The 139,729-nt window shown below is 34.4% G+C and overlaps 16 protein-coding genes and 1 non-coding gene across 29 annotated transcripts in view; 5 read left to right on the forward strand and 12 right to left on the reverse strand.

The window, feature by feature from the left end:
- LOC109722394 (ubiquitin-conjugating enzyme E2 36-like) lies at positions 999-5,179 on the reverse strand. Its single transcript, XM_020250455.1, has 8 exons — positions 4,994-5,179; positions 4,800-4,827; positions 4,592-4,678; positions 3,218-3,276; positions 2,152-2,193; positions 1,997-2,070; positions 1,731-1,828; positions 999-1,347 (listed from the first exon to the last, which is right to left on the reverse strand). The coding sequence occupies exons 1-8, from the start codon at positions 5,027-5,029 to the stop codon at positions 1,307-1,309; spliced, it is 465 nt and encodes a 154-aa protein (XP_020106044.1). The 5' UTR covers positions 5,030-5,179; the 3' UTR covers positions 999-1,306.
- Positions 5,883-11,358, reverse strand: LOC109720211 (rab3 GTPase-activating protein non-catalytic subunit). Its single transcript, XM_020247144.1, has 8 exons — positions 10,964-11,358; positions 9,117-9,248; positions 8,607-8,795; positions 8,287-8,348; positions 7,583-7,740; positions 7,088-7,236; positions 6,858-7,001; positions 5,883-6,317 (listed from the first exon to the last, which is right to left on the reverse strand). The coding sequence occupies exons 1-8, from the start codon at positions 11,294-11,296 to the stop codon at positions 6,132-6,134; spliced, it is 1,353 nt and encodes a 450-aa protein (XP_020102733.1). The 5' UTR covers positions 11,297-11,358; the 3' UTR covers positions 5,883-6,131.
- LOC109718717 (plant cysteine oxidase 4-like) lies at positions 12,771-20,321 on the reverse strand. Of its 3 annotated transcripts, none has more exons than XM_020245105.1 (6): positions 20,120-20,317; positions 17,679-17,927; positions 15,420-15,583; positions 14,949-15,096; positions 14,007-14,210; positions 12,771-13,445 (listed from the first exon to the last, which is right to left on the reverse strand). In XM_020245105.1, the coding sequence occupies exons 2-6, from the start codon at positions 17,776-17,778 to the stop codon at positions 13,327-13,329; spliced, it is 735 nt and encodes a 244-aa protein (XP_020100694.1). In that variant the 5' UTR covers positions 17,779-17,927; positions 20,120-20,317; the 3' UTR covers positions 12,771-13,326. The 3 variants fall into 3 exon arrangements, with proteins under 3 accessions (XP_020100694.1, XP_020100708.1, XP_020100700.1); XM_020245111.1 differs by lacking the exon at positions 12,771-13,445 and adding an exon at positions 13,554-13,661 and having other exon boundaries at positions 20,120-20,321; XM_020245119.1 differs by lacking the exons at positions 17,679-17,927; positions 20,120-20,317 and having other exon boundaries at positions 15,488-15,583.
- LOC109703529 (nucleobase-ascorbate transporter 2-like) lies at positions 32,615-37,735 on the forward strand. The gene is made up of 14 exons (XM_020224207.1): positions 32,615-33,113; positions 33,247-33,344; positions 33,670-33,846; positions 34,120-34,220; positions 34,534-34,609; positions 35,035-35,094; positions 35,192-35,376; positions 35,478-35,574; positions 35,651-35,737; positions 35,834-35,892; positions 36,013-36,104; positions 36,187-36,264; positions 36,351-36,511; positions 37,254-37,735. Exons 1-14 carry the CDS (start codon positions 33,023-33,025, stop codon positions 37,464-37,466), a joined length of 1,575 nt encoding a protein of 524 aa, XP_020079796.1. The 5' UTR covers positions 32,615-33,022; the 3' UTR covers positions 37,467-37,735.
- Positions 38,791-38,875, reverse strand: TRNAY-GUA. Its single transcript is given in 2 exon segments — positions 38,791-38,826; positions 38,839-38,875. It is a non-coding gene; the product is annotated as a tRNA-Tyr (tRNA).
- LOC109719187 (aspartate aminotransferase, cytoplasmic) lies at positions 41,939-47,359 on the reverse strand. 2 transcript variants are annotated; one of them, XM_020245734.1, is made up of 12 exons: positions 47,073-47,359; positions 46,877-46,948; positions 46,720-46,781; positions 46,524-46,607; positions 45,011-45,110; positions 44,803-44,923; positions 44,527-44,690; positions 44,161-44,298; positions 43,681-43,802; positions 43,280-43,374; positions 42,683-42,803; positions 41,939-42,167 (listed from the first exon to the last, which is right to left on the reverse strand). In XM_020245734.1, the coding sequence occupies exons 1-12, from the start codon at positions 47,286-47,288 to the stop codon at positions 42,083-42,085; spliced, it is 1,380 nt and encodes a 459-aa protein (XP_020101323.1). In that variant the 5' UTR covers positions 47,289-47,359; the 3' UTR covers positions 41,939-42,082. The 2 variants fall into 2 exon arrangements, with proteins under 2 accessions (XP_020101323.1, XP_020101330.1); XM_020245741.1 differs by lacking the exons at positions 41,939-42,167; positions 42,683-42,803; positions 43,280-43,374 and adding an exon at positions 43,497-43,522 and having other exon boundaries at positions 43,622-43,802.
- On the reverse strand, positions 48,824-54,613 carry LOC109721687 (putative esterase YitV). The gene is made up of 13 exons (XM_020249425.1): positions 54,398-54,613; positions 53,769-53,845; positions 53,356-53,436; positions 52,211-52,339; positions 52,023-52,109; positions 51,780-51,833; positions 51,591-51,681; positions 51,178-51,248; positions 51,008-51,077; positions 50,512-50,564; positions 50,273-50,366; positions 49,654-49,751; positions 48,824-49,196 (listed from the first exon to the last, which is right to left on the reverse strand). The coding sequence occupies exons 1-13, from the start codon at positions 54,555-54,557 to the stop codon at positions 49,107-49,109; spliced, it is 1,155 nt and encodes a 384-aa protein (XP_020105014.1). The 5' UTR covers positions 54,558-54,613; the 3' UTR covers positions 48,824-49,106.
- On the reverse strand, positions 55,882-59,361 carry LOC109709030 (rac-like GTP-binding protein 2). Its single transcript, XM_020231077.1, has 8 exons — positions 59,081-59,361; positions 58,587-58,674; positions 58,324-58,433; positions 57,540-57,603; positions 57,383-57,447; positions 57,008-57,073; positions 56,748-56,851; positions 55,882-56,130 (listed from the first exon to the last, which is right to left on the reverse strand). The coding sequence occupies exons 1-8, from the start codon at positions 59,177-59,179 to the stop codon at positions 56,097-56,099; spliced, it is 630 nt and encodes a 209-aa protein (XP_020086666.1). The 5' UTR covers positions 59,180-59,361; the 3' UTR covers positions 55,882-56,096.
- On the forward strand, positions 74,884-85,246 carry LOC109713239 (malonate--CoA ligase). The gene is made up of 17 exons (XM_020237239.1): positions 74,884-75,233; positions 76,165-76,346; positions 76,899-77,105; positions 78,108-78,309; positions 78,822-78,910; positions 79,817-79,886; positions 80,395-80,447; positions 80,735-80,842; positions 81,251-81,349; positions 81,967-82,059; positions 82,172-82,249; positions 82,401-82,502; positions 82,618-82,708; positions 83,478-83,551; positions 83,935-84,114; positions 84,764-84,817; positions 84,923-85,246. The coding sequence occupies exons 1-17, from the start codon at positions 75,059-75,061 to the stop codon at positions 84,965-84,967; spliced, it is 1,902 nt and encodes a 633-aa protein (XP_020092828.1). The 5' UTR covers positions 74,884-75,058; the 3' UTR covers positions 84,968-85,246.
- On the reverse strand, positions 85,393-92,585 carry LOC109713244 (transcription factor bHLH68-like). 5 transcript variants are annotated; one of them, XM_020237263.1, is made up of 8 exons: positions 92,113-92,585; positions 91,334-91,703; positions 89,661-89,735; positions 89,421-89,486; positions 88,153-88,218; positions 86,812-86,862; positions 86,096-86,151; positions 85,393-85,732 (listed from the first exon to the last, which is right to left on the reverse strand). In XM_020237263.1, exons 1-8 carry the CDS (start codon positions 92,352-92,354, stop codon positions 85,696-85,698), a joined length of 963 nt encoding a protein of 320 aa, XP_020092852.1. In that variant the 5' UTR covers positions 92,355-92,585; the 3' UTR covers positions 85,393-85,695. The 5 variants fall into 5 exon arrangements, with proteins under 5 accessions (XP_020092852.1, XP_020092832.1, XP_020092859.1 ...); XM_020237243.1 differs by having other exon boundaries at positions 86,096-86,140; positions 92,113-92,584; XM_020237270.1 differs by having other exon boundaries at positions 86,096-86,140; positions 91,334-91,717; positions 92,113-92,271.
- Positions 96,908-101,654, reverse strand: LOC109707360 (probable RNA methyltransferase At5g51130). 2 transcript variants are annotated; one of them, XM_020228600.1, is made up of 9 exons: positions 101,455-101,654; positions 101,121-101,235; positions 100,938-100,985; positions 99,795-100,068; positions 99,279-99,366; positions 99,095-99,160; positions 98,379-98,447; positions 98,124-98,232; positions 96,908-97,254 (listed from the first exon to the last, which is right to left on the reverse strand). In XM_020228600.1, exons 1-8 carry the CDS (start codon positions 101,593-101,595, stop codon positions 98,143-98,145), a joined length of 891 nt encoding a protein of 296 aa, XP_020084189.1. In that variant the 5' UTR covers positions 101,596-101,654; the 3' UTR covers positions 96,908-97,254; positions 98,124-98,142. The 2 variants fall into 2 exon arrangements, with proteins under 2 accessions (XP_020084189.1, XP_020084182.1); XM_020228593.1 differs by having other exon boundaries at positions 96,908-97,268.
- Positions 102,766-106,527, reverse strand: LOC109715460 (ninja-family protein Os05g0558800). Of its 3 annotated transcripts, none has more exons than XM_020240471.1 (3): positions 106,320-106,527; positions 104,145-105,164; positions 102,766-103,637 (listed from the first exon to the last, which is right to left on the reverse strand). In XM_020240471.1, the coding sequence occupies exons 2-3, from the start codon at positions 105,073-105,075 to the stop codon at positions 103,123-103,125; spliced, it is 1,446 nt and encodes a 481-aa protein (XP_020096060.1). In that variant the 5' UTR covers positions 105,076-105,164; positions 106,320-106,527; the 3' UTR covers positions 102,766-103,122. The 3 variants fall into 3 exon arrangements, with proteins under 3 accessions (XP_020096060.1, XP_020096068.1, XP_020096077.1); XM_020240479.1 differs by lacking the exon at positions 106,320-106,527 and adding an exon at positions 105,995-106,089; XM_020240488.1 differs by lacking the exon at positions 106,320-106,527 and adding an exon at positions 105,423-105,931.
- On the forward strand, positions 116,761-120,554 carry LOC109708573 (sugar transport protein 14). Of its 2 annotated transcripts, none has more exons than XM_020230375.1 (5): positions 116,761-117,344; positions 118,438-118,760; positions 118,939-119,211; positions 119,479-119,835; positions 119,911-120,554. In XM_020230375.1, exons 1-5 carry the CDS (start codon positions 117,203-117,205, stop codon positions 120,385-120,387), a joined length of 1,572 nt encoding a protein of 523 aa, XP_020085964.1. In that variant the 5' UTR covers positions 116,761-117,202; the 3' UTR covers positions 120,388-120,554. The 2 variants fall into 2 exon arrangements, with proteins under 2 accessions (XP_020085964.1, XP_020085972.1); XM_020230383.1 differs by having other exon boundaries at positions 117,261-117,344; positions 118,493-118,760.
- On the forward strand, positions 125,311-129,984 carry LOC109708587. Of its 2 annotated transcripts, none has more exons than XM_020230390.1 (9): positions 125,311-125,415; positions 126,244-126,372; positions 126,877-127,081; positions 127,206-127,301; positions 127,635-127,763; positions 128,368-128,417; positions 128,515-128,612; positions 128,864-129,148; positions 129,256-129,984. In XM_020230390.1, the coding sequence occupies exons 2-9, from the start codon at positions 126,303-126,305 to the stop codon at positions 129,760-129,762; spliced, it is 1,440 nt and encodes a 479-aa protein (XP_020085979.1). In that variant the 5' UTR covers positions 125,311-125,415; positions 126,244-126,302; the 3' UTR covers positions 129,763-129,984. The 2 variants fall into 2 exon arrangements, with proteins under 2 accessions (XP_020085979.1, XP_020085989.1); XM_020230400.1 differs by having other exon boundaries at positions 125,325-125,411.
- LOC109708599 (50S ribosomal protein L21, mitochondrial-like) lies at positions 130,236-135,018 on the forward strand. The gene is made up of 5 exons (XM_020230409.1): positions 130,236-130,778; positions 130,938-131,018; positions 133,798-133,899; positions 134,404-134,478; positions 134,572-135,018. Exons 1-5 carry the CDS (start codon positions 130,296-130,298, stop codon positions 134,641-134,643), a joined length of 813 nt encoding a protein of 270 aa, XP_020085998.1. The 5' UTR covers positions 130,236-130,295; the 3' UTR covers positions 134,644-135,018.
- LOC109708609 (60S ribosomal protein L37a-1) lies at positions 136,590-139,074 on the reverse strand. Its single transcript, XM_020230418.1, has 5 exons — positions 138,931-139,074; positions 138,247-138,286; positions 138,052-138,140; positions 137,563-137,645; positions 136,590-136,886 (listed from the first exon to the last, which is right to left on the reverse strand). The coding sequence occupies exons 1-5, from the start codon at positions 138,931-138,933 to the stop codon at positions 136,823-136,825; spliced, it is 279 nt and encodes a 92-aa protein (XP_020086007.1). The 5' UTR covers positions 138,934-139,074; the 3' UTR covers positions 136,590-136,822.
- LOC109720605 (O-acyltransferase WSD1-like) overlaps positions 139,527-139,729 on the reverse strand; it is a 9,555-nt gene continuing 9,352 nt past the window's right edge. Inside the window, exon 7 of the mRNA XM_020247840.1 lies at positions 139,527-139,729. This exon is cut by the window's right edge and continues 402 nt beyond it. The gene's annotated coding sequence lies outside the window, so the exon portion shown is untranslated.

Here is a 139,729-nt window from a genome sequence, read left to right on the forward strand (position 1 = left end):
TTTGAAGCCTTCCAAAGCATATGTTTTAGACACCACAACTCCAAACAAGACCTAAGAAAGTTTCCAAATAAAAAAGTGGTACAAATACAGTGGGAAAAACAAACATCAAAGGTTCTATATACACCAATGAAAGGTATCTCATATGCCCGGTTAATATTAAACCTAGAGGCCAAAAGAAAAACAGATAACCTTCAAATACCACCCATATAGTTTTATACTTTTTCACTTTAGTACCATATAGTTTAAAATATATCAAATTAGTATTCAGTGACTTCATTTTTATCTTTTCGTCAACTTTTTCGTTAATATTTCGTTAAATTATATACAAAAAACTTCAGATACCCCACCTAAGTTTATCTAATATCCACTTTAATACCCTTCAATTTTAACTTTGTCACTAATTTAACCAAAAAAATTAATAAAATCGATAATAAAAAGATACAAATGAAACCACACGGCACTAAATTGAGATACCAAAGTGTGAAAAAATCAAATCATAGAATATTAAATTTCACATNACAGATAAAAGAGTCCTCACACCTCACCAACAAGAGAGTAAAAATGTCCACCTTACCCCAAACTGAAGCATATTTCCAAATGGGTTTCTAAACTTCGAAAGTTGAACTTCCAGAGTTGTGACGTTACTACTTAATCTAAAGAAAATATTCCATTACACTACAATTCCATCAAAATGTTAAAATCAACAGAACTTTAAAAATTCAGGTACTAACTTCCTGTAACAGTAAGATGTATAAATTCAGCTATCTATTTCAAAAATATGCTATATATATATATATATATATATATATATATATATATATATATATAGACTTAGGCTGGAATACTATCAATAGGACCAAGTGCTTGGTGCTATCAATAGTATCCCAGCCGGACTAATATATATATATCTGACAATTTAAACTTCCAAACTGAGGAATAGCGTGGCGTGCAAACGGCGCAAAGAGCAAGACATGCAAACAAAAAAAAGAAATCCTGCATGCAGATGGTGAATTATTCTCCTGTATTATTAAGGATATTGGAAGTATTTTCTTTCTTTTTCACTGGAAAAGAGACGCGGCAACACATCTGAGCTACTAATACAGATCAAAAGTAGGTTAGCTAGAGAGCCCAAGAGAGAGATATACAATTAGTAAGTATGATTTTGGGCACCCCTAAAACACTTTTGATATTGTAAACAGTTCGCACACCCGAAACTTACCATCCCGCTCTAACGGAATAAATAGCTTGAACAAGATATCCACTGCAGAAATGAGTTATTCCACAGCAAAATGCTGCCGCTTGTTCTTCACGCCCCGGCGGTGGCATATAGTCGGGTCCATTCCTTTGCTGCATCCATCATACAACAAGTTTCACCAATATATTACTGTGCCAAGAAAAATTAGTAAAGCTGCGTCTCAAATGATGAATCCTTAAAGACCAGTTTGTTTTGGGGAACAAGGATGCCTTCTATTTTTAATCCTAGATTATCTTGCTATCTTGGAATAGCCAAGAAGAAAGTCAATTTTATGTTTTGAGTAGAACTTAATGAGGGATAGCTGTAATGGATAAGTGCGGATGAAACGAAGGACAAAACTATTCCAGTCAGGGACTCGAATAGTTGGTCCAGGGTTATCCTAGAATAATCCGGACTGACCAAACTTTTGAGTTATTCAACAGTTGTCCCTGAAACAAATGCAACATAAAATAATTCAGGTAATTCATGGACTTACCAGTTTCAACAGCCTCTGCTTCATTGGCTTTCCAATGCTTAGCTATGTTGTCCGACAGTGGGTCATCAGGGTTTGGCGCACTGAGAAGTGCTTGAATACTAGAAAACAATATAAACACAACGAGATCAATGTCTTACATAATAAAGAAAGATAGATATTATTTAGAATATCATGAGAAAGACAGCTAAATTCAAGCAAAATGTATTCCTTGCAATGGTTGTTACTAAATATAATGGTACATCACCACAAAGAAACGATCATGCTACCTCAATAGAACTGTTCGTATCTGGAGGGCAGGACTCCATTTGTCCTTTAAAATGTCAAGGCATATCCTTCCAAGCTGCATAAATGAAGTCGTTGTATTAAATTTACAAATCCTCGAAGATGTTAATAGACAGCGAACGATAACCTTGCTACTTGCCTTGTCAATATTGGGATGATAAATTTTCGTAAGAAAACGAACCTGTTTCAAAAATTTTAAAAAAAGAGAGAAGAATCAGAGCAAAATAATTGTTATTGCAATTCAAATGCTAGTGAAACTCGGCACGATAAAAAGCTTGAATAGAAGTAATATGGCTACTGGTCGATGCCCAGTTAAAGGGTTGTAAATGGACTAGAATGTGAAGAAGTACTTATTCGGCTTTGGTTGAGGAGCAGCTTCTCTACTTTAAGAAGCCGCAAGAGGTGTTTGGCAAACAAAAAAATTATAGCTTTTGGCCTTAACAGGAAGTGAAAATAGCTTCTACAATACAAAAGCAAAAGCTCCGGCATGAAGCCATTGGTATGAGATATTAATAGAAAATCTGTTAGAACTTCAAAGAAAGCTTTTTTGAACAGCTTAACTCAAACAGATAGTATCGAGTCAACTAACTGAACAGGTTAGTAACACCAAACTTGAATATCACTAACAATCAGATGTTAAACAACTAGATGAATTGGAAACTGATTAAAAGAAAGCCTCAATTTTTTAAATCTGCATAAAACATATCATTTCACAACAAAAGCTCATTTCTGATTAATCCAACCCTTAAATACAGTAAAATTCCAAATATGCATTAAATGGATACATGAAATTCAATGAGCTCCAAGTTAGTACTCACTGATTCACAAGCAAAAACTAGCCCTTTCTTGCAAAATAGAGAATTAACATTTACCAGATTCTTGGATATAACTTGTTTATTCAAGGATAGAGGAATAATATATGAAGAAAATTAGTATAAAGTGTCCACGAGAAATGTAACATTAACTGGAAAACAGCATATTCCACTTGTTATTCTATTGGTACAAATTCTGTTACTATGCACACGAGAATTTGAAATAAGAAATTGTGTTTGTGCATGTTGCAACAGTACTAGAACTTATATTGATTTATTTGTCATTTAACAAATCTTTTACTGCATATTAACTAGAACCTAATATTCGCCTCAAGTTGTGCAGAAAAACAAACATCTACACGTACAATGATCTTTACGGACAGTTGTCTTTACCTTCGGTGGAGCCATTGGATATTCTTCGGGCAAAAATAATTCAAGCTTGAAAACCCCTCCTAATCAAGCAGAACCAAATTAATTAAATAATTCATAAGAACAATCATCAACCAACTAAAAAATATACAAGATAAGTGTAAATTGAAATTCCAATGTAAGCACAAGACCTTAAAATATTATGAAACATTTTAAAGTTAAAAAAGTGTACTAATAAAATAAAACATGTTTACAAGTTCCAATACTTGCAAATCATTTATAGGACTATTAAAACATGCACACAAATGTAAAATACCAAATATGCTATGCATAAGCCAACAAAAAATTTGGGGAAGATTAGAAATAACAAGTGAATCTAAATATGCACTCCATCTTTAATACCACTGTGTCACAATGAATTAGCGATCATCAACCAATCAAAGAGAAATAAGTAAACCATAACAAAGCAAATATATATATCACCAGTCCAAATTCAGTGGACCTATACTTAATTTCAGTTAGCAAAGTTTAAGCAGCAGAAAGGGATATGTGCAAGAAAAATATAATTATGCTATATGTAAACAAAATATAGGCTAAATTAATAACTAATCTAATAAGTAAACTGGAATATTGCCTCTATATTATTTAGGATCTAGCTTGAGCTTCAAAAACATAATCGGTTCTAAATTCCTCAAGCTTTCCATAAAGATAGAAATTTTGTTCAGCTTTTGCCAATGGTTTTTTCCTTACCATCAAAGTATCAACTTTTGCATCAAATTTTTGGGTATAGCTTCAAAAGGTATCAGGTAATTTACCTAGAGTGGTCCTGTCACAACAAAAGCAATAGCAATAGCTAACAGCATAACAACCTAATAAGAAGATTCATGACAAATAAATATCCTTGAAATATTGTTAGCTTCTATATGAGACCACGTCATGTACGTACCATTCTTACTGTCTCTATTAACATAACAACTACAATTGGCATCAACAGTTAGTTACTAAGATCCAACTTCATCAAGATACATTCCTCAAGTAAGAGCTCTCGTCATTTTCTCTCATTAATATGATTCTCACATTTAGAGAACTTTCTAATTAATCTAAAAAACTGAAACAAAGACATCGCTCAGAAACAGTATCTATTGACATGCAACAATTTTATGGCAGTATTTACGAGAAACTACCAAATAATCAAAATCTAATACTAAACTGTAAATATGTACAGAGACTCACTCAGCTAAAATAATTCACATAAAAAACAAACAAAAGCTGAGAAATTATCAAATGAAATAAAAGACGTTTGGAGATCTATTCCAAGGTATCCTATAACTGATGCAATCTTCATACATTTTCACCATACTAAAAGGATAAGCAATCAAGTTCTCTCATAAAATTCACCTTCATAGGGCGACTGCTCCGGACCAAGGATCATCACATTAAAGTAGCGCATATTTTCCTCATACGGAGTCGCAATGATACCCGGAGCTGCATCAGAACCCAATCACCACCATCAACCAAAACCCTAGAACCCACCCTCCCCCAAAATCCCCAAAAACTGCACCTAACGACAAATCAAAACAACGGGAACAAAGTAGAAGCAAGATACCTGGCTCGCTGAGGAGACGCTGCGTCTCCTGTACCAAAAAAAGAAACCCCAGAAACCCCAAAATCAGAAGAATCGAAACATACAAACGATCACAATCCACACACGAACACTATTACCGATCAAGATCTCGTTCCAACAGAGAATAATCGCTAAATTATCGCATCAGAAGCGATTTGCTCAGGGGGGATTCTCACCTTGATGATTCGTCGGGGGAGGTTACTGTTGGCCATTGGATCGGAAACGCGAGGGTTTCACACAACTTCGATCCTTCGATTCGTTTCTAGGGTTTTGAGGGGACGATTCGAGGAGAGAGAGGGGAGAAGGGAGAGGAAAGGAAAAGAAGAGCCTCAGAAAAAATAAAAGTAAAAAAAAGACGCACAATCGAACGATGGATTTTGGGGAGGGGTTTTCCTTATAAAAGAGAGCGTCCACTTACATATTTACCCCCGAACTTCATCGATTTTTCACTTTTATCCTTACTTTTTTTTCGAGCATGAATTAAAATCGAAAAGAAATTATATATATATATACATGCATAAGAAACTTTTAATTTGAAATTTATAAAAGTTTTGAAAGCGAATATGATTATTTTAGTATGGTTTTGATTTTTTGCTTTCTCCTTACGCCACTATAATTAATAGCTTTATTATTATTGTACATGATTGAGGGGTCAACATGATGCGCGCGAAAGAAAAGGGCGCTTAATTATTACGCGGAATATGATGAGTATGCGACATTATTATAGCATTTGGGGGAAATTATTAATTGTTATTTAAAATACAACTTCTAATGTAATTTGCTATATTTAATACTCTAATCTGTACAACATACAAGCAGTACTTTTTGTATCTGATTTTTTTTTTAAAAAAATACATTGTTTTCATTAAATAAATATAATTAGGATTGATGTATTTTAAGAAATCTAACACTAAATTGAATTGCTTTTATGCAATCTCATTCGATCCGAAAAAGACTCAAAACTATCTTGTAGTATTTGATTTTCAGATCTTGATCAATATTTTTTTTAATTAATGAACAATCTATGAAAGCCATTCAACAATAGCTCCAATTATGTCAAAGCCATAAAGGAGAAACAAAATTTATATGCCATCTATCGTCGCGAACAATGACAACGAATCATTTATAGGTTTGGAAGAAGCAAGAAAGATGACTCCAAATCATTTCTTCTGACACGCGCTCTTGAGTTCAATTATTGTCAAATCATTACAAAACTGAACAACTCTACAATACTTCGGAAGATAAACATTCAAGTGTGCTTTTCTCCGGCAGCGAAATGTATGAATTGTACTTACCCAATATGACTACTTGTACTTACCCAATATGACTACTCAAAACAGATAACTGCCCAGAATCACCATTCAAAAGGAAAACCTCCAAAGGAGTGTATGAAGATGGGGATGATGATGATGACAAAAACCTCATGGAGGGTTGGAGGATTTTGCACCCTTTTGGGCACGGGATGGTCAGAAGTCGTGGGCCGGTTCTCATCTTCCAAATCTGCAGAAACCAACTTTATTTTGGTTAGTTCTAAATAACAGAACAAAGAGATAAAAAGTTCTTGCAAATTTAGCCCATGAAGTTTGATCCTAATGTTATTTGTTGTTCACGTATCAATTAAAACAATCTAGTTATTGGGGTTTGTCCCTTGTAACAATTTTAAGTCCTTTCATTAAGTCCTGGCATCGTCATATAGAGATCAGTGGCGTCGCAACTTTTGGGGTTTCGCTTCGGAAGCTGATAGTGTTGATGGGAGGGACTGAACAGTTGAATTGAAACTCGAAGATGTCAATTCAATCTGGCTTGAACTCCAAGGACAAAATTTGTGATACAGAAGGCTTTTGAAGAAATTCCAACATCATTCCCAAGTTGGAATCAACTTGTGTCAAATTTTATCCTATTATCAAACATCAAAAGCGCGTAGACTCGCCGGTTTTCGATCAACAGTCAACACTATTGCTAGAGTTAACAATACACAAGCAAATATCCTTATTAGTTACCAACAGGAAAGAATAGGAGGATACAAAAACTAAACATCACCTCAATTATTCCTTTGCGCGGTGCATGAATCGCCAAACACAAGCAATAGTCACTTTTCGTATATTCATAATTTGTCGAACTTGATGACGGTTTATCTCCTCGTACAAGCATCTCCATGAAGAGACATGAAGCATCACGATAACCCTAGAGAGAAATTCATTAGCGTCATATTGAAAAAATAAATTTAGTCATGTAAAAGGATCTCTGGATTTACTTTGATCTAATTTTACCTTCCACAACCGCACGACAACAAGTGCTTGAGTGTCTAGTAGTAGAATACGGCCCAAAGAATCGGTTATAGCAGCCAATGTACCACTAGGGGACAAAGTGAGTTTGTCTCCTTTTCTTGGATGGTCTTTCAAACATGTTAAAGGCGACGCTGCAACAATTTGCACAGAGACAAAGTCAATATATACAATTGTTGTGGCTAAGACAAATAATGTTGCTAAAGTTTCTCAAAGCCACTATATGCAGTTTTCATTTGGTATATGTTCACTTCATGTTATGTTGTTTCAATGGTATTAGAAACAAAGTGGATTTGAGAAAGTTCCTCCAGTGTTTATCATAACTTAATTGTTTCCGTCGAAAAAAATTTACAGCATATTATCACCATGGAATATTTGGCCCCAAAAGTTAAAGAGATTGTTAAAATATAAACGCAATATTTGTGGGAAACCAACCCTACAATCAACAATTTGACACAGAAGAAGGATGTAACTATCTACCTTTAGCAAATGGTTGAGGCTTTGGCCGTGCCTTCTTTGCGGCGGTTTGATCACTACGCCATATGATTCTTGAAAATGATGCAATGGTTGAGAATGTTGCCGGAACAACCTTTGAAAGAATAGCTCCTACTAAGGATCTGCTCCTATCCTCTGACAGCCTGTGTAATAACCAAGAGATCACGAGTAGCCAAAAAAGAACAAATAATTTAAGGCAAAAGAGTATATCTGAAAATATGTAATGTTGTGAGAAGGGCAAATCACATCAGGAGTCCTCAACTTTTTAGCCTAGTTTGAGATAGTCCCCAACCTTTCAGCTGTTGCAGTTGGATCCCTAGACTTCGCATTTCGTGGTAATCTTACCCTTTCAGTTTAATTCCTCCACCAAATCAAACAAATACCCATGTAATCATTATCTGTTTGCCATTTATGCGACTTTTGGACTTCTCACACGACGATTAAGTGACCATTGCTGTCCACTTTAATAAAAGAACTTACTGTAAAGGGTGAGATTGCACCAATGCCAAAGGTGAGGAACCCAATTGTAACAAATGACAGGTCGGGGATCAACCAGGAACATCATAAAAAAAGTTAAAAGCCCCCTTGTGCAATTTACCCTCACAAAAAATGCAGTCCTTTCCAAAGTATCACTTTGCTAGAGAGAATAGGACAGACAATCTTGTTTGGAAGTTAAAAGCAAAATTTACCTATATGCCGAGATCACAGCATCCTCTCCAACTGTAACTGCACAATAGTACCGCTGAGTTGACTGCCCAGCAATAAAAGCAGCTGAATTCAATACCAGAGTAGCCTCAGAGAGCTTCCATTACAATCAACTTTAGTAAAAGCAACCAAATTTTCAGCAAATTAGTGAAAGACAAAAGAAAAAATAGTACAACAAGAAAAAGAATTTCCAACCACTCAACTGCCTAATACCAGAAGAGGTGAAAATGGTTTGGACATGGAAACCAATTTCTATATAGATTAATTACCACCAATCAATACTAATTGGAGAAACGTAATTCACCTGAAACTCCAATAGTGGAGGAGGCATTAATCCCGCAATGCCGGCATCAGCGCAAGATCCAAATTTGCTAATGTTCCATAGTTGAAAGGGTATTCTCCCAAAGGAACTCTCATCCTCTTCTTCTTCCTGATGGAACCTAGTCCCCCAGTGGCGTGATCCTGCCTCTTGAAACCATCTTTGGAGCATATTCTACAATTCGAAATCAATTGAATATAATTATGTTTAACAAGAGACTCTCTACTAAGTGTCTGTTTGGCCCGACTTTTGGAATAGCTTCTGAACTTGAGAAGAAAGAAGCCAGACATTTGGCCTAGAAAAAGTTGCTGGGCTTCTACAAACAGGTCTGCTTAAGCACAACTTTCGCCAGAAGCTCTAACCAGGTCAAATGGACGTTCTATCTTCCTACTTTAAAACAGAAAGTATGTTCTTAGCTTGGAGCTATTATCATTCAGGGTTAAACATAATAGAACCCAAATCTACAACTCTAAGATCTGAATCATTTGAAGAAACCTGAATGTCTGATCCATCAAAACGTGCAATTACGCCTGGGAAGACCACACAAAGCTCCTCAGAACCTGAATCCTGAAAATTTCTCTTCCTCTCTTGGAATCTTAGCCTCAATATCTTTTCAGGATATATACTCTGCATTGAAATGAGCACACGTTCAAGAATGCTGAATAATGAGCCAAAATGGAACTGAATTTCCAGGAATTAGGGGTAAAAAGAACTATGCATTTCATCAAAAATGGAGATATACACATAAATCTTATTTGGTAGATGTTGATTGCCATTTACTTTACATAAACTTTTAACTATGCGTGCCACCAAATCGCCAATAGATGCATATGATGACATCAAATATAGATTTAATTGACAAAATGAGATGAAATTGTTATATCGGACTGCGGTGACTTGACTGGTATTAAAAGTAACTTGCGACGTTGATATCAATATATCAGTCGGGGAAACAAAGTTATGATCGGAGAGAAGGGAGGGGGCACCTTTTCGTGACATCGAATGTCCAACGCAACAATTCAGGACCAAAGAGAAACTTGACAATAAGCTCAGAGACTAGTAGTGCAATTTTCTTCTTCAATATATAACAGTAATATCATGCCATTTTGTCAAATAGATCTTTCAGTGTCATCGTATATGTGTATATACTGAATTTCCCAGCATGGATTGTTAAAAGCTTATAGAGATAATGAAGTAAAACATAGTCACCATGTAGAATGTGAAGCTAGATACTGTTAAGTATATATATATGTGTGTGTATATATAGAGTCCGGCTACTATACTCTTATGAATACGATCGCACTAGTACTTATAAGTTGTTTTTGATAATAAAACTTCCGAATCGACGATCCATACTATTAAACATTATCTAGAGCATTTAAAATTTCTAGAAATCAAATTTCATAATTTTTTGACATCATTTATCTTCTGATCAAAAGGTCACAAAATTGACAATTTTTAACGGCCGGTATGGTATACTTGCTAGTTTAAACGGTATAAAAGAATTGGAATAGGTTGACAAAAAATTCTCTTCACTATCTAGATAAAGATCAATAACTCCGATCTTAAATAAAAGGATCCGATCATCCATTTTTAAGACGTCGTTTGATTTTGACCGTTCATTTTATGCCTGGTTGATGAACTTTATTATGATTTTGAAAAATTATGAAATTTATTTTTTAGAAGTTTCAAATACTTTAGATCATATTTAACGGAGTAGATCATCAATTCGGAAGCTCCATCATCGAAAACAACTTATAAGTACGAAAGGCTCTACACTTATAAGAGTATAATAGTCCTACTCTCTCTCTCTCTCTCTCTCTCTCTCTCTATATATATATATATATAAGGTAAAAATGTTCAGGGACTAGAGGCCGTCTCAGAGTAAACCCCTCATCTTTTTTTTTTTTTTTGTTCCCTTTTCAGTTGAAGTAACCTCAACTTTTGATCATATTGATCTAAAATATTTTCATCAATTAAGTTAAAAACTTCATAAAATTTAACAGTGCTTTTTGATAAATTATCTATCTACGCTGATGAAACTGCGGATTTCATCAACTATTAACTGCTAATAGCTGATCTAGCTGTTAATTTTAAGAAATTACCTCGTAAAACAATCAAAAGTTGAGGAGTCTAGGTCTAAACAAAAATCAAAAGTTGAAAGATCGAACTCAAAATAGCCAATAGGTGAGGGGGTTTCCATACATTTCTCACGTTTACTGACCTAAAAGGAAAAATGCGGCAAAATTGCAAAGATCTCAGGGACTCGATTGAAAAAAAAAAAAAAAACAACAAAACCGACGACCGAATCGGAGAGAAAGAGGGCAGGGAGAGGCGATCACCTGCTTGTGGATCAGATCGCCATCGGAGGAGTAGACGAGGAGGAACCCGGCGGAGGTGCCGACGACGATGGCGGCGGCGGCGCCGCCTTCTTCTCCGGAGAAGGGGAGCCACTCCACGGCGGAGATGCGGCCGTCGGAGGGGGAGAGGCGGGGGCGGATCACGGTGGCGGAGGGGGAGGAGTGGGCGAGGGCGAGGGAGGTGCGGCGGTGGAGGGAGGCGAGGAGGGAGGGGTCGTTGAGCCACCCCTCGCGCTCCCCGGCGCCGACCTCGCCGACCTCGCCGGCGCCGGCGATGGACGCCACCTCCGTGAGATGGTGCGATCGCCGCGCCATTTTCACTTTTCTATATATATATATATACTCCGTAGACCTCTCTCTCTCTCTCTCTCTCTTCAGTCTCTAACTCTCTATATATACCTAACAACTTATCTCTGGCTCCGAGAGATCGGGTTAGTTTGAGGAGTAGTAATATTGTAAAAAAACAAAACAAAACCAAAAAGAGAGGGAAAAATTCTAGAATGCAACGGGTATATTAGTGACGTGACGTAATAAATCAATCAAATTAATTCTTTTAAGAATATATGTCCCATTATGATTGTAAAAAAATATTTTTATTATACTTTTGTTTGAAAAGAAGGAATGTGACTGGCTTGTTATTGATGACATGGTGCAAGTGTGACAGTGTAGAATTCCTCAAAAAGAGTAGAGCGCGAATAACAGTGGCTTGATATTATTGGATATACAGGATACACAAAAAAAAAAGAAAAAAAAAAGGTGTCATCCTAAGATTTAGAATATTTTTTAAAATTTTGTAGAATGGAAAAGGAAATGCACAATATAAAGAGCCCAATATGGATACAAAGAAGAGATAAGAGGCATCAATGTTGTAGCATTGATCTATTTCCTACCACGTTAATAACATTTAATTTAAATTTTTAAATAATGAATTAAGATATTCTCTGGCATCATACGGGGGAAAGGATGTTATTCTTGTGGCCGTTGTTAAGTTACCTTCTCGTGCGCCACAGTTAAGGGATAAATAATAAAAACCTCTTGAAAAGAACTCAGAAGACGAAAATACATCTTAAATTTTTATTTTGTATTGCTAAAAAATAATTTGGATGTAATGTTTGCTAAGAAGCTATCACAATTCACAACCCCTATTATTTTTTACGCAAAACTTTTATTTAAAAAAAAACTAGGAAAAGACAATGATCCTGAACAAAGATTTTTATGGATTTTTGTTAATTTTCTGAAAAGTTCAAGTAGATAAATCGACAGCAATTTAATTTATGGTTAGACTTGTTTGCAGAATCATAAAAGAGAGTAGTCTAAATCTTAACCAATGTGCACTGAAGCAACTGTGAGAGCATATGATCAAAGTGATACACTCCAGCGGAAGAACGATCTCCTAACGATCCGTTCTTTTTGGACGGATAAAAACAAAGTAATTCAAATGAAATAATTTATTAACTATTATATTAGAAAATGATAAAATTTAAAATAATGAAAGTTTACAATCAGGGTGAACATATGACGTGCGATTCTGGATTATAACGGAAAAAAATAAAAAGCTCAATCCCCTGCAAACCTCTCAGAACGAGAGAGAGAGAGAGAGAGAGAAAGAGAGTGCCTTGCAATCGTCACCTATTCTCATTCTACTTCAAAACTATCAACATCAATAACAAAACCAAACTATTGTGATGAAGATTACGGTGTAATGAAGAGTTCTTAAGATGTTTAGCACAAATTGAACGAAAATGTCACAGCCAAACAAAAATACCATGGCCAACACAACAAAGTTCACTGGAGCAAATTAGTAGAGAAATCTAATTCATGCCATGGACTTAACCTTCTATTCCGCATGGCATAGCTTCACGCGCACACGCCCACGCGCACACATGAAAAAAACCAAAAAAACAAAAAACCAAAAGAAAATATCGAAAATTTACGGTCCCTCCGAGCCATCACAACAAAAGTTCATAATACAGCGCCGAGAGGTACTGCGAAAAATTGAAGCACGAAAACGCAAAAAAAAGTAGCAATAAATAGTCAAAAAGATCAGAAATGTGCTCCGCCCACACAGAAGGACAAAATAGCAGTGCTCGTTATAGCTGGGTTTCCTACTCTTCTTTTAAGGGATTTTCATCCATGCATTTCTAAAAGCTGGGTGCAAATTGTGCAGGAAAAGTCTATATAACATGTACAAACCCAATTACAAGCTACATATCACCGACTCATTAGGAGTAATTATTCCGCTGTCTATTTTTTTTTTTTCCTTAGAAAAAAATCATAATATAACAGCTACTTTTGTCGCAAGTTTCCTGTTATGTTAACTAGAGCCAATAGGATTGGCGTATGTTTTACCTAGGGTTTATAACAGGCCCCTTGTACAAACCTCTTCGAATGACGAAGCTATCTGGGGGCTGATATTCTTCAAGCCAAGTCACATCGGAGGCATTAATTTCGCTGGGTAAATCACCTTCGACAAAAAGACACTACGTTAGTCGTGCTTTTGAGTTGGAAAAAACCAACCTAAGGACATTTTTGCCCTAGTTGGAGCCACTGAAAAAGTTATGTTCAAGTAGAGTAGTTCAAAAAAGCACTTCAGCTTTTCATTGAGATCCTCCCGACAGGTTCCAGCTAAAGCTACAACCAAAAGATTCAGCTTCCCACCACAGCAAAAGTCCTAGAACTTCTGCAGGTAAAATAGCTGGATGACGCTTTTCAAAGGAAGGAAGCCACTCTAGAAGCCAGGCCGAACAAGCACTACGGGCTTACTGGCCCGGCCTACAGCATATAGAAAAGTGCTATTTCAACGGAATTGCTAAAAAAAACACAGAAATTATTTCAGCAGAAGCTAAAAATTGAAACTTCTGCTTTGGGGCTCTGGAACCTCATTTTGGCTTCCCATTCCAGCCAAAAGACCGACCTTTTGTTAACCAGAAGCCTGGTTTCTTCTCAAGTACCAAAAGCAATTCCCAAACCCCATGGCAAACAGGCACTATAGGTGTCCTAAGGAAGTACAGGGAACATTATTTACCAGATTGAGGCTTGCTCGAAGACTTTCTAAAGTAGGAGCAGTGACGTCCGTCTTCTGATGAGTAAGGAGGAGATAGAATGTCGAAAAGTGCGCAAGGAGTAATGGCTCTGAAACAGTGGATGTTGCCACCGTTTGAAGGATAAAGGATCGTTGCCCCACATGGTGCAGACATTTCGCCATCTCGAACTAACTTCGCAGGCCTCGCTGCACATCCCACCAAATATTATTTGAATATAGCATTTTACTGCAAAGTGTATGACATGTGAATGAAACACTTAAGCAGAATTAGATAGCCCTTGCATGCCAGAGATAAGGAGTTCAAGAGAATCATGAATATTTGGCAGAATTCCACCATTGTCCCTTTACCGATCCCTAAATACATAAATGCCCTCCAAAAGTCTAAAATATCATAACACCTCTCATATTGGTAACTAAAATATCATAAATGCCGTTTAAAATAAGATAAATGACCTCGAAATACCAAAAATTATCATTAAAGAACGTCTAGAAAGGAACTACAAGGGTACTGAGCGGTAAACTTTGTTGAAGAAATGGTAGATACAGAAGACTGCTGCAGTAACTTCACAAATTGCACAAGAAGAAAATAAACAATATCCCACTGTGCCTTTGGGAGTGCAAAGAAAAAAAAAGAGAAAATTAAAAACAAAAAAAAAAAAGAATAGAAAGGAAAAGAAAACTGAAGCTTCCTGTAAGATGAAGGGACTTCAGTCATTCTCCAAAAAGGGTTAGCTGCAAATTTATTCTCTAAGGTTTGGACCTGAGTTCAAATCTGTGCTTGTAGTTTCAAATATTGTAGGTCGATGTGGACACAAGCAATAATATTGAAGTGCAATGGATACATGCAGTAACAAAGATTAATATGCTGCTATGATATATCTATAATAAAGGAAAACCTAATTAGAAGGAAAAGATAATGCTAACCCTCTGAAGGTTCAATTGGTCCAGCTACATCTAGCCAATCATATGACATAACATGCAATGAACCATAAAGAAGCTTGCTCAGCACAGTCATTCCAGGATGATTGTGGAGCGGGATAATTGATGATGGCGGCATGCAAAATATCCCAATCTGCAAAGAATCATGAGCAATACAGCAAATCAGTCATATCCCATAAAACGACTAATTTATAAGTCGGCCTCTATAAAAGCCCTTAACTAGTGCAACGCCAACAATCTCCATGAATTGGATGACTCCCTAAGTTAAAGGGTATTTATTTTGTAAGAAGTTGCACTTTCGAGGGGTATATAGGAAAACTCAGATTTTACTGAGGAATATATGGAAATGGGTGATTTTGCACAGATGTGTGTAAATGGCCAAGAGGATGCAGGCCTAGGCACTGAAGATACAGCAAGTGGTGTTGAGCAAACAAGCAAAGAAATCATAAGGCATACAGAAAAACTCTCGCATTCGTGAATGTGCAAATATTTGATCGGAGGTAAATATTGGTTACTCCCATTACGTCCTTGTTTCCCATTCGTTCCGCGTGCTGAACCTTTCCAACTGCGTACAGCTTGAGCTTCTTGTTCAAGACCAACATCGTAAGGTTTGATATCATCTGAATAAGTTGACAGGAAAATAAAGCATATTAGTATAACATATGTTGTTCATATGGTATCAAAAACCACAGGTCTTTCTTATTGCTCATGAACTTCAATAATGTAAACACGGAAGAATATGTCTTTCCCTTATTATAATCATCAAAGTCATACTTTCTTTCAGGACTTTGATCACAAATAAAAGTTGATTAATTGTTATGCTAAAGAGACGAACTCAGAAATCCATCCAGAAGGCCTTAGACGGCCAAATTTAAAACCACAAACAATTAAACCTGCTACTTTAGAGTTAACTGGAGAGACATGTTAGTATTTTTTTATAAAAAAAAATCAGTAAATTTAATAGCTCAATTAGGTGTAATGAAATCCAGAAATATCGCAAATAAATTCAGAAAGTGGTTTAAAGCAAAGGTTAAAGCTAAAAAACCCAAAGTATCGGGTTTACAAGCAAGAACAGTAAAAGATTCTTCTTCGCATAGAATAAGATGGTGCAAAACATATTACTGGAAATGATAAATAAAACGTAAGTGCAAATATTGCAAGTGAACTATAATAGTTTTAGCCAAACAGCCAAAAACATAGAAGGTACAAATTTTGTCCCTAATAGGTGTAAACCTAGGAAGATTGCTCAATGAAGGTAACATATATAATAACAGGGTAGTGCCAGATTTAGTGAGGAGTTTGATTGCCATCATTTCCAAATATATATCAAGAGAGAGAGAGTAGGGCTGCTGTGCTATTAGAGTATAGCAGCTCTTGTACTTCTAACTTCCTAACAATCCATCAATTTTGATGGGTGGTTGGGATGAGAGAGAGAAGATAAATTGGAGAGAAATTCAAAGAGAAGAGAAATTGAAACACTCAATTTCTCCTCTCTCTCACCCTTGATGGATGGTTAGAAAATTAGGAGCACAAGGGTTGCTGTGCTCCTAATAGCATAGTAGCCCTGCTCTCTCTCTCTCTCTCTCTCTCTCTCTCTCTCTCTCTCTCTCTCTATATATATATATATATATAAAGCCTTGTAATCTTGTTATGACGAAGAAATATGAAGCACATACATTAGAGGTCATAATGCTGTGTGAGACGAAGGTTCAAGAATTTAATCCAGCACAGGAAGCAACAAACAAAGAAGAGAAGAAAGATTCTATAACTAGACTAGTTCCAGACATTCGTAAAAAAAGATTGCAGAGCAGTATTCACTAAAGATTTATGACCAACCAAACAGTATTCTAGTTTCCATCCAGACTCCTCTTCTGCACAAATTTGCCCGGACCAGGGACTTTGCACCGGTCAATGGTCATTCACAAGACTAGATTAATAATTTACTGGAGCCTTCTAAAATTAGGGCAGTTCTCTACTATTGACATCATAACATATAGGAGAAGGCTTCAGTAATGGCGAACCATATTGAGAACTCAATCCACTCTTTTACTTACCATATTTACTTCAGCAACAGGGCAGGAACGCTGTTTAACAGCTATCCCACATTATCAAGATAAGGCAAATTTGGTGACAGGACAATCCATCACCAACAGAATGAAGGGAAAAAAAAATTTGTGGAGTCAAGGTGCTGGATTTTATGTATTAGACTACAACCAAGGAAATGAATAAACACATGCATCTTCAACAATTTTCAAATTAGATCTAGAATATGCAAGCATGAATGTATATTCTAACAAAAATCACTGCCAATTGTCAAAGAAACAAAATTGAAAATGATGTTTCTCTGTTCACAATGAAATGTAATGTGGAAACGACAGGTAACTAATTTTCCCCATGAATTGGACAACTCCCCAGCTCACAAGAAAGGAATTTTTGTCAAGAGCTACAGTTTTGAACAGTTATAGTGTTATACATGAAAATTAATACTTTCCATGAGTATTCAAGTAACTAGATGATTTTGCAGGGATTTATATATGCAAGAGAGCCTAGAGCCTAAAATAACTGAATGCTGAACTAGTATTTATAGTGTCAGGAAAGTCACGTATATGTATTCAAGTAAATGAATTGAGTTAGTGGAGAAGAAACCAACCACTTAAACTTAAGGTTTTTAGAGAATAAACAACACGAAAAATATTTAAATTACAATAATCTCACCTAATATAACACGAACACGCTCAAGAGCTTCCTCAGACACCGGTCCATTAGGAGAGAACGATTCTTTGCAAGCATTGTACAGCTTCCGGATTTTGGGCATAGTGCAGTAAAGCAATATTAAAATAAGGAAATACAAACAGACTTATCAGCAACCCAACAATACTCGGGCGCAAGTTTACAAGTCCTAGTTCACGGTAAATTATCGATCAACTATTGCAAGGTGTCTTGAGATAGAAAAGCCTTGACGACCTGTTTCCATCAACACAAGAAGAGTAAAATAAACATTTTCGATTGTCAGAAACATATGAATGAATCTAATATTCATATAACGATTGGTTCCTCAAGAATCATTCAACAATTAAGGCGACAAACATCACATGATGGTACAAGAACAGCATAATATGCCATAAACAAGAAAGATTGCTACAGTAACGAGCCAGAATAAAGTAGTGGTCAGCCGCTCTCATCTCTTCCTCTTCTAATACGGCATATTTAGTTAGGGAAGGTTTGGTCTTATAACGGGACTTCCGGACTTGGGATGACTCTCCATTTACAACTGTTTGATCAAGAGAGAATCATCCCAATTTCCCATTCCAAGGTGGAATGGAAATCATCTTCTTCCCCAATTTTGAATCAGGCCTAGAAGAATGGAGTAGAATCTTACTCTGAGGTGACATTTATTCCACAAACAAACGAACTAACGGCATTGGTCATTGACATTCTGAATCCATTTCACACTCCAATTCCACAAGCGAACCAAATATGCCCATACTTACTCATCTTTCAAACACCTCTTCTTTCCTTTTATTTCTCCATTTGTAAAGGCAATACAGCAATACCAGCCCCATTTCCCTCAGATCATTTTTTTTCCCATTTTCTTCTTCTACTTTGCTCTTTTTTTCTGCACCTGCCACAGTTATCATCTACATGAAGCAGAATTTTTATAAGCACCCTCATCTATTTTTGTTTCCATTTTTAGTTAGTGGAATCATTCCTCACATTTACACCGCATGTCTTCTTATCTTTCGCGTATGCCTCTAAGTATTATGACATTTGAGGAAAATTTCTTAAATTGATACCAAAGGTGTACAGTTGCAACCCAAAAAGATGTAATAAAATACAATAGTACGCCATGGATACAATAAAGTGGTTGAATATAGATGAGTTAGACTAAATAAGAATAGTTATGTTAATTCACTGCATGACGGTCCTAGTTGTCTAACCAAGTGAGTCTAACTAGATCATCATCCATCCAGTTTGAGTTAATTACCGAGTCAATAGGCTTAGCTAGAGTTTGAGTCATATTTCTCATTTTTAAGGTTAAGGTAAACCTTGACTATATTTTAGGTCCAGTTAATATTACATTAAAATAGTCATATTTGCAGAAAAATTAAAAGGCCAGTTGAGTTGTTGTGTAGGAACAAAAATTTATTACACAAGTATAAATAAATTATTGTGGCAAAATAGCTTTCTTCTGTAGTATACAGATCTAGGAAAATTTAATTGCTTTCATCTGTAGCCATATGCACAAAAAGAGCATGAATAATGCTAGGCCCGCAACTAGTTTACATGTTTAAAGCAGACGGAACATAATTCAAAGTTCAGATAAAATTCATAGCAGAACAACCAACATTGCTTCCACCAACTCTTCCGAGCACATACAACTTTCGTAAGAGGCATTATTCAAAGATTCTTGCGTATAATCAAATAAGCACCCTCATAAGTGCCCCCCTTCCACATACGCGCTTTATACTATCTTACCCGTATGCAAACTGCATTCTGCTTTATACATACATTGATGAAGCTAAAAAAATGAATAATCAAAATTTTCCTATTTAAGCATCTTCCGTAATCGCTTCCATGACGGAGATAGAGAGCCAACAACTGTAATTGTCCTGTTCAAGTGTCTTTAGTAATTACTTTCTTAACACGTGTTAAGCAATCGGAGAGCCTTTTTTTTCCTCAAACAGAAAGCAATAAGATCAAATTTCCTTCTCCCCATCCCCGTATCTCTATCTCTACCTTCCCCTCCTTTCCTCTCCCCCTTTTCTCCACTTTTCTTCTCTCTATCCACATTATCAACAATTCAAACTCGCCCTTCAATCAAATAAATGATATTCTTATCCCGTCCACAGCATAAGACACGGATAATACATAAAACAACCATCTCCAGACCACAAAATTCCCCATACTACTTCTGATTCTACTATATCTCTACCATTCCTACGCATATACTTCATCTTCTACCCCATCTCCTCACTTTCACTACAATTCCATCAATCAAAATCAAAGTACATAGCAAACAACAAACAACAGCACATCAAATCAATCTAATCTAAGATCAAAACCATACAAACTACACCGAATTGAGCCAGATAAAGAGAGAAATGGATCATACAGTAGATATTATACAGTAATCGGCATAAGGAGGATCGGCGTACCTCACGGGTTAGGGTTTTGCGATGAGGTATACGGATCGAAGGAAGGGGGAGGAAAGGGCGAATTGGAGCTCGCGGAGATGGGATCCGCGCCGAGGTCGAGCACTATACTGAGCGAGCGAGAGAGAAAGAGAAAAGGAGAGGTAGAGAGAGAGAGAGAGAGAGAGAGGAGAGAGAGAAGGGGGGGATGTTCTGCGGAGTACGACGGCGTGGTGAGTATTTTTGTATCGTCTCCCGAAGTGGTGAGGACTCTGTCCAGGAAAGGTACTACGTGGACCAGCGCTACCACGTCATCCTTAGACCGCCCCAGTAAGAACGAAACACGTGTCCTGCTGAGGTGTATATTATGTTGTTAGGGAAAAACTCTAGAACCGAACACTGTTGATGTGGTATCCACCACAAATAAAAAAAAAATTTCTATAACTCAACTATTCCATCATAATTTTTTTAAAATATATATGATTGACCGGAAATAGCTGATGTGTATAAGTGTTATACTGTAAACTTTCTCGTGGTTAAGAGAGGAATGTAAAATTTTTTCCAAAAAAAAATCATTCGACATAATATTATCATTTAAATATTGTCATTTTTTTTTCAAAGTGTAATAAAAAAACTATTAAATATGCTTCAAATTTTATATCTATGGTTATTGTAATCCTATTGATTTGATCTCCATATAACACATAGAATTGGTGAAGTATAATTTTTATATATGGAATTCCGATTTGTAGGTAAGTTATTCTTCTGTTTTTAGCTATTGCAGACTCTTGTAGCATATTTTGTAAAAAAATTAAATTTTGACTTTGAGAAATAAATATTTTTTATAATAATCTTCTCCTCCCACTGATGTAAGTATTGGTCAGATTATATTTATGGAATAACATTATACTCTACAACGGTGTCAAATAAGTTTTTTTATTATTTTTTAGATTTTTATTGGATATACGTGCTTAAAAAAATGAATATTTATGTCGTACAATAAACACTAATAATAGTAGTTTTTATAGTGTAGGAGAAATTGTTGAATTATTTACCAATATACTTTATTAAAATATATTCATTACACGGGCCGTCCCTAGAGCAAATAGCAAAGGACTTGGTGGTTGGTACCCGAGGTCCCAAGTTTCAATCCTAATTGATTCACATTTCTAACTAAGTTTATTTTTAAATAAAATAAACGAAACGAGCAGCAGACTATCTTATCTCTCTAAAAAAAAATAAAAAATAAATAAAAAAAATTCAATACACAAGAATAACAGTTATTATAGACCGGGTGACATGCAACCGTTACACCTAAGGACTCGGCCGCATGCGACATCCGTACGTGGCAGCGCACGGACGAAAGCGTGGGAGCGAGGGGGGCCGACTCGCGGTCGCATGCGGACGCTCGCTCGGGGCCCGATCCACCGTCCAACGAACCCCGACGCGATCACCAGCCAACGGTGGAGATCGAAAGCGGGGTTTGTGCGGTGGATCGGGGCGTTCCCGCATGCGCCACCGTCGCGCGTTGGTCGGCGCCGCTCGCGAGGTGGTGTTAGGTGTAACGGTCTGCATGTCACGGATGCGAGGCTGACATGTGGGGCCCACCGCGAAGGTCGTGTCACCTTCGTATGTAACCGTTACACCGTAGAGTTTATTTCACGTGCAAAATAGTGTAATGCAAATCACGGGTTGGATCGAGTACTCTGATGATTATCGAGCGTCTTCTTGTTCGTTGTCTCCAAACACAAAAAGATTTTGTAGGGAATTTTCTTTTTTTTTTTTTGTAATCTACTAATAAATTGGAAAAAAAAAACAAAAAAGCAAATAATAATAATAATAATAATAATAATGAGTAATATAAAAGGAGAAAATTTAAGGTTAATATCATTGATTATTAATTTCAAAAATATTTATGTTTAACAAAGTTATGGTTAACTCTGTCAATTATAAGATTGGGGGTTAATTCCATACTAGAATATAGTTTTTGTTGTTTAAGCAAAGTAATGAGAAAAAGTAGGAAAAACTACACTTTTGGTCCTCAAATTATGAGGTGCGTCTTTAGTTGTCAAATTTTAGTTTATAACAATTTTTGACTCGTACTTTCAAAATTATTACAATCAAATTTTGCAACTCAATTTAGTTAACGAAATGCTGATCTATCCCTGATATAAGAGCAATGCGACAGTGTTACAATTGATGGTGCAATAATGATTTAGATGCCACATCACTTTCACATCATCAATATAGTACATTTAGTCAATTAAGTTGTGTTTGTAGGACTTGATTGCAATAATTTAAAAGATTTGGGCTAGAAATTATTACAAATTAAAAGTTTGAGGACCAAAACATCACGCGAGCTATAGTGTGGAAGACCAAAAGAGTAACTTACCCGAAAAAGTATTAACAAAGTTTTTGCATATGCATGCATGCATGCAAAGCAGATATGGTGATCGAGTGAAAGTTCTAATCTTTTTTTTTTAGCGATAGGCAGCACGCTATCTTCTTCGTTTATTTCATTTAGAAATAAACTTAACTGAAAATGTGAATCAACAAGAATTCGAACTTGGGTATCGGGTACCAACTACCAAGCCCTTTGCCACTTGCTCTAGGGATGGTCGGTTGTAAGTTCTAATCTTGAAGTTATGATGTGCACTACATTTGCAAGGTTGCACGGTACTGCACTTATGCAGAGGTTGATCAATCAACCACTTGTCTTCTGTAACTGCAGGTCGAGCCACTCGTCCGTGAAACTGCAAACAGCACTTTTCAGAAAAAATGTGTCTCGCGAATCAATCTTATATTTTAGGTCCCACAAAGCAGCAGAACTTGTCCAAAGTGAAGGAAATGAAGTTGCCTAGTATATACCTTAACTAGATATAGAAGAAGGGTTTAAGCCCAATGCCCAAAACCCAAAAGTAGTTGCTCCTTTGGCCCAAATCAATGCCATAGGAAGATGCTTCCTTTGTTTTTTTTTGAGAAAGAGGTAACACGCTACCTGCATCATTCATTAAGTAAATGATTTTAGCTATATAGCGTGAAGCAGCCAAGGTCTCAGAAGGGCGGAAAAACGACAAGACAAAGGTTCGCAGAAACAGACTAAAAAAAAAAAGAGACTCAAGACCAGGTCCAAACCAAAAGACAGCCGTGCCCCAGCTGCACCTAACATGTGGATTGATAATAAATATGTTTATGAGTTGTTTCTTTTCTAATCAATTTTGTAAATGAATGACAAAGAATTAATGTGAATCCAGAATCCAAATATTTCATCAAATCGCGGATTCGATTTCCACCTTCAATAAAAAGAAACGAAACTTGAAATACATCGTTAGCACGCAATAATAATAGTACAATATACTCACTAAAATTCTCAAGGTGAGGCAAATGTGCACATAACTAATTGCTCCTTTTCCCCCACACAAGTGAGACTATGTATAAATTATTAAGAGAAGCGAATGTCCAAATCAAAAAAGCAATGTGAGTCTCACTTTACGGCCTTTAGCCGAAAGGGAAGGGATTCTCTCAAATAATTGGCAAAGCATAACAAGGAAAAGATCCCTATCTCCTCTTCCCCTCCTTATCTTGGTTACAAATTCTCCCCTTCTCTCTCTCTCTCTCTCTGTCTCTCTCTCTCTACTTTTTTTTTCACCTCATCTAAATTAGAATCTACTTTGTTTCTCTTGATTTCTCCTTTTTTTTATTTTCTTTTTTGTGTTTTGTTTCTGCTTTGTCGAAGGAATTTTTTTTTTTTTAGGGATAGATAGCACGTTACCCGCTTCGTTTATTTCATTTACAAATAAACTTAGCTGGAAATATGAATCAACTAGGATTCGAACTTGGGTCTCGGATACCAACCACCAAGCCTTTTACCACTTGCTTTAGGAACTGTCGGTTTTGTCGAAGGATTTTAGTATGCTGGTTTATAATAACTACGTACTATAGTTGATTGGACTATTTTTCTTTACACAGAAGATTCTGGCTTAATCATTCTACTGAGAAAGTATGATATGCGATATTCTAACCCTTTAAAATAGATTTATCTTATTAGAAACGAAGTCAGGATTCGGATTTGGAGGAGGAAAATAATATAAGTAATAACTATAGAACTTATACGATCTATAGATCATTTTGAATATACTATTCAATTTTTTAAATTTTGATTTTACTATTCAACCTTTTCATTTGTTTAATTTGAGTTAGGCAACGAAATTTTGACTTCAAATTTAAGCTAATTATTTAATTTAATAAATTTATAATTGTAAGAATTGTATGAAAAATACTAATTAAATATGTAAAGTTAAATGATGTATTCAAATTTTGAGGTCATAGTACTGTTGACTAACTCAAATCAATTAAATGAAAAGATTGAGTAACAAAATAAAAAATTTAAAAGGTTGAGTAATCGATTCAAAACGGTACATAATCCGGGTAAATTTTATACGTTTTTGCAAAAAATATATAATATATTTGACCTAGGCTGGAATACTATCAATAGCACCAAGCGTTTGGTGCTATCAGGTTTTCGGCTCTTGGATTAAAAAACGTACGGTTAGGATGATGTGGGTCCCCTAGGATTGAGTGAGTTATTAGTTTAATAGTATAATCTAACGGATAAAAATAGTCAAAGGGTTAAATCTAACGGCGGAAAACTTGATAACACCAAATGCATGGTGCTATTGATAGTATTCCAGGTTTCCAGCCGAACTCAATATATTTACCTTAAAAAAATTACAAAATAAATTGTAATAAAAATTTGATGTAGTAGACACAAGCTTTTGATAAATAAAAATAAAAATAAAAAAAATAATAATAATAATAATACTTGGGCCCCTAAAATAATAATAATAATAATAATAATACTTGGGCCCCTAAAATTTAAAACATCAAATATTTACTATCCAATCAGGGGCTTTTATATAATTTGTAAGAAGTTGAGAGGGGCCACAGCCATTGTGGGTTTCTCAATAGCTTCCTCCCTGTATGTTTATTTAGTACAAAAAAAAAAAATTGACAGGTAGAATGGGACACTCTCTTTATTCTCGTACGATTAATTAATTTTTCAAAAGATTCTACCAAACTCTGGAATGAATGATTTTATTACTGAGGACCTGTTTGGATGCACAGTAAAAAATTTTTACGAAATTTATAAATTGTAGTTTTGATCCAAATGAAATAGAAAATTCTGTAACTCTAAAAAAATTCCACGGATTCAATTTTTAAACTGTTTGGATGCGCATTGTGCAATTTCACGAAATTTCTTTAAATTTTAAAATTAAAAGTTAAAATTTTAAATTTCAAAATTTAAATTTTAATGAAATTTAAAATTTGATATGTGAAATATGAAATTTTAAATTTTAAATTTTAAAATTTTAAAATTTAAAATTTAAAATATAAAAATCTAAATTTAAAATTTTAAAAATAAATTTTAAATTTAAAGTTCAAATTTTGAAATTTGAACTATGAGATTTGAGATTTGAAATTTAAAATTTGAAATTTGAAATAAATTAAATTGTAAAATTTAAAATTTAAAATTTGATAGGTGAAATTTGAAATTTGAAATTAAAAATTTGAATATAAATTAAATTGTAAAATTTAAAATTTAAAATTTAAAATCTATGTTGAAATTTAAAATCTATATTGAAATTTAAAAGTTAGAACTTGATGCATCTTTGCCCAAAAATGGTGGAATTCTTTTCCTTTGGTTAGAGTGAATTATATTTTTACTCTATTTTTTGGAGTATAGTTTAACTATGCTTCAAAAGTTACAGTATTTTTTTTCTCCTAAACGCTTCATAAATTTCCTACCGGTGTAGCATAGTTTAACTATACTACGTTTTTAAGGGTATCCAAACAGGCCTGAATATTCGATTTTTGTTGGATTGGAATGGATTCACAATAACTCTTAATTTTTTCCCGAATCATTTAAATTAAATATCTATAGGGTGCAACTGCTATTGGGGAAACTATATATTGTTTGAGTAATTTAATTAGGATAAGCATTATCCTAATATATAGTCAACAGCTTCTTTCTACGGCAACAGCAAATTCGCTTCTCTTTCTAAGGTTTGGAATATTACTTTTGCCTTTTTCTATTTTGGTGTGCAATGTGAAGTTATAGCATAAATGTTAGCTAGCGTATTATAGTTTATTATAAGTTTTTATCCTGAATGTGTCCTAATGATCCACTATTTGGAGTGTGTGTCGAATTGTTGGTGTTAACCATTAATCTCAAAAGCTTGAGCTGTTAGAAATACACAACCAATTCATTTTAAGCATACAAATACTCGCCCATCCGGCCTCACGCCACTTTAAACATGACTCGGCCTACTCAGTCTCACGCCATTTCGAATATGACTCGGCCCAACATGACCTTCTGTTACAGGACAGAATGCTGGTCTATTTAAGCCAATAGTGTGATGTTTGAAACATACTTTAGTGGAGTGCTTTCCAACGAAGCCTCGTTGGGGAGCTCTCGATTTGCTATCGTGTGTCAGTTTAATCTCTATCCAAAGATTATAATTCTATCATCCAAAATTTGTACCCAAAAAAAAAATTAGGTTTAGTTTTAAAAAATATCCGACGAATTTTCGGATGGAGATAAAACTAATACGATAGTAGCAGATTGAGAGCTCATAAACGACTAATGATATGACAAATACCTAGAACGCCACAAATACTACGCCATGTAAGCATGAAATTAGATTTCTTAAGCAATTAGATTCTCTACATGTTGTTTATAATGTGGGTATCTTTTAATCAAATCGTGGAAGTAGCCTAAATATATCATCATATGTATTCATCATTTCATTATGGTGTAGTTTTCTATTTGTAGATGGCCTTTGTTTGAGGGGTCTGAGTGCATTTTCATCTTAAATTTTCGCAAAGTTCCAACCCCATTGTCACGGGTCTAGACCCTCCACTCTCAAAATTCATGCAGTACTAATTTTTCCGATGAAGATCAGGAAACCTTTCTCTAATTTGCTAGTCTGGACCTGCACATCAATCATTCGAGGACTAAATGCCAGAAAATAAAAACACACAAAAAAAAAGAGAGAGACTTCATAGTGTATGCAAGCGTACCCATAACGTCACCCTCCTGAGCATACATATTGTATGAAGGATATTATTTCATATTACGCGACCCGTTTCGTTCATTTTTTTTAACAATAAATAAACTTAGCTGGTAATATAAACTTGCTAGGCTTCAAATTTTGAACCTCGCCGTCAAACTCTTTGACATTTGTGCTACGGTGAAGTTATTACACTATTCATCAGTCTTAGAATGCATTTGAGTTGTGAGGCATACTACAACAAGAAAATGATGCCCATTAATTTTTATTCACCAGCACGATATTCTAAAATAATATATATAAATATAAATAATAACGGATGGAAATGATCAATAGGGTGGATCTAACGACCGAAAACTTATAAATATAAAGAGACTTATACTCGTAAGAGTATAGTAGCCGAACTCATATATAAGATAGGGCTATTAATGAGTATAGATCATTTTATATTTATAAATTTTTAGTTGTTGGATGAAAGGACGTGCAGTTAAAATGATAGTTGTCCTCTAAAGTTGAGTAGGTGGTTGGTTAAATAATATAATCTAACGGATGAAAATGATCACTGGGTTGAATCTAACGGTCGAAAATTTATAAATACAGAAGAACTTATACTCATAACAGTATAGTAACCTGCAAGATATTGGCATATTTGTTCATTCAATTCGATCCTCCGATTCTGCAATTAATTTCGCTAGTTTGAGTTTCAAACTCACTTCACCTGAATTTTTCAAGTTTTATGAGATCTATAAAAAGAAAAAAGAAAAAAGAAAAAAACAAAAACAAACATTCTCTTATTCCGATTATATTAACCGGATCGAACCGGCCTTTGGACTGGACCACAGCTAACTCGGTCAGACCGGCCTGTCCGGTCCGGTCCGGTCCGGTCTGGTCCGGTTTTTTAAACATTGATTAGAACGTTGAAGGAGATACCGACTTTTAAGACCCACCAACATCGGTGCCCTTGTCGTTACTGCGCGGGCCCCACCTTTTTTTGTCCTTATTCTCTTCGGTCCACGGAGAAATTACTGTCGAGTGGTGCACCACGTCATACCGTGAACGTCACGGTAATGTGCGCACCGTTGCGGGCCTCGTGGACCACTGCCCCCCTATCAGCTAATAGTGACGTGGTGGACTTGGTTCACCTAACAATCCCCCTTCCGGGTTTACCACGTCATAGATCATAGATGTTGATTAATATAAAATTCTTGTGATTTAGCATATTCTTTATTTTATTATTTTAAAATTTACAAATTTTATTTTTCTAAGTATAAATTATAAATATATCCAACGTACTATAGTTAGTTGCTTTGTGATTTATAAAATATATCATTTTATTATCATGTTATTTACAAATTATAATGTTTTTCTATTCCGTTAACATTAAATTCATACAATTATACAAATAGAAAATCACATAGCACTAATATAAAATTTTTAAACTAAAGAGTCGCAAAGTGATTTTATTTTATTAATAAGTACTTATAAATAACGAAAAAAGAGAGTAAATTAATCAAATCATTGAAATTCATAAGTGGGCTAGAGATTTTATAAAAAATTGACAAAATTGTATAAATTATTTATCCGCATATGTGTTGTGCGTTTACGAAAACTATCAAAATTGGTTGTTTATTGAATAATTCATTCAATTTATACGATTGTATCCCATAATAACTAAGTTTTGCACCCAAATTCACTAATCATTTAATTTTATGTCCTATTTAATACAATAATAATGTAGATGATTAAAATTAATGTATTTTTTTTTCTACAGTGGATTATTGAGATATAAGCTAAAGTTTAAAGGAATTTTTTTTAAAAGTTTAACCTTTCTTAATCACTACCATTGGTAGCCGACTCGATAAAATAAGTAACGATATAATTAAGAGACTATAGACCGTAATAATAATAATTAAATTTAAATATTTTTGGATAAGTGGTTTATGTTGAAATTTTATAAAAAATTATGATCGTACCTTCTGTCATGATTTTGATTTCTGTACCCGATTTGTAGACGGTGATTTTCGCTCATGATTCGTCCTCGTTCGCAATCTGCAAGAAAACGAAATGCTTCGAGTCTAATTTCTTTATCTCCGGAGATAAAGCCGTCACAGACAATTAGATTAGGGTTAGACCAGAACTCTCGTATGTTACATATTTATATATAACTTGATATAAGGATGTTAAATCACGTCCGTCCATCAAGAACGTGTCCAAATACATCCTAATCGTAAGATCTATAGCATCTTTATAGATCGACTTAAATAGATTCTGTATCTTTATGGATCGTCTTGAATATATCACGTGGACCATATCCAACAGTTTGAACTAAAAGAGAGTTGAACCATTACATAAAAAGGAGGCATACTTTTTTAAATAAATTATCCATTCTCAATTTTAAAACCATATTTTTTATTTTGACTACTACTAAAAGTCTGGTACAACCTTACAAATTTATCAAAAATATGAAGTACTTTGATTATAGTTCATATATAATAGTCTAAAAAAAGTATTATATAAATTTATTGGCATATTAACAAAACAATCTCTTGATGTAACAACAATGAGATCTAAAGCATTTAACTGTAATTTACTATTATTATTACTATTATTAGTTTTTGTTTTATTTTATTTTGACATGGATAAATAACACTTTTGGTCCTCGAACTGTGAGGCTCGGGACACTTTGCCCTCTAAACTTTAATTTATTATAATTTTAATTAATTTCTACAGTCGAATTTAGTCGGCAAAATATTTACAAATTATTGATCTCAAAATAATATAAAAATATTACGATTAATGATACGATAGTAATTAAAATATTATGTAACTTTTATATTAATAATTTGTCAGTATTTAATCAACTAAATTAGGTTATAAAGTTTGTTTAAAATAATTCAAAATATTTAAATAAAAAATTATAGGGACAATTTTTTTATAAATTTCTGAAAAGTTTCTGATTTTTTTATTTATCCATTTTAGAAGATTATTAAAAAAGATCTTTTTAACATTTCAAGTTATTTTAAACATATCTCTAGAATTAAATTCTATTAGTAAACTATTAGCAGCAGCTATTATCTCTATAAAATTACTATTTTACCCTTTCAAATATACCCTTGTACCATCACCAATTTTTTTTATTTATCTTTAAATTACGGACAAAAGAGGTATTTTGATTTTTTTAATTTTGACAGATATTTAATTCATGTTTAATCTGAGATAATTTAACGGGTGGTAACTGCGGGAGCATTTTTGAATAACGGAGAAATATACGAAGAATATATTTGAAACACAAAAAAGTAAGAATAAATCAAATATTTTTCAAAATTTGAAAGAAAATATAGATAATTATTTCAAAATTATAATAAATAAAATTTTAAGAATAAAAAATGCAACTTACTCTTTTAACTTTTTTGGAATTACTCTTGGGGGCCCCGGACATGCTCCCCATCACTGAACACTGCACAGGTGTCGACATAAATGCATTTTAACCCTACACGACACCAACCCCACCCAACGGTAACTTCTCATGCCCTTGTTCGTTTTGGGTTAATTTCATATAAATTCCTACAAATATAGTGAATTACAAATTTATCCTTATAAAGTTCAACTTTTATATATTGTCTTTGCCGTTAGAATCCGTTAGAAAACTTTAGTTAACTATAGGTTAAATACTTAACCCTGGTTGATTTATGAGATAACTTGATATTTTGGCCCATCTTATATTATACTGTTGTAGCTTTTGAAGGGGCATATTTGTAATGACAAAAATGACATTTTACTTAACATATATACAGTTCTATAACAGTAACAAATAAAAAGAATATATTTAAAAATATTATAACTTTTGTAGGAACAACATATGAATATTAAACTTTGTAGAGATATATTTATAATTTATTATGTTTGTAGGGACCTGTATCCAATTAATCCTTTTTTTTCATTCTTCATTATTATCCTCCATATTATATTTATTTATTATTATTTTGCATGCATCCAAATTTTAATAATTAATATTTTTAAAATTAAAAATTTATTATTCACATCGTTACACATCTAATAAACTATTAAGTTTTAATTTTTGAGATTTTTACTGCTTATTATGGTGTTTTACTATTTTTAGAAAACGGTGTATGAGATGTGTTCATCGTACCCGGTGCAAGAAATGTTTTATTCCCATTCCTTCGTACCCCTTGGAAACAAAAAAATTTTAAAAAATAAAGGTTAATTGCATACTGTTCTATATAAATATATCCAATAGTAAATATATTTTTACAAAATTTAATTTTTTATATTTATTGCTATAAATATTTTAACATTTTTAAAAATATAGTTAACGATAGGTAATATACTTAATCCTTAATAGTAAATAAGATAAATTAATCTTTTTATCTCTCTTTTATTATTTGTAATGATAGTAAGAAAGAAAATAATTGTTAAAAATTTTAAAAAAAGCATTTCTACATAATTTTAACAGTTGAGATTTTTGAAAAGACATATTTGTAATAATAAAAATATTATTTTTCTTATCTTCTATTAAAAAATAAGCAATGTTCTAACTGTAACAAACTAGAGGAGCAAATATAAACATCACTGCACTTTTGCAAAAATAAATATGAAAAGTTAAATTCTGCCTGAATATATTTGCTATTTGATATGTCTACATAGAGCTATATGAAATCAACAAAAAATAAAAGGGTAACTTCAAATACTACTCCTATGGTTTTATATTTTTTCACTTTAATACTCCATAGTTTAAAATGTATTACTCTAGTACTCTGTGATTTTATTTTTCTCTCTCTGTCAGCACCTCTGTTAAATCATATACAAAAAACTCCAGATACCTCACATATGATTTAATGAATATTCACTTTAGTACCCTAAGGTTTACCGAATTTTTTACTTTAATATTCTATGGTTTTAACTTTATCACTGATATAATGAAAAAATTAACATAGAGGATAACGGAAAGAGAAAAACGAAACCATATTTTAAACCACCCCCGTGGTTTCATACTTTTTATTTTAGTATCAATTTTGTACCCATGGTTTTTTTTTTCTTTTTATTATTTCCTCTACTAATTTTTTTCGTTAAATCAGTGACAAAGTTAAAACTAAAAGTTTCTAAAGTGTACATTCGATAAGTCTAGGTGGAGTATCTGAAGTTTTTTATATAAAATTTAACGAAATATTAATGAAGGAGCTCAACGAAAGAAAAAAAGAAAAAAAAAATCACATGGTACTAAATTGATACACTTTAAACCATAAGCTACTAAAGTTAGAAAGAACGAAACCACGGGGTGGTATTTGAAGTTCTCCACAAAAAAAAAAGAAAGAGCACACCTGGGAGGGGCATTTTCGTCATAAAACATTCCAACGGCCCAATTCTCTCCCTTCTCCCCCCCCCCACTCTCTTTCTCTCTCTCCATGGCTCTAGAGAGAGAGAGAGAGAGAGAGAGAGAGAGAGAGAGAAAGCAAAAGAGATAAAAAGAGAACACACATAGAAAAATGAGAAAAAGGAGGCTACTCAGTGGGTGGCAAGTGTGATGCTCTTTTAATCCCACACACACACCTCTTCTTTTCTTACCAATCACTCTTCTTCTTCTTCTTCTTCTTCTTCCTCTCTCTCTCTCTCTCTCTCTCTCTCTCTCTCTCTCTCTCTACACTACAACCTTTCTATAGCCATTATTCATTCTTTCTACTCAATCACTTCCTTTCACAAATTGATTCCTTTGTTTTTTTGGGGATATTCCTGATCAAATCTCCACCCAGGTTCTTCTCATCTTATTGAGATACACCCAGCCCAAAAAGCTCCAGTTTTTCCCTTTTTTGGGGGGTGATTTTGTTATTGTTGGTCAAATATGTCTGAGTTTAAACCAGAGGAGATCACTCATCCACCCATGGATCAGCTCCAAGGCCTGGAGTATTGTATTGACTCCAATCCCTCCTGGGGTGGGTATTTTCATTTTTCTGTATTTGGATTGAGACAAAAAAGGAAAAAAGGCAAAAAAAAAGAAAAAGAAAAGACTTGATTTTGATTCAAAATTTGTTTTTTTTTTTTTTTTGTTTTATCTGTTGGTTGCAGGAGAAGCTATTGCCCTGGGGTTTCAACACTACATATTGTCTCTTGGTACTGCTGTGATGATCCCCACTTTGCTTGTTCCCTTAATGGGTGGAAGTGATGTGAGCGTTTGATTTTGATTTATTTTTATTTGTTATCTTCTAATTTCACATTAATAGTGACCTTAATAAATTTGTACTCTTATTTTGTACTATTTAGGTTCTATCAATAGATGCATGTGAGTACGATTGATAAGGGTTCATTAAATTTGATAAGTGCATAATATAAATATTAAAAATATCTTTTTTTTTTACGGCTTTTGAAAAATAATGATTGTTTCGTTTAATTTAATATGATATCAGAACAAGAGATTCTGAGTTCAATCCCGTCAAACAATTGGTTGCTTCAAATTTTTAATTAGGGATTGTTTGTTTGTTTGAATTGTAGGGTGATAAGGTGAGGGTGTTTCAAACACTGCTGTTTGTGAGTGGAATAAACACATTGCTGCAAACTCTATTCGGAACTCGACTTCCGACCGTCATCGGCGCCTCCTTCACTTTCGTAGTTCCGATCGTCTCTATAATCCACGACTCCTCGCTAGCCCGAATTCCCGATGACCATGAAGTGAGTGATGAAAACAACAATTCAACTTTTTGTTATCGATTGCACCGATTTGTCCCGCACAATTCGATGAACACCCCACCACCAACAATAATAGGTGATTTTACTAGATTCCATTAAAAGAGTTACAGAATATTCGATCAAGAAATCGTACAGTAGTGGCGGGGTGCGATTACATTTTACTCGTCGTAAATTGACCTAAAAGCTTAATATGTTTATTTGCTAGCTATGTTGAGTTCCTATTTTTTAAAAAAAATTTAAATTTTTGGTGAGCAGAGGTTTCTTCAAACTATGAGGGCCATACAGGGGGCCCTAATTGTATCTTCTAGCATTCAGATTATACTTGGTTATAGCCAATTGTGGGGAATTTGCTCCAGGTACAAATCCTAATTTTTTCCCCCTTTTTTTTTCCGCTTGTGTATGAATTATGATGCATCTTTTTGGCTTGTTGTATGTATGCCAATGTGGGCCATCCATTAAAGGATCAATTATTACTATTCAAGGGTGCTTATAACCATCCATTTGATGTGTGTCCATATCTATAAAATTTGCATTTTTGAGACCAAGTTGTTTGAAAGTGACACCTTATTGTTTGTAATTGTCTTTTTTATTTTTTTCATAATGCGGTGATAATAAAGTGATTAATTAATTAGTTGATGGCAAGGTGATGGTTGTGTATGTGTGCTTCAGATTCTTCAGCCCGCTCGGGATGGTTCCGGTGGTGGCGTTGGTGGGGTTCGGCCTTTTCGAGAGAGGTTTTCCTGTGGTACCACTTCTAATCTATTTGACTTCGATTTTATGTGCTCGAACAAAAATTGGACCTTGTTATGTTATTTGTTGTGCTCATTATGTTTTCCTCGTCAATTTCTATTGCATAAAAGGATCGGTTTCATTATTCTCGACTAGCCCCAAAATTTCATTATTGTTTGTGGTTTAGAGAGTAAATGTTTGAAACATTGTTGTTGAGCTAATTCTTTGTCTTGTTTAGTAAGCGGCACAGTAGATGTTGTGTAATATCTATCATGTTTCGTATACTAATGAAATAAATACTAGAGATCGTATATGGGAAGGGATTCAATTCACCATTTGTAAAAGGCTCTAAATCTAATCGATGCGATTAGTTCTTGGCATTTAACATTTAGAAGAACCATCCGAAAAGCTCGTGCTAAGCTATGAACATCTTTGTATCAGGTTGGGAGATGCGTGGAGATCGGTCTTCCTATGCTCATCCTATTCGTTGCACTCTCTCAGGTCGATGCCCAAAAAAAAAACTTCAAAATTCGTGTTATTAACACTTAGGAATTTCACCCTAACTCGAAACTATCCATTTCTTGTTCTTCCTTTACAGTATCTGAAGCATATACATGCTAGGCATTTGCCCATTTTGGAGAGGTTTTCTCTTATAATCTCCATCACCGTTATCTGGGCTTACGCTCACATCCTCACCGCGAGCGGTGCGTACAAGCACAGCTCCGTGCATACGCAGATCAACTGCCGCACGGACAGCGCCCACCTAATCTCCTCTGCCCCCTGGTATGTAAATACCGCTTTATTAGTGCTTCTTCCAGTAGCTCTACTCAGGCAAACATGCATTATATTTTCGAGCATTCAATGAAAATAGCAACAAATTACAGGATAAAGATTCCGTACCCGCTGCAGTGGGGTGCTCCGACCTTCGATGCGGGCCACTCTTTCGGGATGATGGCCGCCGTCTTCGTATCCTTAATAGAGGTAAAGTAAAGAAAGCGCTTATTCTTTTAACTATTCGAAGGCGTTTTTGACTTAGGCCGACCATTTTTGTTTACAGTCGACGGGCGCCTACAAAGCTGCGGCCCGGCTCTCAAGTGCTACGCCGCCTCCAGCTCATGTCCTTAGCAGAGGCATCGGATGGCAAGTTAGTAATATGTTCATATTCAAGTTTCCAATCTCTTTAGTTAGTAAAGTAAGTTTTTCCATTGATGAGTTATTTATACTTTACGAGAACTAATAGGGGATCGGGATCCTGTTGGATGGGCTCTTCGGAACCGGGACTGGGTCTACTGTCTCTGTGTAAGTGTTGATGATATTCTCTTCTTCATTCAATACCAGATTAGTCGATTATGACACTACAAATTTCTAATTTATGAGCCGCATATCGGCAAAAACATATATATACATATATATATATAGGGAGAATGTTGGGCTTCTGGGATCGACGAAAGTCGGTAGCCGTCGCGTCGTACAGATTTCAGCTGGTTTCATGATCTTCTTCTCCATATTAGGTGAGTTTTCTTTTCACACCAAGCACTTCTTTTTTCCTTTACTTTTGTGTCCTTTTACTCAATTACACCTTTATTCTGATAGGGAAATTCGGAGCATTATTTGCGTCTATACCATTCACGATCTTCGCGGCCGTTTATTGCGTTCTATTTGGTATTGTTGGTATGTTCAAACAACAAAACAAAGATAATCTTATATCTATTTTCTTTTTGCAAGTTAACTAAATCTATAACTCGTCGTGGTTTTAGCGGCGGTAGGGCTATCCTTCTTACAATTCACTAACATGAACTCGATGCGCAACCTCTTCATTACCGGCGTCTCGCTCTTCCTCGGCTTGTCGATTCCGGAGTACTTCTTTCGGTACACAATGAGTGCTCAGCATGGCCCTGCTCATACAAGAGCTGGATGGGTATGTTCGAAACATAAAATGTCCAATACTCCATTTTTTTTTTCTTTAGCACATTAAGTTCTTGTGTTTTTTTCGTGAACTAGTTGTTTTATATGGTATCAGAGCAAACAAGCGGATCCTGAAACCAAGCCCTAACAGGACCAACTTTTGTATACATAAAAGCCTGTTAAATTTAGTTTCAGGTCCGCGACATAATTCGCCATCTTGTAAAAGCTTAAGCTTTTAAAGAAATCACTCATTCACATATGTATTAGTTGCTCGTTGTGAAACTAGATAATATATACATGTAACTGCGGGAAAAGGTCTAATGTGATACCTTATATAATTTAAAAAAGTAAAAATGGACTGAACGAACTATACACAATTTTGAATCTGCTACCGAAACTTTCAAAATTTAACTTTACTACCCAATCTTTCAACTTCTTTGATTTGAGTCAGCCGAGGACGCTTCAAAATTTGAATGTGCCTTTTATTTTTAGTGTAGTTAACATACTTCATGTAATTTTCACGACTATAAATTCGTTTAAGTAATTAGTTTAAATTTCGAAGCCCAAACATAGCTCTCTGACTGAATCAAATCAAACAAATAAGTGAAAGGATGGGTAGTAAAATCTAAATTTTGAAAGTTTGGATAACAGATTGATCAAAATAGTTTACAGTTCAGATACCTAAAAAGAGAAAAAAAAAAAAAAAAGAAGAATTCTCAAACCATGTGTATAATAATCCTTTTGAATGCATGCAGTTCAATGACTACATCAACACAATCTTCTCGTCCCCGCCGACCGTCGCGTTGATCACCGCCGTCTTTCTCGACAACACCCTCGACGTCAAGGACGCGGCGAGAGACCGAGGGATGCCGTGGTGGGTCCGGTTCCGGACTTTCAAGGGCGATAGCCGGAACGAGGAGTTCTACACTCTACCCTTCAACCTCAACCGATTTTTCCCTCCATCTTGAATTCAAATTTATATTAGTCTAAAATTTCAAATTTGTTTGAGAATTGGGGGAGGATTAATGGGAAGAGACTCAGAATGTTGAGTAGGGCAAAGTTGTAGTAGTAGTAGTAGTTAGAACTCAGTACTAGTAGTAGTAGGAGTAGTACATACAATTAGTTCCAGCAAAATTTGTAGGTGGGTTGCTTGGATCTCTACTTGTATGTATATTTTTTATTATTATTGTTGTTGTTTTTTTTTTTGTTACTCAATAAATTAAACTAATATTTGTTATTTTTTTCCTTCCAATTTTGCCATGCCTCTATGCTCTTAAAATGCTTTCTTGGATTCAGTTAATTAACTTTGAAAAAAAAAAAGTGGATTTCGTTTTAGTTTCCTCAAACAAAAAGCGCCTGAATTTTTTTTTTTTTTTGAAATCAGATTTATTTGACCACCACTGTTTCGACCGGTTGATTGATACGCCTCCTTCAGATATAATGATTGATTTTTTTTTTTTTTATCTGTTGTTAGAGTAATTTGTTATGGTGTGTTTTAATCTGGTGTGGAATCATATCCTTTTTAAAAAAATTAAGAAGCAACAAAAAGTTTTTAGAATTTTTCTTTTTGCTGTCAAATTAATCCTGTGATGAATTAGAGTAATTTGTCATCATCCATTGTAAAAGCACATTGTCATTAATTAGTTTTTTTTTTTTTTTTTTTTCCTTGCCTCTCTCTTCTGATTTTCAAAGTCAACCAACACCCTTTAAGTTCCTAAAATAAAATAAACCTCTCTGTTTTAATCACAATTCACAAATAGGGTATATCCCTGTTTACTCAAAAAAAGTTCCTAAAATAAATAAATAATTGTAAATATTGAGTTAAAAACAAAAATTCTTTTATTCATATAACATTTTAATTAAAAGATAAAAAACGATTTTGCCGCTTTTTCTTTCCTTCTGTTCTTCAAGGTGAGTCAAAGCTCCCTAAATTTGTTTAAAAAAATCATAAAGTTTTAGTGAAAAATACCAAAAATTCCAAAATTTATACTGAGTTTGAAAGAAATTTACGTTTAAGTTATTTTTTATTTAGAAATCAGGAAAATTTTAGATGAGGATAGATTTACATTAAGTGAAAGAACGAAAAATTCGAAAACATGTAATAATAATTTTATAGTGAAAAAAGAAAATTTAATTCTAACAAATAATAACAAACTCTCAGGGATTAAAAATAATTTAAATTTTTTTAAAAAAAATCTAAGATCAAAAAATAATAACTAAAATTATTCAGAAAATNAAAAAAAAAAACTTTTTTTAAAAAAATATAAATCAAAAAAAAAAATTTTAAAAAATTCCGACCTGCCGGATTCGAACCAGCGACCTAAGGATTTATCTGCACCACTACAGTCCTCCGCTCTGCCAACTGAGCTAAGGTCGGTTTTATTTTTTTTGTCAAAATAATTAAATATATAAATAAAAGTACTCTATATATGATAAATTATTTACTTTGGAATTGCTCTTATGATTATATTAGAGAGAGAGAGAGAGAGAGAGAGAGAGAGAGAGAGAGAAAGATAATATCCTTAACATGAAAATGGTTAATCATAAGTCCATATTACTCTTTTTTTACATGGTTTATCCACAACGAAAAAAAGGGCAAAATTTGTACAAAATTCATACGAACTATGCGTCATTTTGAGCTGATTATCCAAACAATTCAAAATTTTTATTTTACCATCCAATCTTTCAATTTATTTTTTCAGATTTAATTATTATATTTCATACAACTATCGTAACTATAAATTTATTAAAATAAGTAGCTAACTTATATTTTAAAATCAAATAAATTGATAAGTTAGATAGCCAACTTAAAATGATAGGGAGACAATGTAAAAGTTCAGTACGATTTTATCAGAAAATTATAATAGTTTATTGGTATATGCACCCTAATAGATATTCTAAAATATTGTTAATAAGTTAATATTATAATGAATGAAAGAAAGCGTATAAACAAGATATTGGATTTTAACATCTTATATCCTCCACTAGTAGTTAGTTTAGTTTCTAAAAGTTGATGTCATTTCAAGGTTCTTTTTCTTTTTTTTTTCTGGAAAGAAATTTACCTATTTTGTTTATTAAGAAATATAAAGTGAGCTATAAAGAGGAGGCAACTAGCTAGGACCCTACAAATGGTTAAAGGAGTTGAATAAAAAGAAAGGAAAAAGGATAAAAACATAAAAGAAAAAAGAAAAATAGGGATGAACAGGAGAGAGATCTTTGTTCATTTTTTTTTTTTTTTTTGAGAGATAAATAGCACACTACTCGCTTCGTTTATTTCATTTAGAGATAAACTTAGCTGAAAATGTGAATCAACTAGAATTCAAACATGGGACCTCAGTTACCAACTATCAAGTCATTTGCTACTTGCACTAGGGACGGTCGATCTTAGTTCAATTTTTTAAGGGATAGTGCTGTGACGACCACCTGAGGGTGTTGTATATCCTGCAGGGCCGATCGAAGTTGGATTTACAGTCCTGTCCCTAGGGGTGGAAACGAGCCGAGCTCGAGCGAGCTTACCTCGGCTCAAATTCGGCTTGAAATTAATTTCGAGCTTAAATTTAAGCTCAAGCTTGGATTGAAATTAATTCGAGCCAAGCTCGAGCGAGCCTAATTTCGAGTCGAGCGAGCTCGAGCCCTAAACGAGCCGCTTGAAATTCTCAACATCATACGATCAATAGTTTAATTTGTATAGAACATTATCTATAATTTGATACAAAAATATGTCAAATAGTTCAAAGTACAAAATAATTATATAAAATATAGTATTATAATATGAAAAAAATAATTTATGAGTTGAATATCTAATCTTTTCAGCCTCACATGTCTTTTCTTCCGCCTTCAATCTCCATATTATTCATTTTCATTTATGCAGTCAAAAATAAATAAATTATATAGATAAATATTAGATTAAACTCTCCAATCATATAGAACAAAAATTAAAATTTTATATGGACAATAATTTTTTACTTTAAATATTCTGTATATTTTCTCAAGCATACAATTAATAGCAAGGTAGGCAACGGCAGGCATATGCTGTTACTTGGTAATTTTGAGGGCTTTCGGCTTGGCTGCTTAGGGTGAGAGACAGAAAAAGAGAAAGAGAGAAATATATTAAAAATTTAGAGTTCTGTGAAAGAAAGAAAGAAAGAAAGGAAATATATATAAATTTAGTGAAATTTTGCTCTTTTATTTGTCTGTTGGCTTTGTTTTTATGGGCCAACAACATTGGCCCAATTTTAACTAAACTCAGATTATTCACTCAGCCTATATATAATTAAAATATATTATATTTATATATTTTTTAATATATATATATATATAGTGTAGAACTACTATGCTATCGAAAATATAGAGGATTTGATGTTTTCGAATTTTTAATCCTTTGATTAAGAATTGTATGATAGGGATTATTGCGGTCCCCTAGCGATTAAATTATCCCTAGTATTAATTCAAGAAATATTAAAGGGCTTGATCTAAGAATCAAAAATCGAAGCACCATATCCTCTATACATTCGATAGCATATAGCTCTACTATATTATATATATATATTTATAATATATATATATATATATATATATATATATATATATATTCGAGCTTTTCGAGCCTAATTCGAACGAGCCGAGTAATACTCAAGCTCGGCTTGAAATAAATTTTGAGCCTTTTTTTTTTGTTCAAGCTCGGCTCATTTATTTCGAGTCGAGCTCGAGCGAGCCAAATATCGAGTCGAACGCGAGTTGAACGCGAGCGGCTCGCTCATTTGCCAACCTACCTGTCCCTGAAGATGATATATATTGTGCTTCTCGGGCCATATTGGCCGCCGAATGGCCAATATTTTAATGAGCAATTTTTTCCGTAAAAGTTGTAACAAATATAAGAAAATACCTTTGCAGAGTAATGCTATACATACATACATATACATATACATACATATTCTACATTATAATTATAGTAGTAAGGAAAATTAATTGAAAAAAAAAATGCCAAATCAGTGAATCTAAGAACAATAAAAATTTATATAAAGGCAAAGCATTTTCCAAGCATAAATTGTTAAAGGTACAATTTCTTGAAGGACCCATATTTGCTTAACTTCACTGTAGGTGTGTTTGGTAAAGCCACTCCACGGAGTTTAGGTGAGGACGAAGTAGCGAGCGCATGAAACTCCGGTGATCAAGAATTTAGAGAGTTCGCTCAAATTTGTTCTTTGCTTGGACCCATTTGAAAATTATCTAATATATATTATATATATATATATTATTATTATATATATTTTTTATATTTTTTTTTTTTTTTTTACAAAGAGAGAGAAAGATAGCATCTTTTTAAGAAGCAGTTGGGTTTACTAAGAGGTGAAGGATGGAGAAGAGCATAACCGAAGAAACGGAACAGAGATGACCAAGTCCAAGTGAAAAAAAAAAAGAAGAGAAATAATCAGAATAATAATTATGAAGATAACTCAGAAAAAACTTAAATTGCGTTTTTAAGTTCAAAATTGTCTCACAGTTAGCAGTTCATGAAGGAGATCGATTTATTACAATAACAGGAGACTTAACAAGACTCCGCAGATACATAGATCTTCACCTATCAGTTTACGGTGGTGACGGCGGCGTGAATAGCATCTGCCAGATGGGGCACAGTTTTCGAGCTCAGGCCCGCCATGCTGATTCTCCTGTAATATGGAAAGTTATTTCATAACTAAATGTAGATGATGTAAAAGAGTACCCCTACAAAATTGAAACAATGATCGTGTTTTACATTCGGCAACTATCTGCATGCAACTACCTAATTTTACCATAGAAAGGCAATTTCTGAACACATTGTTCTGTAAACATGTAGTTAAATTAACACCTTCAAGCTATGAATTTACTTAAAATGCATATATAAGGTGTCAACATTAGAGCTAAGACACTAGATTCAACGGCTAGCGCAAAAGAGTTTTAGGTTAACAGTATTCTGCTATTTAGGATAAAATGTTATAACGTTCTAACGTTCTGATAAGGGGAAAAAAAGAAGAAAAGATACTGTATAATATGTCGAGTGATGTGTGTGGGGACATGCGCATGCGCATCACATGCAAACGTCGGCTGCTTTTGAGGATTGCATATGATAAAAACTCCAGAACTGCAACACTAGAATGCGTATGAAAAGCAAAAACATGCATGTAATGATACATGTGGAGATTACCCATCAGAAGTCATGTAGATGTGAAAGTCCTTTGTCATGAAGGCCACTTGCTGACTGTTAAGGCCTGTGAACGTAAACATACCGATCTGCTTGATTATGTGGCTCCAATCACCAGGAGTTCCTGCATTTAAATCATTTAAATTTTATTAAAACTTGATTATTAAGTAGCTGACTGATATTTAAATCTAGGACCAGAGAAAACGGGTGTTTCAGATATCGTAAAATAAGAAAAAAAAAAATTTGAACTCTTGAGAGGATTATCCTCTCAGTAAAGCATAGGCTCTAAATTATGACAAATCATTCCTCCAAGGCTATGCTTTAGTTGAGTTGTAGTGATGCTGGTTCACACTTAAGCTGTATGTTGATCACCAAGTCCAAGGTTGGAAACAAAAAGATCTGAGAAGAAGAATTTCTTCATACAACTACAAAATAGAATAAGTACTATCCAAGGAAGTAAACTAGAGTGTTACAATGTAGTTATCAATTCACACCTTTATGATACTGGTGAAATACAGAGGAGAATTTGAGAGTATATGCCAGTAACAATGGAATAATTTTGATAGAGAAAAGAGATAGAGAGTTACAGACTATATATACCTCTGGCTTTCAAAGCATCAAAAAGCTGATGACGCATGCTAATAATTCGATCGGCCATGGCTTTCAATTCAATTGTCCACTCATTGTACGTTTCTCTAGAGAATAAATAGGCAGTGTATAATTAGTTAAAGATCTAATTGAAAACCAAAAATAAAGACATTCTAAATCTACAGTCATTTACCAGGAAATTGAAAATATTCTTGTATTAGTACTATTTACTTTGTTGGTTGGATCAATAGGAATTTCTTTTGATCAAGGAGTAATACAAGAAGAGGAAATAGCATAGTATTGTCCGATTCTTGTATTAGTACTATTTACTTTGTTGGTTGGATCAATAGGAATTTCTTAAATCAGCTATATAAAGTTTGAAATATCTTACAGCAGATCCAGATATATAGTACCTGTCTTTAAGAATGGTAGCCACGATAGAGGCTCCATGGATAGGAGGGTTTGAATACATGGGTCTAATCACAAGTTTTAGTTGACTTTCAACCCTAACAGCAACATCAGCACTTCTACAAACCTGTAACCAAAGATAGATTAGCCTAAGATGAGAATACACAAAACCACAATACCTGCACAAACAGTAGGCAAATTCACAAACAGCTTGCGTTGGATAGCGAAGGAAACTAACTAAATTTAGGTATAGTAAATCTAAGAGAAACCCAAAGAAGAATAAACTATATATACGTTTGTTAAAGGGTGAAAGAAAAGATTGGAAGCAATGTATGATAACCCTAAATTCTTTGTCCAAGATAAAGAAAAAAGTGTAAAATTGAGACTAATGCAGGAATGCAGGAAACACAAATATAAAAAAAAAAAAAAAAAAAACCTAGGACTATAACTTATATAAACTAGAGTTGGCAACTAAGGACTCTTACAATGCTCAATGCACCAACACGTTCCCCATACAAGCCCATGTTCTTTGCATAGCTCTGGGCTGTTAGCAATTCACCACCGTCAGCAACAAAAATGCGAACTGACTGTGCATCAGCATCTAGACTTCCACTTGCAAATCCCTGTAACAGAAATTGACTTAGAACTCATTGATGCAAAGTAAGAGAGGCTGAAAAATGGTGAAACAAGAACTTTAATGAACTATCTAGACAGCCATTGTACTTTTCATATACTATTCATCATCATCCATCGTATTCTGATACCCTTGGATGTACAAAATCCATGAGCAACAAACCAAAGCGACAAAGAACCACACAAGAAATATTGTGCTTCGTCCATCTGATATTCACCTGATAAGCACTGTCAAAGAAAGGTAGCAACCCTTTTGATCTGATAAGCTGTCTAATCTGCTCCCACTGCTCGGGAGTTGGATCTACTCCGGTAGGGTTATGTGCACATGCATGAAGAAGCACTATTGCACCAGAAGGAGCAGCACCAAGATCTTCTATCAGACCTGTTCCAAAGAATAGCAGCTTCTCAAGTAAACAAGCATGTCAATAAGACCGTGATGCTACACATATGCACAATGAAACTAAAGAGAAAGGAGAATAGGAGAAGTATAGCACCTTGAAAGTTCAGTCCCCGCGTTGCTGGATCATAATAGCGATAAGTCTTTACCGACAAGCCTGCTAACGTGAAGACCTTTGGATGGTTGCCCCACGTAGGCAGGGGAATATAAATGGTGCGCTGGAGGACAAAAATTGTTGTCTCAGAACTTCTTAATCAAGCTTCACAGTAAATAATAGTAACAAGCAACATAGGAGAACTCCATACTTCATGGTAATGCCTTGCAAGAAACTCCCCACCAACTCTTAGAGAACCAGTTCCCGATAAGCATTGCACTGTTGCCACTCTATTTTCTTGAATAGCAGGGCTGTTTCAGCAGAGAGAAACCAACTAAACATCGCTATATGACAAGTAAATAAGTAAAATATCTCACTAAATTCGCTATACTCTCCTATTCAGATTGTGAAAAGAAGGGTAGCACTATAGCAACTTAATATACTCAGAAACTACTACTACCATGTTTCTGCACAACTTGACAATTCAGAGAATTCTCTTTCATTTTAAAATGGCTAAAATATGGCCCGATCTCGCTGAAAGCACTCTTTGATGACTCCAAAGATGCATGAAAAGAATCATTAACAGATTCTGACATGCAGCAATCTTGAAACTAAAAATATACAACTACTGGTAGGCGAGATAGACCTCACCTAATGATATGGAAAAGGTTGCATTTCCTAAACAACACCACCTTACAAGAGATAGAACTCCATAACAACTGATACATGAGAATCAATTTTACAAACATTTATTTCAAGTGAGCTAGATTTACCCTCAAGAAAAGGCCTAGGATTATACTACCATTCTGCCCAAGGAAAAAGGGGAAAAAAATATTTGAGAATAAATCCATGATTTACGAAAAGGGAAAACTTCAAAAAAAAAACCCTGTGGTTTCGCACTTTTTCATTTTAGTACCCTATAGTTTAAAGTGTATCAAGTTAGTACCATGTAGTTTCTCACTTTATCACTTTAGCACCCTATGGTTTAAAGTGTATCAAGTTAGCATTCTGTAGTTTTATTTTTGTATCAAGTTTTAGCACCCTATGGTTTAAAGTGTATCAAGTTAGCATTCTGTAGTTTTATTTTTGTATCAAGTTAGTACCCTGTGGTTTTTAAACCACAGGCTACTAAAGTGATAAAGTGCGAAACCACGGGGTACTAAAGTGATAAAGTGCGAAACCACAGGGTACTAACTTGATACACTTTAAACCACAGGGTACTAAAGTGAAAAAGTGCAAAACCACAGGGTACTAAAGTAAAAAATTGCAAAACCGCAGGGTACTAAAGTGAAAGAGTGCAAAACCGCAGGGTACTAACTTGATACACTTTAAACCAAAGGGTACTAAAGTGAGATAAAGTGAAACCACGAGGGGGTATTTGAAGTTTTCCCTTATGAAAATAAGTAACTTAACCGCACAAACAATAAATATGACTTACACAATTCAACAGAAATGTATACTCACAAAACTCAATCAGATGATAATAATTTGAGCGAAAGAAAAACATAGAAAAACTTCTAAAAACTTGATTATGATAAAATTGTATCACCTAATGAGGCTACAGCCCACAGAATTGTATTTTTAAGATCACCGGATTTCTATTAGTGTTCCATCCAACCAATATCTAGATATATGCACAGGTTCGATCACGATACACATCATCCTTAACAAGAATAAAATCAGCAATCTTTTAAATACACGTAAATTCACAAGCCATTACGCACCTATCAGCTCCAAATATGAGTTTGGCGCTCAGCTTGTTGAAATCGGCCAATCCGGTGATCGGTAGGTACTCCTTCACGCGAGATCTGATAGATCAAACATCAAACACAAAAGTAAAATTCAGCAAGTAACCAATAAGCATCATCGCTGAAGCTTAAAATCGATTCGCGAATGAAAATTTCGCAATTAAAAGCTTACGGATCGTTAACCAGCATCTGCTCCGCTTTCCTGACCACATTGAGAACAAGCGGCTTCCCTTCCTGATCGCAAACAAGGAAAAGGGATCAAATCGCGAACAATTAATCAATAAGCTCATCGTCCGATCAAATTGCTTCGTCAATTAGCTTCGCAGTACCTCAGTTCTATAAGCTCCAACACCCAGGTTGACCTTCACCGGGCTCGGATCCTTGTTATACGCCACAGTTACCTACACAGATCCAAAAAAAGGAACATCAAATCAGTACGATCGGGGTTCAAAAACGTTAAAAAACACACCCGATCGAGCGAGCATCGATCGATCTGTTCGTGAGAGGGGGAAAGTTTGGGATTACCCCGAGGATCGGATCCTCCGGACCCTGAGCGACGTGGGCGAAGACGGAGGAGAACGCGGCGGCGGGGGAGGGCGCGACGAGGTCGTTAGGGTTTTGCGACGCCATGGGAGGAGCTTCGGTGGAGGAGGAGGAAGAAGAAGAGGGTGGCGAGGGTACGATCAAATGGCGCACCAGAGTACTTAACCTGCGCACTCCGCGCACGTTAGCTGCGTCCATCGCCTTTTCTCTTAACCTGCGCCGAGCTACGCGCGTGGTTCGGATTTCGGAGGAGTGTGTGCGTGCGTGTTGTTAAGTGGTGGCGCCCCCGGTTTCGGTTTATATAAACGGGTTCCGTGGGGTGATGACGTGGCGGGGGATAAGGAGGACTTTTTTCGAAAATAATCCCGTGAAAGTTCGTATTTGTCAAATTAATCCCGTAAAATTTTTATTTGTAAAATTAACCCTCCTTTCGCCACGTGGGCGCCACGTCAGGGATTCCTCAAAAAGGCGGTGAATCGTTCACCGTCTTTGTAATTTTTGTTGTAAAAGCGGTGAATGGTTCACCGTCTTTAAAAGACGGTAAACCATTCACCGCCTTTAGTGCAAAATTTTTCTTTCCGCCCTTTTTCCTTTCCACTCTCTCAAGTTCGCCTTTTCTGTGCCCTCGAGAAGACGGGAAACAATTCACCGTCTTATCAAGGACACCATAAATACGGTGAACCATTCACCGCCTTCATAACAACATATCAAAAACGGTGAACGATTCACTGTCTTTTTGAGAAATCCCTGACGTGGCGCCCACGTGGCGAGAGGAGGGTTAGTTTCACAAATAAAAATTTCACAGGGTTAGTTTGGCAAATACGAAATTTTACAGAATTATTTTCGAAAAAAAGTCCGATAAGGACGCTGTTGCGACGAGGCGTGGCGTATAAGTTTCAAGCACCGCCGTCTCCCCGGTGTAACGGTTACATGTCACGGGTGTTACACTGACGCGTGGGACCCATAGCACGTGGGGTCAACATTTAGAACAGCTGTCGGTATGACACGTGGACGAGCACGGCACGTGTCACGGGGAGGAGCGGAGGGGTGAGAACGGTGGGCGGAGTTCGTTGGGCGGGTATTAAAATAACGAGCGCGGTAGCGTACGATGAGTGCACGTGAACGTGGTTGGCACGTGCGACGCGGCTAAAGTGAGAGGTTTTGCACCAATACAACAAGGTCCGTGACATGGACTGTGGAAAAAGTGTCGTTATTCGATCCAAAAAAAATTTTAGAAAAAAAAGAAAAATAATACATATTCGAGTTTCTTAATAAAAAATAAACGGAAACTCTGATAAGAGTGTATGGTTTGGTATTCAACTGCTACAATCATCTTACAATATTAATTTTATATATTATACAATATTATTGGATAAATATATGGCAAATCAACTGTAATGCATATTTCAATCATACTTCTCTATATAGTATAAAAAGAAGAAAACAAGGAACTCAAAACATTTCTTATTTAAAGTAGTGGGAAATTAACAATTTCCTTTCATCTATTTCAGATTAAATGCACCAATGACCCCAACCTTTTTGCAGGTTTTTATTTTGATCTTGATCTTTTTTTTCTTATATTTAAATCGCCAACCTTTAAATTTGGTGCTAATTCGATAATTATTAATAGCGGCTGATGTGTCATTTTCATTTTGATACTAAGCTTGATGCGTTATTTGCATTGAAGGTCTCAACTCTTCAATGGTCCATATTTACTAATAAGGAAAATTTGATAGAATTAAAAGCTCGGCTCTTACATATAAAGAGTATAAGCATTTTCACGTTAACATTATCAACAACAGTTGAATTCATTATCTGTTTCTAAGACAAGCGGAAGCACCTGGATAAAATTATCATCACATAACACTAAACTAGTTGCAAACTCCAACTTCTCCAAAAGAGAGCAAGAAGTGCCAACATTGATATAAGCAGAAGAAAATTCATTTTTATTATTGTAAAGAGGAAATGCTGCTGCTGCTGCTGCCGCTGCTGCTTCGACTGAAGGAAGAAGTGCTTTTACTGCTTAAGAAACTTGTCAAACCAGTCACTTGCTTCCTTCACCATCAAACTAGTCATCTTATGCCCAACCCCAGGCTCTGCTACCATCTACATAAAGAGAAAAAGCATCACTACCAATATATTCTAACTGCTTTCACATGCAAGCATTTGCTTATGTTAGTCAAGATATTATCTGTCCGACTGATTCCTGTTTCGGCCAGTTGGAGTTTCTACAGAAATGCTGTCTGTTCGAGTCAACTTTGAAGAAGCGTTATTTTGATTAAAATCACCTCTAAAAGTTAACGCAGTAAAAGAAGCTTCCCCCACGGTGCCTAATGTGTATTTACTTAAAAGTTTTTCGATTTTGAAGTGGAGAAGTAATTCTAGAAGCCTGTCAAGTAAGGAAGTACGAAAGTAGTGTGCGAGGAAGGTCAAAGTTCCTCCTTTTGAGCTCATTCACGAACAGAGTAGCTTTCGGGGTACCAAGAACTCACAGAAAATTAAATGGCTAAAGAGATCTAGTATGTTATGAAGTTTGTTCCTCAATATGTTTTGTGGCTTATACCTTGAAATTTTCAGGGCAACTGGCCTCATTATAAGCCTCAAGAGCTCGCGAATGAGGACTTTCTAGACCGGCGATTGGACAGCGAGGATCGTCGGCACCTATAATTTCATAAAAGCAAATCAGCAGCTATTTAACACCACAAGGCACATCAGAAAATTAAAAGAGGAAATGATGCTTTTCAACGCTTCGACTGCAATTAGGAGGGCAACCGGTTTAGCCCAGTAACTTTTGATATGTTGAATGTATTTAACATATGTCACAATAATACCTCAATAGCCAATATAATCCCTTTTTTTTCATAATGACGCAGGAATTATTATGCAGAAGAGGTTGTTAAATTGAAGGAAAGTATCCCTTAAATATCGCTATGTATTATCCCCTTAAACTACAAGTTTTCCATTAATTCGTCTCCTTCTGTTAGCTAGTGTTCCTTAGGAAACATGTATCAGTTGTAGGTGAAGGAAAGTAAAATGTAGGTTCTAATATTTCAGGAGAGCAATGGGAACTTTGCTGTTATATTTATAGGGAGGTATCCTGCATACTCCAGAATCTAAACAAGATGAGCTAACAAAGTTAAATTACATAAAAGAAAACTGGTATTCTTGGAAAGTCTTAGTACCATTCAAAATGAGCAGAGGGCGTGGGGCGATGGCAGGAATTGTGAATGGCGCATCAAACTGTGAGGCTAGACCAGGGGCAATTCGATCCCATACCTATCAGGAGCAGTTACATAAAGGAATATTTAAATGCCAGATAACTTTATTATGAAAGAGCTGAGAATCAATATAAGATAATGCAACACCTAAGTTTCACCAAGGGACCTAGAAGAATTGAAGCTCATAATAGATTTGCACTGACCTTCTCAACAACTTCTGTATCAATCACATCTTTTTGCAGATCAATCCGTGCCTCTGTAATTAATGAAAGAAATGATGATATTTGAAGAATGAACTCTTAAGACTAGTTTGATTTAGTCTACAAGATTCACAGCACAAGATCTATTTGACAATAAACTTTGTCATGCGTGATAGTTGCTAAGATAGCTTTTGGTATAACTAGAAGTTGAAATAAGTATCTGCATCCCAAAAGCAAAAGATCCAAATTGAGGCTTTTGCTTTTGCTATAGTGGCAAGCTGTTGAAGGATATTAATGCTTTTCCGAACATCTAATCAAGCAGCATTTCAGAAGCTCTGGTCTTGCTAAAAAGGCCCTTCACAAGTATGAGGATAAATGCCATTGATACATGTTATCAATATTCATGATGAAAAGAAGAAACAATTTAAGCAAAGGAATTGATTGAAAAAAAAAGAAGCAAGTGGTGAAGAAAACAATTGAACTGGAGACTTTTGCTGACCTTCAAACACAGGTTTTATACTATCAACTCGAGCCTGCCATTTGTTGCTATCCAAAGCCCATCGAAAACCCTAATAATTTAGATAGGTAAAGTCAGCTCTATTCTAGACAAATACACAGAAAAGGTCTAATTTATTTTATATTAAAAAAAGATAGGTTCAATCAGCAAACCTGAACGCCAATAATAGGAACAACCACAGTATAGCGGGTGTCAGCTGCTGCAGCAAGCCATGCATGCATCCCTGCATTAACAAACTTCCATGTTTAAAACCTACTTTTAACTCAGGGTTGCATATGTATCCTTCCAAAATCATCCATTTAGAATTGCATACCTTTGTGAATATGAATTTTCCTATATGCCCCTCTGAAACTGCACTTTCTTATAATTATACTTATCTTAAATTGGGAGTCATCCAATTGATTTTTTTATTCCAGTAAGTACAGCTTAGTTTTTCATGGACATATATGAAAATTTAAATTTTACAGAGATATACATATGCAAATTATTTAATTCTCGCATGGCATATAAGTAGATATCTATTTTATTTTATGGTGGAATTTTTCTAAATAAAATATTAGTCAACCTCCAAGTGATTCACCCGTGATCCCAATCTTAACAGGATCGATGTCCTCCCTTTGTACAAGATAGTCGGCCAATTTAATCAGGTCCCAGACCTGTGGGTGGCAATCTTATTTGTAAATTGATGTATGATCAACTACATAAGCCAAAATTACATCATGCGTCAATCATATACAACATGAATGTAAATTACCGTGTCAAAGATGAAAGGCATAGTATCACCATTTTTCCAGGCTGACACAAGAGCCTGTTCATAAACAAACACAGAGATTAAACTTATAAATTGACCATCAGAGAGACTACATGACCAAACAATCAAATGAAAGGGCTGACTACAAGCGCATGATTAGAATATCGAATGAAATTTCAAAGAGCAGAATATATTATTAGCTATTTCTTATCCTTCACGGGAAAGGACTAAGGAGTCCATAATTACATCTTGGTATGTTGTTGAGTTTCTGGCCCTTTCCCCATGGTATCGGGAATCGATGGCAATAGCTATATATCCCCTTGAAGCATACGCCTGTATAGTAAAAGTTACGAGATTCAAAAAATAAAATTCTGCACTGTTACATTTAATTGTTATGCTAAGGCAAAAATACGACAATTCAACGAGCAAAGTACCTCAAGTAATGGTCTCAACCATTCCTTACATTTGTAAGAGCTATGCAAAAACACAATAGCTGGCCTTCTTTGGGAACTAGCTTCCTTCATGCTTAAGATTAACACAGGGAGACGACCTTGCTCTCCTTCCTGTGAAAAGACAAACAGAGGGAGAAAAGGATACAGAATCAAATGAAGTAATCACTATTATATGATAGTTTATTACTTTGGCTTGATTTATCAATATTATTCTTCATAGTTAGTAGGTTATATGCACATCAAATATACCGACAGTGCACTAGAAAAAAGCTTCAGAACTATAAAGGTATGGAATAATCTAAGAGAACTGTAAATGGGAAATCCACATAAATAACAAAACCTTAGAGGAAAAACATGAGATCCCATTCAACAAGTGTTACGCTGAGATCATATGCCCCTCCTTTGAAGTAGTAGTACTATAGTATCACCTGGAAGTAAATAAGGATAGATTTGATAAAACATGGCAGAATAGTTTTGCTACAATCTTGGTCCGTTGGTTAACAAAACAGCATGACTCCAGAAATCGATTCCATGGGCTAGAGCTTGTAGAGAACCAGTCAGGGTGGACAATAAATTCGATTGTTATTTGCATGCATTCCGTTTACAATCGTATATAACCAGCACAATACATCCCCAGGCCTTGTTTACTACTGTTGTTATTCTTTTCAACTCAAATTCCGTATAATGGAGTGCACCACCTGGTGGCAGATTGCCTGTATTATAGTCATCCAGGGGACTTATTTGGCAACAAAAATATACATGATAACTTTTCTCCACTTCTGTGTTTTTGTTTAAGAGGACACCATCCCATCGAACGGCATCGCAAGGTAATAATCAATTACAAGAACAGACAAGTCTATCTGATGGTGCATTCAATCACAAAGAGCTTGCATTTAAAAAAGTGAGGGGGAAAAAACAGCAGTGATTACCAAATGGAGGGTCTAAAACAACCTCGATTATAGTCTCTGAACATTGGTTATGATATTAATAACATAAAGAATGAAGAAGAAATATAGGTTATGATATCAGTAACTAGTAACATACAAAATGAAGAAGAAACATACATTTCAAGCATCAAGGACTACAAACATGAGATTATGGCAATAAGAAGGAAGAAGCACTCATACCTCAGTAATCAAGTATAAATTTTCCTCCACCAATCTATCCTCGAATCCTTCCACATTTTCCCTCGGACAGGATTCCATTACCTGTAAGAAAGAACATAAGCTCAACCGGGAATTGTTTAAGTCTTTAGTATATCAACACTAAGAACTGTACTACGGGCCCGTTTGACTCCTCTTCTGCTTCTGCTTTCAGCAACAACAATCTTAGTAGAGCATTTGGTGAACAGAAAAGTCTAGGGCTTCTAAAACCACGTGAGACAGGAATGAGGCTATGAGTCTTAAAAGCAAAAGCTCCAATTTAATATTTTTGATTTTGCTACAAAAAAGAATCTATTTAGAGTACATTATTAGGTGCTTCTCTTGATAACTAACACTACTCAGACAACACTTTATTAAAATAGGCACTAAGTACGAACCTCCCTTGAAACAAGAGCAGTGTTTCCTTGATACATTGGATTCTCCACAGGCTTTCCAAGCTTCACAGAAAGAGGGACTGAAAGAATTACATTACAAAAAAAAATAGAGAAATAAGTAACGGAAGTCCCCGAAATTTTTGTATAGACACTTTAGTCTCTGAACTTTCATTTATATTACACTTTAACTCCTCCCCATTACGAAAAGTAGTATAATTTGTAAGGTAAAATGTATGGAGATCCTCAAAACTATAGCCTATACTGTATAGAGCATTTTGAAATGGGCCCTTCAACTTTTTTTTTTTTTTTTAAATATTGTTTTTATACTTAGCCAGGTTAAAATTTTATTAACTATTGATTAATCTAGTTTAATTTGCTTAAATTAATTTTAACCAATATCACCTAATCCCATAAAAATCAAAAGTTAAGGGTATTAATCAGAGAAATCAAACTTGATGTGGCTACTTCAATATGGCGTATAGGTGAGGTGTCTCCATCCATGTTTACCCAAAAAATGGAAGAACGGATAATAAAATTAAAAGGTCCAAATCGAAATATCGGAATAGCACAGTTCACAGGAGAGAGAGAGAGAGAGAGAGAGAGAGAGAGAGAGAGAGAGAGAGAGAGAGGACCTTGGAGGGTTCGTCTCCGACCGAGGAGGGTTTCGATGAGATCGGCTCGGAGCTGGGCGGCGGCGGCGGCGGCTGCGGCGGCGGCGCCGGAAGAGGCGGAGGAGGCGACGGATGCAGCGCCGGCGGCGGAGGAGACGGCGGCGACGGCGGCGGAGGCCATTACTCCGGCGGGGGCGAAGCTTCTACGCAGCTCCTTCGCTCGAGGGGATCGCGGGGGTATTTATAGCTACCGAGGGGGGCGAAGGGGGGGGGGATAAGAAGAGGGTGGGGGCCGAGGCACGTGTCTTCGCAGCGCGGAGCACGTGACGGGGTGGGCCCCGCGCGAAGCGGAGGAAGCTTCACATTTACGGATAGTCCCTGTACTGTTCCCATATTAGTATTTAGTACTTTCTGAAGTCCCCCTACTTTTTATTTGTTAAACGCCGAACCCTAACCTTTCATTTTATTACAATTCTACCCCGCTTTCTCAAAAATATTTTTTTCAAAAAAAAAAAGAAGAGCATTTACTTATTATTATTTACTGTGACAACTAATTATTTGTGTTTATAAGAAATAGTATCAATTGTTAATTGATGAATAGTTATGAACCGTAGTTACGGTTAAAAGTCAGAAGCCATCCTAGATCTAAAATGAAAAACATGTGGGTAAGTAATTGCCTCAGCATTAAATTGATTTTTTTTTTTTAGTGGCTTATATAAAGCCTACAACTAACGTTACATTATATAAAACAATCGTTATTTTTCTAAAACTATCATAGAACGGTATTTTAAATATTTATATTCAACACTTTTCCTCGTATTTGGACTTCAGATAATTTATAAGATTAAGAAGTGGACTTAAATTAAATAAAAGAAAATTTAACGAGACTAGAAACCTAGCGGGACTCTAACTCGTGATCTCTTGATCTGATACTAATCATACTATGTTATATAATGTGAAACAACTATTTACTTCGAAAGCTTAAAGTTTTAAAAAACAACAGCTATTTTATATAATTTAACGTAATACTAAAAAAAAATTCTGAATTCGAGTTCCGCCAGGTATTTTGTCTAATTTAATTTTCTCTTATTTAATTCAAATTTATGTTTTCAGACTATCATAAAATCTCGAACCCAAACACGATGGAGAATGATGATTATAAATATTTAAAACACCATGTTTTGATAGTTTAAGTTTATGAAATACATCTTAGAACTTAAGACCTCGAATATCAACCATTAAGCCCTTTACCATTTGCACTAGGAATCGTCAGTATTTGTTGAAACTTATTCGTTTTCATAATAAAGTATTCTGTCAAATTCCAAAAGCTTTACCACCACAGCACTTATAAGATCAACCAAAACTTTTAAAAATAAGTTCAAATTCACAAATTGAAGTTTAAAATGTGTGCATAATTTTCTGCTCTGCAACTACCATGGTTCTCAGAAGAAAAAACAAAACAATTATAAACAAACACAAACTATTTATAAGCATAATAATGACAATGAAACCACAAAACTTCAATAAGTAAACAACTAAAAGTGTTTAACATTTCCTTTCTTTTACAGCAACTACAAAAAGTCTGATCCCAAAAGCCAAAACCATGAGAGAACAAAAAGTTCCCTCCCAGCTAAACATTAATACATCATCATACATTCTAAAGGAAAGTCCTTCTGATTAGTATACCAAAAGGTCCAAAAACAAGCATTAAAGTTAAGCCCTACGCGACGCACACGCTTCCGCACATAAAGCTCCTGCAGTTTTTCAGAAGAGTTAATATTTCATCAGTCGTCAGATTAAACGTAGAGGCTAACAATTTCTACTACAACTTATGATTTTGGTTCAGAAAAAACAAAAATTTCTATTCTGAAATGTAAAATGACTCGCGAGATTGTGGCGAAAATATGACTCTACCAAATTTTGCAAATGTTATCTCACATGAAGTTACAAATGGACCCGAACTTGCACGCTTAAACCTTTCCGTTCGCACAAACTAACCAACACAATCAGCGAAATAGCAACGATTTCGTTTTATTTGGTGTCCTCGAACTTTGCATTTCAATGCATTGCAGCTTAATGTCTGTCTCAAAGGTTCTGCCAGTTTAATACCAAAATTATTATAAACTCACTTGATAAGCAACAGCTCATCGGAAATTTTATGATGTGTAAATAGTTGGTTTGGTTGTAAATTGAGTGACTCGTTTCTCGACGCATATAAATCCATGTTTTGCATGTTTACGCAGAACCTCGCCAGCTTTATACAGCAGTGAAAAGATAAAAGTGAAGGGGGAAAAAGAAAATGCGGTAGCAGCTACGAGAAATATGTAGAAGGACAATAAATTGGAATAAAATGAGAACGGTCGCGACTTACATGCATCCGGAGCTTCTTCTAGTCTTTTTCTTCGGAATCATCTCCTTCCTTCGCGGAGGCTGAAGAACCACTTTGATCGCCGTATCGAAAACAGCTTTAATGTTCTATCAGAACCACGTTGATCACAGAACAAGTGTTAATGTCTAAAATCACCCATAAGTATATATACATAAGATTCTATAACTTGAATATGAGGTTACTAGATAAATAACACAAAGAATATTAACTTTATTCAATATGAAACACAATCAAATTAGTACCTGTTGGGTTTTTGAGCTGCATTCGATGTACGCGGCAGCTCCTATTTGCTTCCGGAGCTCTTCGCCCTACACATAAAGAAATGCAGTTCAATTACCACGAGCTATGTATTTCAGGAAAAGATAATTACATACTTAAATGCATAGATATTTCTGAAAAATCAAGAAGCTCCACATATGCGCTTCAAAAACTTTCCTACATACAAACACCAGTACTTCGAAAAAAGAGCCTCGCAAAATGAATTGGGTTTACTCCCAAATTAAGTGCATATTACACGACAAACAGCTATATTTAGATGCGTGGTATATAAATGCTTTTGAAAGGATATACAAGTAAGATCCCCTTCGAAAAATGGGGCATGAAAAGTAAACACTTACTTGCGCCGAAGTTATAATAGAAGCACCGGGGTGATCGGCGAGATACACTTTGTCCTCACGAAGATCTAAAAACAATCATTTTTTGAAGAAATATTAATATGGCGAGTATCAAATGCCCCAAAATGGCTTCTTATCAGATTTCAAAATTACTACTCACCTAGCTTAGTTCCCACGAGAACGATCGGAACATTTGGTGCAAATCGACGAAGTTCGGGCATCCACTGAAATATTGAATTCGAAAGACAATGCAATAATTCATCAAAATATTCACAAAGATAACAAGGCGAAGGAGAAATTGCGGATAAAAATGTTATGCACTAATGTTATCTCAAATTCCTGCGAATATTTTTACTGGGATTCCAAAATGTTTACTCGGCAAATTCGAAAAATCGCTCATTTTAATATACAATCTGATTGATACAGAAGAGTATTTAGTACTAACTTAGAGAGATTAAAAACATAAAACATGTCTAATTAGTGAACTTCAAATTTGAAAGGAAATGGAAACCCCTTAGCTTTGGAAGCTAGAGCTGATTCAAACCATATTTACTAGAGTTTAAATTCAAATGTAGCTAAAAAAGTAATCACAGTAACATAAAAAGAGAAAAAGGAGAATAAAGTTACTCAGTCAATATCCTCTCCTTTAGACCAGTAAAACAAAAGGGCAAAGTTAAAGTCAAAGATCCACAGCCCTAATTCCAAAGTACTCAATGAATCATCAACATCCTAGAGAGAGAGAGAGAGATTTTTTATAATTGTTAAATTATACGAAGCAACCGTTTTTACATTTAACACTCTCCAGTACGAGGAATTGAATTAGCGGGATTCGAACTCAGAACCTCTTGCTCGCTTTAATATCATGTTGAATTATACGATGAAACAAAACTTAAGATACTAGAGAACAATAAAAAAATATTTATATATTTAACAGTAATTTTCACCTTCTTGAGAACATTCTCATAGCTTGCCCTGCTAATCAAAGAGAAAGCCAACACAAAAATGTCAGCTCCCCTGTAGCTAAGTGGCCTCAGTCTACTGTAATCTTCTTGTCCTGTAAAACCAATATTGAAAAAGTTAATAAATTCCAAATACAATCACCAAAAATCCATAGCTAAAACAAAAAAGAAAAAGAAAAGAAAGGAGGTTCCTTTCTTTTTCTTTTTTCTTTTTTTTTTTGGGTTGGGGAGGGGGAAAAAAGCAATACCTGCAGTGTCCCACAATCCCAAGTTGACAATACTTCCATCCACAGAAACATTAGCACTGAAATTGTCAAATACAGTGGGAATATAATCCTGATAAATGAACAGATTTAGTATAAGTTCAACCAATCATGTGTAATTTACTGTTTTTTCTAGTAATAGAAGTAAAAGAAGTAGATGGGGAATAGGTAGAGTAAAATGCAAGATGCATAGAAGTAATATTGATAAAATCTAGTAAAAAAATTATGAGAACAAAAAGGGAAAAAAAAGAAAAAGAAAAAACCCAAAAGAATCAACATCAGTAGTGATTAGTCCACTAATCTAAGAAGAAACCAAGAAGTTAAAAAAAAAAGGGCAAAAAGAGGAAAAATGCAAGATGCATATATAGCACTTGAGCAAAAACACAACCAAGTTAAAAAGCTAAGTAATGTTGGCAAAAATCCACTAAAAAATTATGAGAAAAAAAGGAAAATAATCCCAAAAAAAAATTGGTACATACAGTAGGGAACTTGTTGCTGGTGTAGCAGATGAGCATGCATGTTTTCCCCACTGCCCCATCCCCAACTGTGACACATTTTATGAACTTGGTTGCACTCATCTCTCTCTCTCTCTCTCTCTCTCTCTCTCTCTCTCTCTCTCTACAAACTAGTAGTTTCAAAGAGGGAGAGTGTGTGTGTTGTAATGAGAGGGTATGTAGAGAGAGAGAGAGAGAGAGAGAGAGAGAGATCCTGCTATTTAAATCCAAGGCAAGAAACACAAGAGAAACAGTACTTTCTCTCTCTAGAGAATTGTGTTTTTCTTTTTCAAAAAAAAAAAATTGGTGTGGTGTGGTTGTGGTTGTGGTGGGGCCCTGAGAAGTGAAAAAGACTGCAATGCACCATTTTACATTGCTGATATAATATTTTTAATCAATCAAATTATTTTTTTAGGTTCATCTATCACACTATAACTATTTGAAATGATAGTGAATGGAGAACTTCTCATTAAAAAAAAGATTTAGAGAGGGAGAGGTCCTATATATTTTAACCTGTGAACAGCAAACTCCTTGTTGATTTATTAAGGATATGACACGTGTGCATGTCAGTCCAAATTGAATGTGGGTGGTGGGAACAGTTCAAAGCCAGCACGAATTCCGGCGCGGGGGAACACGAAACAAATCTTTTAAAAATAATATATAAAAAAATTTAATTTTAAATATAGCAAATTACAAGTGTATATTTTTAAAAAGTTCAACTTTCTTATATTATATCTATAAAAATTTTAATATTTTCAAATATACTCCAACTGTTGGTATTTGATAGAAAATTTTAATTAAGTATAGATAAAATACTTAACCCTATAGTCAATTAGGTAACTTAATTTTTTTATCCTTCTTATATTATATTTTTTTTAATCAAAATTCTAGCAATGAAAATTCTTCTTCTTCTTCCTCTCTCTCCTTTATACTAGTTTCGAATCTGTAACTAGAATTTTTCCATCCCCATTCATCCATGACGTATGTTATTTTGTGCATATTGAACACACGTTGTTTCTTCATTCAATTTTTTCTATAATTTTTTTTTATTTCACTCAAAAAAAAATTTAAAAAAAAAAGATTTGGGAAGAGCATGACCATTAAAAATTTTTTAGGGAGACATTTCTGCACGATTATAGCAGTTGGGATTTTTAGAGGGACATATTTGTGATAGTAAAATTGGCATTTCACTTATCTACTATTAAAAAATACACTGTTTCTCTAACGGTAACAAACCAGAAGGACAAATATGAATATTATTGGACTTTTATAGAAATAATATAAGAAAGTTGAATTTTACAAAGATATGTCTAATTTGTTATGTTTACAGAAAGCTATATGCAATTAATCCTATTTTAAAAAAAAGAAACAAAAGGACAAATTGGAGCCTTCAAGGGAAAAAGTTAAAGAAGAGAATCGAGAAGACATCAAATGTTTTCAATGTGGCAACAACAATTTGACTCCTCTTGTGTTTTATTTTATTTTATTATTTATTTATGTATTTATTTTAGCTTTTGAAAATTGGAAGAGGGAGTTTCTATGGGCTCCATTGTAACGGCTATAAGAAAGTGTCACCTCGCAGGTTAAAAATTCGAGCAGACGACCGACCGTCCCTAGAGCAAGTGGCAAAGAACTAGATGGTTGGTATCCGAGACCTAAGTTCGAATTCTAGTTGATTTACATTTCTAGCTAAGTTTATTTTTAAATAAAATAAACGAAGCGGATACCGTGCTACCTATCTCTCTCAAAAAAAAAAAAAAAAAATCTAGCAAACGCATACACATTTCTCACTCTCGGACAAAAGAATCTTATTAGGATTTGTTTGATCCTCTGTACTACAGTTGTAATTATATATGGAGTCAAATTTGGTATTTATTTTTATGCATTTAAATTCGACTGCACAAATAGTCTTAACTGTAACAATTAAAATGACATCTAAATTAATCATAATCTTAATTGCAGCACTTGAAAAGAGTAATTTTAAACCAAAAAAAAAATCTCTCTCTAAATAATTTTTTAAGAAAAAATTTTGTTTCCTATATAAAAGAAAGAATAAAAATTCGTAAATACAACCAAACAAAATATTTATCATTACAGTACTTGTTATTACAGCTAATCAAATAAAATACATATAATTATAATTATTATATTTTTATTTAGAACCAAATATTCCCTTATTAAGTAACAGATCCACGAGTAACTTCAAAAAAAAAAAAAGGGAAAACTTCAAAAAACCCCCTGTGGTTTCGTACTTTTTCATTTTAGTACCCTATGGTTTAAGATGTATCAAGTTAGTACCATGTGGTTTCTCACTTTATCACTTTAGTACCCTGTGGTTTAAAGTGTATCAAGTTAGTACTCTATGGTTTATTTTTGTATCAAGTTAGTACTATGTGGTTTTATTTTTGTATCAAGTTTGTACCCTGTGATTTTTAAACCACAGTGTACTAAAGTGATAAAGTGCGAAACCACAAGGTACTAAATTGATAAAGTGCGAAACCACAAGATACTAACTTGATATACTTTAAACCACAGGATACTAAAGTGAATAAGTGCAAAATCACAGGATACTAACTTGATACACTTTAAATCATAGAGTACTAAAGTGAGGAAAAGTGAAACTACAAGGGGGTATTTGAAGTTTTTCCAAAAAAAAAAATTGCAGTTTCCCTAGGAGGTAATCCCTTCCTGCATGCACTGGAGTTTTCTAGATCTTCTAATAATTTATATCCAATTACCTAATCATTACACTCTGAAAATAGCTTTTTAATAAATTTAATTAAAAGTGGCTTGTTGGGAAATAAAAAAAAAAAAAGAAAACGGAAATAATTCACCCTTTTTTCTTAAGTTAGTATTATTTACCATTTTTTTTCTTTAAAAATAACATGATAAATTATTCACCGTTTTTTTTTTATTTTCTATATAAAATTCTAATAATCAGATAAAAGTTTTAATAAATTATATAAAATCTAAAGATCAATTTATACAATACTAACAATCAAATAAAAATTTCAGTAATCTACATACAATACTAACAATCTCACAAAAGTACAAAATTCAACTTTCACATCCTGCCCCTGCAAAAGCTCTGATATTTTCAAATATATCTTTATCGTTAAGATCCGTTAGAAAAAATTAGTTAACTATAGATAAAATACTTAACTCTAGTTAATTAATGAGATGAATTGATATTTTTACCTCTCTTCAATTAATAGTTGAGACTTTTGGAGGGACATATTTGTGATGATAAAAAAGTTATTTTACTTATAAAATAAACAGTGCTTTAATGATAACAAAGCAGAGAGCCATATTTGAAAATATTATAACTTTTATAGGGATAATATATAAAAGTTGAACTTTGTAGAATATATTTATAATTCACTATGTTTACATGAATCTGTATGAAGTTAATCCTTATAAATAAATAAATCGCTACATATAAAAAAGATGAGAAATGCTATTTATGCATCAAAAAATAAAATGAAAATCTAGCACCCATTAATCTAATGCTTTAGAAGCCATAAATTTTTTCTCTTTTTGGAGAAAGGTGGCATGCTTTAAAGCCATAAAATTTTAATATTAGAAAGTATACTAGATGTACATTTTATTTTTTGATGCATAANTTTATTTGAGTTAATATTTTATATTAATTATATTTTTTTAATTAATGCTAATTTTATGCTCATAATAATAATAATCTTAGGATGTATGAATTCTCTTTAATTTTTAATATTTTAAAAAATTGATAAAAAGAAAAATAATATGAACTATTGGATAAAAAAGTATAAGATTAACATCCATTCTTCGAATATAAAATTAGCATTAATTAAAAAAATATAATTAATATAAAATATTAACTCAAATAAATATAATATAAAATTTACGCTTTTTTAAAAGTGTAGAGCTACTATGCTATCAGAAGCACAGAGAATTTGATGCTTCCGATTTTTTGATTTTTGAATCAAGAATTGTACGGTTGAGATGATTACGGTCTTTCCTATAGTTGAGTAGTATCCTTAGTATTGAGTGATTTCCACAGAATAATATTATTAATCCCCAAATTATAAATAATTAATTTAAAGGAGCTAAAAAATTAAAAATATCAAATGCTTTATATTTTCGATAGTACAGTAGTTCCACTCTTTTTAAAATATAGGGATAACTTCAAAAAAATCCCATGTGGTTTCGCACTTTCTCACTTTAGTATCATGTGGTTTAAAGTGTATCAATTTGCCTCCCTGTGGTTTCGTTTTTCTCTTTGTATTATTAATTTTTTTTTCTTAAATCAATGACAAAGTTAAAATTAAAGGGTACTAAAGTAAATATTAGATAAATCTAGATGGGTATCTGAAGTTTTTTGTATATATAATTTAACGAAATATTAAGAAAAAAACTGTCGAAAATAAAAAAACAAAACCAAGGGGGGACAAATTGATACACTTTAAACTATGGGGTACTAAAATGAGAAAATGCGAAACTATAAGGAGTTTTTTTTGAAGTTTTTTCTAAAATATATGGGTGGCGTGGTTCAAAATTGATTTTGAAAATCGAGGAGTGGAAGTGCGTGGAGTGGTGGGCCCACGCACGAGCCATGCATGCGTGCGAACAAATTACGAAAAATCCCAAATAGCCGTTGGTCGCGCTTCCCGAGGCGTCGTGAAATATTCCAACTTTGAAACAATAGAATATTTTTCCAAAAACTCAAAAAAAAACAAACAATAGAATAATCGTGCTAATGTACTGCACACGTACCAATCCTTTTAAACTTGTAAATATTTTAATGTGGGTAGTTCGAATTAAGCGATTATTACTGTTACATATAATTAATAATTGTCTATACTTGGTGTGTTATCTGGCTGAAGCGAAACAGATATATTTTTCAAAAAAAAAAAAAAACACTAGGAAACTCAGAGTTTAGCGGGCGTCCATATGACTCTAAATCAGTCTACTAAAATTCGGATATTATTGTACCTTCTCCTACGAGTCTTCAGCAATGCCTTTATTTCTGGTTTGTTTTTTTTTTTCTTTTTTTTCTTTTTTTTGTCTTCTGTGAAGAATCCATACTCCTTCCTTTTTCTTTTTTTTTTTCTTTGTGTTTTTTTTTTTTTTTCCTACTCCTTTTCTAGAAGTCTGGTTGTTTCACTGTGTAGCCAAATTCACTATCTAATTGAATAAAGCGGTCGCATGCTACGAAATTTTCAATATATATATATATATATATATATAGAGAGAGAGAGAGAGAGAGAGAGAGAGAGAGAGAGAGAGAGTCCAGCTACTATACTTTTATGATTATTGATTTTTTGGTATTCATAATTTTCAGCCGTTAGATCTACCTCGTTAATCATTTTAACATGTTAGATCATACTATTCAACCAACAACCCATTCAACCCTAAGAGACTACTATCATCCTAACCTCACATCCCTTTATCCAACGGTCCAAAATTTATAAGTACAAAAGAGTGTATACTCAAAAGAGTATAGTAGCCCTAGTCTATATATATATAGAGAGAGAGAGAGAGAGAGAGAGAGAGAGAGAGAGAGTCCAGCTACTATACTTTTATGATTATTGGCTTCCTTATATTCATAAGTTTTTGGCCCTTAGATTTATTTCATTGATCATTTTCATCCGTTAGATGATACTATTCAACCAACTATCCACTCAACCCTAGGGGATCACTATCATTCTAAGTGAGAACCACTATCATCCTAACCACACATCCTATCAATCAACGGTTAAAAATTTATGAGTACAAGGAAGTCTATACTCATAAAAGTATAGTAGCCCCAGCCTATATATATATATAAAATTAGGCTGGAATACTAATAGTAAAACGCTCTTTTTGCTATCAAGTTTTTAACCCTTGGTTGAAAAATTATAAGATCAGGATGATATTAGTCAGTTAGAGTTGAGTGGTCCCTCTAGAGTTGAGTGGTCCTCACTGGGTTATAGTATTTAATCTAATGGTTAGAAATAATAAAAAGAGTTGATCCAAAGGCTAAAAAACTGATAGCAATAATGGGATTTTGCTACTAATAGTAGCTCAGTTTAACTCTCTCTCTCTATATATATATATAAATATTTTTATTTAATTTTTATAATATTTTTTATGTAATAATTAAATAATTTTAAACATATTTTATATAGAGCTAAGATCGCTCCATGTAGTAATCCAAAGCACCGTAATTCACATGGCATTTCTCTGTTTGATTTATTATTGTTAGATAAAGGACATTTTTTAAAATTATTTTAAAAGTAATGCGACAATTCCACGGTAGGTAAAAAAGTTGAAAGCAATTGATTGCTTCCTATTGTTCTCACCAATCACTATCTCTACGATTTTTACAAATCTTTTTGTTAATACAATTCTGGTCATCAAAATTCTACTCACATCTTTTCTTATTTTGAGGTGAAGCTATTATTATAATTTTAAGTGTAAACTTCAAATACCACTCTTGCAGTTTCACATTTTTTTCATTTTAGTATCATGTGGTTTAAAGTATAGAGAAAACTTCAAAAATCCTCCCGGTGGTTTCGTAGTTTCTCACTTTGCCCCCCTGTGGTTTTAAATGTATCAATTTGCCCCCCTGTGGTTTCGTTTTTATTTTTTCGGCAGCTTTTTCGTTAATATTTCATTAAATTATATACAAAAAAACTTCAGATTCCTATCTAAATTTATCAAATATTCACTTTAGTACCCTTTAATTTAACTTTATCACTGATTTAAGAAAAAAGATAATGAAATTGATAAGAAAAAGAGAAAAAAGAAACCATAGGAGGGCAAATTGATACATTTTAAACCACAGGGGGACAAAGTCAGAAACTACGAAACCACACGGGAGGTTTTTGAAGTTTTTCCTAAAGTATATCAAGTTAGTGCCCTGTAGTTTCATTTTTATCTTTTCGTCAGCTTTTCTGTTAATATTTCGTTAAATTATATACAAAAAAATTTCAGATATCCTATATAGGTTTGTCGAATATTCACTTTAATACCCTTCAGCTTTAACTTTGTTACTGATTTAACGAAAAAAATTAGTGAAATCGAATATTCACTTTAAACTATAGGGTAATAAAGTAAGAAAGTGTGAAACCACATGAATGGTATTTGAAATATTTTCCACTTTTAAGCTACAAATCTCATCTATAGAGTCCGGCTGTAATGCTTTTACCAGCACCAAGCATTTGGTGCTTGTAAATTTTTTACTGTTAGATCTACGCTTTTGATCATTTTCACCCGTTAGATTATACTATTCAACCAACCACCCACTCAACTTTAGGGGGCCCACATAATTAATCCTAACCGCACATCCCTTAATTTAAGGGTCGAAAACTTACAAGTACCAATGACTTGATATTTTTAAAAGCATAGGAGCTCAATTCCTCATCTATAATCAATAGAATTTTATGTTTTTTTTTACTTGCTAATCTCCTTGATAGGTGAAAATCATGCGAAACAACATATTGGCCACATAAATTTATCAATATATTATTAGCAAACTATAATGTTTTGAAGTGCCTAAAGCATTTATCATTCAGCTTGCAGTGAGAGACATCTTGCTCGAAATAATATTCGAATCCTAAGTTATGCTAGCAAAAATAAAAAAAAATAAAAAAAAAGAAAAAGAAAAAGAAAAAGAAAAATTGCCTACCCATCTACAGTTTTTGGGGAAAAAAAAAATAGTGGAGAGCGCTCCAATAACGCTGCGTTAAGAAGACCCCATTCACGATTTTCTATCAGTTTTGTCCTTATTTAAAGATTATAGTTTTCCCTGTTAGAATTTTTTATTTTAACATCAAAAGATATTCAACGAATTTTTAATTAGAGGCAAAATTAATGCATTGTTGACTTAAATGGGCCAGCATCCTGTCCTGTGGCGGGAGGCTATGTGGGCCGAGTCATGTTCGAAATGGCGTGAGGCTGGGTTGAGCCGAGTCATGTTCGAAGTGGCGTGAGGCCAGGTGGGCCCAGTCACAATCGAGACCCGTGGGCGCTGTTTCTGTACGCTTTAAGTGAATTGGTTGCGTATTTCTAACAGCTCGAGCATTTGGGATTAATGGTTAGCGTCAGCGATCCGACACATTGTTGGCTTAAATGGGCAAGCATCCTGCCCTGTGGCGGGAGGCCATGTGGGCCGAGTCATGTTCGAAATGGCGTAAGGCTGAGTTGGGTCGAGTCATTTTGAAGTGGCGTGAGACCAGGTGGGCCGAGTCACAATCGAGACCCGTGGGCGCTGTTTCTGTACGCTTTAAGTGAATTGGTTGCGTATTTCTAACAGCTCGAGCTTTTGGGATTAATGGTTAGCGCCAACGATCCGACAAGTGGTATCAGAGCCAGAGGTCACGGGTTCGATTCCTGCATGCTGCAAATGTGTGCAGGTGCTGTATGGGGGATTGTCGGCTTAAATGGGCCAGCATCCTGCCCTGTGGCGGGAGGCCATGTGGGCCAAGCCATGTTCGAAATGGCATGAGGCTGGGTTGGGCCGAGTCATGTTCGAAGTAGTATGAGGCCAGGTGGGCCGAGTCACAATCGAGACCCGTGGGCACTGTTTCTGTACGCTTTAAGTGAATTGGTTGCGTATTTCTAACAGCTCGAGCTTTTGGGATTAATAGTTAGCGCCAACGATCCGACAGACAGTGAATTCTGAGCTCTCCTGAAAAGTTTTATCTCATGCTTAATGAATTTTTTATTAGGGTCCGTTTGGTTCAAGGCAAAACTATGAAAAATAATTTTTAATGGAAAAATATTTTTGGTGGAAATTTTTTTTTTACATTTTATAGTGTTTGAATCGTAGGAAAAAAAATAATTTTCTATCAACATTGGTTTAGTTGGAAGGAAAAAAATTTACATTTATTTTATTTGATGGAAAAAAAATAAATGAAAAATTTTTACACAGATCGAGTTTTTATTTTCAACCCGCAAAATGGTAGAAAATGAAAGCTTTAATTTTCTTTCAAAAACGTAAAAATAATTTTATACGACAAACCAAACGAATAAAAAAATATTTTTTATATAGAAAATAATTTTTCAATCCGTTTTACGCAGAACCAAAAGAGGAGTATAAAACTAAGGTAAACTTCAAATACCACCCATGTGGTTTCGCACTTTCTCACTTTAGTACCCTGTGGTTTAAAGTGTATCAATTTAATGTCCTGTAGTTTTATTTTTCTCTTTTCGTCAGCTTTTTCGTTAATATTTCGTTAAATTATATACAAAAAAACTTCATATATCCACTTAGGTTTATCTAATATTCACTATAGTACCCTTTAGTTTGAACTTTGTCACTGATTTAAGAAAAAAAAAATAATGGAATTAATAATATAAAGCGAAAAATAAAATCACAGGAAACTAAATTAATACACTTTAAACTATAAGATATTAAATTAAAAAAGTGCGAAATCATAGGGGTAATATTTAAAGTTTCCTGAGCTCCTATTTGGGCAATAGTGTGTATCTTCTAGAATTTTGCGAACACTAAATGCGGATACCCCCTCATTAAATCAAATAAATTAATGTGGATCCACATCCACCCCCCAACATTAAATTAATTAAATTATTACAGCCATTGTGGGTGAACGGTGGGTGAAACCGCTTCGGTGTAACGCTACCATATCACGGTCGCAACACCGACTTGTGGACCCCACACGTCGGATATAGACCCGTTCCACCGAGCGCCGCCACCTCGTTCGCTGGAATTGGACCGTTGCATGTTTTCTCTCATTTATTATATTTTTTTTAAAAATTCTTTTAAATTATTATGCTTAAATTTTAATTTAAGATCTAAACATACTACTGATATAAAAATAATATAATATTTTAATCACTATTATTTAATATTAATAATAAATTAATATTTAATTAAAAATATTTAAAAAAGAGTTCACTTAGAGCTCAATCCACTCATTTTTTAGATTCTGAGCTGATCTAACCACTATTAGAAAATCTGAAAATTAATTTTTAAAAATTATATTATTTTTTTCTCGTCAGATCATTCACAAACAGATTGCGACTTTGACCCGATTTTGATAGAATAATCAAAGTAATCTATTTGAAAATACAGCTCTTTAGTTGGTCCGTCTTTTTAGGAGAGTAAAAAAAAGCTCAATCTTTTCTGAGAAGCAGATAGATCGTGTACTTGATAATTCAAAGAATCTGGAGCTCATAATTTTGACCATATGGACTTTCGTGCGTTTCCGCGATGTCATGGCCAACGTGACTCGGCAACTTTAGTTTGTATAAAGATTTAGGTAAGTGCGACGCGAAGTAGCTAATGAGCTTCGATTACACTACTACTAACAGCCTCATTGTTGGCTTCAAAGAGTTGTATTCTGTCCTGCGGAGATAGATCAAGTTGGATCAAGTTATTTTCGAAATAGCAGAAGGTTGAGTTGGATCGTTGCCCGACGTGGCGTGAGGCTGGTTGGACTAAGATACAATCGAGATCCGTGGACGTTGTGTATGTACACTTTAAGTGAATTATTTATTCATTTTTAACAGCTTGAGCTCGTTTTTGGGATTAATGATTAGCGTTAACGATACGACAAGTGGTTCCAGAGTCAGAGATCATGGATTCTATTCCCGCATACTGTGAATTTATCCAGGCGCTGATCAAGCTGTGTTGAGTCATCTTCGAAGTAGCATAAGGCCAGCTAGGCTGAGTCACAATCAAGATACGTGGATGTGAATGCTGTGTTTATGCACTTTAAGTAAATTAGTTAAGTCTCATGGCTTTTGTGAAGGCACAATATGTTATCTGTTAATCGGACTTCTCGAATTAAGCCTTTAACGGTGGAAGACGTTATTTGCTCTGATACTACTACTTCTTGCATAATGCAAAATCTAAAATGCATTGGAGAAAAAAACTAAACTACAAAATATTAATTAATCAAAACCATTATTAATTATATACTCCTCTAAGCCACCGCATATGCGGTTATTCATTCAACTATAACTATGATAAAGCTACATATGAATTACACAGCCATGGTTATTTCGTAATAAAGATACAATCATTGAGTTATCTAGAATAGGATGGAAGTTAATTAAGATAAAGAGTGATAAAGAAAAATAATAATAATACAACTTATAATACGAGCTATATTTAAATATAATTAATTATGGTACTAATTATTTTTTATTCAGTTTGTATATTTGAAATATGATGAAAATTGATTAGTTAAGTTTTAATATCTTTTCATTTAATTTGCACGTTTAAAAATAAAATAAATATTAATTAGTTAAGTAATAATATTTTGTTTACTATCATGATTTTATTATTATATTATTATAATTTATGTATAAACATTTAATTAAGTTATTCTAAATTACATTTTTAATTATGTAAGAATATAATTATATCAAATTTGTATTTATTATATTATAATTTACTATTTCTCTAGTTATTTATCATATATATATATATATATAATATAATATAGTTTTTTCATCATTACTTTTTGACAAATAAATAACAGAACTAAAAAACTTCACTTTTATAATTATAGTAATAAACAGGGAGAGATAAGTACGCTTCATTTAAGACAAATAAATAACAGAACTAAAAAATTTCACTTTTATAATTATAGAAATAAACAGGGAGAGATAAGTACGCTTCATTTAAACTCTTCTCACTTTCGTTAAAGGATATGTTTGGTTGTTCGAAAGTGGATGAAGTGAAAAAAGTCACTTTTGTAAAAGTGACTTTTTAGTTCGATTGTTTGGTTTGCTATAAATTAAAAACATTAAAACTATAATTTTATAATTTTGATTATTAAATTATATATAAAGAGATAAAAATATAAAGAAACGGCTTATAATTGCAATTTAAATGAAAAGTTTAATTTAAATTTATATTTAGAATTCAAAATTATATTTTAAAATTTAAATTTAAAGTTAAATCTGAGTTGAATTTATAATTAAAATTTAAGACATAAATTTAATTTACAATTTGAATTTAAAATTTAAGTTATAATTCATAACTAAAATTAAATTTTAAAATAAAAGTTCAACACAAAAATTAGAATATTTATTCAAATTTAAATTCATAATTTGAATTTATAATTTGAATTATATATTAATTTACTCTTTGATTTTAAATTCTGAATTCAAACATGAATTCACAGTTTGAATTAATATAAATTTAAAATAAAATTTGAGTTTAAACCAATATTCGAATTGAACATTTGAATTCATAATTCAAATGAAAATTCAAACTGAAAATCATTACAAATTCAAATTTGAATTTGTACTTGAAAATTTAAATTTTTAATTCAAATTCAGTCAATAATTTGAATTTATAGTTGGAACAATTTGAATTCAAAGTTCAAATTGAAGTTCTTAGCTAAAAATAATTTGATTAAAATTTAAATTTTAAATTTAAACAAATATAAAATTTTAGAATTCAAAGTGCAAATTGAAGTTCAAATTTAAAGTAAAACTTATCTTTAAAAATAAATTCAAATATCAAAGCTAAGACCACATATAACCTCTTAACTAAACTCTCCACTGTTGGTGACTTCTGAATTTTTTGAGCCGAAGTAAAAAAAAAGAGATTTGGTTATAACTCACTTTATCATGTCACTTTCGTAAAGTAATTTTTCATATTCATTTTCGCAAACCAAACAACTGATAAGGCGTCAATTTCTAGAAGTATTTGCACTTTTGATGCTTCACTTTCGGCCAACCAAATATGCCCTAAAACGAAAATGTTATTCGTGTAAGTAAAAAAATTGATAGATAATATTCGAGATCCAAAATTTGAAGAGCAGCTTGTCACGGACTGAAGCGAAATCGCTTGCCTAGCCTGTGTGGCGCTTGCCTTCTTTCGTGAAGTGAGCAAGCTTATCTCTCTATTTGCTAAGTTAGGACCTACTCGCCCTCAACTAACAACAAGAGAGAGAGAGTTTGAGAAATATTGCATATTGATAGAATTAAGAGTACAACTGATTTTCCTAAGGAGAGGGTGTGAAAGCCACATCCTTATATAGGCAACTCGCCACCCAGACTACAAATAAAAAGACGCCAAGTGGCGTATAACTATAAGGCAAAGAGGGATGCTGCAAGCTCCCAACAGACTATAGTCATTGCCCACCTAGAAATTCTAAGAGACAGTTGACCTGTCGGTATTCATATCATCAGTTTTGATATTTGCATAGAAACTTTTAGAACGCCCCAACAAAATTTCTAACAGAACGCTCCTTCGAAGATCGAGCCACTATCAAGAAGAAGTCAGCAAAAAATATTTTATCCGTGACAACAACTGCTACACATTTTCCTCTAGAATCGGCTCACATTTCGATTTTGTTGGACAAAATCTCTCCAAACGTGGGGCCCACTAGGCCCTATTTGGATGCATAGTTAAAAAACTTTATAGAATTTTTATTCTGTAGTTTTGGTCTAAATAAAATACGGAATCCTGTGACTACAAAAAAATTCCACAGCTTTATTTTTAAGCTGTTTGGATACATATCGTACAATTCCACAGGATTTATAACAATTAGATTTTTTAAATTTTGAAATTCAAAATTTAAAAATAAAATTTTAAAAAATTAAAATTCAAAATTTAAAAATAAAATTTTAAATTTTAAATTTTAAATTTTAAATTTTAAATTTTAAATTTTAAAAATTAAATTAAATTTTATATTTGAAATTTGAAATTTAAAATTTAAAGTTTGAAATTTGAAATTTGAAATTTGAAAATTTTAATTTGAAATTCAAAATATAAAATTTGAAATTTAACATTCAAATTTGAAATTCAAAATTTAAAATTTAAATTTGAAATTTAAAATTCAATTTTAAAAATTAAAATTTTAAATTTTAAATTTCAAATTAAAATTTTAAAATTAGAGGTTCTGATTTTAAATTTAAATTTCAAAATTTAAAAGTTAAAATTTAAAATTTAAAATTTAAAATTTANTTATAAATTTACATATTTATAAATTTTAAAAATTTAAAATTTGAAATTTGAAATTTGTGAAAATTGAAAATTGAAAATTAAAATTAAAATTTCAAATTTCAAATTTCAAATTTTAAATTTGTAAATTTGTAAATTTTTAATTTAAATTTTAAATTTTAAATTTAAAAATTTGAAATTCAAAATTAGAAATTAGAAATTTAAAATTTAAAATTTAAAATTTAAAATCAAAATTAAAATTAAATTTTATAATTTTTAAATTTGAAATATAAAATTTAGATTGAAATTTAAAATTTTATGTTGAAACTTAATATTTAAAACTTGATACATGTTTGGGGTAAGGGAGCCCAAAATGGTAGAATTTTTTTCCTTTGGTTAGAGTGGATTATAATTTTACTTCATTTTTTAGGATATAGTATAACTATATTTCAAAAATTACGTCATTTTTTTTCTTCTTCTAAACACTTTATAGGATTATTTCTTACCGGTGTATAGCATAGATTAGTTTAACTATGCTACGTTTTTAGGAGTCTCCAAACGGGACCTAAGTTTGGGCCAAGCCAGGTTCAAACCATAGTGCGACACGCCAAAAGCAAAGGGGCGCGCGCACTCCTTTACGTTCCGTTTCCTTCTTTTCCATCTCACTCGATGGGGATCATTACGCGGGCGGCCGCATAATACGGCTCGTGCGGATAAAGGAAAGTCGATGGCCGTCGCACGTTAATTGACGGTCCCGCATGCGCCACCGTCTCTTGTGTGGATTAATCATAAATTTTAAGCGCACCGAGTCCATCACGTCATCCCGTAGACCGCCCAGTTCTCCACCCAATCTTCTCCCTTTCCATTGAATCTCAACTCTTTTTTAAAAAATTATTTTCTTTCTCTATTTTTATAATTTTATATGATGATTACATATAATAATATATTAGCTATGTTATTTTTATTATATTTAATTGACTTGTAATGCAATAGATTGATTTGCAAAGTACTTTCTATAAATACAAAATATACGTATAATTTTTTTAAAAATTATGAAATACTGGTTTTATTGCGCTAAAAATTACTACACGTAGAGTAATTTTATAATTCATCTGTAGCATAATACATTTGATTTTTTCTAAAAATTATTTAATTTGAATTGAGTGTATGCATCATAACACGTTGAATTATACTATACTTAAATTTTTTGCAGAGAACTGAAAAAATATATCTTAAAATTTTAAAATGCATGTAGAATAAAATAAAAAGAAAAATATAATAAATTATAGCTTAACATAATTTTACTTTATTATCCAGTAGCTCAAAAAGTTGTCTCAAACTATTTTATGATTTTATTTTTAACTTATCATAATAATTCATTATTAAAAAGACTAGCAAGACAATATACATTTATAAGTAAATTATAATGTGAGAACGTATAAATTATAAACAAGTAAAATACTAAATTATATCATACCGTAGTCATAAAAAAGGATTTTTTTTCTTTTTTTAACTATTAAGTTTAACAACGTATTTTTATAATAACTTGTAAAATAAAATTACATAATAATAGTAAATCAGAAAAATGCCAGAGGACATAAGAGGCAAATTGGATATTGGTCACAAACCGTCTCTAGTAAGTGGCAAAGAATTTTATGATCGCTACCCGAAATTCCAAGTTTGAATTCTAATTATTATTTCTAAAAGACTAAATGAAGCGGATAACATGCTACCTTTCTATTAAAAGAAAGAAAAAAATGGATATCGGTCCACGATGACGTGGTGGACCTGGTGCAGGCGCTAGTTTCTCGTAAATCCCCCACGTCACCGCCCTCCCCTCGCCGCAGAGGGGAGCGAAACGCCGCGATGAAGCGCCGCGAGTATTTAAACCCCCTGCCCCCCGCGCGAGAGATTCCTCGGCGCGCGCCGCTAACGTGCGCCGCGGCTCCGCTCCCTCGTCCTCCTCCTCCTCCTCCTCGGCTCCTGCCAACAAGAACAACGGCGCACGCGATGGTGGTGGGCCCCATCGGCGGCGATTAAATGAGCGAGGACACCGCGCCGATCCGCTCGTTATTATGAGCGCATTCAAATGCCCCAACCTCCCCCTCATCCGCTCCTTCTCATATTCATGTGCTCGTGCTCTTCCTCGTCCTCGTCCTCGTCCTCGTCCTCGTGGTGTGAGCTCCCCCCCCTCGCCCCCTCCCCTAGGGTTTCCTCGGATCCCCCGATCTCCTCCTCGCCCCTTCTCCTGTGAGTTCCCTCCCCCCGCACCTACCCTTTTGCCCCGATTCTTGCTTGTTTTGCTGGGGTTTTTTTTTTTTTTTTTTTTTTTTTTTTTTTTTGGCCCGATTAGGGCTCGATCGAGGTGCTTGCGTGGAGTTTGCGGGGTAGTGGTCGTGGACGCTCGTTTCGTGTTCGGTAAACCTGATTTGTGTTTTGTAGTATGATGGAGGTGAGCTCGAAATTGAGTAGTGGAAGTTGCGGTGCTTTTAGAATTCGTGGCTGTTTTAGGTGTTTATGATGAAAGTTTTATTGTGTTTTGGCCTTGTTTCTGGAACGAATGGTGGAAATGAGCCCCCGCTCGAAGTTTAGTACTGGGAAGTTGAGATGCTGCGTATTAGTGTCTGTTTTAGATATCTATGGTGATCTGTTCGACGTTTGGAGCATTATATTGTGATTTGATCTTGTTTTGAGCAAATGATGCTCTTGCATGCTCAACTGGTAGAAGAGAGCTAAAATTTAAGTAATGGAAGTTGAGTTGATTCGAATTGCTGTGCGTTTACTGTTTAGTTAGTTATAATGGTTGATTCGTAGTGAGGGGCGGCGCTCAATTGTGCTTTTATCTTACTTTTTTTTAGAAAATATGATGCCGTCGCAATTTAACTGAGGGGAGTGAGCTGTAGTTTGCTAGTTTCTAAGTAGACGACATGAAAGATTTGGTTAGAAACACAGCGAGCAAAATATGCCCGGTTTTTCATAGAAAGAATACATTGGTTAAGACACAGATGTATGCCGAAAGGGATTGGCGTGAACGGCGTCAAGTAACTCATGCAGTATTACAATTATGATTTTCATTATCGGCATTAATTTTTGAGAAACTCATTGTCAAAATTATTGTTAGCTGGAAATGTCATTGTTGTGTGTGATCTGATATATTATGTCCTTTTTTTTTGCAATATAGCTGAGAGTATAGTACCATCTGCTCATACATTCATGGAGGTTGCCAAAGAAGCTCTACGACATGCTTCGGCAAATCATGAACGCACTGCCATAATATCTGACCAGAAAAGTTACAGTTATGCTCAGATTGTAGCATCTGCTTTGGATATTTCCAACATTTTAAGCAACAAATGGATTGAAAATGTAAGTATAGCTTCCTTCTCCGTTGTCTATCTCTACATTTGAACAAATGGATAAGCCTGTTAGCTCAAAATGGCCCATTACTGCTGCAAATTAGCAAGTACTATTAATGTTAAATTTTCTGTAATATGTTTCCCAGTGCCATTTTGGGCCTTTCTCCACCCTTTTTTATTTGTTTATGTTTTCATCTCACCTATTAGCAAATACTCATTTGCATCTGTTTGTCTTATGTCACCGTAACACCATAAAGAACCCTCTATCATTTTGCTCTTCATTCAAGCTACTCACGCCGGAGAGTTCATAACATTTTCATTTCTGTTCCACTCATCTTCTAGATATTTAGTATTTAGTTTTGGCTCAATTCCCATACAGCGACAATGGGGGATATTGTCATCGATGTAGTTTATCTTGTAAATTCTAAGCTTGTTTCAGCAATGAATAATTTTTGTTTTGTTAAATATCAGCCTAGATATATCATTGCACGCTTATCACTTGGAATATGCTTATGATATATGGTAGTATATTATTGATGAATAATTTGATCCGATGGTTTAGATGCATCATAGCTGCGAAGCTGGAAATTCTCCTGTTGAAGACATCAATGGAAAAAGCAGCCTTCATGGGACTCGTGTGGGGATTGTGGCTAAACCTTCTCCTGAATTTGTTGCTGGAATCTTAGGAACTTGGCTTTCTGGTGGAGTTGCTGTTCCAATTGCCCTCAGCTATCCAGAAGCAGAGATTTTGCATGTGATGAATGATTCGGTTTGTACTCAATATTCAACTCTTACCAACTTAAGCTATGACATCAGATAATTGTGGAACAGACAACCAAGGTTTTAAGTGCCCGTCGGCATAGGCCGTATCCACCGTGCCGTACCGTGCCAACAAGATATCGGCACGATACAGACCCCGTGTCGATGGCACAGCTCAAAACCCTCTATTCTTTAAATTAGGAAGTAATTTCCTCAATAATGTTCAAAAGATACGATAAAAAGACATAATAAATAGTTAGAATATTTTGTTGCTAAAGAAAATAAATATTTCATGCTATATGTGTCGACACACAAGAATTTTTTTAACCGGCACGCACCGTGCCGTACCGTGCCGGCAAGTTTTCGGCATGACCCCGTGCCACGGCACTTAAATCCTTGCAGACAGCTAATTGGTTGATTGTTGGGGATCATAGATATGCGTATTAAAAATAATGAATTACATTTGGGAAGTGTTGGCATCATTTATACACTGAGAATTTGACTTTTTTCCCTGGGATACTTGTCCCTGATACTTTTGCTCTTATTCTCTGGACTTATTTGAAGCCGATGTGTTAATAGAGTTGTCAATTCTTGGTGGAAGCTAGATAGCACTAGTTGATTTCTAATTCAGAGAGATTGAGAGTAGAATCTTTTGTAGTTAAGTCAGACATTTTCTTGTATATGTTTTGTAGAAAGTACAAACATATTTTTATCTGTATATATCACAGTATGAGAGTGCCCATGTGTTATAGGTCATGTGCTTGTAAGATGCTATCTTTAGATTCTGAAAGTTTGTTGCGATTTTGTACCATTGAGATATTCTTCTCGGATGAGGACCAACTAAACATGATTAGATTGCTTATCACATTGGGATTTTGATTGATTCACCTGGTACATTTATCTGGATATTTCAGGAAAATAAGGCAGTGCATTCTTTTGCTTTTGAGCTTGCTTGCTCCTGCACATTTACTATATAAAAAGCGCATACATTCTGTGACACTCTAATTTGTAGGATATTTCCATCATTCTGAGCACTCAAGAGCATCAAGAAGTTATGGAGAACGTGGCCGCTAAATGTTCTGCTCGACTCTCTCTTCTTCCTGCAGTCACCAGTATGACTCCAAAGAAGGATCCAGATGAACTTTCAGAGACCAAACTAACCACGTCAACTTCTGCTCTGGTGGCAAAACTTGATGAGTCAAGAAAAGATGCAGGTATCATTTTTTTTGCTATTATGGTTCCTCCTGGTATCTTGTAAAGATGTCTTGGTTGTGATTCTGAGATTGTTATTGGACCATTAACGATCATAAAATGTTCAAGATATTGTTTGACCTCAAAAGGATGTTCTTATTCTCTAGGGTAAGAAAATCATTTTTTTTTAAAAAAAAAATGGAAGAGGTGCCAAAATATTTGTATATATATGTATCTTCTGTTCTTACTGTTGTGGTGCATATGCCAGGTGTTCATCTTACTAGTTAGAAGGAACACCGTTCGACCTATTATCCTGGCATTTAAAACTGAGCAGTATTATTACACTATCTCTCAACTTCAGACTGCTTCGTATATTCAACGAGCATATTACTTTTCTAGAGATCATCACAGAAACTTTACTGTATTCATGAGCCAAACAATCTTACAACAATTGCTCTACTTAGAGTTTTGTAATGATAAGGTTTTAAAGATAAAAAAAAGAACAACAGAAGAGTAAATGATCTTTGAAATGCAGGTGATGACCCTGCCCTAATTCTTTACACAAGTGGTACAACTGGTAAACCGAAAGGTGTAGTCCACACTCACAGGAGTATTATTTCTCAGGTACTATGCAAATAAAACTTATAATTCTACTTATTAGAAACTTAGACTTGTGTTCTTCACGTTCTAAGTTTCTTATGCTTCTTTGCTGTTTTTGCAACTAAGTGTTGTAGTTAAGCTATAATTCTTCTAGAATGATTTAATCCTTCATACTTCCCAGGTAGAAGATATCCAAGAAACCAATTGTTTTTTAAAATTTTTTTAGAAACTTCAAACAATCTAGACTATATGTAATGTATGCGCCATCAACTATTTGCTTTTACATTGATTGTGAGGAAAGACTAAAGCCTTTATAATTTAGGAGTATTCTTGACTCTCTTTCCCGGCCTCCCTCTCATAAGGGTAAGTATTATCACAAACAAGCTCTCTTACTGTGGGAAAATTGGAGAAGAGCACTCTTCTAACATAACCTTTAAGACATTGTAACATAAAATGTTCAAGCTAAGAAATTCTGTATATTAACTACAAAGTTTGTATGTTTTAGCTCATGATTTCTTGACATAATTAAGGATGCTTTGATTTCTAGGCAAGCTGATGATGGCATATGTGCCGCATATGAATCGACTTGCCTAATGTCTTCATTTATCAGCATGTTGGGAATTAACTTTTGCTGCAAATTTATTTTCTTGCTCCCAGAAATATGGGCTCAACCTACCAAATTCTTGGATTATATTTTTTAGAATATTTTCCTGCTGTACTATATTTTGTAGCGATTCCATTTATAATGAGATGAGGTGTCTGAAGGATTATATATTACTTATTCTAGATTATATGTCTATTACTCGATGAGTATAATTAGCTACATATTGTGATTAAGATGTTAGTTGCTGTTAATGCATAATTTGCGTTAGTGTTTCTGATTTTTTGCCGAACTGTGGCATTTACAATCTTCTGTTGGCTTGTTTGCAGGTCCAAATTCTGACGGAGGCATGGGAATATACAATTGCTGATCAGTTCCTGCATTGTTTACCTTTACACCATATCCACCATGATTTCGTCTTATTCAGGAATTAATAAATTTTTGTATTCACTGTGATTCAAACCATACGATATGTCTACCTTCAAATTCCAATTTCTTTGAGTAGGATGTATGGATAGTTCATCTATTATCCTGATATTGTGACTTAGTCTTTGAATTTTACTTAGAATAAGCTTTTTCTGCATTATTTAGTTTTGTGGCCAGGGATTGGATGGCGACATATAAGGAAGTGCAGGACTAAAATGTTTAAGTGATAAATTTGGTGACTAAGTTACAATATTGGGATATCACAGGGAGGATTGATAAATATCTTTTACTCTTTTATTTTTGGTTTAAGTACATTTTGACCATGCATGCATCATATGGACCTGCAATATTTGTTGCTTAGGTTTGTTATTTAATCAAGGAATATCATCTCGTTTTTTTTTTTTTATTTTAAATATTCTTCGCATACATTAACTTCTTTTTTCTTTCTCTTTTCTTCTGAAACCCTTAACTTCTGCTTTACACGTCCATGGTCTTTTCAATGCTTTACTCGCTCCTCTTTATGCTGGATCAGTGGTAAATTTTCTGCTTTCTGAAGACTTTATATATCAGATTGATATGATTTATGTTCAGATAAAAGCTAATCTTGTATTTCATTATGTGACTGGTAAATTGTTGTAATTTTCGTTGAGCCCATAAGACTCCATATCCTTCAATCATTGGGAAGAGTTCCTTATATATAGTGTATTGGCATGTTATTTGGTCAAGAACCTATAGATACACAATTTTTTTTATCAAAATTTTAGCTACGGATCTGTTATGCACTAATCATGTTTGATATGTTTGAAATTTTGTAAATGCAGGTTGAGTTCATGCCAAAATTTAGTGTACGTGGTGTATGGCAGCGGTGGCGTGAATCGTACCCGAAAGATGGTAGCAAAGCTGATGACGCTATTACCTTGTTTACTGGAGTAAGATCAAATTTTGAAGTATATACATGGCGATTTACATTTTCAGAATATTCATACTTGTCTATTTTCTCAGTTTCCACCTAAAAAATTCATACTTGTTATTCTACTATATTTTCTTTTGACTTCAAAAGCTTTAGAGTAAATGCCGCATTGTATTTTTTGTTCATTGAGAGCTCAAAATATAGTTCCGAAATGGGGTTCTCATGAAAGATATTGTAGATTTCATAGTTGATAAAGCCGCAGAGTCTCAAACTGTTGATTATGATCTTATTCCAACTTGATTTTGTTGATTTCTTATATGCGGACAGTTTTAACTTTTGCTTGAACTATCAATGTACGAAGATTTTGTTTTTTCCAAAAATTATCTTACCCAATTATTACATGGACTTTCATTATCCATTGTTTTAGGTTCCAACAATGTATACTAGGCTTCTTCAAGGATATGAAGCTATGGACCCTGATCTGCAAGCAGCTTCTGCATCTGCTGCCAATCATTTGCGTCTCATGGTAAGCACGCCGACATCTTTGTAGCTTCTACTGTTAAGGAAGTGAAGTATTTGAAGCTTGCCGCTAGATAATGTTGTCTGTTGGGGGTTTTCACTAATCAGTCTTAATCGAATTTGTGACCAAACAGAGTCTTTCTGTTAATTTGGTGTGGCTTAAATCAGCAACTTAGGTTGGTTCCAAATAAACTGAACCAAATAATAATAATTTAATACCATGTTAATAATTGGACAACTGTAGTGCTTAATCGCTACATCCGTATAAAAGGCTTGACGGATAGGATTGGATTAAATACCCTTTAAATAGAAGGGACAATGGATGTATTCAATCAAATCCAGACAGAATAAACCAACCTAGCCAGAACAAATTTTTACCAACCTAGCCAGAACAATTTTTTCAATATGGTTCTGTCTATTTATGTCTATGATTTTGGTTTTTGGCTCGGTTTGTAACCAAAAGAAAAGAAAAAGAAACCCAAAATACCAAATTGAACCAACCAATGCTCACCCTACTGTAGATTGTTAATGCTCGCTAGCTGCTCTGAATGGTGTTACAGAGACCAAACAGTCTTTTGAAGATATATTCATAATTTTGATGTGATTGAAAATTTTCTTCTCTAGATGTGTGGTTCATCGGCACTTCCATACCCAATTATGAAACAATGGGAAGAGATAACAGGGCATCGCCTTTTAGAACGCTATGGAATGACAGAGGTCAGTTTTCATACCACTGAACCTCTAACCTTAAAGCAACCTGCTTCATAGCCTTGATAAAATCATATGAATAGTAGTTTTACAGTTTATGCTGATGAGTAGATGTTAACAGTTTGTCATGGCGCTGTCTAATCCATTGCATGGTATCCGAAAAGGAGGCACAGTTGGCAAACCTCTTCCTCGTGTTGAGGTGAGTTGAAAAACTTTTGAGGGCATTACTAGATTCGTACATCTTAATAGTTATTGCATTGTTCTAATTTTTTGTTAATCGTCTACATGCTTCTCCTTTATTTTTACTTGTCCATGAAGATCCGATGATAGCTTTATATAATGAAGTTTAGGTCAAGATAATTACAGAGGACGGCAGTGAAACTACAACTGGAGTGGGAGAACTTTGTGTGAGAAGTCCATCTCTGTTTAAAGAATATTGGAAACAACCAGAGGTATGATCAGTTCTGCTGTTTTTGTCCTATTTTTTGTGAACAGGCATTCTAACTAATGAAATTTATTGAGGTTGTGTTCATGTTTCATTTTTTTCCCCCACGATTTTGGTCTCAGATAACAAAGGCGTCATTTATTGACGGTGGTTTCTTCAAGACTGGTGATACAGTTACAGTGGATGAGGACAGCTACTACATAATATTAGGACGTAAGTTATATCGATTCCATAAATTGTTCATCTTTTTCGTTGATTTGATATTTCCTCAGTCATAATGAACTTATTTATCATGAGTAACTGTCAGTTTTCTGGTTATGTATAAAGTATATAAGCTTCTACTATAGTGAGCTTTGTTAGTTTCCTACTCCTGTTTTGCACTCCTTTTTGCATCATGTTGTGTATTACAGACGCTACTACATAATATACTAGATATCTACAATTAGCTTTTGTGTTCAAAATTGTTTCACCGTGGTGAATGGTCTTGCTGGCGATATTATTATTGCCTCTAGTTCTGCTGAAAATGAATGATAGTTCAATGAAATAAGTCTGTGGAGCACTTTAGTCTATAAAAATGTGAATATGTGTTCTAGATTCTTTGATCTCCCTACTTTATGTACATTCTTTTCTAAATTTTTTAAATATTTGTAATGATATTCCAATTGAGAGTGACAAGTAGAATTGGCAAACATAATACTCAAAAGTCCAGTCAAAACAGGAAAGGAAGGCATTAAACAAAAAGTAGATTGATGCTTGCGCAAATATTTGTACTGAATCATATCATTATTTCTCTTTAAGATCTTGATGGTTCTACAAAATAATCAAACTAATTCTAGTATGTTCTAGTTGATATTAGTATGTTTTAGTTGATAATTCACATTTATACATTTTGCCACTATTTATGAGCCACGATGAGATCATTATTTCTTTTTTGCTTTTTTCACTCTCCTTTTCTCATTAATTCTGGTAATCCAATGGACAGGTACTAATGCTGATATCATGAAAGTCGGTGGATATAAACTTTCTGCATTGGAAATTGAGGCAGTAATTCTAGAGGCAAGTGGTACATGTCATAGCAAGTGGTACATGTCATAAAGTACTCTTTCTTATAAATGGTTACCAGCCAATCTTCCCATTTCCTTTGTTTTAAAATGTGCACTGTCATGAATATGTTACCATTGTAGTTAGCATAGATTACATAAATTTGAGCCACATTTTAGTTAGCAATGACGCCGAGAAGGTAAGAAATGAAAAAGAAAAATCAATTTGGAGATTTAACCCATAATCGTACAAAAGATTATCAGAGCATACCCCTTTACGGGCATTTACAAACTTGTAAAGTTTATAAATTTTGTATTTACCTATTTATCTATTGAAGTTTAAAAACTTTCTGATTCTTCTGTGACTGAGCTCACATAGGTTAAATTTGTTTTTGTCAGCACGAGGCCGTGTCAGAGTGCTGCGTATTGGGCTTACCCGACAAGGACTACGGTGAAGTTGTCTGCGCAATAATTGTGCCTCAGGAAGAAGCAAAGAAAAAAGCTGAACAAGAGCTTAAACCGGCCCTTAGCTTGGAGGAATTAAGGAGCTGGTCCACGGAGAGACTAGCGCCATACAAGGTTCTTTTTAAGACAATTCTTTTATCTTATTTGCATAAAACTTTCATATTCCATTCTCTTTTAGGTTTTCTTGTAGATAAAATTGCAAAAATAGACAAGCAATCTTCCGTTATTGACATTTCACTTAGAAGTTTTCTTTTGTTTAGTGCAATCCTGAAGTGAGCTGATGTTTGATGATCTTAGTTGCAGATCTCTCTTGCGTGATCCTTTGTAGTGCACTGCTCACTTGTATTATTTCCTCTCTAGTAAGGCTATAAAGCATGAGCCGTTCTATAGAAGTTGTGATTTTCACATTGCTTCCCCTCCTCGCAGAAAATCTTAAACCTACATTCTTCATTTTATACATAGTACCCCATCCCCATTGACCTATGAGCAAAGTGAGATATATATATATAGCCTAGCGAACGCTAGTGTAAGGAGCCTAAATGATGCAAAATCATAGTTTCAGGAGGTAGTATAGCGGCTTTCTATATTTTTAGGTGACCGAGTGAAAATCACAACATTTAGAGGGTTAGTTTCACCCATTGTAACCTTTTCTACTTTGCCGTTTTGGCTCGAAGGTGCATCATCAAATATACTGTACACGAATCCAATAAAAGCTCCATTGTGCTTACCGCATATATCTGATTAGTTCTTATTTGTGTGTCAGATACCAACGCGATTGTTTCTGTGGGACTCGCTTCCTCGAAATGCCATGGGAAAGGTAGATATATGGTTCCAATAATTGTCGCCGAAACTTGCTTCTTTCCACCCCCCCTCATTTTTCCTTTTTATTTCATAAAGCGGCTTACTGACTTTCTCTTTACAGGTGAACAAGAAAGAGCTGAAGAAATTATTGGCAGGGGAATCATAAATGCAGCTATTAAAAAGATGTAGCTTACAACTGGTCAATCCTCCCACCCAGTTGGCCTCAAACTGGGTTAGTCGCGCTCGAATAAAGCCCTCCCACTTTCTCTCTTTTTTTCCTCTAGCATCATCTCATCTACCAGATAACTAATTATTGATATTGTAGCAAAGTTAGTGTAGAAATACCTATGCACGTACTAAGCTATTGAACCTAGCTATTTATGTTGTATCTTTTCCTTATCTCTCGTATACCAAGTTCTGGTTGGAACATCATTTTATGTCTAAAGACCTAGAAGCACCAGATCATCTCCATATATCTATCCAAAATAATTAAGAAGTGGAAATGCTTGACGAAGCTTGGTATTATTATCACCATAGAAAGTAGCTTGTATAGTTCTTCAGAAAAATGATTGTTGAAATGTTATCTTTCAATGAACCCAATAAACTCCTCGTTTCTTTTAAGAGTAAAATAATCTAAATTTATACACCCAGCTACATGTTACTACCATGAATTAACATTTAAGATGCCTACTGAAACTACAATTACATGCAATGGAATCGCAAAGTTAAATAGCGAAGTCCCAAGTTTGAAGTTGCTACTACTAATCTTTTCCACATGTTTGTACATAAAACTTGGATTTAAATACAAATTCCCTTAACCCCAGTAATTTGCTTTATTATCTCTGTCGACATACAGGATTAAGGATATGGGAACCAAGCACAATCCTTTACTCCTTAAATCCTTCTTTGGCTCATCACAAGCATCCTGATCCTGTGATTGATGTAGCAAACACTAAGTTAATTCTTAACTTATCTGGTGCCAACCATTACCACTTACAAAAGGAAAAGAAAAAGAAAAGAAAAAGAAAAAGCATTTCACAATCCACACATTAATACCCATGAAATTATTCTCCAATTGCTGTTAAAAAAAAAGAAGAAGAAGCACAGAAAAGGAGGGCATGAAGAACTTCACAGGCTTCAAAGCACTGATAAATCTTCTTGTCAAAAGCCAATCATGCTTATTTTTCCATATTTGAATTTTTTTTAAAAAAAAAGAGGCTGCAAAAGATGAATCTTGGTGCGAAACTTTTTTTAAGGGGCCATAAATTTAATGAAACGAAGAATTAATATTTACCTGGAACTGGACTTCATGAGAAACGTCATTCCTCTCATCTTTTTCCTGAGACGAATCTACTCTAATTAGTTAGATTTTTATAGTAATCTAATTGAATGCTTTTGGCGATCGTGGCTAATCACGGGGAGCTGATATTCACGTATCTAATTTTGATAGCGACAGAACAACTTTCTTTTTTTTTTTTTTTTGAGAGAGAGATAGGTAGCACGCTACCCGCTTCGTTTATTTTATTCAGAAATGAGCTTAGCTAGAAATGTGAATCAACTAGGATTCGAATTTGGGTTTCGGGTACCAACCACCAAGCTCTTTGCCACTTGCTCTAGGGACGGTCGGTGACAGAACAACTTTCTATTTCTACCTCTTGAAAGGTGAAAGTTAATGACTATTATTATTCACTTTTTAAGGGATAGAGCAGTTAATGTTATCTTTACTTTTTCTATTCCTAACAAAAAAAATTTAGTGGTAATTTTACTCTCTTTATAATCAAAACTGGTTTGTAATTCCTTGATTTGTAACAAAAGTGCTCCATACTTCACCAATTTCCGAAAGGAATAATAAACTGTTAACGTACCAAAAAGAAAACCTTCAAAACCATATGCATTTTTGCTTGCTAAAAAAGATGAAGTACGCATCATGAATTTTCATCTTGTATGTTCAAAATAGTTTTCTGCATATCATCACAAAAGAAAAAAAAAAAAAAAAAAAAAACTACTTACAAGCTGCCTCGAATTTGTTGATCCATCAACCAAGTGTGGTAAGCACAGGGCCTGCATTAAAAAAAAAAAAAGAAAAAAAAAAGAGATGTGAAATGATTGGGGGTATAATCAATAAATAGAAAGCATGAGAAAATAATAATAAGGCACTAATAAAAACCAATATATATATATAGAGTCCGGCTACTATACTTTTATGAGTACGATCGCTTTCGTACTCATAAGTTGTTTTCGATGATAGAGTTTTCGAGTCGACGATCCATACCGTCAAACGTTATCTATAGCATTTAAAACTTATAGAAATCAAATTTCATAATTTTTCGACATCATTTACCTTACGATCAAAAGGTTACAAAATTGACAGTTTTTAACGGCCGTATGGGATACTTGCTAGTTTAACGGTCTAAAAGAATCGAAATCATTTGAATTTTTAATAAAAAATTCTATTCACTACCTAGATAAAGATCAATAACTCCGATCTTAAATTGAAGAATCCGATCATCCATTTTTAGGACGTTGTTTGATTTCGACTGTTCATTTTATACTTGCTTGATGGAATTTATTATGATTTTGAAAAATTACGAAATTTATTTTTTAGAAGTTTCAAATATTCTAGATCATATTTAACAGAGTAGATCGTCGATTTGGAAGTCCCATTATCGAAAACAACTTATGAGTACGAAGGGCCTAATACTCATAAGAGTATAGTAGCTCTACTCTATATATATATATATATAGAGAGAGAGAGAGAGAGAGAGAGAGAGAGAGAGAGATGGACTGGGCTACTATTAGTAGCAAAATTTCATTGTTGCTACCAATTTTTTAGCCTTTGGATCAACTCTTTTTATTATTTCTAACCATTGGATTAAATACTATAACCCAGTGGAAACCATTCAACCCTAGGGAGACCACTCAACTCTAACCAACTAATATTATCCCGACCCTATAAATTTTCATCCAAGAGTTAAAAAATTGATAGCAAAAAAAGCGTTTTACTATTAATAGTATTCCAACCTAATTCAATATATATATANATTTTTTTTTGTTTTTTTTGAGAGAAATAGGTAGCATGCTACCCGCTTTGTTTATTTCATTTAGAAATAAACTTAGCTAGAAATATGACTCAACTAGAATTCGAACTTGAGATCTCGAATATCAACCACCAAATCCTTTGTCACTTACGCTAGGGACGGTAAGCCAAAATATATACTACTACACCAAATAACAGTGCTACATACACTTTATTTTGTGCATGCTCTTAATTAGTCCCAAAAGGATCTTCTCACTACTTAATTTGTGTTCCTGGTGTTAGAGAGGGAGAGAGAGAGAGAGAGAGAGAGAGACCTCAATTTGATGATGGAGGAATCTGATGTAGCCAATGGCTTCTTGTAGTACAGATGCTGTGTCAGTCTGAAAAAAAAAACTCCACTATCAATTATCAATTATATATATCATTACTTTAGAATATTATAAAAAAAATAAAAAGATGGACAACAAATATAAAATTTTTCCGGGCTATCATCCGCTTAATCTGAGTATTTAATCTTTAAAATTTTAATTTATTTGAGTGAGTATTTTGATAGGTTACCATTTCAGATTTTGGGGTGTTGCTTATTTCAATCAGTTTAATTATAATGTTTCATGTGATCCATGTGTTTAGTGTAACTCAGATTTTTTTTAAAAAAACAAATTAGATAATCGCGTCAAAATGGGTCGTAGGTTAGATAAATTTCATACATTTTTCACCTTTTCGGTGTTATTAATTATTATATTTTTATGCTTTTATTATTATATATGAAGCACTAAGGTAATTTGTGCACTCTATGATATAATTTAGGATTTTTTTTGCAAATAGTCCTCTGATAAAATTTTATTTTAAAACTAGCCTGAACAAATTTATAAGTGCAAAAATGACTCTACTACTGTCACGCAAGCACCACGTAGGCGGGCTGAGAGCTTGGTTGGCAAGTTGAACACGGTGAATCATTCACCGTGTTTCATATTTCTATTTATATTCCTTTTCTTCTCTTTTAGGAATGTAAACGGGTCAGATTTGGATCGGATTTTCAAAAATCCGAAATCGAATCCAAAAATCAAATAAAAACCCGAACATGTATCTGAGCCCGCTGGGTTTTAAAATCCATACCCATATTTATATATTAAAGTTATATGAGTATGGATTTTTAAAACCCGCGGGGTTCATATTCGGGTTCGGGTTTTAATTTGATTTTCGGATTTGGGTTCCGATTTTAATTTGATTTTCGGATTCGGGTTCGGATTTTAATTTGATTTTCGGATTCGAATTCGGATTTTTGAAAACCCGATCCAAATCCGACCCGTTGACATCCCTAAAAGAAAAAAAAAGGAATATAAATATAAATATGAAACACGGTGATCACCGTGTTTGAACACGATGAATGATTCACCGTGTTCAACTTGCCAACCAGACACCCAGTCCGCGCACGGGGCGCTTGCGTGGCGCCTGCGTGGCAGTAGTAGGGTCATTTTTGCAATTATAAATTTATTAGAGCTAATTTTAAAATAAAGTTTTTTCAGGGGCCATTTGCAAAAAAAAACCCCTATAATTTGCCTTAGTCATGAGCAATAAATACCTTTCCAAATGGTGAAACAAGTTGGTGAAGAGCTGTTATTCTATCTCCTAACTTCTCCTTTCTCACCTGATAAAAAATTAAAGAGTACTTTATTATTATTATTATTATTATTATTATTATTATACTCTCTAATATTTACATCTTGTGATATATTGATACTAGAGAGAGAGAGAGAGAGAGAGTGTGTGTGTGTGTGTGTGTGAGTGTGAATATGTACAAAAATAATGGTCAAAACAAAACCTTGATACTTGGTTGTGACACGGAGGAGATTTGGACTCTTGCCTTTTTGAGAGCTGAACCAGTTGTGCTGTTGCACTACAAAAAGCAGAAAAATTATTAAAAAAAGAAGGAAAAAAAAAAGTTAAGAACTCGTACAAATCTCTCCAAAGCTTCACCTTTTTACATGAGATTGGCACTATTAAATCAACAGAACTCCTCACGTACATATAAAAAAAGCTAAACTACAGAAAATTTTATGTCAAAACTTAATTTTTTACTGTTCTTTTTTGTCATTTAAAAATCTATATTTTGCTCTCTTGTAAAATAAATAATATTCACTTCACCCCCTACTGTTAGTGATCCGTTAGGATTCCGTTATAAAATATTTTTTTATGCCAAAAAAAGCCTCCACCCTCTCTACTGTTGTTTCGCTCTCCTCCGCCTCACCCTCCTCCACTGCCTCGCCCTCGCTCGCATCTCCGTCTGCGCCTACAAACACCCCCTCGCCCTCCGCCGCTTAGCCTTCGTCCTCGTTGTTCTTGCCCACCTCTCCATCCAAGCCCATCTCGATTTCCTCTCTACTGTCGCCGAAATGGAGGGGCGACGAGGGTGCAAGAGGAGAAGGGGAGCAAGTGGAGAAAAAAATGGAGAGTAACCGCAGCCGATCGAGGCGCGAACTGCGGCCGATCGAGACGGCGGATGAGCAAGATGAAGGAGAAGATAAAATGATGAAGGACAAAATGATCATTTTGTCATCACAGTTCATACCGTACTAACTTGTGAACATTTTTTATTTTACAAGGGGACAAAGTGTAGATTTTTAAATAACAGGGGAGAAAATGAAAAATCGAATTTTAACAGAAAAATTTTATATAATTTAAGCTATAAAAAATTAAAAGAAAAAAGAAAAAGAAAATGAACGAGAAACAAAATGAAAGAGTACATAATAATAGATACTATGTACAAGTTCTAAGCAAATATGGAAGGACATGCAAATTAACTTGTAGTTGCACTATTTGGATTAAAAAAAACAAAAAAAAACAAACGAATGGTTGATTGCAAATTTAATGGCGAAGTTTGACCTGAATTTTAATTTCAGCCTTAATTAGCATGCATTAATTCCAATCCGAACAAATAACTCGGTCTCTAAAAGTTTAGCTTGATCTCAATTTTCTCCCCGCTGTCATATTTTTAACAATTAAGTCACTTAAAGTAGAATTTCAAGTTTGTAAAGTAAAGCTTCTACAAACCTTACATGGACTATAGACCACTTTAAATCTTCTACTCAAGCTTTCAAAAATTTTGATTTTACTATCCAATCTTTTAATATATTTGATTTGGGTAAATCAACGACACTTTAACTTCAAAATTTAAGCTAATTGCTTATTTTTAATAAATTTATGGTTATGAGAATCATATAAAATATACTAACTAAATCTATAAAGATAAATAATTAATGCATTTAAATTTTGAAGTTGAAACGTTGTTGACCGATCAAATCAATCAAATTGAAAGGTTGGACAGTAAAATCAAACTTTTGAAATATTGGATAGCCAAATCAAAATGATCCACAGCTCAAGTAAGTTCCATAAATCTTTACCAAAAAAGAAGAAGAAGAAGAAGAAGAAGAAGCAGCAGTAGAATCAAATAGCATGTTGCTAATTAATGGTAGAATATTAATCCCCTTAGTATACCTGATCAGATGAAATTTCTAGTGGTAGATTGTTGCTATCTGGCTTGCTCTTTGAGATATCCAACATGCTGCTGCTACTGCTGCTTAAACTTGTTGTGGCACAAGAATTAATAGAAGAAGCATGTAGAGCATGGCTCCAAAATGGAGCCCTCATTGTGATTTGAATATCCTCAGTTTTATTTTGATACATGAAGCCACTTTCATAGCCCTCTTGTTTTGGACCAACTATGTTGGTGTTTGGTGGTGGGTACAGCACCTGATCCTTCCAATTCTCCACCAACTTGGGTTGGAAATGAGGAGCAAAGCTGCTGCTGATCATCCTATCATCATCATCATCTTCTTCTTCTTCTTTTTCTTCTACCAATCCATCCCTGTGAGTCACCAACTAAAACTGTTGTTAAAGTGTAGCTCATCACCAAAATACAAGTTAAGAAATAAGTTAAAAAATAAGAGACATGCTTGAACTACTTAGATTGAAAGTTCAGGTCTTTTCATAAGGCTAATAGTTAGATAGATAGATAGAGATGTTAAGACTAATCTTGACTAGTTACTACTAACTTGATCTTTTGGATAACATGCATGGTATCAGAGTCTGACTAGAGAAAGAGAGAGTAAGAGAGAGAGATAGATATGCTAATTAAGACTAATTTTGGCTAGTTACTACTATGTTGATCTCTTGGACAACATGGTATCAGAGTCTGTCTAGAGAGAGAGAGAGAGATCTAGAGAGAGAGAGAGAGAGAGAGAGAGAGAGAGAGAGAGAGAGAGAGAGATTATTACAGCAGTAGTTGGCTCCATGACTTTGGAAAAATTTGATTATCCTGCCTGTAGAGGGTGGTATTAGGAAGATTGGATTGATTTGTGTAGTGAGTATACATAGAAGAAGATGAACATGACGACGGCGATGATGATGACGACGACAAAGATGAAAAAGATGATGATGGTGGTGGTGGTGGTGCTGAAGAGGAGGAGGAAGAAGGTTGTTGTGGGGAGTCTTGAGCTTGTGATCTTAGCCTATTCATGTTCCACCAGCTAGGGTTTTTCTCCTACATATCATTTGTTGCACAAGAGAGCTAGCAAAACAATATTCCTAGCTCTTCATGACCTTATTATTACTCATGATGTAGCTCTCTATCAATCTTCCTATGTTTGCTTTGATTCTCCTACATCACCACTAAGTCTTGGAGATGAGCCACAATACTTTGTTTGGAAGAACATGTGGTCTCATGTAGTGCTTTTGTTTTTTTGCCTTCTTTTACACCCCCTCTTTAATTAGTAAATAATTTTATAGTGCTAAATTAGTTACTAGACAATCTCTAATTAAGTTAATTTTTGGGAAAACTTCAAAAACCCCCCCTGTGGTTTCACACTTTTTCATTTTAGTACCCTTTGGTTTAAAGTTTATCAAGTTAGTACCCTGTAGTTTCTCACTTTATCACTTTAGTATCCTGTGGTTTAAAGTGTATCAAGTTAGTACCCTGTAGTTTTGCACTTTATCACTTTAGTACCCTGTGATTTAAAAAACCACAGGGTACTAACTTGATACAAAATTAAAACCACAGGGTACTAAAGTGATAAAGTGCAAAACCACAGGGTACTAACTTGATACACTTTAAACCACAGGGTACTAAAGTGATAAAGTGAGAAACCACGGGATACTAACTTGATACATTTTAAACCACAGGGTACTAAAGTGAAAAAAATTGAAACCACAAGGGGGGTTTTTGAAGTTTTCCCTTAATTTTTTAAGTAATATGATATCAGGCCTGAGCTCCTTTAGTTGATATATCCAATTATAATTCTCTAGCCCAGTGGTGTAGCATTGTGCTCTGTATAGGACTTAACTCTTATACTTCCGATTGGCAAACTGACTTTGAAACCAAATATAACGATCGAATCCACAAACATTAACAACTTATTGGGTCCAAACATGCAATTTAAAATGCTTAAATTTAGTTATTAGAATTAAAGACTCTGATCCTTGTATATTTAATCCTGTCTCTTTTTTTATCAAATGTGAGACTATCGGAGTGTCACATTTTCTGCACAATTTCATATAGAATCAATCTTTTCGATAACACCTGGAAATTATTGTTCCACTTTCTTATTAGTATTCAACTTTCCTCTTTTCTTCTTTCATGTTTTCATCTTTTGCTTTGTCACAAAGTGGGCCAGTAAAGGAAATTGCAGTGTTTTCAAACTAAAAGGGAGTGTACATTGGTAGGTGGTGAATTCATAGAATGGGTGCATGGGAGAAGCACAGGGTTAGGGTTAGGGTTAGGGTTAGGGTTAGTACATAGCAATATAGCATGTTCTCTAGTCACTTTTTTTTTGTTCAACTTGGTGATTTGGACACTAGGAAATGACAGGGCACGGGTCCATCTCATTTGGGCACAATTTAGCCGTTTATTGGGAGGATTGGGACCATACTAATGTAGGCTTTTTGATAGAGAATATATATAGAGAGAGCAGGACAAATATGCTATTAGGAGCACGGAAATCTTCCGTGCTTCTAAATTATTTTCAATAATGAAACTTTCAAATTGACGATAGATTCCGTTAGACTTGATCTAACATATTTAAAGTATCTAGAAATTTAATATTGCATTTTTTATATAATTTATCTATTGATCAAAATGGTTCAAAATTAATAATCTTTAACCCTTTGATGTGTGCCTTTTATATATTTAACAGTGTCGAAGTATTTAAATCAAAAAAAATTTGGATAGAAAATTTTTTATACTATCTACAACAAGATCAATATCTTTGATCGAAAATTTTAGTGCTACATCATAACTTTTTGAGAGAATTTTATTTTTAGCCATCCATTTTTAGTCATTTCGATCACTAAGTAAATGATATCGAAAATTCATAAAATTTATTTTCTAGATATTTTAAATATACTAGATCAAATTTAACAGAGTTGGTTGTCGATTCGGAAGTTTAATTATCGAAAACTGGGTTAGAAATACGGAGGCCTCCGTGCTCCTAATAACACACAGGTCATACTCTATATATATCTCCATCGTTAGATTATTTCTTTCACCGTTTGTTATGCAAGTGTGGACAGTTGATTGAGCAATCTCATGTTGGAGATCGTCCCCGTCAAATTTTTTTTTATTTTTGGGGGGTTAGATGCCCTTTTTTGGCTTAATTTTAAAAATTCTCCTATCACTTTAAGTGATGCCTCATTTACCCTATGTATTAATATTAGGTCAATTACTCCCCTACATTTTGTTAAATATTATTTCAAATAAGATATGATATTATTCCACATCTTACTATCTTAGCATCTATCTAATTGACAACTTAAAAAATAAATAAAAACTAGACAAAAGAGATCTCTTCTTATTTTGCTAATATTGAACAATGTTAATCAATTTATATAATTATACTATATTAATTATAACTAATTTATCAGTCCATTTGCTTGCATAAAATTTTATAGCCGAATTCAATAATTATCTCAATATTTTTTAATTTTGAAGTCTTGGGAAATTTTAAATCTCTCGTAATGGGTCCGCACACTACAGGGAATTTTTGTCCGGTGTGCCTTTGTCGCTTCCAAAGCTCCCCTTATCTTTATACAATTATGGGAAAACTTCAAAAAAAATCCATGTGGTTTCACACTTTTTCATTTTAGTGCCCTATGATTTAAAATGTATCAAGTTAGTATCCTGTGTTTTCTCACTTTATCACTTTAGTATCCTGTGGTTTAAAGCGTATCAAGTTAGTACACTGTGGTTTTGCACTTTATCACTTTAGTACCCTGTGATTGCACACTTTATCATTTTAGTACCCTATAGTTTCAAAAACCACAGGGTACTAACTTGATACAAAATTAAAATCACAGAGTACTAAAGTGATAAAGTACAAAACCACAGAGTGCTAACTTGATACACTTTAAACTACAGAGTACTAAAGTGATAAAGTGAGAAACCACAGGGTACTAACTTGATACATTTTAAACCACATGATACTAAAGTGAAAAAAATAGAAACCACAAGGGGAGTTTTTGAAGTTTTCCCTACATTTATTATTGCTAAAATTATTTTCGTCTAGAAAAATAGTTTTTTTATATGTTTGGTTTCACATAAAATAGATATTTTTTAAGCCTAGTTTTACATATTTTGAAAGAAATTTTTTGAGTTTCCCCTACCTTTCTTCGAGCGGAAAATGAAAATTTAAGGAGACAAATCATAGCTCAAAATGATTCTTGCACGTGGGTTCGAGTTCAGATTGGATATGTACCCGACTCTAAATCTGTCTTATTCTTTTTTGTTTGATATTCAAATTCGAAACTATATCCGTTTAATATAGGATAAGCATGTACCTTTCGGACTGGGATTCAGATAAAATTTCGGATATCCATATCTATTAACAACCCTATCCACAAGAGTAGCATTAGCTTTTGCTAAAAACACCACATTTTCCCTGTTGTGGACCCCTTTATTAAAGTTTAATTGTGTTCTCTCGCAGCAAGAATATTGATTATTTTGATAGTTAATATTAAGATTCCTCCGCAGAGATTATGTTATTTTAAGATCTTTTTTTGGCGTTACATATGAAGAGATAAATACTAATGATCATACTTCTTGTAAAGTTTCACATTTGCCTCCATCTTGTTATAAATTTCAGTTAAATCTACCACAAGAGAATCCCAGAAAGTTCAATCATAAACAAAAGTTGAGCAATGACTATTACACATGCAGAAGCAAACTTTTTATCTCCTTTAACTCTGTTTTTGCTGGTACTAAGGTTCTCACTTTTGGCTTGCTTTAGATTTTCTTTCTTCCTTTCTTTTTTTTTTTTTCTCTCTATCTTCTTTAGCTTTTTTACAAACCCTTTATGCCAAAAAAGCTCCATCATCGTATCACTGAGCACCATCGTACTGATTCCGGAATCCAATTTAGTCCACCATTGCTAATAACTTATTAGATCCAAACTAAAGATCCAAAATACTCCAACCCTACTATAAAGAATAGAATTCTTGATCTTTATATGTCAAATCAAAATCTCTTTCGCATCCGGTGTGGAACTATTGGGTCACAATTCCCGTGTGATCGCTTGTCTCCTTTACTATGAACATAAACCCAAAATCCAGCATCTAAGTATGAGTACTAGGGACCGACGTTTCCTAGAGCAAGTGGCAAAAGGTTTGATGGGTGATACCCGAGGTCCCAAGTTCGAATCTTAGTTGATTCACATTTCTAGCTAAGTTTATTTCTAAATGAAATGAACGAAGCGTCTATCTCTCTCTCTCTCTCAAAAAAAAAAAAAAAAAAAAAAAAAAAAGTATGAGCACTAGGGAGTGAAATGCAAAACTCTAGAAAAGTGTAGTGTCTTAAGTGGTAATTGGCCCATTCTACCAAAGAAGAAAAAATAAAGGGGAAGAGGAGGAAGAGTTGGCGCTTTAACAAAATGCAAGATTGTAATTAACACACCTTTTTATTGCCAAAAGATGATTGAGACAGGTTATGAAGTGCAGAGATTTTTTCTTTCTAAAGAAAAGGAGACGGAAAGACGCAGTGAGTGAAACATCAAGTGATCATTCACACATAGAACTAACACTACAAGAGCTGAAACATTGTAAATTCATACTACAAAATTTTGTAAAGATATACAACAATTCCTAATTATAATCATCACAACTAACAGCATTTGATAAATCCAACTGACCTTTTAAAATGGCTTGAACTTCATGCAGATAATCGACGCGCGATACCCAAATTTTTTCGCTTTCTAGGAATGTATATGAGAAAATTTCAGCCTACGTAACACCAAGCATCCATCTCTTGAAATTTCAAGACTGCAGATGAAGTTGCTGTATATTGCTTGAGCTCAAAATCATGAGTTGATACAAACACGGAAGGCCGTCGGAACATATCCATATTGAAAACAAGAGAGAAGTCCAGTTGAATCCTGCACAATCCTATCTGCAAGTGAAAAAAAAACGATGTGCCAAAGACTCAAAAAGTAAAATACGATAAGTTTTCGTAGCTATTGTAGAGTAATTAATATTGAGACACTACAGTTCATGTAAATAGGTACTTTAAAATTCAAGGGCAGAATTCAGTTAAACTATGAAAACATGACATGCTTTAAAAAAAAAAACAAAAAGTTATGATAGACAAATTAGAACAAATGAAAATATAGAAAATATGCCAGAAAGAGAGATTATCAGAGGTTGGAAGAAGGGTATTCAATATATCCCGATTTCGCCTTTGCAACTGTTGCTTTAATTTCCTATACTTCATTTCAACAAATTATTTTTCTCCCAATTTTTTTTCATATTTACTTCAGTTTTGCACACCGCCTGTGAACACTTCGATAATTTTCCCTTTGGTCCTTCACCTTTAATTTCCGCATTCGACATCCCAAACTAAGACGAGTTTTACATTAATAGTCATGTGGGACAGACAGATGTTGATACCCAGCGGCCACCGTGTGCGGCATGGTGCCAACATTTTCCATCATCCTACTTGATAGAAACGGCAGGAGGGATCATAATGAGAAACTTGTATAAGTCTTGGTAATCAAGTCCTTGAATTTATGGGCCTGGGATCCAGAAAAGAGTTCCAGAACTATCTGTGCAGTTTACCTCCCCGAAAATCAAGGAAAAAGAAAAGATTCGAACAACATGAGGACGACAATAGCAGCACAAACAAATTGTATGATTGTGTTTGCGTTGCATTGGGGGAGAATGCTTGGATTAAAAAGTAAAAAATAACCACAAAAAACATCAGTGTGAAAAATGCAATACGAGGCTAATTAATTAGAACTACAGTTACCTTGAGTTAATCCTATATTTCACTTCAAGAAGGCCAAAATTGGACGGTCAAACCCCGCGACAGTACCGGACAAATTGTCAGTAACGACCTCCACCGACCTGAATCCAATCTACAAATACCACATGGTAATGATCAGCATCTAATCCGAAGATCAACAATTACACGTATGTTTCAAATTTTTCATATGATTTTTACATATATGATTTCAAAATAACTGAATGTACAGAAATCAAAAGGCTGAAAGTAGCAAGGTACCTTGTCTAGTAGTATTTCTCGAAATATATGTGGATACAAAAGGATATTGTCGTAATTCACAATAGCTATCTACAAACAAAACCAAGTATGATAACAAATGTTAAACAACGTAAGAACAAAACTCCACAAAATAAAATGCACAAAAGGATATTTTTCTATCTCTGCAAACCAAAGTCAATAAGAAAATGAAAAGGTAAGAACAAAATTGCACAAAATAAAATGCATAGAGTGCATGCGCCAGATCATCCCTCTATCGGCGGCCGATACCAATCCTGGTGTTTTTCTTCTAGTATATAACTAAGGAGAATTATATAACAGTTCGTACCCTCCGGCCTAAAACTAGATGTGTAATACTTCAATCGCCAAATGGTAAGTCTAAGTGAATGAAGCAAAAGAGGAGGAAAAAAGAAAAAAAATTGATCCAGCATCCCAACTTATTCCTTAATTTATACATTTTCTTTTTACTAACATAAAATAATCCACGATGGTAACATGCAATTGTAATATAAACATCATTACAGGAGGGTAAAAAGCTGATAACGGAATGGCTTGTACTTAGAAAACAACAATATTCTACTGTTTAGAATTTAGGTTTTGGACATACAAAAAACAAAAAGAAAAGAAGGCAGCCGTACGAACTTCAAAAAGAAAACTCGAGCAGCATATGATAAACAATGAAAACAAGAACTGGAATAGATCATTGACTTAGTAATTACCTCAGAAACTCGTCGGTTTTTCTTATATGAAGTCCAGGGTTGCGGCTCTAATAGAAAAATCCCACCCTACCAGAAGAAAAGGGAAAAATTAAGCAAGAAGAAATCATTATATCAGTTCCCAAGCTTGTAAAGCATTAGTAAATGCTAACCACAGTCAAATCAAAAGAGAGAAATCAAGATCAACCGGTCTAAGAAGTCTCCATATCTTCACAAACAAAGTAATCAGACCATCATCACCCCAATTCAGATGGATCCACTTCGTGACACTCAAACTGCAGAAGCAAAATGATAAAACGTAAATTTATTAAGTCATTTAGAAACTTCAGAAAAATAGAGTATAGACTGGATTATAAACTTCAGAAAAATGTCTGTGTGCGCACGCATGTATATATGAAGTCATAAAATCTGAATTTCATATACACATATTAAATTGCCGATTCAAACAAATATACCAATAAACTGAATACATCGGCGTTTCTATAAGTACAAGGTTATAATATGTAACAAAGCCCAGCTTTCGAAAGGTATAAAAGATATGAATGCTCACATTTATAAATAATTTGCATGGTCGTGTAAGTAAATAGATCTTGTAGATACATTTCACAAATCAAATTTACTCAGGTTACTATACCTTTCAATAAAAAACAATAAATGAGATCACACTTGGTAATGGTGACTCCGATTTAGAAAATGAACTTACCAAAGAATTGTATCATACTTTTCTGAGCATCCATCCAAGCTCTCTATAAAATTTTGACGGCAGAAGGAAACTACATTGAAAAGATCCTCTGCTGTACCAGGAGAATCATCATGCTTATAGCCAGGGATCTTCCCCTTTGAAGTTTGACCAGTCCTTCTCCCCAAACAGCTCAAACTATTAGACGCTGTTAAGTTAGAACCCTCTATTGCTCTTTTATGTGCATTTTCGAGTCTAGCTATCTTTCTTAAGTTCCATTGAGCAGTTTCCACCAAACCTAAATGTAGAATAAGACAATACAGTTAAACCAACAGATAAATCCACGGACACGACTAATTAGGATAGAACAAATTAAACTTGACATTAGATAATACATGATAAATAACTAAATATTTCACGTCATGCAGTAAATTTTCCACCAATGAGGCATAAAGAGGGGTTGAGAACTCAGTTTTCATCGTGAGGGATTATGATTGTGAAACTAGTTGCTTAAAAAAGAAAATTAAGACAATAACTTCATTTAGAACACAAAAACAGAATAAGTAAGAAAAAAACAAGCAAATTACTTCCAAAGACAAGATAAAAGAGAACCACATACATGAGCAAGTATTTAGACGAAAGAGTATATCGACAGATATGAATAAAATCATCTGCTTACTATAAATTTACAGAACAGCTCCGTTTTAATAATTAAGTGAAAGTTCTACCTTAAGGAAAAATAAATTCGGGGCTTAATATATCCCTCGATAATCCACTCCTTTTAAACCTGCAATAACAAAACACCCAAAAATTCAACAGTGTTGTTCCTTTCCACCACTGCTTTACCATTTAGGCATTTACAATACTAAGTTCACATGAATTAGAAGGTAAAGGAAGTGGATTATCCAAGCGACATTTAAAACTCCGGAAAGTTACTCTGTGCTAAAACCCTTGTCTAAAAATAGGCCATGGATCATGCTCTAAAGCAAATCCTAGAGTCCCAGATGTATAGCATGTCGTATCAAAAGCATGAAATAAACTCATGATTGATTACCAAAGAGCAACACCAATAACAAGGTCAAAAGTTACATAGTCACATATTAGGAAACCAACCATGCCAAAACCGATTAACAGGCCAGTGCAATAGCCTAAGAAAAGCTCATTCACCTGCGTCGATGTCGATTCCCAAAATGCTTCGGCATAGAAACTTCTTCGCTGCATTAGAATCAAAAAAGAAAAATAAAATTAAATGGCAGAGAAAAAGATTATCAATTTCAGAACACGACAGAGCATGCAACGGGGAACATGACAAGAAACAGGTCGCGGAGTCGGTAGATCAGAGAATGTTACCTATGCTGATTGCTATCAATCCCTGGTTACAGCCAATGTCGAGGCAGTCCCTCCCCTCAAACCACTCCCTCTTGAACACCGCGAGCCGCGGATCCTCCTCCGTACTCGGATCAATCTGCGTGTGGGAATCCAACACTTGTTTCACTCAAACGGTGCAAAAACTCAACGAAGCGATTGACCTAGATTACTCAAATCACCTCAAAACAAAACCGATCAAATTCAACTCAAAATCTGCGCATCGAAATGCGAATGAAAGTGTGGATCAAATAACGTATCAATCAAATGAAACGTAAATTGAGCGACGAAGAGAGAAGAGAGGGAGAAGGGGGGATACTCGATAGCCGTAGTAGTGCTTGTAGTTGCCGTAGATGGACGACTCCTTGCGCTTGGTGATTTTGGCTTCCGTGGGCTTCTGCTTCTGCTTCTGCTTCTGCTTCTGCGTGTCGTCGTCTTCTTGATCTGCGGCGGTGGCCATGGCTTCTTCTTCGTCGTCGTCGGAGGAGAGAGAGAGCGAGAGCGAGAGAGAGAGAGACGAAGAAGAGAAAGGAGGAGAGCTAAAACCCTGGAGGTAGCGGGTCGGATTCTAATAAAAGCGGGTGATTCCAATAGAAGCGCCCGAAAGGCTCTTTTTTCATATAAGTCCCACTCCTTTTGCGTGTTTGCAATTTTGACCCTGTTCTTTTTTTTTGCAACATTACGCCATGCTTGAGGAAGAGTTTGATAAGAGCAACAGTACTTTTCTACTAATTAACCTAACATTCTAGAAGATTAAATATCTTCTAATGAGCCAATTTTATATATTTATAAAAATTCATTGGGCAAAAGAAATAATTATCGAACTAGCGAAATTTACCCTATGCAGCCACTCAAAGAAATTGACGGTACCTACACAAGCAGTGGAGCATGTGGTTTAATTCGATGCAAAGCGAAGAACCTTACCAGGGCTTGACATGCCGTGAATTCTTTTGAAAGGGAGGGGTGCCTTCGGGAACGTGGGTACGGATGGTGCATGGCTGTTGTCAGTTCGTGCGTAAGGTGTTGGGTAGAGGGGTGCCTTCGGGAACACGGACAAAGATGGTGCATGACTGTTGTCAGTTCGTGGCGTAAGGTACCTCGTGTTTTATTGCGATCATTGAATTTTGAATCCTGGACAGATTGCCGATGATAAGCCAGCGGAATGTGAGGATGACGTCAAGTCATCATGCCCCTTATGCCTAGGGCGACACACGTGCTACAGTGGATGGGACAAAGGGTCATGATCTTGCGAGGGTGAGCTAGCTCCAAAAATCTGTCTGCAGTTCGGATTGCAGACAGCAACTCGCCAGCATGAAGCCGGAGTCTGAAGGAAATTTCAGATTGGATCTCTGAAATCAGTCAGCAATCTGAAAAAAAATTTTGGCGCGCCAGATTACAGAAAATTTCACCATTACAGCATTACACCTTTCCTGTTCTTACCTTTTTCTTTTAGTCCACGTTGGCATGATTTACACATGCCCCTGATATGGAATTCGTGCAAGAACTTGACATCTCAAAGCATACCCAAAAAAAAAAAGGATATTTAGATATACGCACGCAAATAACAACTTTGCATAAATATTGATGCAATTTCACGTACGATGCACAAAAATAAAAAGAGAAAGAAGAATAAAAATGTCTGATAGAACTTTAAATTACTTATCAATAAACATTCAAACATTTGAAGTTTGTAAGTTTAACAACATGCGTGAAGTAAATTTTAGGAATCTGACTACATACACTCATTTCTTCGACGATTTCAGAGAATTACATCTTAGAATATTTAAACAAAAAGAAGACAACATTTTTAAGTACTACAATAAGTTCCTGAACTTTCTCAGAATACAGAAAAGGCGAGAACATAAAATTACGAAAAGCACACAGGTGGCGGATTAAAATGGCACCTAGCTCATCTTGCAGTGGCCATCGATCCGCTATGTAAGTGGTCGCAAAGACACCGTAAATAAACTTCACATGAGCTTGAGAACTAGTTTTGGGCCGATGCTGCTGGGTGGTGGCCCGCAGGAAATGAAGCAGCATTCATATTATTGTTATTATTATCTTCTTGGTTCGGGCCATCGGTACTCGCATGCTTTACGAACTCTTCGGGAGACATGTGAGTCGCGTGACAAGCGCAAACGATTTTTACTTGGTTTTCATTGTATTTATAGGTAACGCCGGATATGGTTTTACCATTTGGGCCCGGCCCGGTAGTCGAAACCCATGGAAGGTCAGGACGCGACCCGGATCCACCGAACTTCAAGTTCGCCGCAATACCCGGCTTTATAAAAGAGCTTATGTGAGAAGTGCTTTCCAAAGCAGGTTCATTTGCCGCTTCCTTTTGTTTCAGGGTAGTGTTGTTTCCCTTGTTCTCTTCTTCAGCCTGAGCTGCGGATGATGGGCCAGCGTCGACGGCCTGCTTGTTGCTTCCTTTAACTAATTCTAGGGTTTTTGCTTCAAATGCCAAAGCTGGTGACGGAATGCGAGGCAACTGTATTGGCCCTGCAACAAATTACACCGATAAGAACACTAGAACATACTTAGGTTTGAAATACGGAAGCATACAAAAGGCAAATAAAATGCATTTTTTAAAGGTTTTCACATGTTGAACTGTTACGAATTTATTCCTTCTTTTTTGTCCCCCTTTCACAACCACATTCGCAGTTTTGATCCTAATTTGAAGTCGAGACTCAGAAATCAAAACCAATCAGAAACTGAGGCATTTTGGTTTATTTAGAATGGGTTACTTCATTTAGATACTTCGATAATATTGATTATCATCTTTTGATCTCATTGATAAACGTAACTGAAAACGTGAAAGTTAGCTACGCTTGTTATTAAAGTATGATAGATTACTGCCCCAACATGCTGAAATGTCTTGAACTACGATTTATTATACTTACTAGAGTAGTTCTCCACATTTAATCTCCAAGTTTTGAAAAGTTAGTAGACTCTCAAGCAACATCGGCAACAGAAAAGAAAGAATAGACTGGAGAACGAGATACAGACCGTCCGATTTCCTTTTATCATCTTCAACATTCTGCGACTCAAATGTTCCATCACCCTGTTCTTTCCTCCCCAATGTCCAGAATGGATTGGTCTCGAGTGTCGGTAGCTGCATTGATGGGTACCCAAAAGCCACTTGTAAATTGCCAGCATTCCCTCCTTGTCCTCCAACTGGCTTTTCACCAGTTGAAAGGGGCATGTATTGCATGACACAAGAAGAATTAAAAGGCGCGGCAGCAGCTGTCCCAGAAGCACTTGCTACCTTAAAAGGTACTGGGTATGGTACGGTCATGACGTTAACCGCTTGAAATGACAAAGGGATCCCATAAGCCACTTTACCGATCTCAGAATTGGATTCCGATCCCAATTGCTTGTCCGCAATCTTATAGTTGTGAACATCCGATCGCTTTGTACTAACTTCGCTCTGCGAAACCAACCAAGAGCTTGAGCCTTCCACTTCCGATTCACCGACATCCTCATTTTCACCGGTCGATCCATCCCCCGTGTTAATCGAAACATGTGAATTTCTTTTCTGATGCTTTATTTGGAAATTAATATCCTCCGAAGGCATTTTACGTTTGTTCAGGCTCGATCGTTCTTCGTCAGTGTCGTTCCCTTTATTAGCCGGCATCCAAAGCTCTTGAAAAATGGGGTTTTGAGATTGACCAACATGTTCAGTATTAGAGCTACTTGCAATGGGAGATTTTCCAAGATCGGTCCAAAAGCTCCTTTGTGGTTGTGGAATTGGATCACTCTTCTCGGTTTTTGCTTGAAAAAAGCTAGTGAAATGAATGTCCGAAGAGTTTACGTGGCCTTTATTACTGCTTCCTTCCTCCGATTTAGGATCGGAAGTCGGATCTTTAGCTTTAGATTTCGCTGAAGAACCACCAAAGGAGAGCCCCAAGCTGAGCTCGAGGCCATTTTCGTCCTCCATATTGTTCCACTAGATAACGGTGACAAAACTCGTCAATTCTCTCTTTCTTCTTTCGTACGCTTAGAACAACTCATATGGATCGTTCCCCGCTGATTGCATATACATCATAAAAAAGGCAAGATTTTATCAGACATCTGAGCAGCAAAAATCACAAAATTGATGGAAAACAGAAGGACGCATGGGAAAGAAAGCACGTTATATGATCCAAACATAGAAAGGTTGATAATACATCACGGCGCTGTTTTTATATAACTCACCATAAAAACATTTAATGCCACTTTGTAAATAGATATGAATAATGAACAGATGAACAATCGAATTTAAAATGCATGAAGAAATAGTCTTACAGTTTTGGTTGGATTAACAAGAGTCGATCTAACTTTCCGATCATAAAACGACACAGGTCTTAAGATATCTTCGAGAGAAAGCTCATTAACAATTGAATCCTAAGGAACGGAACCAAGCATCTACGTATAGAGTTTTTGCATTTACGGGCGAATCTGGCAACTGGGAATGACGGCGACAAACATAAACTCGAGAGAAATCATACTGAAATCTGCGGCATCATTTGGCACTGTCACCTTCTTTTCTTAAAGTTTTACTAACACAAACTCAACATGGTTTGGACGCGCCGATAACTGGACTTCTCTATTATTTACAACTGATTTTTCTCTCTTTTTTTTTTTTTGGTTTTGTGTTACCAAACAAACCCTGCAGATTGTGACCAATCAACCACTCGCCGGATTACTCCGTCGCATCGAATTTGTGTTTGAAAAAACAAAAAAAAAAACAAAAAAAAGGGGATCAGTACCAAAGAGGCCTAAAGTTTTTATTACTTACCAGAGATGAATTAATCATAAACATTAATGAAATTAAGCATCCAACAACATATTATATATAACCAACAAGGAGTAATTACTTCTCTGAATCCTAATTCAACATTTAATTCCACCAAAGCCCACAACTTTGAGAACAAAACCTATTCAAAATCCCCTCTCCCAAATCCAAAGCCCCCCCTTTCTCTCTCTCTCTCTCTCTCTCTCTCTCTCTCTCTCTCTCCCCCCCTCTCTCTCTCGCTCCTCAAATCAATCCAAATCACCTCAACAAAAAATGAGATCGAATCAACACCCATGCTGAGATTCTCTAAAACAGCCCAAAATTAACAAAACCGACATGAAAAAAATCAAAATTTTCGCACAAAAATGGAGGGGAGAGGGAAAGGGGGAGCTCAGAAACCCTCGTACCTCAAAAGTTGCTTCTTTTTCCTCCGCTTTTTTCCTCAAAAACAAGAGATGCTACATAGTTTGAATAATAATATAGGGGGTCGAGAAAGATCATGAGGATTGAGGAGGAGCTAAAACAAAATTTGAGGAGGGTTTGATTTTTTATTTTATTTTATTTTTATTTTTGGGTGATTTGGTAGTAATAGAAGATCGAACAAGAGCAATACGAGAATTTAAGAGAGCTATTATTCTTTTTATATATATATATATTTTTTGGTAAATATGTATAAAGACCCCTTCAACTATTGAAAATTGTAAACTAGGCCCTTCACTCTTTATTTTGCTTGAGAACTCTTATTTGAGATTTCATATTAACTTAGTTAAATTAAATATTTTATTAATTTTTAATTATAAGTATTTAATTGGTCTAGGTTTGTTTGATAGAGAAGAATTTAAATTATTAATTTAGTAAAATTATAAATAAACTTAATGAACTTTTCAATCGTTGAAGTAATATCCACGTATCGCACTTTGTCTATTTTACTTTTAATTAAAATAAATTTTGTTCTTAAACTTTTGCATGACTTGTATATTTTGCAAGTATTTTTTGAAATAAATCAAGATAATTGATAAGTAGTTACTTTTATAAAAGAAATTTTAATGTTGTTTTATCTTTATAAATTATAATATTTATGTAAATAGTATTTGGGACCTAATCACACTATTTTTTGTAAGGTTTAGAAAAGTAAACATATAATAACTTATCTCTGTGGGGACATGTATGCCATTATTTTTTTTTTTGGGCTTTTTTGATAGTGAGTCTTTTCTACTTTTTTCCACTACCGCGCGTGACGGTGCATATATTATTTTTATAATTTTTATTTTGTTGTTGTAAAAATTGCATTGAGGACCTACCCAATTATTGCTAATTACACAATTGGTCCCTCAAGAAGTTAAAACCAGAAAACTTAATTATTCATACTTTTTTAGTTCAAAAGTAGTTATTATCATAAAATTTGTCGGAATAAATAATTAACTAAAATATTTCTAATTCAATTTACTAAAACCAGTTAAAAATTTGTATAAAATAATAGAAGTTAAGGACTTTTTCAGAATTTTCGATATTTGAGGGGTTCCATACATATTTACCTTTTTTATATTATATTATATAAAAAGTGTGAGTGGGCCGGTGTGGGCACGTGGTTGGTGTGAATTTTATTTTTATTTTCTCCTTGTTTTGGTCTCATTATGTTATTTTTTAGGATAAAATGTATGGATATTTCCTATACTATCTTTATATTGCAACTTGGTCCTTGTATTTTATGATCCTTAATATTATAAAATAATTATTTTATTTTTTGCTAAATTATATAAAATCTTCCTGTCAAAACCCAAATTTTCACTTTTTTTTCAATCATTTAAAAATTTACACTTTTCCCCCTTCTAAAATAAAAAATGTTCACTGGGGATACGGTGTGAACTATAATCACAAAATGACCATTTTGCCTCTCACCATTTTCGTCTCCTCCCTCATCTTGCTCATCCTCTGCCTCGATCGGTTGCGGTTTGCGCCTCGATTGGCCGCGGTTTCTCTTTATTTTTTTTCCCACTTGCTCTCCTCCTCCTGCATCTCGTCGCCCCTTTATTTCGGCGACAATAAAGAGGAAATTGAGGTGGGCGTGGATGGAGAGGTGGGCAAGGGCAATGAGAGCAAAGGCGAGGTGGCGGAGGAAAGCGGGGGGGTGTTTGTGGGCGCGGACGAAAATGTGGGCGAGGGCAAGGCAGTAGAGGAGGGCGAGGCGACGAGGCAGAGGAGGGCGAAGCAACAGTAGAAAGGGCGGAGAGTATTTTTGACATAAAAAAATATTTTATAACGGAATCCTAATAGATCGCTAATGGTAGGGGGTGAAGTGAATATTTTTTATTTTACAAAGAGACAAAATGTAGGTTTTTAAATAATAAAGGGCGAAAGTGAAAAATCGAATTTTGACCGAATATTTTTTGTAATTTAGCCTTTATTTTTCTATATTATGAGATCATTTGGTTCACCGTATTTCAAATTACAATATAAATAAAATAAAAATAATTAATAGGTTAGTCAATAGAGTCATTCAATTAAACTACTTTTTTTCTTAGGTTTGCTTAGGTGAGAAGTTAATGTATATAATTATTATTATACATATTAATCCACAGGTGAGAAGTTAATGTATATAATTATTATTATTATACATATTAATCCACATGGAGCACCCACTTAAATATTCAAAAGCCTTAATTTGGCATGTGTTTAATGTGAGTGAAAAAACATTTGCAATGAAGGTGTAAAGAGGAAAACAACAAAAGTAGCTGGGATGTCAAATGGGTTAGGGGTGAAAACGGAACGGATATTATTCGAAAATATTTGGATCCATATAAAAATATTTGGATATGGTCGGATATGGATATGAATATGATTTTAGAAAGTTAAGTTTTTCTGGATATTCGAAAGAAAAAATATAAATGTGGATATTCGGACTTTTAGTATTATTTTTTTTATATTGTATTTTTGGATCTGTCCGGCCTAATTTCGCCCTCCCGGTCTGCTCAAATCCTTTTCTTCCAATTTACGTGGTTGTGATATTACCACTTTTATTTGCGAATCCTCTAATTCATTACCAATCAAGGTAAGGAATGATGTGGAAAAATAAGATGAATTTTTATATTATTCGTTTATTTTATAATGAGTTATATGTTAAAATTATATATTTTACATGTGGAGAAATATAGTTAGTAAACAAAGTAGGAAAATAAAGTAATTTTTGTGTATGTGCATATTAATGTGTATTATTATTCAAATACATATTTGATCTATATTCGAATCTGAAAAAATATCCAATCATATTCGGATATGTTTTTAGCGGATATAATTATAAAAATTTAGCATTCGACACATATCCGTGTCTGAATCCATATTTAAAAAAATATGTGGATGCGGATATGGTGTCGTCAAATATTCGACCATATTCAATCCATTTTCACCCCTACAATGGGTACAGATATCTAAAATTTTATCCGAATTTGAATTCGAACAAAACAAATTCTTATCGGATGCTAAACTGTTATAATTTTAGATATGGGTATAAAAAATAAAATTGGACTGATTTGAATTCGGATATGAATTTTATTCGTGTCCGATCAGAAACCGAACCCGATTTGAATTCGAATTGATTTTATATTATATAATATATATGAGTATTTGATATTATATTTAAACTTGTATAGTTGTATCCTTAAAATTTAAATTTTAATATTATCATATTTTGAAATATGCCAAAGACAAATAATTATTTTGGGTTTGGATTTTCAGGTTTGTGTTCATGCTTTGAATATTTGCCCAGATTCGAATTTGGATATGAATTTTTAAAATCCGTCCGGTTCACGTTCGGGTTCAGAGTACGGGTTCGGATTTCACAAAAGTGGCTCATTCCATTTCCCATTAAGTGCTCCCACAATAGACTTCAAGTTACTTATGTATGCTGAATCAAAACTCACAAAACGCTTCAGACAAAAATAACGAATCGTTCTTAGCGCAAGTGGTAAAAGACATGATGATTGCTACCAGAGATCTCAAGTTCGAAACTAGTTGTTTTGCATTTTCAGTGCCTCAATTACGCTAAATAGAAACTCATGAGCAATTAGTATGATATTTGATTTTGACTTTGTCTGCAATAACTTTTAGACAAAAATAGCTAATCATTCATATAAAGCAAGTGACAAAGAGTCTGATGGTTTCTTCATTCGGTCGCAAATTCGAAGTCTAGTTTTTTTTTTTTTCAGTATGTTAAGCACGTTAAATTGAAACTCATAAACAGTTAATATGATATTTGATTTTGACTGTCTGTAGTAACCTTCAAAGAAAAATAACTAACTGTTCCTAGCACGAGTGACAAAAGAGTTGATAGTTGCTACCTGTATTCTCAAATTTGAAATCTAATTGTTTCACACTTTCGGGGTCTTAGATATGCTAAATTGAAACTCATAAACAATTAATATGATATTTAATTTTGACTGTGTCTGCAGTAATTTCAGACAAAAATAGCTAATCGTTTCTAGCGCAAGTAGCAAAGAATTTACTACTTGCTATCGGAGGTTTCAAATTTGAAGTGAAATAAACAATCAATTAAGCGAAAATAACACATATATTTATATGTTAGTGACTTATCTATACCTATACATTATTCCTCTTAAATTTGCCATATGGCCTTCATTGTTTAGTGTGGACTCTAACTAGAACCAGCTCAGATCCTCCATATGTTTTCTTCTTTTTTTGTTTGAATCGAATCGAATCGAATTTTTCTCTTTCTTTGCTTGAACTGAACTGATTATTGTTAAGTGTTAGTTTTTCCGAACCGACTCAAGTCTTCTATATATTTTTCTCTTTCTTTATTTGAAATGAACCTAATTTCTCTTTTTCTTTACTTGAATCAAACTAGGTCAACCTCTTTTTTTGTTTGCTTGAACCGAATCGGGCACACCTCTGCATTGAGCCGAACTGTTGTTCTTTCTCTTCCTTCAGTTTCCTTCATCGGCAAGATGAATCCCATTCTTTATCATCGTTTCTTTTATTATCGTTTTCTCTTCCTTCATCGTCATTTTTTATTTCTTTCTTTAATTATTTATTCGTCGTATCGCACGGATTAGTATACTCGTTATTCATGCAGTGACAATGAATTGATACGTGCCCGGAAATCGATCTCACGTTTTGTGCATGGTTTTCATTTGGGCACCATAAGCATTAACTTTGTTGAGTCGTGTTCTAGTTAAACTAAAAATTGCATGATCACACCATGTCCGTGCCATCCACATGATCGTGACCGAGTTTTAAATCTTGATCTGTTGTTTGATTTGATGTATTTGAATTTAATTATTACAGTTGAAACTGTACAATAAGAACCAATTGCAGCACCTAAAGTTATACTCAAAATTGACGCAGTACTATAATTGCAACAATTAAAAAAAATAATTAAGTTTTTAACAAACTATAAATTTACATCTCTAATCACCTTTTTTGCTGGAAAATATACTTTTTCTTATATTAAGAATAATCTTACAACCTTATATATAAAATGATAAAATTTTATTATAAGTGCACATGTAACCAAATAAATCATTTCTTACTACAACATTTTATACTATAAATATTGTAGCTTTTGAATTTCTAATTACACGCATCTCTAACAAAATGGTCTCTTAGGTCATATGATTAAATAAATTTTATTTCTTTTTGTGCTTAGAAGGAGATTTGAATTTTCAAAGCGTTGAAAAAGTCTAGGACTTTCTCAACAAAATAATAATAATAGTCATAACCAATACAATGTGTGATCCAATTATGCGGCTATTTTAGTGCAGTTTCTGTTACTTTGAATAGCATGTTACCTTTATTATTACTACAAAGAATTTTTTTTTTGTTTTTTAAATTTAAATTTTTAAGATAAGGTTACTTGTGAGGCTTTTGTTGTTGGCTACACTTAGTCAATGAGAATATATATATATTTTTTCTTTCCAAATTAAGTCCACACATGACTTAAATGTTTTTGGCCCACTTGCACGCTACACATGACCATAAAATTTATGTGTTCATTAATTTCTCTCCCTCTCTCGCTTCATAGAATTAAGTCCAAGTTGTAAGGAGTTTTGAACAAGTTAAAAATTAAGTGTTCCTTAAAAATTTTAAAAAAAATCCAAATTTTAGTGTAAGAATCTTGAAACATAGGCATAAGTTATTGGACTAGATCTAAGACATCTAAAAACCATTTATGTATAAAGTAGAGCTACTATACTATCGGAACAATAGAGCATCTGCTACTTTCGACTTTTTGGTCCTTAGATCAGCCCCTTTAATCATTTCTAATCTTTAGATTAATACTATTATCCTGTGGGGACCACTCAACTGTAGAGAGGACCGCAATCATCCTAACCGTATAATTCTCGATCCAAGGCTCAAAAAATCAAAAATATCAAATCCTCTATACTTCCGATAGTATAATTGTTCTACACTTTATGTGTATGCCAAAAGTTATATACGCAATAGTGAAAACTATTTTCTTCAGATAGCACTTTTTTGATTCTGTAGATTGTCTAACATTGATGAGTTTAAAGGGGTTGAAAAGAAAATATATAGCAATTTTTTTTTTACTTCCAATGAGAGTGTAAAATTCACATGAATATATGCAATCCAAGATTGCATTATTCTGTATGAAGTATAGAGATCGAAATTTTGCATATTATTCAGAAAGCCAGATTCTAAACCCTCAATTTTTCTATTATAGGTACTCGTTTGGATGTCTGGCTTTTAGATAATCCCTTATTAGGCTTCGTTTGGTTCGGGGTTAAGTAAGAACTAGTTATTTCAGTAATAGGATTAAGTTCAGGATTAAGGTGGGTTAGAGTAATTTTGTATTTGGTTGAGAATTGAGTTTAGTCTAGGTATAAGTAAAATAGTGTTTGGTTGGAGTAAGTGGAATAAAAAGGACAGTAGGTAATTATAAATAGAAAATAATGATATTGCCCCAATTATTATATTTGAATTTAAATTTAAAATTTAAATAATTAAGAATAATAATTTAAATTTTAAAATTTAAAATTAAAATCTATATTTTTTAAATATCAAACTTAAAAATTTAAAGTTACGAATATAAAATATCAAATTTAAAATTTAAATAATTAAAAATAATAATTTAAAATTCCAAATTCCAAATTCAAATTTAAAATCTATATTTTTAAATCTCAAATTTAAAAATTTAAAGTTACAAATATAAAATACCAAATTTAAAATTTAAATAATTAAAAATAATAACAAATTTTAAATTTTAAATTTTTAATATTAAAAAGTAAATATTAATTTTAAAATTTAAAATTTAAAATTTATATTTATATTTAAAGATTAAATAGGTGTGGGATTAAGTCGGGATTAACATAATCCCACCCCTATTCCTGGGGTGCACCCCGAAAATTCTTGTTTGGTGTTAAGACTTAGTTTGGTATTGAGGCCTATTTAATGCTGTTCGATAAAATGAAGTTGAGGAAAAAGCATATAGAGATATGCTTCTGCGCTCTCCGGTGGGACCACAGAAAATATATCATAATCGACTCATCACGACATGCGGAACGCAATATTACGCACGGAAATAAATATGGTATTTTTTCAACGTACTTTCTCACCGCACGTAACGCAATCTTTTCGTAATTCCAAACGAAGCCTAAAGGGGATAACCTCCCCTTATCCCCCTTTAATTCCGAACTAAACGGTATCTTAGATAACAGACAATCGACTACAATATATATATATATATATATATATATACTGTAACTTATAGTATAATACGCTATATATATGATTGTGCTGGTATGCTTATGGAAGTACGGAGGCTCTGTGCTTTTAAGTCGTTTTCGATGTCCGGACTTTCGATCAACAATCGACTCCGTTAGAGTTGATATATATATATATAATATATATATATGCTTGCTCACAAAAGTGTGCTTTCAAGTTTTTATGAAAGTGGACCCATAGTTTTATTTTTTTGTTGGGTATTCCATTTTAATATTACATATTATTAATTATTATTATTATTATTATAAGTTGAATATTATAGAGTTCTAAAGCCATGTATCATATATGTATGTATATATAATATTTATTTATAATCAGTTGTCACTTGTCCACACTTGCAAGCTCCTCTGTCTTCAAAACCTTTTTTTTTTTTTTTTCTTGTGGCCCCAACATTATTTTTGGTCAAACTTAGCATCTCACCTAAGGCCTCCAATTTTCCTTTGGATTGTAGATCAGATTAAGTTAAAAAATTATAATATAAAATATTTTATTTAGTGTTACAAAATAATATTATATTATAGAATAGAATAAAAATATTTTTAGAAGTAAGTTGAGTTTTTTAACTTTCGTATCGTTTCGGACATTTAAATTGATAATAAATTATGTTAAACATGATTTAAAATGTTTTACTTTTTAAGATCAAATTTTATGATTTTATAATATTATTTATCTACGGACCAAGCGGTGTCTAATATAATTTATATTGGCGATTTAAAATAATTTAATTTTAAACTACTTAAATATTAGTCAAATAATATTAAAAAATTTCTAAAATTTAAATAATTTAAATATTTTAGATTATATTTAGTGAAATCCAACGGCAACATAAAAATAAATGGTACCAGCTAATTGTAACACTGCCCAACAATTTACATACAATTTTATTCTTTTTAATATTAATATATTATTATTTGTATTAATTATGCGTGTATATGTCACTCCTTATCATCTACCCCACATATGATATTTTATTTATTTGAGTCAAAAGATCCAGTCAGAAAAAGAAGGGAAGGATTGGAAAAGTCCGAATCCAAAAATATCATTTATTTAAATAAAGTTGATATTCATTAATATTTATTTTTTTTTTTCAAAAAAAAGATTACACTCTCTCAATAAATAACTAGCATAGTTATCCGCACGATGCAGCGGACAAATATTATCAAAGCGATTTTTTTATTATTGTTGATTATCGATGATAGTTTGAAATTGTACATATATTAAAAATAAAATACAGTGAGGAGACGAAAAAAGAAAAAAAAAAGAGAAAAAAAGAAAGGCATAAAATAAAGGAATGACAAAATAATTTAAATAAAATTATTAGCCAGATTAATAATTCAATTAATTTAAATAAAAATAATTTAAATAAAATTAGCTCAAGGTGCTATAAAATTTTCATATATAAACTTTAATATGATTTAAATTGTATTTGTTGAATTAGATTTTAATTGTATAATAGTAAATTTTTTAAAATTATTCAGTGTATATATAAAATTGTAAATTGTGGTAAGCAATTATTTATAACATACATGCAAATCTTTTAAAAGAACATCTAATTCTAGAAACAAATCCTATAAAAAAATATATTTTCTATCAGCTTATTGTTTAACAATTTTACATACATCTAAATAACTAAAAAAGAAATTGAAAAAAGCTAATAGATAGGGTAGTTAAAAAAAAAATATTAAAGAAAAAGTAAAATACAAAAAATTCCCGATTACTTGATTATCACCATATATATATATATATAATTGATTATATATCCATACACTCTCTTCCACTTCTGTTGTCGCTACCGCCGCCGCCGCATCCAAGATCTTCATCTTCTACCACCACTGTCATCCCCACCAAATACACGACGGGATCTGCGGATTCTATGAACTTGACACGATGCGACAGTGATGAAGCGAGCGACTTTTACGGGAGAGGGAGAGGATGAAAGAGATTTAGTAAGAGTTGAAGAACGAAGAGATTAATGGAGGCATGGGGGAAGAAAAAATTAATTATTAATTAAATACAATAATAAAGAGAGAGAAGTGGGGTTATTGGAAGGTAAAGAGGTGAACGTTAAAGAAGAGAGAAGAGTTAGAAATTTTGGAAAAAAAAATTAAGTTTGAATTAATTACAATAATAATAAAAAGAGAGAAGGTGATGTTATTGGAAGTTAAAGAGTTAGACGTTAAAGAAGATGAAAAAGAAATAATTAAAATATAAAATAAAATAATTAAAAAAATGAAAAAATGAGAGCTTGCCACATCATCATTTGATATTGGGGATTCATATAAGAGTATAGATGTCTCATTCATCAACCATAAGTATTTAAAATTACCTATTTATAATTTTTGATTGGGTTGATATATATTATCCAAATTCTAAGTCCGATAAGATTAGTACATAGTGAAAATAATAATAAGTTATCATCAAATAAATAAAATTAAAGCATAATGAGATTAGGGTTAAAATTGAAAAAGAGAGTGATCGATAATGAGAGAGAAAGTTTAGGTTGATAATAATAATTATGATAATTAAAATTTCAATACAACTGAATAAAATAACTTACATAAAAAAATTAAAACGTTAACAACTATTAATTTAGAAATACAAAATCAAAGTATGTATTTGAGCGATAAATTATCCTTTCTTTTTAAGAAACGGATAAATTGGAATACTATTTGTGATATAATATGATATTATATAAATATCGGTTATTAGAAAATAGGATACGTCTCCTGTGACCCCGCCCTTACGACCGGGAACTGCCCTCAGGGGCAGAACTTTTCTATGGGTATAAGGGGGTGCCGCACCCCCTTAACAACCCCGGGTAAGGAATATAAAATTTTCTCTTTTATAAGTGAAATAGATAATAAATTATGATAATTAATATATTTTATAATAATTTAAAACTAAAATAAAAATTATACGACTATGATTTATTTATTAATAGAAATTATATTAATAAGAATTCACATTTTCGGAAAAAAAAAACAAATTTAATTTTTTTTTTAATAAGTAGTTTAATTTTTTTTTTAATAAGTAGTATAGATAATAACTTAATAAGCGCTGTCTAAAGCCACCATATTATAAAATCCCAAATCCAAAAATCCCAAAACTAACTCTAACAAACCCAACGCACCCATTGTTATCCTCCAACGCCTCACTTCCTCCTTCTTTCTCTTCCTCCCTCTCCTCAAACTCCTCCTCCTCCTCTCGCGTGCCCCTCCTCCATTCATAGAAACTTCTAAGGCCAAACAAATAAACGATTTTACAATATTAGTTATATTAATTAATTATCATCTACATCTATTTTGGGGTGTTGGATATCTATTTATCGTCACACACATTGTCTCATACTCGTTGACTCTTGTTTTGTGAACAAGTCCAATAAGAAGAAGAAGAGGGGGAGGTGCGTTGATGAGTGGATAAAGAGAGGGAGGAGCATTAATCAAAAATTTGTTATTGGATTATATAGAAGAGATTATTATTATTGTTATTGTCGGAAAAAGCAGAGGAGGAGGAGGAGGAGGAGGAGGCTGCGGAGATGGCGGGGGGATTCGGCGGCGGCGGCGAAGGTGGGAGGAGGGCGGATTTGTATGAGGGGAGGATCACAAGCTATTTTGTACTCGCGTGTATTGTGGGATCGCTCGGTGGCTCTCTCTTTGGATATGATCTTGGTGTTTCCAGTAAGTGTTCTTGCTATTTGTTTTTTGTTTTTTGTTTTTTGTTTTTTGTTTTGGTATGTATGTGTATGTGTGCGTGTGTGTGTTGGTCATGCGAAATTGTGGGATTGGTTTGATTTGTTTGTTGGTGAATGGGGTTTCGAGTTCATGAGAATCCCCTGCTTCTTTCTTTCTTTCTTTTCTCTTCTCATGCGTTTTGATCCGAGTGTTCGTTTTTGTGTGTCGAACTCATGAATCTCTCTCTCTCTCTGTTTCTTCTCTGTGTTCTTGAAACAAATGGAGTTGCACTAGTGGGTGTTTGGTGTTTTTTGAAAATATTTATTTGATAGTTTGATTCTGTGATTTTTTTTTTTTGGGGGGGTCAGGTTTCGTGAAAAAGTTTTTCTTTTTATTGTTTTCTGAAATATTTTTTATAGAATAATTTTTTTTTCAAAAAATTGTCAAAATTTGTTTCTGAGAATCATGGATCCCTCTATCTCTCTCCCCCTACAAATAAATATCTCCTGTGTGGGTGTTCTTTTTGGGCAAATCACACACACATAGAATTGCTTGTTTTTTTGTTTTTGTTTTTTTTTTTTGGGTACTCCCATCATTCTACATTTATGTTGGTTTGTTTTGTTCCAAAAGTATCTCTTTATGGCTGATTCCCTCTTTTACTTTTGTAGCCATTGAATTCCAAATTTTTTTTATTTATTTCATTTATTTATTTCCTTCTTAATTCCATTTTAATGTCCCCCTTCATTTTTTGCTGTTCCATTGATTTTTTTTTTCGGGGTCTCATTTTGCACATTCATGCATATAGTAATAGTAATTTATTCCCTCATTTGGATTACTTTGTTTACTAACTTGGTGGTTGAGTTTTGCATCTTTCGAATAAACCATAAAAAAAAAAAGGAAAAAAATCAGAGAAGTATATATTTTTATATAGAGCTTAAAGTTTTTGAAAAATAATAACTGTTTCTCATAATTTAACCTATTGCTTTTTAATGAATTCTATTTAAATTTCAGATCAACAAAAAGGGGGGTGTTTAAATATTTTGTTTTGGGTGACTTATTTGATGCAAAAGAGAAAAAAAAAAAAAAAATTGACATGCAGGTGGAGTGACATCTATGGATGAGTTCTTGAAGGAGTTCTTTCCTTCTGTGTACAGAAGGAAGCAGGCACACCTGCATGAGACAGACTACTGCAAGTATGACAACCAGGTGCTGACCCTCTTCACTTCTTCTCTCTACTTCGCCGGCCTCGTCTCGACGTTCGCGGCGTCGCTCGTCACCCGGAGCTACGGCCGGCGGATCAGCATCATGGTCGGCTCCGTCAGCTTCTTCTTCGGCGGCGTGATCAATGCCGCCGCCCAGAACATCGCCATGCTGATCATCGGCAGGATCCTCCTCGGCGTCGGCATCGGGTTCGGAAATCAGGTCTTGATATTACCAGATCGATTCATTCATTTCGAATTTGACCTGATTCAATATATCTGCTCTGACTTTCGTATGGACGGCTTTTAGTACTAGTATTCTATTAAAATCGCTCACATGTATGTCCTCGCAAAATTATGATATTGCGTATTTTGTCGAATTTCTTTCCGAAATCGAACAGGCAGTTCCTCTGTACCTCTCGGAGATCGCGCCGTACAAGATTCGCGGGGCGGTGAACCAGCTGTTCCAGCTGACGACGTGCCTCGGCATCCTCGTCGCCGACGTGGTCAACTACTTCACCGAAAAGATCCACCCATGGGGGTGGCGGCTCTCGCTCGGCCTTGCCGTCGTCCCCGCCACCCTCATCTTTGTCGGAGGCTTCTTCCTCCCCGAGACCCCCAACAGCCTCGTCGAGCAGGGTCGCCTTGACGAAGCCCGCAAGATCTTGGAAAAGGTATACAGCACGAAACAATCGTTTTTCTCTAAAAACTATAGTTGTCACGGTGCGAACTTTTTCCGGGCATACGCGAACAAGTATGATGTTCGCGAGTCTATATGTATGTAAATGCGAACTTTACGAGAGTATTTACGCAATTGCCTCTACTCTCACAGAGATATATATTGCGAGATATCGTCTAATTGCTATTCGAACTCAGAATCTCTCACTCTTTATACTACCATTATTGTTGAAAGCATATTTTTAATCATTTATACTCGACAGGTAAGAGGAACGCCGAAAGTTGACGCAGAATTCGAGGATCTGAAGGAGGCGAGCGAGGCCGCACGTGCGGTGAAGAATCCTTTCAGGAACCTGCTGAAGCCGCGCAACCGGCCGCAGCTGATCATCGGCGCGTTGGGGATTCCGGCTTTCCAGCAGCTGACGGGCCAGAACTCGATCCTGTTCTACGCGCCGGTGATCTTCCAGAGCCTAGGGTTTGGGTCGGGCGCGTCGCTTTACGCGTCGATCATCACGGGGTCGATGCTCGTGGTCGGTGCGCTCGTTTCGATGTCGGTGGTCGACCGGCTCGGGAGGAGGTTTCTTTTCATTGAAGCTGGGATTCAGATGATCGGCTCAATGGTGAGAAAAAGTTTGATTACTACGAAATAGATTAAAATTCAATGCATCTGATCTGTACAATATTTTCGTTTGTAGATAATCGTCACAGTAACCCTGGCGCTGAAATTCGGGCACGGGGAGACCCTCTCGAAGGGCGTGGCGGCCCTGCTCGTCGTCATGATCTGCCTCTTCGTCGTGGCGTTTGGGTGGTCGTGGGGCCCGCTGGGCTGGCTTGTGCCGAGCGAGCTCTTCCCCCTCGAGATGCGGTCTGCCGGCCAGAGCGTCGTCGTCTGCGTCAACCTCTTCTTCACCGCCGCCATCGCGCAGTGCTTCCTCGCCGCCCTCTGCCACCTCCGCTACGGCGTTTTCATCCTCTTCGCAGGCCTCATCCTCATAATGTCCATCTTCATCATCCTCTTACTCCCTGAGACGAAGCAGGTGCCGATCGAGGAGATCTCGCAGCTTTTCGAGAAGCACTGGTACTGGAAGCACATTGTGAGCAAGGATGTTGAGCTGGTGCAGAGACACCAGAAGCAGCAGCAGCAAGAGGCTAAGACTGCTGCAGCTGTTTAAATAAGCCAAGCCTCTCTGTTTTAGTTGCTGCATATGTTTGAATCTTACAAGGAAGTTCTTGTGTTTCTTTTTCTTTTCTTATTTTGCTTCTGTGAACATTTTTCTCTTGCTATTGTTGATTAACAGTTAAAAACTAATAAGTATAACATTATTTATGTGTCTCGCAATTTGATTCCATTTAATTCTATGATGATTTATTCGAGAAATTATAAGGTACTTTTGCCCAGCTCCTAACTCTAAAAGTCACAAATTCAATTGATATAAATAGTGACCAAATTTGAAAAATTTATTTAAATCTGATTTGTTGACTTTGGCGAGTGAATCTGAAGTCAAAAATGTGGACATAAAGTCAAAGCTTATGACATACACACCATCACTACTATCTCTCTCATATTTTACTTCTCTTTCTGAAAAGGCTAATAATTGACTCGCTGGTTAGAATTTGAGTGACAAATTTGGTTAGTTTCAATGCATTTAATCTGCGATTAGTCGAAACTCATCACTAAGGTTCAGTTTCATTTTTTTTTAAATGCTACAATTCAAACTGAAAGATATAAAGTCATGTCTTTTCAGTTTTGTTATTTTCTTAACAGAGACAGATGCTGACAGACAGAAGATGAATGGAATGGAATGGAACTTTCAGTCAGAAGTCCCCAGGAAGCTTCCAACTTACAATTCAAGCTCTTCTGTTTTTCTTTGTCAGTATTTTCACATTTGCATAGGGAAAGTGGCCATACACTGCTTTTAGTTTGTGTTCACTTTCAGATTGAAAATGAAAGATAACAAATGAAGTCCAGATTTATGAATTTTGTGTAACACCCCAATAGTCCCATATTGAATAGAAAAAGAGATTGAGAATATAAAAGACTGTACATTCTAGTAATAATAATTATATTTAAGTATTTTTTTTTTGCAGATGTGTCCAATACTCAGCCTCTCTCTATTGTTTGATTATTTAATATAGTAAAAGTAACACTAACAAAACAAAATAAAAAGAAAAGAAACATGAAGGCTCAACTGGAGCCATTAATCTCTAATTTATGAATTATCTAATTTTCATCGATTTTTAAAACCCACATAATATAGTAAAACTAATCATTCTACCCTTGAAAAAAATCCTCTAAAGAACTTTTCTCACTACTACATATATATATATATATATATATATAGAGAGAGAGAGAGAGAGAGAGAGAGAAGGGCTACTATATTCTTACAAATATAGAGTCCATCGTACTTATAAGTTATTTTCAATATTGGATTTTTCGAATCGACGATCCACACCGTTAAACATAATTTAGAGTATTTGAAACTTCTAGAAAATAAATTTCGTAATTTTCAAAATCATTATAAAGTCCATCAAGCGGGTATAAAATGAATGGTTAAAATCGAAAAACATCCTAAAAATGAATGATCGGATCCTTCAATTTAAGATCGGAGTTATTAATCTTTATTTAGGTAGTGAATAGAATTTTCTATAAAAAATTCAACCTATTCCGATTCTTTTTCACCGTTAAACTAGCAAATATCTCATACCGGTCGTTAAAAATTGTAAATTTTGTAAGTTTTTGATCATAAGGTAAATGATATTGAAAAATTATAAAATTTTATTTCTAGAAATTTTAAATGCTCTAGATAATGTTTAACGGAATAGATCGTCGATTCGGAAGTTCTATCATCGAAAACAACTTATAAGTACGAAGGCGATCGTACTCATAAGAGTATAGTAGCTGAACTATATATATATATAGGCTGGGGCTGCTATACTTATATGAGTATAGAGCTCTTTGTACTCATAAGTTTTCAACCGTTCAGATGAAAAAAATATGCGGCTAGGATGAAAGTGGTTAAGGTTAGGTTCATAGTGGGCCCCCTAGGGTTGAGTGGGTGGTTGGTTAAATAGTATAATCTAACGGGTGAAAATGATTAAAGGGTAGATTTAATGACTAAAAACTTATGAGTACAAGAGGCTCTATACTCATAAGGGCCCGTTTGGTTCGAGTTATGTAATATTACCAAGTATCACGACATATCCAGGTATCTTGGATTTCGGCGTGAGATTACTACTAATGCTACATTAGCGCGTTTGGTTTAATGCAGTAATGTAATACTAGATTACAGTCTTTATAGCATTAATACGTTTGGTTCAATCTATAAAATTTAGTAATCATGACATAAAAGTATAGTTTTTTTCAAAATTGCCCTTGTTGTGGTTATTTAAATATTATTTTTTGCGAAAATGACGAATGGAGGGAAGGAGATTGTGATGATTACCTGGGAGGACGACGCAATAGAAAGATGATACGTGTTCGTGCGAGAGAGAGGTTGTTGGAGGGTAAAATTGTCATTTTACATAATATGTAGTATTAACGGGTTTCAGTAATGCAAGATACACGACCCCCCTCCCATTAATATTTTCGATGTAATCCTGCTCGATTTGTAATGCTACATTAACGACTAGATTACATAGCGGATTAACCAAACACAGTTATCCTGGCAGGATTGCTGTAATCCTGGCAGGATAACTCGAACCAAACGCACCCTAAGAGTATAGTAGCCGGACTATATATATATATAATATATATATATATATATATATATATATATTATATATATATATTATATATATATATATAGTTCGGCTATTATATTATCGATAGTAGCAAGCCCTTGATACTATTGAGTTTTCTACCATTAGATCTACCTTTGATCATTTTCATCCGTTAGATTATACTATTAAACCAACCACCCACTCAACCCTAGGGGACTACTATCATCCTAACCGCACATGCTTTCATCCAACGGCCGAAACTCAATAGTATCAAGGACTTGGTACTATTGATAGTATAGTAGCATATTCTATATATATATATATATATATAGAAGAGAGAGAGAGAGAGAGAGAGAGAGAGAGAGAGAGAAGAGAGAGAGAGTGAGTGAGTGAGGCTACTATGCTTCTGGAAGCACGGAGCATCCCGTGCTTTCAGGTCGTTTTTGATGTTGCGACTTTCGAATTGTCGATCGCTCTGTTAAACTTGATCTAGAGTATTTGAAGTACCTAGAAAATAAATTATGCAATTTTTCGATATTATTTGCCTAGTGAACGAAGGGGCTCAAAATCAATGGCTGAAAATAAAAATATTACAAACGTAATAATATGACATTAAATTTTAGATCAAAATATTGATCTTATTTATATAGTATAAAAAATTTTCTATCAAAATTTCACGTGATTTGGATATTCAACACCGTTAACTTGCAAACGGTTCACTACGGCCATTAAAATTATTGATTTTGAACCCCTTCGATCCCTAGACAAATGATATCGAAAAATCATAAATTTTATTTTCTAGGTACTTCAAATACTCTAGATCAGTTTAACGGAGCCGATCGACGATTTGAAAGTCGTAACATCGAAAACGACTTAGAAGCACGGAAGACTCCGTGCTTTCAGAAGTATAGTAGCCTCACTCTATTATATATATATACTATATATATATATATATATATATAATATTATATATATATATATATATATATATATATATATTAAAAATATATTTTGTTTTCAAAGAGCATAACGAATATAGAGCCCACTTCTCAAACTTTTTACAATTTGGATGTGCATGCATTTTACAATTAACAAAATTTTAAAGAATAAACAGATTCTTTATAAACTTCTCAGAAATATATATATAAACTTTTTTAAATTTTTTAAATTTTTTTGGTTTCCACCAAAGAGAAGTTATAGTAAACAAGTGCACGAGGATCTTGCTATTTGAGATTTAGAAGGAACAAGAAACGTCCAAGGCTTATCTTCTTTAAAGCAAGGGTTACGTGAGCTGGTCTTATCCTTAAGCCACCATATTGTTGGAGAAAATAGCTTGAAAGATTATAAAAAAATTTAAAAAAAGACTTATCCAATTAAATATAAAAAAATAAACGAAACAGATAATATAATAATTGAATATATTTGGTTTATTATTCATGGTGTTATCTAGGGAGTCGAAGAGTTTAAATGCCCGCACACATTTTATCAGGAGAAAGTTTTTTTTTTTAGTTGTAGTTATTTTATCTAAAAATATAAATTTTTAATTTAAAATTTTTTATACTGCACAAAGCAAAACGACAAAATATTTCTCATAGAAATGCTTTGGTTGTCTCATTATGCGTTCCCCACTATACTGCTGATACGTTGATATTCATAATATGAAAAATTATAATTAATTACATACTAACTAAGCTTTTTTACTATATTGTCAATATATTAATAGTTGTAATATGAAGGGTTTTGATTGAATTATGCACGTAATTTCGTTATGTCACATAATTCAGCAATATATCGACAACATATAAAATATTATTATAGAATATTTGTAGCTATTTTTTTATATTATTTATGATTAGATTTTTTTACTGTATAATATGACACTACTAGATTGATATCTTATGTGGAATAGCGGGTTTTTTAGTGCAATAGTTTTTTTCTAAAATTTTATTCTAAAAATAGACCTGTTAAATTTTTATTTATAAATATAATTCTATAAAAGCGGTGAATGGTTCACCGCTTTTAAAAGCGGTGAGCCAATCACCGCTTTCTTTTTTTTTCTCACTTTTTTTTATATTTCTACGATGGTGAAAGCGGTGAATGGTTTACCGCTTTTACCCTTTTTCTACTCCTAATGAGAAGTTATGAATGCGGTGAATCATTCACCGCATTTAGAGTTCTATTTTTATAATTATTTTTTTAATAAAATTATTTTTATAATTATAAAACTTGATAGGTTTATTTATAAAAAAAATTCTGGAATAGCTGTTACAAAGAACATTTTTTTACGGATTTGTGTAAAAAAAAAAGGATCATTTTTTAATTTTTAGAAATGATAGGGACTTACACATAAATAACCCATTTCGCTTCTCCCAGACTCTCTCTACAGCTTCATTTGCCCACGCTCATCCTTTGCTCTCTCCCCTGCTTTCAAGTAAGCGGCTCTCTATGAGAAAAAGGAGAAAAAAGAAGCAGCTTTGTGGGTATTAAGCCATTCTCCTTCAATTTATGCATGAAATTTTTGATCTTTTTTTATCTGGGTTCTCTTAATGTTAGGAGATTTGAGAGGATTTTGATTTGGGTATTGTCCAATTTGAGTTAATAGTTGTACAAAATTAGAAGGCCCTTTAGGTTTGTGGGTCTATGAGGAACTTGGAGTTGGTGTTGATCTCAAAGATGTTGCCTCTGTGACTTAATAATTGCATGTGTTTGTTCTAAATCCTGTTATTGATCTATTATTTTGTTTTACTTTTTTATTTTATTTTTTGATACAAGATAGCTAGCTCGACAGTTTGATTCCACTGATTGTGTAATCTGTTCTTCTGATCAAAGTAATTCTTTATGTTCTTTATAATCTCCATGTTTTTTCTTTGTATGCAAAAAATTTGATCTTTCATACTTAGAAATATAACTCTTGTAAGAAATTTAAAGTTAAATTCATATCTATCTAATCGTCGGACATCACAGGATGGCAATAATAATGAGGGCATACCAAATTCTTTTCACCATTATACTGTAGATTAAGAGCATAAGTGCATCTTTTTCGCCACCGTTCTCCTTTTTAGTAGCTTCACACTTAAGTTGGGTTACTATTTATGATTTCACTGATCAACATGTTTAAACCATCTTAAAATGATTTTTCAACTTGCTACCTTTAGTAATCACACACGTGGTCTATCTCAATAATATCGCCTTCATAATTCGCCAGTTTTAGATTTACTAATGGATTATCAGTTGATTCTTCTTCTGGTTGGTATTTATGGTTGTTTATCATAGAAGCGAATGAAAGTTCAAAGTTTTCCTTTTATTAGGCCCAGAGTGGTAAAGCAAGAGCTGAAGCAGTCGCGGCTTTTAGCTGTTTGGAGCGACAATGGAAGACTATCTTGCCCGACTTCTAAATTTAACTTCATATATAAGTCACAGTATTATCCAATTTATTGGTGAGTCACTTCTTTTCTATGATAATAAACTTTTGTCTTTGTTTATCTTGATTGTAGATCAACCTGAGCGAAAGTTCCAATTTTATGCTTCATTCATAAAAAAGGATGAGATTTAGCATGAGAAATACCCAATTCATTAAATAGTTTTTCGGTTTATTTTAGAAGCAGCAGCTCGGTTGCATTAACAAACAACAATAGTTTGAGGGCCAATTTTACACGTCAAGCTCAAGTTTGGGTAAAACTTGTTAAGACGCCGCAACAGCTTACCCAAGCCTAAGAATTTCAGTGTTTCGCGTGGCTTAGCTTGGATTTGAGAGTTTTTTGGAGGTGAATTTACTGTAAACTAGAATTAAGAAATTTAAGATGAATTGTAACTGAACATATTAATCAAGGAACCATGAACATCCATTCAATAATTGTTCATTTAAGCATAGCTGTGGATTCTGACTTTACAGTTCTTGCTGTAGTCTATGGTGTTAACGTTGTGTATGCTTATCTTTTCAGGGGATCTTGTTTTTGGAAATGTTGAGAGAATATCATGTGGTCCGGAACCTTCATTTTCCGGATGGCGTGGAAGGACTTTGCACAGCATCGATCACCCCTCTCGAAGAGAGACTTCTATGTTTCCTGATTATTCTGATTCTATTACAGAAGTAAACCGTTCGCGGACAGTTGTACTATGTCGGGCTAAATTATTTATTTGCCGAGGGTATAATTTTCTCATCTTAAATGTAATTGATAGTCAATTGAATGACACATCTCTTCTTAAGATCTGCTTCTCTTCATCCTTCTTTTCTATCATTTGTTTTATGCATGTTGGAATCATGATACAGATTGATGTTCGGCCTCAAACTGGGAGCTAAATTTGTAGCTGCTGGTTTTAAACGTGGCCATTTCTATATCAAAGGACTCAAAGTCCGAGCGCAAGGGTGAGAGAATTTCCTTCCCATACAATGATCTAATTGGTCATAACAAACTGAGAAATTTATGAATCTTCCCCACACTAAAATAAAAAATTTTGCCTCACTTTAGAAAGATTTTTTTTTTTTTTTTTTTCAAATAGAAAATTAACTTCCTCTGATGAATTCAATGACTCCCAAGGGGTATGTAACAAATAGATGGCTTATGTCTGTATGCATGTAAAACCCTCTAGAAGACGCTAATTTGGTTGCCATCAAATATTTTTGATCTAAAAAAGAAAAAGCATATGAGTTTAGGTTTCACTCCTTTAATCTTTTTATAATCTTATTTCTATTTTATAGGTTCATACGTCGCTTGAGGAGGACATTGCAGGGATCTACAGAGGATATCGGATGGTTGCAAAGAGACGAAGGGCTACCTCCTGTCGAGGATGGTACAGCTCGATTTAAAGAGATTCTTTGTGACGTTAGGTACTTTATGGTCTTTTCGACAATGGGTTAATCGTATGAAGTTTGCTTATTGGTACTTTTCCATAGCTTCTGGGAAGCAGCTATGGTGCTTGTTTGGGCTTTCGCTTCTGGAGCAGTTTTTTTACTCGACAACATAAGCTAATGTTAAATGGGTGTTTGGCAAATAGAAAATCTGCAGATTTTGCTATGGCGGGAAGTTGAAATAAGCTTTTGGGCTTCAGAAGTGGCCGCTCCAATTTGAACCTTCTACTTCTACAGCAGCGGATTGCTATTGTGGATATTTTACTTGAAAGATTACTAGTGCTTTTTCGAACAACTCTAGTCAATATCTCCTGCCAGGCCAAACAGGCCCGTATTGGGATACAACATCTGACTGCATAGGGCTCCTCCTGTCAGGGTTTCTTAAATATGTTTGCTGGCGAGAAAAAAATTGTTTTTTTATAGCTATTCATCTCTAATGGAGTTTGAATCATCATTAATGTGTAAAAATTTGAGTGATGTTTTACATGATTCACATTAACAATTTCAAACATTCGAGATAATTAAGTCTGTAGAAGCTGGATGTAGAGATTTACACTGCTAAACTACTGTCTTCACTTTTCAGAAATGGTGTGCATCGTCTGCCTAACACTCTGGTTTATTTATTCATTCCTGGTGAGACAATTCTATCTGATTTTTTTTTTTTTTTTTTGAATAACTATTCATAATTGTGTGTATTACTAACATCTAGCTCTAAATGGTTGTTCCGCAGGCCTTTTTAGCAACCATAGTCCTTTATATTTTGCTAACACAAAAAGATTCTTTTCGAAGATGGGTCTAACTTGTCATATCGCCAAAATTCATAGTGAGGTAAACATGGCTATAACACAGCTACTTGTGTGCAGGAAACTAAATTCCTCACACTCTAATTTCTTTTTGATTTTCGCAGTCTACAAGATACTAATAATTTCTTAAAAACCGACAACTTAGAAATGCTTTGAACAGCTAAAATGGCACAGGAGGTGCCTTTTTGAGCTAGTGGTGACCTTAAGTGATCTATTGCAACTTTACGGATTTGATACTTCTGTATAAAAAGTGCAGTGTACATCTTGTTTTCTTAGGCATCGGTGGAGCGAAACTCGTGGGAATTGAAACAATACATTGAGGAGCTGTACTGGGGATCTGGAAAGCGCGTACTGCTGCTAGGGCACAGCAAAGGCGGTATTGATGCGGCGGCCGCGCTATCCATATACTGGCCCGATTTGAAGGAAAAGGTCGCAGGCCTTGCACTTGTTCAGAGCCCGTACGGCGGAAGCCCGCTCGCATCAGATATCCTCCGCGAAGGCCAGATTGCTGACAAGGAAGCGCGAAGAATCATGGAGTTCATTATATGCAAACTAATCAAGGTTCAATTTTTGTTGTGACATAATTCGAAATATATGTATATATATTTACGGAGTTGCGGATGTGAATATCTCTCTCTTAAATTCAGAAGCTGATATGATTCTTGCAGGGTGATATGAGAGCTTTGGAGGATCTAACTTACGAGAAGCGAATGGACTTCATTGCCACGCACCGGCTCCCCTACGAGCATGTCCCGCTCATCTCTTTCCACACGGAAGCCAGCACGGCGCCTGGCGTCCTCGCCACGATGTCCCACATCGCCCATGCCGAGCTCCCTTTCCTCCCTCTCCCGCACTTCCTCTCCGAGGCCTACTACGCGGACTCGAGCCTAGCCAACCGCAAAGTGCCGGTCGTCATCCCTCTCTCTGCCGCCATGGCAGTCAGCGCTTTTCACTTACGGTTACGGTATGGCGAGAAGAGCGACGGTTTGGTGGCTCGGCGCGACGCCGAGGTGCCCGGGTCGGTCGCGGTGAGGCTGGACCGGAAGTTGGATCATGCGTGGATGGTGTATTCGTCTATGAAGAAGGACGAGGTCGAGGCCGACGCGAGTGAGATGTGCGAGGCTTTACTGACCATGCTCGTCGAGATCGGCCGGATGAGGAAAAAGTCTGAGTAATTCTATTAGAAATTGTGCTTTGCTAACATGCAAAGCGCGAAGTTTAGTGATAATGGAGATGTGTCAGTGTCTTGTTTCTGTTTGTTCAAAAATACTGGTTTTGTAGAACATTGTGGCAATTTGAAAATGAAACTGCGTGTAAAGTTACACCTTATATGAAGCACATAATGATGTGATTAAACTTGAATAAAAGAAAAAAGGTAATTGTGTGGGAATTATCAATTATTTGAATTATCACCAGTTTTAAAATGACCATCTAAGTTTTAAAATTTAGATTCTATTGCCTGAATTTTAATTCGGTTGATTTGAAAATTTTGATGACTCTTTTGTTTTTTTTTTTTAAAGCGTTGAGGGAGGCATTTTAAATGGATCATAATTGAGGGGTGTCCTTACATTTTTCCGAATTAGTTTGAGGACTCTTTTGCGAAACTACTTTAGTTTAGGGTCAACTTCGAGATAGGACTAAAACCCTCCTCACTCCCCCCCCTCCTCCTCTTTGATTCCTTTCGCAGCTCTGGCGTAAACCCTCGACAATGGCGAGTCGCCGATTCCTCGGCGCGCTCTCGCGCCATTTCCGATCCCATAAAACCCTAAGCCTAACCCTACCCCCGCTACTTCGTCCTCTCCCCTCCCTATCTACTCCTCCTCCTCTCTCCGCCCCTCTCCGCGGGATCCAACCCCTTGACTCCCTCCGATCACTCGTCACGCTACGCCGATTCTCCTCTCGACCCCCGGCCAAATCATCGGATGAGGAGGACGAAGCAGAAGATGATGATGATGATGATGATGATGAGGAGGAGGAGGAGGAGGAGGAGGAGGAGGGAGGGGAGAGCTGGGACGGGGAGGAGGAGGACGCTGATGCGTCGAAGGGATCGAAGTGCATCGTCCAGAGAGGGAAATCGGTGGAGGAGAAGGTGAAGGAAGCGGCGGAGATAGGGTACAGAGTCGTGGGGTCGCTCGATCCATCGTCGGAGAATCCCTTCAAGCCCTACGAGCCGGTCTTCGCCGTCGTCCAGGTATGAAGCTGATGATTTGGCGCTCTGTTTCTCCCATTGGTGTTTGAGCTGGAGCTTCAAGTGCTTTTTGGTTAGAGCTGTTCCGAGTAGCTCTTTTGCGGAGCGAAAGCACCAAATTGGAGCTCGGAAGCTCATTTTTATTGTTTTGTATGGGCGCAGATTGGTTCTCATCAGTTTAAGGTCAGCAATGGGGATTCAATTTTTACCGAAAAGTTGAAGTTTTGTGAGGTCAATGATAAGGTACTAATTCTATCACCTTTCACTTCATTTTGTTGATATTCTCTTCATAAAACTTCATATCTGTTTCTTTTGTTGATTTGGTACATTGATTGTTGACCATGAACTGTACGGTTTAATTAACCTTGCTAGGAGAAGCATTTTAGATGGAACAGCTTATTTTTGGGTTGGTTGTATGAATTTAGATATGTATTAATAGCACCCGGGATGAAAAGAATCACCTTTTGTTCTTTGATGCATTTTGACAAGCATTTTGTCTACCTAGGGTCGTCTTGTGTTTTAAATTTGTAAAGAGGAGAAGAGGAGCCTGTTCTTACATGGTTACACATGGAAGAAGAGATTCCCTTCTGTTTGGTCATTGCGGCAATTCATGGAAGGTTAAGGAGTTTGATATATAGATAGGGAGTAACAGGAATGGAGCTAGAATTTAATTTTTAGAGGGGCCAAAACAAAAAATTATCATGATAATTATTTATTAAGAACTAGTAACTAATAGCTTGATATATATATATATATATATATATATATATATATATAGGCCTCCGCTGCTACGATAGTATACGAGCCTAGCTCTCTCTCTCTCTCTCTCTCTCTCTCTCTTCTCTTCTCTCTCTCTTCTCAAATTATTATATATATATATATATATATATATTGAAAATAAAAAGATGATATAAAACAAAGTTGGGAGGGGGGGAGGGTTGCGGGCTATGGCCCCTGCAAGCGTCACCTTCCCTCCGCCCCTGGGGAGTAATGTTATCTGATTTAACATTAGTTCTGGTCTTCTTGGAACTGTAGTTATAGGAAGCGAAATACAATGTCTGCTTAATATATTGTATGATCTATGAACTGTGTATGCTAGTGCTTCCATATACTTTGATAGGTTGACCTTGTAAGTACAGATAAAGAGAAGTAGAGCTATTATCGCTGGACCGCATTTTGCTGATCAATGCCAAGTTCTGATCCTTAAATTATGCTCTGTGAACACTGTTGGGCAACTGCCTCCCTGGAATTGGTTGCTTGTTGGGCCTGCATAGTGCGATGCTTAGCTTGAAACATAATAGGCTTCAGATTGTTGTTTCTAAGAGAACACATGTTAACTAATTTTCTAAATTGGAGAAAACGTAAGTTTAATTACATAAGGGGTTACAAAGCCTTTCTTTTTTAGCTTGAAACTATATGGATTTTTATATAATAGGACAATATACTTGGTAATCTTCTTCTGAATATCCCTCGTCAAGTGCCGATCCAACCATTCACTTTATTGGTTGTTCTGTCAAAGACATCTTGAAGTTTTCTTTGTAGCTTGTGAATGTTATCATGCTGCACGTTTCTACACATTTCTTGACACTGATCGCACAAGGCCATATTGATATGTTAAAATTGGTCAACATCTGAAGTCTAAGGCCTAATTTGGTGATAAGGTGGCTAAAAGCACAATTTTTATATTATAAAAGGCTCAAAATTTTCAAAGTGCCTTCAAAATTTTTTTTATACTATAAAATTGCTATTGCAACCGCTACCGGGTAACATGCTTCTACACATTTCTTGACACTGATCGCACAAGGCCATATTGAAATGTTAAAATTGGTCAACATCTGAAGTCTAAGGCCTAATTTGGTGATAAGGTGGCTAAAAGCACAATTTTTATATTATAAAAGGCTCAAAATTTTAAAAGTGCCTTCAAATTTTTTTTTATACTATAAAATTGCTATTGCAACCGCTACTGGATAACATGCTTCTCCGCTGGCAGTTGTAAATGCAATTTTATAGTATAAAAAAAGAGGAGATTGAAAGCACTTTTAGTTTTTTTAGTTCTTTTATAGTATAAAAACGGTGCTTTTAGCCACCACATTATCCAACTAGGTCTAAGAATCTAAGAAGGTCAGATTGCTGGCTTTATTTTTCCATGATCTCTCCAGTTGTCTGAAGAGTACAACTGATTAACTCTTCAGTAGCCAGCTTTTTCCAACTTGAAGAAACTGGATTTAATCCAAGTTTCATGAATCCTTTTGGACGTAATCGGAGCGCTCAGTTGTGTCAATCTTCTGCTTTTTATTTGTGATTCTATGGATTAGGGAGATTTTCAAAACATGCTAGCATTAGGAGGCAACTTTCAACATTATTTTCTTTAATTTTGTGGAAGAACTTCACTGTATGTTTCTTTGTTTCGATCTGTGGTGCTCACTTGGGTATGCTATGGAATCTTTGATTTTGAAGGGTTTGCTCTACAAAGTTCTTGACCAAAAAATTCACTGTGCGGTCTGACTCTTCTACTTGAACATATTGGTCCTCCATTTAAAGAACCAGGATTTTCAACCATCTCAATCTAGTTGGTTAAAATTACTCGTGAAACAGCAACCAATAAGACCTTGCCTCTGAATTCATTCCATATTTTTATAAATTTCAAGGTTGCAAACAGCAGGCAGGAAGCATAATTAACATCGCAACATTCTTGCTATCACTGTTGATAGTGCATTTATATTCTAGGTCTCTCCAGGTGGTTTCTTGCTTGTTGTAGAGCACTCTTGGTAATTAGTGCATGGGTGTGCTGTTCCTGAGTCACAAGCATTGGTTATTTGAGCCTGCTTGTAAATCTTTCATATTTGTTATCCTTTCCTATCATGAATAGTTCCTTGATTTTTTTTCCCCCCTATATCATTCTTATGCATTGATTGCCTCTATTTTCCTACACTTGTTTAATTTTGCATCTTGTTGCATCACTCCTTTATTCTGTTATGCTGATATTCATTATGGTAACTAAAATCTAACCTTTTTTCTGCAGTTAGTTTTAACAAAAGTTCTTATGCTTGGTTCGAGAACTCAAACGATTATTGGCAGACCAATATTACCTGATGCTGCTGTCCATGCTGTTGTTGAAGAGCATGTAAGAAAACATTACACTAGCATTATCATGTTTCTCCTGGTTGCATGCTTTATCTGTATGCTGTTTTTGTACGTAAAGTGATATTTCTATGATATCAGCTTTCTCTAATTTATTTCCTAGATGACCTTGATTTGTGTCTTACATAAATTGCATAGGAATTACCATTTGTGAATGTAGTTGGTGGTAGTTGCTTTGCTAGACGACCTTGATCACCCTTTCTTTAATATTGTTTTGCTGAACAAGTTAATATCAGTGTAGGTGAGGGGCATGATTGGAATTGTCCTATCTAATCAGATAAACTGGAAAAAAGAGAAATAAAATGCCTATGACATACTCGGGAGAAAAAGAAAAAAATTCAGTTAATCTGATTTGTAAATTGTTATTAGATCCTAAATGTTCAATATTAGATTATATCTGGGAGTCCCTCCATTTTTCTTAAATGGCAGTTTAGTCCTTTTCCTATTCTCAACTTTTTATCTAATGACGATTTAAACGATTCTCTAGGCTTTAGATGCGAAAGTAATCATATTCAAGAAGAAAAGGAGAAAGAACTACCGTCGAACCAAGGGCCATCGTCAGGTAACTAACCTTTGCAATTATGTTATTGCTATTTTTTAACTAACCAAAGAAAGCAAATAGTTCTCATCTTACCTCCTCATGACTTGTTGCCAGGAATTGACTAAGTTGAGAATCACGAATATTGAAGGAATTGATAAGTCGGAAACTATTGCTGCTGCAGCTTAAACATTTACAGTAATGATCAACCAAACATGTCCAATTGTGGTGTGCTCAAAGAAGTTCGAGTTCTTTGAATCTTTGAGAATTACTTGCTGATGATCTCTACAACGTGATTGAAAGTAGTAATAACATTTACCAAGGTGCTTGGGAGATGAATGAGGATTTTTCTTGCTCGTGTAGAGAACTATTTGCACCCACAGTTGATGAAAGTAAATTTTATTCAAGCCGCCGCAGACTCGAGATGAACATGATATCATCTGATGATTTAAGTGCAATTTTGCTGTTATATTTATGTTAAACAAATTGGGCAAACTTGATATTTTTAATACAGTTTAATGTTTGGAACTTACTAGCAGCAACATCAACTTGGTTAGTTGACAATTCCGTGCTACTTGGCAACTTCTCTCTGCAGTGAGTTCTTTTTTTCTTTGGGGTAAACTTCAAATACCACCCATGTGGTTTCGCACTTTTTCACTTTAGTACTGTGGTTTAAAGTGTATCAAGTTAGTATCCCGTAATTTCATTTTTCTCTTTTCGTCAGCTCCTCCGTTAATATTTCGTTAAATTATATATAAAAAACTTCAGATACCTTATCTAGATTTATCGAATATTCACTTTAATACTCTTTAGTTTTAATTTTGTCACTGATTTAACGAAAAAAAAATTAGTAAAATGGATAATAAAAAAAAATAATGGAAATCACAGGGGTGGTATCTGAAGTTTTTCCTTTTTTTTCTGTAATAGTTCAGGTTTTTCATGTTGTACTCTGCAACGCGTTGCTAGTTATTTAGAGGTTGATCATCTCCTTATATGCTATTCACTTTTTGATTGATTGTAGTTGGAAAGGTTTGGAAAGGCTTGTTTGGTTTCTGGAGGCATGGGACCGGCGGAAACACCCGGAATCACCTGTTTGGAGCTTCTGATTTTACTTATTTGAGACTAGGGGTGGCAATATAGCTCACTGTTCGCAAGCAGCTCGTGTTCGGCTCGAAATGAGGCTTGAGATCGCTCGCTCGTTAGTAAACGAGCCGAACACGAGCTGGATTTTTCAGCTCGTTTAATAAACGAGCCGAACACGAGCTGGGATCAACTCTCTCGCGTTCGATTCGATAAAAGCTCGAAAACAATATTTTATATTTATATAATTTATTTAATTTATATTTTATATATAAATAATATTATATATAATATATATTTTTATTATTGAAATTTTAGCAAAATAAAAATATAAATACGAGCTTAATTATAAAAAGACTCATTTATATATAAAGTTTCAACTATTAGATCAAAGTCTAATGGATAAAATTTTATAAATTTATTTTTTATATATATTTAATTTAATTTTTTTAAATTTATTATTCGTTGGCCAGCTCATGAGCGAGCTCGTGTTCAGCTCGGAACACAAGTTGAATTTTTCGGCTCGATACTTTAACGAGTCAGCTCGTATTCGGCTCGTTTATTAAACGAGAATAAACGAGCCGACCCCAGCTCGCTCGTGTTCGGCTCGTTTACACCCCAATTTGAGACTTTTACTTCTTTGAGGAACCATAATTGGGAGCTTCTGTTATGGTTCTTCTGTTTTCTTTTTAAAAAATAAAAATTTGAACTTCTAACTCAACAGTTTGATAAATATCCAAATTAAAAACACACAAAAAAGTAATTTACCGAAAAATAAAAATGCACATAACTTATCTAAACAATGAACCATTTTGAATTGAATACACTCATACTACCAAAATTTTAAATTTATAGTCACAAATCTTGCATGAGACATAGTATAACTAAAACTATAAAAATAAACATCGCAATTCAATTTTAAAATGAAAGTAACCATTGATTAACTCAAACCAAACAAAGTGAAATGTTGGGTAGTTTTAAAAGATTGAATAATCACCGCAAAATAATTAATATAGTTCAGGTTCCGTATGTTTTTACCTTTATCTAACAGGAGAGAAGAGAACATATTATATTTTGTTGGGGAGCTCATTCATAAGTCTGATACTCAAAATTTCACTTACAAGCAAGTCTAGAGATAAAATTTGATATTTCGACGAATCTAGCAAGTGAATTTCCAAATTCACAAGATCAAACATGGGTCATCTTAAATCAAACTGGAAAACAAAACTACAAACGAAAATTTTAATTAGATCATCCCCTAAAATAACAAAATTGCGACAATGCATGATCACCCTTCAGTTTGCTCTCTCAGACGACGGATGGTGCTCCTCACAGTAACAGCACTAGCAGTACTGCAAAAGCCAATTACATATATTTTTCAGAGTTAAAAAGGGGAGGAAAAATGGGAACAAAAAACGAAGAAATGCATGTAGAACTCCTCAACTAAAGTCTATTTATTATTTATTATTAACACGCCTCAACTTCTGATTATTCTAATTTGAGTTGTTTTCCTTAATTAAAATGCAGATTTGTTAAAAAGCCAGATGCCCGTTACCAATTTGACAAATACTCCAACTAGTGTTATGAACATAACTAAAATCAAAATAATAAAAATATAAAACGATGGACATTTTTGCCGAGTAAAAAATGCATTGACACTCTACTAATAGGTTATTGCTAAGCAGGTCTCATGTTAGTTTTTGGATTGGAACTCCTCAACTAATGTGTTCTTTAATTTCAAAAAACAGCATTAAGCTCATTCATATCTTGACGGACTCCATCAGTAAAGTTGTAATGCATGAAATGATATGTTCTTTCTTTATGTTTCGATAAACTCCGTCAAAAAATGATAGATCTTGATAATATTCTGACGAATTGAACACCACATTAACTAAGGGGTTTTAATTCAAGAGAAATGTAGTTAAGGGTTTATCTCTCCGAATGACCTCCTTTTAAGGGGGTCTACATATTTTTGCCCCAAAAAAGAAGAGGAGGAAAAAAAAGAAAAAGAAAAGCTGCAGTACTTACTTCAAGGTGTAAGCACCACCGGCCTTCACCTTCCCACAATCCTTACATCCCCAAATTCCAACAGCTTTTCTTTTCACCGCATACTGCGAAAGCATAAATTGCATCAGAAATAAAGTGCCAATAAATTGCAAAAAAAAAAGGAAGCAAAGGAGTTGCAAGAAATAGTAGCTACAACTAAGATCAATCGTCGATACTCGAAAAGAGATTGAGAGAAATTAACAAAATAAAAAATAAAACATCCACAACTTCTGATCGAAGTCGGATTAATATCAGATGAATTGTTTCTCAAGAAGAAGGAACGTATCATCGATTCAACCTAAACAAAAGAATTGTGTACATTTGGTCATTCGTGCGAGAGAAATACAAAGGAAAAGGAATTATGCCACAGAAGTTACTTCTAATCGAATTAAGTGTAATTAGGACGGCATATGATACTAAGACGAAGAAGCTGTAACATGTAGGTAATAATCTCAAAACAAGGCGGGATACCTTTCCGCAGAACTCGCAGAAGTACTTTGCATGTTGAGAGACCTCCATTTTCTTAATTTGCTTACGCAAACTAGCACCATACCTGGTACCTGCCATCAAAAGCAGGAATTAGACTCCAACACAATAGTGGCAACAAACGAACAGTACAAACAAATAGAGAACCTCTAAAGAAACATTTTTTGAACAATCAATTACCATATTTGCCAACAATTCCAGCCTTCTTAGTGCGCTTCGTCTACATTAAGATTAGAAGCATATCAAAATAGCTTCAACAAGCAGGAAAGATTAGAAGCATATCAAAATAGCTTCAACAAGCAGGATAGCATTAACAAAATTTTTCCATCAAACTAAATGAATTATGTATATCCAACGTAGAAACCAAAAGCTACTTTTAATCGACAACCTCACAATATCCACACACTCTAATCTAGCATGAAATAATGCATGAGATAAATCACACAGTAGAAGTAGCTAATAAAACAGTTTCTAGATGCTCAAACAACTTAAAATCCAAAAAGGTCGCATCTTGATTCAAATTTAACATAAATGCTTCTTACAACCCTAATCAAAGTCAATAGCAAGGATAAAATCCTAATCTTTCAATCTTTTCTCTTCTGATATCTATCAAAAATCCCTATTTTGGCCTTTTTTTTTATCAGGCTCTAAGTTACATAAAACAAGAATTTGCATCCAATTAAACAAGAATAAACCAAAAAACTACACTTAAGAGATCACAAACCTCTCCCAATTTCTCGCAACCTAAATTATTTACAAGTAACGGAGAAATCAACGAAAATCGATTCTAAACACGGGGATCAGCGGAGAAACCGAGACATGGTAGGGAAAAACTAAGATTGTGAGCGAGATCTCGAAGCGTACCATCGTGTGGGGGATCTCTCTCTCGATGCGGAACCCTCGTAGGAGCCGAGAACGCTAGCGGGAGCGGAGGAGCGAAGCGCCTCTCGCGACTCGGCGTGTCGCCTTTTATAGGACTAGTAGTACGGTTAGGGTTCTGGGGTAGAGGGAGGAGGAAGATCCCGCTGAGTTTCATCCGTCCGATGTGATCTACTTAAGCCGATATAAACCGTTGGATCAAACTGGTTCCCGCATTACTTATCGGGTAAAATTGTACGAAGACCCCCCAAACTTTAGCATTTTGCTTTAAGGACTCATCATCTAAGAAGCTTTAAATTTTTACACTAGGTTAAAGACTAAATTGTTTACCAAAAGGACATTTATAAATATCTTTGGTCTTTAGAGGGATATTGATGATATTTTCAAAGACATTCATAAAATTATAGCATAAACTTTAGATACACTAGCATTTATTTATTCTTAAAATTTAATAAGGGTATAATCACGGCCGCAGATCGATATATGGTTGAGCAAAAAAAAAAAAAAAAAAATTATAGAGCCAAAAAACAAAAAAGAAACAAAAAGATGACAAAAAATGATAATGTTCACAAGAAAGAAAATAACATACATAACCATAAAACATGAAACATAATAATATTGGGATTAACGTTTTACATTATCATTTAATTTAGAAAAAAAAAAAAAAAACGAATAGGAAGAATTAAGTATCTTTAAATGACACTTTTTTAGCCGCAGCAGCACCTCCCATGCAAATACTAGCATCCATCAAATTTCCAGTAAGTATGCATTTTGCGCTACACCG

Source organism: Ananas comosus, linkage group 1 (genome assembly GCF_001540865.1).
Source record: "Ananas comosus cultivar F153 linkage group 1, ASM154086v1, whole genome shotgun sequence".
Taxonomy (NCBI): Eukaryota; Viridiplantae; Streptophyta; class Magnoliopsida; order Poales; family Bromeliaceae; genus Ananas; species Ananas comosus.

Bases quoted from the DNA above. Each gene is read 5' to 3' on its own strand.
- LOC109722394 (XM_020250455.1), bottom strand. From the start codon at position 5,029: ATGGCCAACAGTAACCTCCCCCGACGAATCATCAAG. The intron at 3,277-4,591 runs GTGAATTTTATG...CTGCTTGATTAG, and splicing joins GGAGCAGTCGCCCTATGAAG to GAGGGGTTTTCAAGCTTGAA. The intron at 1,348-1,730 runs GTAAGTCCATGA...TGATGGATGCAG, and splicing joins AGCAGAGGCTGTTGAAACTG to CAAAGGAATGGACCCGACTA.
- LOC109720211 (XM_020247144.1), bottom strand. From the start codon at position 11,296: ATGGCGCGGCGATCGCACCATCTCACGGAGGTGGCGTCCATCGCCGGC. The intron at 7,741-8,286 runs GTAAATTTTGCT...GTTATTACACAG, and splicing joins GCTGTGATCTCGGCATATAG to GCTGTCAGAGGATAGGAGCA. The intron at 7,237-7,582 runs GTAGATAGTTAC...AAATTGTTGCAG, and splicing joins GCCTCAACCATTTGCTAAAG to CGTCGCCTTTAACATGTTTG.
- LOC109718717 (XM_020245105.1), bottom strand. From the start codon at position 17,778: ATGCCCAAAATCCGGAAGCTGTACAATGCTTGCAAAGAATCGTTCTCT. The intron at 15,584-17,678 runs GTGAGATTATTG...CAACTTATTCAG, and splicing joins GCGTGTTCGTGTTATATTAG to ATGATATCAAACCTTACGAT. The intron at 15,097-15,419 runs GTATGCCTTATG...GATTCTTTGCAG, and splicing joins ACGAATGCGAGAGTTTTTCT to ATTGGGATATTTTGCATGCC.
- LOC109703529 (XM_020224207.1), top strand. From the start codon at position 33,023: ATGTCTGAGTTTAAACCAGAGGAGATCACTCATCCACCCATGGATCAG. The intron at 33,345-33,669 runs GTGAGCGTTTGA...TTTGAATTGTAG, and splicing joins CCTTAATGGGTGGAAGTGAT to GGTGATAAGGTGAGGGTGTT. The intron at 35,095-35,191 runs GTCGATGCCCAA...CTTCCTTTACAG, and splicing joins TATTCGTTGCACTCTCTCAG to TATCTGAAGCATATACATGC.
- LOC109719187 (XM_020245734.1), bottom strand. From the start codon at position 47,288: ATGGACGCAGCTAACGTGCGCGGAGTGCGCAGGTTAAGTACTCTGGTG. The intron at 45,111-46,523 runs GTGCGTAATGGC...CTGCTGAAACAG, and splicing joins CTCATATTTGGAGCTGATAG to CCCTGCTATTCAAGAAAATA. The intron at 44,299-44,526 runs GTGAATATCAGA...TTTCTGTTACAG, and splicing joins TCTTTGACAGTGCTTATCAG to GGATTTGCAAGTGGAAGTCT.
- LOC109721687 (XM_020249425.1), bottom strand. From the start codon at position 54,557: ATGGCCTCCGCCGCCGTCGCCGCCGTCTCCTCCGCCGCCGGCGCTGCA. The intron at 51,682-51,779 runs GTAATTTACATT...TGCCACCCACAG, and splicing joins TGCCTTTCATCTTTGACACG to GTCTGGGACCTGATTAAATT. The intron at 50,367-50,511 runs GTCAGTGCAAAT...TGCTCCTGATAG, and splicing joins ATACAGAAGTTGTTGAGAAG to GTATGGGATCGAATTGCCCC.
- LOC109709030 (XM_020231077.1), bottom strand. From the start codon at position 59,179: ATGAGTGCAACCAAGTTCATAAAATGTGTCACAGTTGGGGATGGGGCA. The intron at 58,675-59,080 runs GTATGTACCAAT...TTCATTTATCAG, and splicing joins CCAGCAACAAGTTCCCTACT to GATTATATTCCCACTGTATT. The intron at 57,604-58,323 runs GTGAAAATTACT...TCAATATTTCAG, and splicing joins ATGAGAATGTTCTCAAGAAG to TGGATGCCCGAACTTCGTCG.
- LOC109713239 (XM_020237239.1), top strand. From the start codon at position 75,059: ATGAGCGCATTCAAATGCCCCAACCTCCCCCTCATCCGCTCCTTCTCA. The intron at 79,887-80,394 runs ATATCCACCATG...CTTCTGCTTTAC, and splicing joins GCATTGTTTACCTTTACACC to ACGTCCATGGTCTTTTCAAT. The intron at 80,843-81,250 runs GTAAGATCAAAT...CCATTGTTTTAG, and splicing joins CTATTACCTTGTTTACTGGA to GTTCCAACAATGTATACTAG.
- LOC109713244 (XM_020237243.1), bottom strand. From the start codon at position 92,354: ATGAATAGGCTAAGATCACAAGCTCAAGACTCCCCACAACAACCTTCT. The intron at 86,141-86,811 runs GTAAGTAGTTTT...GATTCGTCTCAG, and splicing joins CAACAAATTCGAGGCAGCTT to GAAAAAGATGAGAGGAATGA. The intron at 85,733-86,095 runs GTAAATATTAAT...CATCAATCACAG, and splicing joins CTCATGAAGTCCAGTTCCAG to GATCAGGATGCTTGTGATGA.
- LOC109707360 (XM_020228600.1), bottom strand. From the start codon at position 101,595: ATGGCCACCGCCGCAGATCAAGAAGACGACGACACGCAGAAGCAGAAG. The intron at 99,367-99,794 runs GTAAGTTCATTT...TTGCTTCTGCAG, and splicing joins AAGTATGATACAATTCTTTG to TTTGAGTGTCACGAAGTGGA. The intron at 98,448-99,094 runs GTAATTACTAAG...TTTTGTTTGTAG, and splicing joins AAAACCGACGAGTTTCTGAG to ATAGCTATTGTGAATTACGA.
- LOC109715460 (XM_020240471.1), bottom strand. From the start codon at position 105,075: ATGGAGGACGAAAATGGCCTCGAGCTCAGCTTGGGGCTCTCCTTTGGT. The intron at 103,638-104,144 runs GTCTGTATCTCG...AATTTGTTGCAG, and splicing joins TGATAAAAGGAAATCGGACG to GGCCAATACAGTTGCCTCGC.
- LOC109708573 (XM_020230375.1), top strand. From the start codon at position 117,203: ATGGCGGGGGGATTCGGCGGCGGCGGCGAAGGTGGGAGGAGGGCGGAT. The intron at 117,345-118,437 runs GTAAGTGTTCTT...ATTGACATGCAG, and splicing joins ATATGATCTTGGTGTTTCCA to GTGGAGTGACATCTATGGAT. The intron at 118,761-118,938 runs GTCTTGATATTA...GAAATCGAACAG, and splicing joins GCATCGGGTTCGGAAATCAG to GCAGTTCCTCTGTACCTCTC.
- LOC109708587 (XM_020230390.1), top strand. From the start codon at position 126,303: ATGGAAGACTATCTTGCCCGACTTCTAAATTTAACTTCATATATAAGT. The intron at 127,302-127,634 runs GTGAGAGAATTT...TCTATTTTATAG, and splicing joins CTCAAAGTCCGAGCGCAAGG to GTTCATACGTCGCTTGAGGA. The intron at 128,613-128,863 runs GTAAACATGGCT...TTGTTTTCTTAG, and splicing joins TCGCCAAAATTCATAGTGAG to GCATCGGTGGAGCGAAACTC.
- LOC109708599 (XM_020230409.1), top strand. From the start codon at position 130,296: ATGGCGAGTCGCCGATTCCTCGGCGCGCTCTCGCGCCATTTCCGATCC. The intron at 133,900-134,403 runs GTAAGAAAACAT...ACGATTCTCTAG, and splicing joins ATGCTGTTGTTGAAGAGCAT to GCTTTAGATGCGAAAGTAAT. The intron at 134,479-134,571 runs GTAACTAACCTT...ACTTGTTGCCAG, and splicing joins GAACCAAGGGCCATCGTCAG to GAATTGACTAAGTTGAGAAT.
- LOC109708609 (XM_020230418.1), bottom strand. The intron at 137,646-138,051 runs GTATCCCGCCTT...ATGCTTTCGCAG, and splicing joins TCTGCGAGTTCTGCGGAAAG to TATGCGGTGAAAAGAAAAGC. The intron at 136,887-137,562 runs GTAAGTACTGCA...TGGCTTTTGCAG, and splicing joins GGTGGTGCTTACACCTTGAA to TACTGCTAGTGCTGTTACTG.